This window comes from Phoca vitulina, unplaced genomic scaffold (assembly GCF_004348235.1).
Source record: "Phoca vitulina isolate PV1807 unplaced genomic scaffold, GSC_HSeal_1.0 scaffold21, whole genome shotgun sequence".
Taxonomy (NCBI): Eukaryota; Metazoa; Chordata; class Mammalia; order Carnivora; family Phocidae; genus Phoca; species Phoca vitulina.
This window is the reverse complement of record NW_022589724.1, coordinates 7,436,253-7,580,431: the sequence shown is the minus strand read 5'-3', so window position 1 is coordinate 7,580,431 and position 144,179 is coordinate 7,436,253. Positions and strand designations below refer to the sequence as shown.

Sequence of the window (144,179 nt, the reverse complement as noted above, 5' to 3'; positions counted from 1 at the left end):
GGTAGTCTGCACCCTACAATCATAGAGTGGTTTATTTCCTCTAATCTTCTCTTATTTTTATGTGTAATTAAGCTCAACTCTCATTTTTAAAGCAACAAGGCATTATAACAGACTGATTTGTTCCCATAAGCTTAACATTTTACTACTATGTGAATTTGAAATCTGAGTAATGTTGTAGTCATTAATGAAAATGCCAAGAACCTGCAACTGATTCACTTACATCCAGGGAAGTGTGTTCCTATGTAGTTTTCTCTCCATAAATACACACTCTTCCCACAATTCTTTAACAATCCAGGAGCTTTGGTTTGGTTTATTTTCTAAGGGGAGGAACCCACAGAGAAAAGAATCATATATTAAAAACTACATTTGAGAGAACAGACTTTTTGAAAGAGTAACTCTCCTGATTCTCCTCCCATTATCATGACTATTTTTTCAGCTCCTTTGCATCCATATTTAGAAATCTGGTAAGATCTAAGAATAAAAAGCTGGTCTCAGTATAGTTTACACCAACTCACTAGGACATCTTCAGCCATTCATCAGCTTCTGGTTTCCAACCTCCTTTTACCAACTGCTCAAAATTCGTGATAACAGTACCACCTGCACCTAAAAATAAAATGAAACAAGAATATTTAGCCAAATTTTATGGAGAAAATATTTGAAACAACCCAAGAAGATCCCCAAAATATAACTTTGAGGAGGAAGAAAAAAAGTTTTCTTGTACATTTATGGTACTGAGACAATTGTAATTCCTCCCTTTCATCAGTGTTGCCAACTGTCTATGGTACCATAATTAAGGTTAAGGAGCCTCAAGCACAGAGATGTTCCTAAAGGCTTATTTCAGGCCTGAAAAATAAAAATTTCTGTTTTATCATTTCATTCCCTGATACTAGTTTTAGGTGCAGTACAATACAACAAGAGATTAGAGAAATTTGCTCAATTTCTACATACAAAAGAACTCAACAATAAAGGTAAGTGATATAGAGTAAAGATGAATCCATAATCAATCATATTTACTACTTCTAGTTATCTAGGGTGAAAAAAACACAAAAAAGCAATTTTTAATATAATCTTTTTACATAATTTCTTAAGTTAACTTGTTTTATTTATGGTGGCACTATACCTTAATTAACCATGAATCCCTCCGGTTCTGAGCTACTAATCAAATCAATCAGAAGAATTTTATACTCTAAGGTAGTCAGGCTCAAGATAATGGCTGATGACGAGTACTAGTGAAAGTGCTAGTTATGAATTAACTTTACTAGCCAAGAGAAAACTTCCTTCTTCCAAAAATACTGTTACCGAAGTATGCGATCCTCATTAATGTAACTAGACAATCATTCAGTAGCAGTTGTACATCAATAACAGAATATTTACAAACACATGTTAATATTACCTCGAGCCCATCCAATAGCTATCATGACTATCCAGCCATTTTTGTAATAGCTATTAGCATGTGTGACTCCACCTACTATTTTCCAAGTTCTGGTCACTTCTTTCATTCCCGCAGCCAAGAGTTGAACAGGTAGGAAAGAATAGCCCTGGGAAACTAGGTCACATGGGCAAAAAAATATAATATACCTGAAATTAAAATTTAAATATTTTAACATATAAAGTATATTTATAATAAAAATATCTTAATATTTTATAAAATGTTAAATATATTAAGTATAATGTGTTAATATAATTATAAATTATTTAATGAATATTTAATATACACTCAATTTAGTTGAGTTAGCTTAGATTTTTAAACAATTAAATCACAAGAACAGCAATAAAAAGAAATAAAAACCCAGCATACTGGCAAAAACAATCTGGCAAAGCACAACTGAATTATCCATATAAACCAAGAATCTGACTTCAAGAAGACCAGAGATTGGGTAGTCAATTTTTCTAAATCACAGGAGGCATATATAATAACCTGCCCAAAAGACATGATCAAAGGGGAATTTCATCTTGTTTGGACTTCGGAATACTCTATATATGAGGAAAGTGTTTACGAGTTCCTAATTTGTGCCTATACTCTTCTAGAAGGTAAGTGCTGAATCCACTAACTAAATAAGGCAAATGTATAATCACTTCTAGGATAGGGACTTCTCTAACTGGAGTGTGTTTGTCCTCTGGGAAAAGGAATTAGAGAAGAGTCCTCAGTAGCTGAGAAGGGCTTCAACCCTATTAACATCTTTACCTGTGCCCTTTTGTGCAGCACAGAAACTAGGACCGATACAAAAAAAGATCATAACTCTCAAGGAGACAGATTTGTGTTGAGGAAAAATATTTTTACATACAGGTAAAAGAATACGAAAATTGTTCTCTAATTAAATTGTGATACTAGTTTAAGAATAACTCACTCCTCCTCGGGTAAATTATTTTTTGAAGCTTAATTTTTTCTAAGCACCTGTTCAAACAGTTTACCAATAGCATTAACTGGAAAACACACTAGTTTTTTTTTCCTCCCATTTCTAAAATACTCTGGCAGACAATTTCATGCTTAAACAGAACATAATCTTCTTTCTAAGGTAGTGATATAGAATACACCACATGAAAGAAGTATTATATGGTCTTCCAAAAGAACTGCAATTCATGATTCATAAAGTCAGAATTCCCAAAAGTATTCATGCAATATGAAATTTATTTGTTAAAATACTACTTCAGAGGTCCAATGCAAGATGCAATGGTTTGTTCAGGCTGAAGCACCCTTTCTTCATCTCCACTCACCAATTCCTTCTTATTCTTCAAGGTCCCACTCAAATACTACCAGGTACATCTCACTTTGGGAGTTTCATTTTAATATTCTCAGTTCAGACTAAATTTTGATGGCTCTGTACAACTAAAACAATCAATTCTTATGCCTCAACAGATCTCTTTACATATTTTTCTCTGTAACATATAAAGAGTGTAAAGCTCATAATAAATTATAATAGTCCTTAGATGGCAGTAATCATTCATTTTGTTATCCCCTCACCTAAAACTCAGCATGATGAAAAGTAGCTCTGAATTAAATAATTATTAGCAGCTAATGAAGAGACAAATATATCAAATCAAAGAATCAGTTGATAAAGAGTTTGAGAGAAAGGAATAAATTATCTGAGAGTAATAAAAAGCATTTTGAAAACAACTCATATCATTTAAAAATATTACATGTTCATATATTTTGAGAGCCTCTATACATCTCTCTCTTTAAATATAGAATAAGGAAGTCGATTAAGGATTGGGGGGAAAAGTTACACTTAAAATAAGCAATTTTTAAAAATATTTTTAAATATAATAAAAATACTTCAGTATCCACCACAGATCAGATTAAGAAAGGGGCATTAGGTTTCCCTTTAGCAGTAATAAGTGCTCAAAAGTAAAATACTCGGGGCGCCTGGGTGGCTCAGTCATTAAGTGTCTGCCTTCAGCTCGAGTCATGATCCCAGGGTCCTGGGTTCGAGCCCTGAATCGGGCTCCCTGCTCAGCAGGAAGCCTGCTTCTCCCTCTCCCACTTCCCCTGCTTGTGTTCCCTCTCTCGCTGTGTCTCTCTCTGTCAAATAAATAAAATCTTAAAAAAGTAAAATACTCAAAGAAACAACAAAAACTAAAAGAATACAGTATTATGACCCCATTTTCATTCTCTACGCCAAGACTATCTTTAACATTAGTTAAAAACCTAAACTATTAGCAACTCGGGACTTTTTATTTTTTAAGATATTTATGTATTTGACAGAGAGAGACACAGCGAGAGAGGGAACACAAGCAGGGGGAGTGGGAGAGGAAGAAGCAGGCTTCCCGCTGAGCAGGGAGCCCGATGTGGGGCTCGATCCCAGGACCCTGGGATCATGACCTGAGCCGAAGACAGATGCTTAAACGACTGAGCCACCCAGGCGCCCCAGCAACTTGGACTTTCTAAATTCAACTATGTGACATTATGGCATATGGTCTAAAATCTGTTTATTGCTATTTTTAAATAAACAAGTCTTTATTTTATTTAATCAGATATTGCTAAAGTATACCTACAATAAGCTAACATTTTAATAATTTATTTTTATTTATTTATTTATTTGACAGAGAGATAGCACAAGTAGGTAGAGAGGAAGGCAGAGAAAGAGAGGGAGAAGCAGGCTCTCTGCTGAGCAGGGAGCCTGATGCGGGACTCCATCCCAGGACCCTGGGATCATGACCTGAGCCGAAGGCAGCCGCTTAACCAACTGAGCCACCCAGGTGCCCCTAAGCTAACATTTTAAACAGAAAGCAGCTCTCATTTCAAGTGTTAAATAGCCACAGGGCAAAAAAAACAATTGTTTATTGTTCTCAGTAGATTCACAAGTAAACATATCAGACCAATGGTTCCCTAAACAGCCATTCTTGCTCTATAATGTAAGCTAGCTTTTTAAAATTCCCTTAATGAATCACTCAACCAACACTCATTAAGCAATCACCATGTCCCTCCTTTTATAAAGATTATATTTCACCTCTTACTAACGTCACATCTAGGGCAACTTTAACTTGTAAAGTGTCTTTAAGAAAACATATTGGGGGGCGGCTGGGTGGCTCAGTTGTTAAGCGTCTGCCTTCGGCTCGGGTCATGATCCTGGGGTCCTGGGATGGATCCCCGCGTCGGGCTCCCTGCTTGGCGGGAGGCCTGCTTCTCCCTCTCCCACTCCCCCTGCTTGTGTTCCCTCTCTTGCTGTGTCTCTCTCTGTCAAATAAATAAATAAAATCTTTAAAAAAAAAAAAAGAAAACATATTGGAAAAGAAGAAATGGAATATATCAGCCAAGAAATTGAATGAGAAGGCAAATGATTTCTCATACATTTTTAAGTCACATAAGTTAAAAGAGAGAAAAAAATAGCAAAGAATAGTTCAAAATAATAGAAGTTAGTCTAAAATAGTATACAAACAAGATACCAGGCCACTGACAAATGAAAGCAGTTTAAGTAGGAAAGATGAAAGTAGAATTTAGGTTAATTTAGGTTAATACCAAGAGCTGAGCAGAGAGAAGCTTCCCACGGTTAGTCAGAGAACCCTTGTTTTCACTCTATTATTAATTCTACTCCTCTGACTACAAAAGACAGTATTACTTAACTAAGCCAAAACAGAATGACAAATTAAATACAGTTCATATTGGTCCAATATGACAGCTTTGCTCTTATTACTCTAACAAATTAATAAGTTTATGTATTTTATGTATGCTTTGCAAAAGACTGCTGGAGGATGACAGACCTGTAAAACTATACCCTTTCTGGTATTTTTCCTCAAAGCAATAGTCTCGATTATGCAAATGTGCAATATTTAATAGTCGATACTTGGAAGTTTAAAGAAACTAAACTGGGGCACAAAACCCACTACATAGAAAAATTACAAAATATTAATTTCCCCAGGAACAGTTTTCAAAAAGAAAAAAACTATGAAGGTATATACACTGTCCTCCAAACAATACTATATACACACCAAGCTATTGTTTCCCGTTGCCAGTAGATGGTGCTAATATCCACATGTGAGCACTATGAGCTAGTGTACTAAATAAAAATGGCCTTTCCAGTAAGTGCATTCACAGAATCCCATAGTTTAGCTTGCTAGAGTTTGAAGTACATTCCAAACATAATTTTATCTCTCAAATTAAAATCAAATAAAGCAAAGATTACAAATTTTTTCTCAACATTAAAACCTTAAAAATAAAACAGTAAAATATACTGGGTCTTTAAACAAGTTATCATTTTTTGTATTTAAGGGTCTGAGAGGACAGAAATATTGTCTATATTTCCAGAATCCAAAACAACACAGTGCATAAGAGCCGACTAAAGACAGTCTAGATTTGAATCCTGGCCCCAACTACTAGATATCTGCTACCTTGGGCAAGTTACTTAACCCATCTTGCTCAGTTACATCATCTGCTAAATGAGAATAAAACAGTACCTACCTCACACAGTTCTTGTAAGGTTTAAGGGAGATAATATATATAAAACACAAAAAAATGTCTAGGACATAGTGAATACTCTACCAGTGGTTGCTATTATTATTGTTTTGTAACCAATAATGATCAGCACAATAAATAAAATATAGATATTAATAAATTATAGAGCATCAGAAGGAATGTACTACAACCATATGCAAAGACACAGGTAACTCTTACTAATATAATGTTGAGTGAAAAAAACAAGTCCCAGGGGTGCCTGGGTAGCTCAGCAGGCTAAGTGCCTTTGGCTCAGATCATGATCCCAGGGTACTGGGATCAAGCCCCGCATCGGACTCCCTGCTCAGCGGGGAGGCTGCTTCTCCCTCTAACTCTGCCCCTGCACCCCCCATCCTGCTCATTCTCTCTCTCAAATAAATAAAATTAAAAAAAAACACATCCCAGAGAACTATATACAGTGTAATACTCCATTTTAAAATAGGGCCCAAAACAAGTAAAACTAAAAACTTACTGTGTAGATATTCATATATATTATTATGCCTTCTTTTTTTCGAAAGGTAAGATAAACACAAACAGTAAAGAAGTTATCTGTAGGAAAAGTGCAGAGAAATGGGGCAGGGGAAAAGAAATATAGGTAAGTTATTGGTAAAGTCCAGTTTTTAGTTTGGGTGTAATACAATGGAAATGGAAATTAGTTAACCACTTTGAGAAATGATTTGGCCACTATGTAGTACAGTTTAAAAATCACTTTCTCTGTAACTCAATAAATCTACTCTTAACCAAATACCAAGAGAAAATCTTGCTCGTGTACACCAGTTTAAGTATATACAAGAATGTTCTTAGCAACACTGTTTGTAACAGAAAAAAACTAGAAACAACTCTGTCAACAGAAGAATGGATGAATAAACTATGACAATTAATTCTAGTATGCTGTAAGGGAAAATTAATAAATTACAACCATACACAATAAGACTGAATCTCAAGAACACAGACTGGCCAAAAACAGCAAGTCACAGAAAAATACATACACATGATGCCATATATAATACTTCAAAAACTATATTGTTTAGGGATATAAACATATGCTAAAACTACACAGAAAAGTAAAGGAGTGGGTAAGCACAAAATTAAGAATAATGGTTACCCCTGAGAAAGGAAGAAAGGAGATCAGATCAAGCAGGCAGCGGAGTGGTAGCTTACAAGGGACATCGAAACTAAAGGCAAGGGTTTAGGGAAGATGGTGGCAGCACTGGCCGCACAGACTTTGATCTCTTCAAATCCCATCATAAAAACAGGGCAACTAGAAAGCAAAACCAAAATCCATCCACAACACACTTAAAATAAAATTATGTGACAAGGTATCCCTTCAAACCCCAAAAGGCAAATGGGCAGAGACAATTCACCAATACCCACAAGACCTATACTTTTTGGAAGGAAGAAGAAGGCAACAAGGTGGCAACTAATGGACCTAAAAACAAAACAACTCCAAAATAGCAAATGGCTAATCACTAGAAAGCACAACAGGCCAATTTGGAAACAATAACAACAGCTGAAACTGGGAGAAACTCTGACATTCTCCAATACCAGGTGAGACAAAGGGTCCATAGTAAAAAGCTCCTAAGGGGTTGAAGCAATTTAGTCCCCATGAACTTTCAAAACAGATCCACCCAAGCTGTCTCCCAGAACAAGCCCCATGTGAAGAAAACACTGGTATAGAATCAAAACTGAGCAGTACAGAGGGTTCAGACCAAACTGGGTTAAGGGGAAAGAGACACAGAAAATCCGAGAACAGTATGGTCCTCATCTTTTGAACACTATAAAAACAACAGAAGCAGGAGCTCTATGAAGTCAGAACATCTCTCCTGAATTACCCTAAAAGTTCAAGAAACCTAATTCAACATAAAAATGACCAACAGAAAAGTATCAAGGTCAAATCCCACACAAATTTATTATAAGAAAAAAAAGCAGAATAAATCCCTACAGACAATGAAAGCACTCAGGAAAATGTGTCCACCAAACAGATCAAAACTTCGACCTACTATTTCAAAATAAGCTAAAGACATTAAGAAAAGTGATATAACACATAAAAGAACAACAGACATCAGAATTAAAAAAACTGAGAACTGAAGATACAATTCTCAGGAAAAAAGAAAATTAAAGGAAAAGAAATCACTTCAGTAATGAAAACCAAACTAGAATGAAAACAAAGAGAAATAAATATAACAATACCTTGGAAGAAATAGAAGGGGAAAGGGGAAAATATTTTAAATTTAAAAAAAGAGATTTAAAAAGTCCACTGAAGAAAGACAAAGAGCCATATACCAACCAAACAAGTTCCTGAAGAATACAAATACTAAAATGATTTGGTCTCAATTAAAAAAAAAAAAAAAAAAAGTACCTGCTAAAAAGAACATACCACCTACCTAAAAATACCCAGAAGGACCAACACCAAGACTTATTTTATTTAAATTATTAGGCTTTAACAGGAAAAAAAAAAATATTTGGGGCATCTAGAAGAATGTGAAAATTAAATGATCATCAGACTTTTTCACAGCAATGCTTTATGACATAAGAAATGGAGTAACATTTTAAAATCCTCAAAGATACAGTATAATCCAATTATTTTATACCCAGTAAAACTGACTTTAAAGTACAAAAGACACAGACAAACATCAACATATGGGAATTCAGTGATGAATCTCCTAGAGCATAAGCTTCAAACAAACAAAATTACTAAAGAGACACAGACATAAGGACTGGTGATAAGCATTAAACATATTATTAGCTGTAAAACTAAGACTGAGGATTAGGAAAGGAAAAGTAATCAAATGTAATAGTTGTAATTATGACAATGTAGAATAGTACATCTATTTTAAAAATGGGAAGAGAACAAGAAGTATATATGCAAAAAAATTAATGTTCTCAGTAATCACATCAGTGGTAGTATTAGTACTGTTACTCCAAAGCTATTGTGTATTGTGTGTATAACAAAGAATAAAAGAAATGAATAATGTTGGAATATTCTAATTCTATTATGTCTTGTGCTCTCAAGAAAGAAAATTCTTAGTGTGGAAGAAAGGAGATATATATATATAATATATGTCACAGAAAAGTTTAATGAAGGCTCTGTGGTCGTGAATTTGAATTAGAAATATCAATATGAACTCATGAGTAATTTTCATCCTTATTTTTCCTAGCTCTGTCCACTGAAAAGGCTTAGAAACAGTATCAAACCAGTAATAATGAACATCTCTAGTGCTCAAATTTTGGTCTTGAAATGCCATTTCTGACTAAGAGAAACCAGAGCTTCTTACAGAAATGAGTGATTCCAGAGGAAAAGTACAAGATGAATCTTATATTAAGTAGCAAGGAGCTAATCAGTCTGAAGAACCAATCTGAAGAAGCTCCCACCAAAGATAAAACAATTTGAGCTTCAATAATGACAACTGCAATACATTGAAACCTATAGAATATGCTTAAATCTGTAAGTTCATTATTACTCAAAAATAAAAAAAAATTGGTCACCTTTGGATGATGACAGAGGACCAATTAACTATCATGAAAACTGGTACATAAAGATAAAGAATCAAGGATTTATCCTGCTGTTCCTATATGTTCCTACAACTGGGTCACCAAATAATAGATGACTAGGGGGAAGTATTTATTTATACTATTCCATCTAATACATAAGAAAAGATAGAATTAGACTATTACCATTTTGCAATTCCTAGTTAATTAATTCAGTCACTAAGTGTAAGAGTGCTAATGTCAATTAATTCAGTCATTAAGTGTAAGAGTGCTAATGTCAACAAAAAAGAAAGCAAATCAGATATTTGGGGCCTCTTATGGTCTTGCCAAAGGGATCTAACCTGAATCTGATTTGTATTCTGAAACAAACTACCAATTTTCAGGAAACTCAGAGAATACAGAAATATAATGATCTGCACGATGAGTATGCAATCAGCACATTCCAGACTATGAGAAACTCTACATGTCAAATGGCTCTGGTTCTTCAAGAGATAGGACCACAGGGAAAAGATGGCAGAGGAGTAGGGGACCCTATTCCAACCGGTCCCTGGAATTCAGAATTCAGACCATTCTGAACACCCACAAAATCAGCCTGAGATGTAAGAAGATAGATCTGGATCTCCACAAACAGAATATCGCAGGTGGTTGGTTTCAAAGTACGAAGCGGGGAGCTGGGATTCCGCAGGCAGATATCAAAGGATAAATGGCAGGGGGAGGGAGCCCGGCGGTAGGGATCCTACACCGCCGGTGAGCAACAGCCTCCCGCACTGGGGAGGGGGCACAGATTCGCAGACCGGTACCGAGGGGAAAAGGACTTTAAGGCAGCCCCTGTAGGGGAAACCCAGAGCGCTGGGCAGCGCATGCGAACTGGGGGTGGCTGGCGGTTTTAGAAGCACAAAGGGCAAGATGTGCCCCGACCTGGAGGTGAGGACTGGGAGTGCTGTGGAGGGGCACACAACCCAGGACTGCAGTTTATAGCAGCAGAGACAGAAATGGAGATAGTGTGGCCTGGAGAGCTCACTGAAGAACAGACTGCGATCTCTCTGCTCTGAGGCAGAGGGTGGGAAACAGTCTCTTCTGCGCTGACTCTCTAAGAGACGCGGAAAGCTGCCAAGGAAAGCCGCCAGAGAACAAAAGCCCCCCCAAACCGGTTTTCACTGAGCCCATTCCCCACCACAGGGGGCAGGGCAACTCTGCCCAAACAGGATTTCCTGAGTAACAGCGCGGCAGGTCCCTCCCCCAGAAGACAGACTGGGAAAACAAGAGGCCAGCAACCCTAAGGTCCCTGGAAAACAGGTGCATCTTGCTTGGGTTGTGGTCAATAATTTGGACTCTATACATTCCCTCAACCATCCCTCAACAGAATGACTACTAGGAGGAGGAACTTAAAAATGCTATCAATGAGATCCAGTCTAATCTAGATAATCTAAAGCTTGGGTGAGCGAGGCAGAAGAACGAATTAGTGACCTAGAAGACCAAATAATAGAGAAAAAGGGAAAAGAGGAGGCCAGGGAAAAACAACTCAGAATACATGAAAAGAGAATCAGAGAAATAAGTGACACCATGAAATGTTCCAATTTCAGGATTATTGGAATCCCTAAGTGGGTGGAGAGAGAGAGAAAGAGAGGACTAGAAGATATATTTGAGCAAATCGTAGCTGAGAACTTCCCTAATCTGTGGAATGAAACAAACATTTGTGTCCTAGAGGCAGAGAGGACCCCTCCCAAGATCAAGGAAAACAGGCCAACACCCCGGCATGTAACAGTAAAATTCTCAAGTCTTAGAACCAAGGAAGCCATCCTAAGGGCAGTTAGGGGGAAGAGATTCCTTACGTACAGAGGGAGGAACATCAGAATAACGTCAGACCTATCCAGAAAGACCTGGCAAGCCAGAAAGGGCTGGCAAGACATATTCAGGGTACTAAACGAGAAGAACATGCAGCCAAGAATACTTTATCTGGCAAGGCTGTCATTTAGAATGGATGGAGAGATGCAGAGCTTCTCAAGACCGGCAGAAACTGAAAGAATATGTGACCACTAAGCCGGCCCTGCAAGAAATATTAAGGGGGGGTCCTATAAATAGAGAAAGACCCCAAGAGTGATACAGAAAAGAAATTTACAGGGACAATCTATAAAAACAAGGTCTTCACAGGCAACATGATGACAATTAAGTCATATCTTTCAATAATCACTCTCAACGTCAATGGCCTAAATGCTCCCATAAAACGGCACAGGGCTGCAGAGTGGATAAAAAGACAGGACCCAACTATATGCTGTCTACAAGAGACTCATTTTGAACCTAAAGATACATCCAGACTGAAAGTGAAGGGATGGAGATCCATCTTCCATGCCAACGGACCTCAAAAGAAAGCTGGGGTAGCAATTCTTACATCAGACAAATTAGATTTTAAACTAAAGACTGTAGTTAGAGACACAGAAGGACACTGTATCATTCTTAGAGGGTCTATCCAACAAGAAGATCTAACAATTGTAAATATCTATGCCCCCAACATGGGAGCAGCCATCTATATAAGCCAACTGTTAACCAAAATAAAGGGTCATATTGATAATAATGTTAATTGTAGGAGACCTCAATACTCCACTCTCAGCAATAGACAGATCATCTAAGGAGAAAATCAACAAAGAAACAAGAGCTTTGAATGACACACTGGACCAGATGGACCTCATAGATATATACAGAACATTCCACCCTAGAATAACAGAATACTCATTCTTCTTGAGCGCACATGGAACCTTCTCCAGAAAAGACCACGTACTGGGTCATAAATCAGGCCTCAACCGATACCAGAAGACTGAGATTATTCCCTGCATATTCTCAGACCATAATGCTTTAAAACTGGAACTCAATCACAAGAAAAAATTTGGAAGAAATTCAAACACTTGGAAGCTAAAGACCACTCTGCTCAAGAACGTTTGGGTCAACCAGGAAATCAAAGAAGAACTTAAACAATTCATGGAAATCAATGAGAATGAAAACACATCGGTCCAAAACCTATGGGATACTGCAAAGGCGGTCCTAAGGGGGAAATACATAGCCATCCAAGCCTCACTCAAAAAAATAGAAAAATCCTGAATTCACCATCTAACTCTACACCTTAAAGAACTAGAGAAAAAGCAACAAACGATGCCTAAGCCACGCATTAGAAGAGAAATAATTAAGATTAGAGCAGAGATTAATGAATTAGAAACCAGAAACACAGTAGATCAGATCAACAAAACTAGAAGCTGATTCTTTGAAAGAATTAATAAGATTGATAAGCCACTGGCCAGACTTATCCAAAAGAAAAGAGAAAGGACCCAAATTAATAAAATTATGAATGAAAGGGGAGAGATCACAACTAACACCAAGGAAATAGAAACAATTATTAGAAATTATTATCAACTATATGCCAATATGCTGACCAACCTGGATGAAATGGATGCCTTCCTGGAAACCTATAAACTCCCAAGACTGAAACAGGAAGAAACTGACAACTTGAATAGGCCAATAACCAGGAACGAGATTGAAGCAGTGATTAAAAGCCACCCAAAAAACAAGAGTCCAGGGTCTGGTGGATTCCCTGGGGAATTCTACCAAACATTCAAAGGAGAAATAATACCTATTCTACTGAAGCTGTTTCAAAAAACTGGAACAGAAGGAAAGCTTCCAAACTCATTCTATGAGGCCAGCATTACCTTGATCCCCAAACCAGGCAAAGACCCCATCAAAAAGGACAATTTCAGGGGCACCTGGGTGGCTCAGTCATTAAGCGTCTGCCTTCGGCTCAGTTCATGATCCCAGGGTCCTGGGATCGAGCCCCACATTGGGCTCTCTGCTCAGTGGGAAGCCTGCTTCTCCCTCCCCCACTTCCCCTGTTTGTGTTCCCTTTCTCGCTGTGTCTCTCTCTGTCAAATAAATAAATAAAATCTTTAAAAAAAAAAAAATAAGGAGAATTTCCGACTGATATCCCTGATGAATATGGATTCCAAAATCCTCAACAAAATCCTAGCTGATAGGATCCAACAATACATTAAAAGGATCATCCACCACGACCAAGTGGGATTTATCCCTGGGATGCAAGGGTGGTTCAACATTCGCAAATCAATCAATGTGATAGAACACATTAATAAGAGGAGAGAGGAGAACCATATGGTCCTCTCAATTGATGCAGAAAAAGCATTTGACAAAATACAGCATCCTTTCCTGATTAAAACTCTTCAGAGTATAGGGATAGAAGGAACATTCCTCAAGTTCATAAAATCCATCTATGAAAAACCCACAGCAAATATCATCTTCAATGGGGAAAAGATGAGAGCCTTTCCCTTAAGATCAGGAACACGTCAAGGATGCCCACTCTCGCCACTATTGTTCAACATAATACTAGAAGTCCCAGCAACAGCAATCAGACAACAAAAAGAAATAAAAGCTATTCAAATTGGCAAAGAAGAAGTCAAACTCTCTCTTTTCGCAGATGACATGATACTTTATGTGGAAAACCCAAAAGACTCCACCCCCAAATTACTAGAACTCATACAGCAATTCAGTAATGTGACAGGATACAAAATCAATGCACAGAAATCAGTTGCTTTCTTATACACTAACAATGCATCTACAGAAAGAGAAATTAGAGAATCGATTCCATTTACAATAGCACGAAAAACCATAAGATACCTCGGAATAAACCTAACCAAAGAGGTAAAGGATCTATACTCTAGGAACTACAGAACACTCATGAAAGAAATTGAAGAAGACACAAAAAGATGGAAAAACCTTCCATGCTCATGGATCGGAATAAACATTGTTAAAATGTCTATGCTACCCAGAGCAATCTATACCTTCAATGCCATCCCGATCAAAATTCCAATGGCATTTTTCAAAGTGCTGGAACAAAGAATCCTAAAATTTGTATGGAATCAGAAAAGACCCCGAATCGCCAAGGAAAGGTTGAAAAAGAAAAACAAAGCTGGGGGCATCACGTTGCCCAATTTCAAGCCATATTACAAAGCTGTGATCACCAAGACAGCATGGTACTGGCACAAAAACAGACATATAGACCAATGAAACAGAACACAGAGCCCAGATATGGACCCTGAACTCTATGGTCAAATAACCTTCGACAAAGCAGGAAGAATACGCAATGGAAAAAAGACAGTCTCTTCAATAAATGGTGCTGGGAAAATTGGACAGCTATAGACGGAAGAATGAAACTCGACGATTCTCTAACACCATACACAAAGATAAACTCAAAATGGATGAAAGACCTCAATGTGAGACAGGAATCCATCAAAATCCTAGAGAAGAACATAGGCAGTAACCTCTTCGACATCGGCCACAGCAACTTCTTTCAAGATACATCTCCAAAGGCTAGTGAAACAGAAGCAAAAATGACCTTTTGGGACTTCATCAAGATAAAAAGCTTCTGCACAGCAAAGAAAACAGTCAATAAAACAAAGTGGCAAACCACAGAACGGGAGAAGATATTTGCAAATGACACTATAGACAAAGTGCTGATTTCCAAGATCTATAAAGAACTTCTCAAACTCAACACCCAAAAAACAAATAATCAAGTCAAAAAATGGGCAGAAGACATGAACAGACACTTCTCCAAAGAAGACTTACAAATGGCTAACAGACACATGAAAAAATGTTCATCATCATTAGCCATCAGGGAAATTCAAATCAAACCACACTGAGATACCACCTTACACCAGTTAGAAGGCCAAAACTGACAAGGCAAGAAACAACAAATGTTGGAGAGGTTGTGGAGAAAGGGGAACCCTCTTACACTGTTGGTGGGAATGCAAGTTGGTACAGCCACTTTGGAAGACAGTGTGGAGGTGCCTCAGAAAATTAAAAATAGAGCTACCCTATGACCCAGCAATTGTACTGCTGGGTATATGCCCCAAAGACACAGATGTAGTGAAAAGAAGGGCCATATGCACCCCAATGTTCATAGCAGCAATGTCCTCAATAGCCAAACTGTGGAAAGAGCCGAGATGCCCTTCAACAGGTGAATGGATAAAGAAAATGTGGTCCATACATACAATGGAATATTACTCAACCATCAGAAAGGATGAATACCCAACTTTTACACCAACATGGATGGGACTGGAGGAGATTATGCTAAGTGAAATAAGTCAAGCAGAGAAAGTCAATTATCATATGGTTTCACTTATTTGTGGAACATAAGGAATAGCATGGAGGACATTAGGAGAAGGAAGGGAAAAATGAAGGGGGGGGAATCGGAGGGAGAGATGAACGAGAGACTATGGACTCTGAGAAACAAACTAAGGATTTTAGAGGGGAGGGAGGTGGGGGGATGGGTTAGCCCAGTGATGGGTATTAAGGAGGGCACGCACTGCATGGAGCACTGGGTGTTATACGAAAACAATGAATCGTGGATCACTACATCAAAAACTAATGATGTACTGTATGGTGACTAACATAACATTAAAAAAAAAAGATAAATTATGAGGGAAAAAAGGAATGGAGGGGGAACCTATAAAAAAACTTAAGAGACATTAATTTTTTTAATAGGCATGACTAAATTATAGTGTCTAGGGATGAACATTTGGAAGATAAAATTATAAAAATATACAAACAATTACCATAAAAGTCAAGATAATGGTGTGCTACTGTAATGGTTATTTAAGGTGGGAAAAGCATTGTGATTGGAATGGGACACACAGAAGGGGCTTCTAGGATGAACTGGCAAAGCCTTATCTCCTGACGTGGAGAGTGGTTTCAAGGTTATACTTTATAATAATTCATTAGGCAAAATATTTGTTTTTTGTGGTTTTCTGAATTTTCACTTTATAATAAAAAGATTCTTATTCTAAATGATGGAAATGCAGTTTTCATTATATCACAGTTCTTTATACTTTGCATATATTTTATAAATATTCTTTTGTACCTATTCAATATTAATTGAAAGGTTTTATTTTTTTTATTTTTTTTTAAAGATTTTATTTATTTATTTGACAGACAGAGAGCACAAGCAGGGAGAGTGGCAGGCAGTGGGAGAGGGAGAAGCAGGCTCCCCAGAGAGCAAGCGAAGCCCGATATGGGACTCGACCCCAGGACCCCGGGATCATGACCCACGCCAAAGGCAGTCGCTTAACCAACTGAGCCACCCAGGTGCCCGGAAAATTTTTAAAGAAAAAAACATACTGTAATAATAAATAAAGACAAAAAGATTTAGTCCTAAAAAAAGAAAACTGTTCAAAACGAAAACTCATCTAGGGATGCCTGGGTGGCTCAGTGGGTTAAGCGCGTCTGCCTTCGTCTCAGGTCGAGCCCCACATCAGACCCCCTGCTCAGAGGGGAGTCTGTTTCTCCCCCTTCCTCTGACCCTCTGGGCTGCTTGTGTGTGCTCGCTCTCTCTCTCTCTCTCTCCAAATAAATAAATATATAAATAAATCTTTAAAAAAAAAAAGAAAACTCATCTTGGTTAAGATCATAGTCCAAATGCTAAGTTGAATTCAGACCCTGCCATTCACCAATTCCCTAAGCCTCAATTTCCTCCTATGTAAAACTGGGATAATAAAAGATCTGAGGTTAACAAATAATTAAACACTATACTATTAATTCACCATATAAAAATGCATTTATTTTCCATTTCTAACATACCTTTTAATTTAAGCCAAGAAAGTATCCATTTATAGACAAGCAATTTTTTTTTCATTTAAGGGATCAAATAATCAAGAGCTATAATTCCTTACTACTCAATTACAGAAATCCCTTATAACAATACATAGCAGTTCATTTCTTTAGCAATGTATTTACTGAACCTAGAAAAGTACTTATCACACAGTTCACAAAACAAAGTCCCTGTTCTGATAAGCTATTATTCTAGTAGAATGAGACAGACCAACATAAAAAGAAATAGATAATACGTGAGACAGTAATAAGCCTAAGAAGAAAAATAAAGAAGGATTATGTGATACTCATGGGGGAGGAGGTGCTATTTCAGTCAGGGAGACCTCTCTGAAAAAAAAAACGAGCTTTCTGGGGAAATAGTATTACAGAGAGAAGACTGCAAGCACAAAAGTACTGAGGTAGAAAAGCACCTTATGTATTCAAGAAATGGTAAAACCAATGGTGGCTAAAACAATGAACAGGAGTACAGTGGAAAGACTACATCAGAAAGAGTGAAAGGGAAGATATCGTAAGGTTTTATAGGCCATGGTAAGAGTTTTAGATCTTGTTCCTAATCAGATAAGAAACTACTGAGCATAGGAGTAATATATTCTAATTTATTTTTATTTTTATATTTTTTAAGCAGGCTCGACACCCAGCGTGCCAGCGTGGAGCCCGACACAGGGCTTGAACTCATGACCCTGAGATCAAGACCTGAGATCAAGAGTTGGACACTTAACCTACTGCGCCACCCAGGCACCCCTCTAACTTATTTTTAAATAATCACTTTGTCCATGCAAGAAAGAGTGGTGGTTAGTATACAGGAGCAGAAGTAAAAGTGACAGTAAGTGTCAGACTCTGGATATCCTACTTTTTATATAGTTTCAGCATTATAAATTTATTTATAATATATAATTATAAAATTATAATAAATTAAATTATAAAAATTATAATAATTACAATAAATGCTAAGCTAGTATCTTTTTAAAATATTGTTATAGAAATAAAAGTGCTTGAGTAAGCCTTTTAAAACACAGCATTATACCCTCTAGGTCCATCCATGTTGTTGTAAATGGCAAGATCTCATTCTTTTTTATGGCTGAATAATATTGCACCATATATATGTGTGTATATATGTGTGTGTGTATATATATATACACACACCATATTTTTTTATACATTCATCTATGGATGGACACTTGGGTTGCTTCCATATCTTGACTATTGTAAATGACGCTGCAATAAACACAGAGGTGCATGTATATTTTCAAATTAGAATTTTCATTTTCATTTTACCCAGTAGTGGAATTACTAGATCATATAGTAATTCTATTTTTAATTTTTAAGGAGCCCTCATTCTGTTTGCCACAGTGGCTGCACCAACTTGCATTCCTACCAACAGTGAAAGAGGGTTCCTCTTTCTCCACATCCAGGCCAACACTTGTTTCTTGTGTTTTTCATTTTAGACATTCTGACAGGGTGTGAGGTGATATTTCATTGTACTTTTGATTTGCATTTTCCTGATAATTAGTGATGTTAAACATGGACCTAGATGGTATAATGCTATATAAAATAAGTCAGTCAGAGAAAGACAAATACATTATGATTTCACTTATATGTGGAATTTAAGAACCAAAACAAACGAACAAAGAAAAAAAGAGACCAAAACACTCTTAAATACAGAGAACAAACTGCTGGTTGCCAGAGGGCAGCTGGGTAGGGAGATGGCTGAAATAGATAAAGGGGTTTAAGAGTACACTTATCATTATGAGCACTGAGTAATGAATGTATAGAATTCTTGAAACATTTTACTGTACACCAAAACTAATAAAACACTATATGTTAATTGTACTTACTGAAAGAAAGAAAGAAAGAAAGAAAAAGAAAGAAAGAAAGAAAGAGAAAGAAAACAAACACATAGCAAGACTATACTTTAAGAGATGGTTAAACAAGTCTATGAGAGATAGGGGCACCTGGCTGGCTCAGCTGGTAAAGCATGCACTCTTGACGTCAGGGTCATGAGTTTGAATCCCATACTGGGAGTAGAGTTTACTTAAAAAACAAACAAACAAACAGGGACGCCTGGGTGGCTCAGTCGTTAAGTGTCTGCCTTCAGCTCGAGTCATGATCCCAGCGTCCTGGGATTGAGCCCCACATCAGGCTCCCTGCTCCACGGGAAGCCCTCTCCCACTCCCCGTGCTTGTGTTCCCTCTCTTGCTGTGTCTCTGTGTCAAATAAATAAAACCTTTAAAAAACAAAACTAATTTATGAGAGATAGTGGCTGTTAAATGTCAAGGCTCTAAAGTCAAATTTCCTTGTTTTGATCCTAGTTCAATCACTTACTAAACATGTAAATTTTAGCAAAGTTTCTCGATACCTCGGTTTTCTCATTTGTCAAATGCAAAAAACGGTTACCTTATATGACTCTTATGATTAAATATGAATATAAAGAATTTAGCTGATATACAGTTAACAACTCAGTAAATATTAGCTATCAAATTTATTATTCTACTTCCACTTGTTTCCACTGCCACAGGTTTCCACTATTAACTTTTTCCCATTGCCACTACTATTTATAATATTCCCTTTTAAGACTGGTTACATATTCATTTAAAAAATTATCACAATAAAAATGAACTTTAAGTGCTCCTAACATTATATATTTGATTTTTTTTTAAAAGATTTTATTTATTTGACAGAGAGAGAGGGAACACAAGCAGGGGGAGTGGGAGAGGGAGAAGCAGGCTTCCCGCTGAGCAGGGAGCCAGATGTGGGGCTTGATCCCAGGATCCTGGGATCATGACCTGAGCCGAAGGCAGATGCTTAATGACTGAGCCACCCAGGCACCCCGATATTGTTTTTAATCAAAAGTATAGTTTCTGCTTCAGAGGTAGCAAAGCACTGATTGTATTATAGTTTTTTTTTTCCCAGCTTGATGGATCAATCTTAAGGATAACTAAATATTTTAATTTGTAAGAATCCAAAGCAATTCCTGCTAACATTTTTTCTTCACTTCAAAACTAAACTAAAAACAAAATTAATGTTAAATCCCATAAGGCTCTGAAAAATCCAACATGGACTATGACAAGAACGATTATTACATATGAATCATAATCACTTGGATTTTTGTGTAGTTGGTCACATTCTTGATTTTATCCTGTTGTATATCTGTGTGTATGAGTTAGATAAACTGTTTGGGGCCAAATATTTGGTGCCCTGTATCACATTTGACAAGCTTCCAACTAAAGATACATACGATGGTAACAATACTTGCCTCTGGGACAGGATAAAAGCCAAGGGTGAGAAAGAGACAAACTTTGCACTTAAAAACATTGGCTTTATCTAGGTTCCTTCCTTTGCACATGCATTCACTTTTCAAGAACATAAAATAGGTTTTAAAGAAAAAAATTCATTTACTAATAATTTACAAAACAATTTTTAAAATGTCTCACAGTTCATCATAATGGCAGCTTACCAGATTGAAGATGCCAGTAATATATTAGTGGTGTTTGCAAGAAACCTCAACGGAGGCTCTGCAAGCAATACACAGGATAAAATTCCTCCACCAAAGCAATGGAGCATAGCAGTAAACCAGCTTGAAAGAGGATTCTTCCGTGCCACTGCTGCGGCTCCTGAAATGGTAAAGTAAAAATGTGGTCTGAGATAATTGTATACTAAACAAATCCTAAAGTCCCAGTGGCACTAAAGAAATAAACTTAATTTCTTAACTTTCAAAAGCTTACTATTACTCATAGGTGTGACAATCACAATCATCATAAACTCTATCTTTTGTTCTTTAAAGCAAGACTGGAAACATTTTAAGACATGTGATTTGGGGCACCTTTAAAATACTCTGTTCAGGCTCTTACTGCCAGTTTCCTAGTAGCACATTATTATAAACAATCTCCCTACTTACTCTCTCCTTTTATTCCCAGCCTTATTTAAGTACTTCCAGTTGATATGTCACAGCAAATTTTAAGAAAAATTTATTATCTTAAGTACTTTAGAAAATAAAAGCTGAAATAAACAAACTAAGCTTTTAACATGACAGGCTAGAAACAGAGTAACAAAATAAACCCAGAGGTGAAAGGTTGATGAGGAACAGATATATACATAATCTTAAAATGCCTCCTAACAATTTATTAATTACAGAGGGAAATAATAATTTTAGAGTGGAGAAACCTTGCAGACATCACTGTAAACAAACATCAGATGACTTCTGTTATGATTCACTAAGAACACATCTTTATTTCTATAGTATTGCTACCAAAAACATACAACCTGAACTAATCTAATCAGATACACCCAAACTGAGGGCACTTCTGGAAAAAAAACATGGCCTAAACTTTAGCAATGTCAAAGTCAAGAAATTAAAAAAAAAAAAAAAATGCTCCAGATTAAATAACATTAAAGAGACAACTACATGCAACGTATATTCTAGATCATATCCTGGAGTCGGAAAGAATATTTATAAATGACCTTTTTGGATGACTGATGAAATCTAAATATGGACCCTGGCTTAATAATGGTGTTGTATCACTGTTAAACTTTCTGATTTTAGTAACAGTTCTGTGGTTCTTAAATATTAACACACTTAAGTAATTTGAAGTAACTGGGCAAATGCTTCCAATTTACATTCAAGTAGTTCTGAAAAAATAATATGCATAAATAAAAACGTTCAAAGAGATGTTAAATTACAAACTTCTAGTTATAAAATGAGTAAGTTCTGGGGATCTAATGTACAGCATAGTGACTACAGTTATTAATACTGTATTGTACACTTGAAATTTGCTAAGACAGTCAATCATAAGTCACCACCACCAATTTAAAAAAAGGTAACTATGTGAGATGATGGATGTGCTAATTAACTTGACTGTTTAATCATTTAGCAATTCATATGCATATCAAACCATCAAATTGTTCATTTTAAATATATATATAATTTTGTTAATTATACCTCAATAAAGCTGGAAAAAAAATAAATGGGGCAAAATGTAAATGGTTGGTGAATCTACGTATACAAGAATTCCTTGACCTATTCTGGTAACTTTTCTGTAAGTATGAAATATCAAAGGGAAAGTACAAAAAAAAATAAACTCAGCCAGAGAAATAGAAATAATTTATAAAAATAAAAGTAGAAACCCCCTAAAGAGAAACTAGAATAGGGAGATGGGCAATCAATAAAGCCAACCCAAAGGTGTTCTTGAAAAGACCAATAAAACCAACCATTGTTCAACAAGTCTGAGAAAGGGTAGGAACAAAAATAATGCAAAACATTAGAAGGAAAATTAAGGAAATAGTTTTATAGAGTTTTTTTAATTATAGGAAAACAACATGCATTTAATCTAATAAATGTGAAGATGTAGTTGAAATGGACAGTTAGCAAAATTCCCTTAGAATAGATAGAAACTTGTACATATAACTATGGAAAAAAAACTACAGGGCAAAGATCTATCTTAAGAAAGGTGTTAACCGGGGCGCCTGGGTGGCTCAGTCGTTAAGCATCTGCCTTCGGCTCAGGTCATGATCCCAGGGTCCTGGGATCGAGCCCCGCATTGGGCTCCCTGATCAGCGGGGAGCCTGCTTCTCCCTCTGCAGCTCCCCCCGTTTGTGTTCCCTCTCTTGCTGTGTCTCTCTCTGTCAAATAAATAAATAAAATCTTTAAAAAAAAAAAAAAAAAAAAGAAAGGTGTTAACCCCAATAAATTAATGGAAAACACTCACCAAATATTTTTGGATTACTCATTTTTATGCTATATAACCATTATGGAATATAGCAAAGGAGAAAAACTTAAATCATTCTATGAAACAACATAATCCTAACATCAAAAATTATAAATAAAGAAAAAAGAGAGTGAGAGAGGAAGGAGGAAAGGAAAGAGATAGGAAGGGAGGGAGGAAGGAAAGGAAAAAGATACACTATAATTCTAACTTATGAGTATAATGCACAAATATATTAATAACAAATTGAAATCAGTAGTTCTTTGAAAAGATAATAAATCATGACCAAGTAGATTTTATCCAAAGAATTAAAAAAGGATTCAATATTTAAAAATTCATTTAAATCACTCACTATGCTAACAAATTATCATCTCCCCTTTAGACAGCTAAAGACTTAAAAATTCAATATTCCTGATTTTTTAAAAAATCTAGCAATCTAAGAACAGAAAGAAAAGTACTTAACCTGAATAAAGCTATAAAGGAAAAGACTTTTTTGACCTCACCAAAATTTTTTTAAATTTTATTTTATTATGTTATGTTAATCACCATACATTACATCATTAGTTTTTGATGTAGTGTTCCATGATTCATTGTTTGCATATAACACCCAGTGCTCCATTCAATACGTGCCCTCTTTAATACCCATCACCAGGCTAACCCATCCCCCCACCCTCCTCCCCTCTAGAACCCTCAGTTTGTTTCTCAGAATCCATAGTCTCTCATGGTTCATCTCCCCTCACTAAAATTTAAAACTTCTATATGACAAAAGTCTGGCATAGTGTTTTTCAACTTACATAAGGCAAATTCCAATAAATCAACAGAAAAAGACAACAAACACAAGAGAAAAATGAGCAAGTCACAAAGTGGGAAATATAAATGACTAATAAACATACCAAAAAAAGAAAGTCCTCCCTCAAGTCATCAGTAAGCAAGGAAAAACAAAATTTAAAAAGATGTTATATTTCTCACACATCCAACTGGCAAAAAAAATTTACAGCTTAATATTTATTAATATTAACTTATTAGCTGGAAAAGGTGTGAAGAAATCCATATACTCCTGTAACAGTATTAAAAAGTCATTTTAAGGAATAATTTGGGAGTATAAATTAAAATTTTTAATTTAAAACTGACTCAAGTGCCCAAGAAATTTCATACAAGAGTATTAAAGCAGTGTTGTTTATAATGCTGTGAAAAAAATGAAAAAAATCTAAACAACCATCATCAGAGAACAGTTAAACCATAATCATTTGTTCTATGGAATACTATACAGGAGCAATCAAGAGTGTGATAAAGCAACATCAACATGAGAAGATCCCTAAGACATCCTATTGAGTAAAAACAAAGAACAAATACAATGATGTTGAACACGAATATTACAGCATGGAGTCATTTATTTTTTTTATTTTTTGGAATCATTTATGAGCAAAAATGCAAACACTATACATTTCTATAGGTACATGCATCTACATGAAATGCACAGAAAAGGGTCTGCAATACACCAAAATGTTAACTGTTATTATCTCTTGAGAAAGCCTAGGATATGGGAGGATGGTCAAAGGAGATTTAAATTTATTTAATTATACTGATTATATTGTTTAATCATATTTGAACTCTTTTTAAATAAAATGTTCATTTACTAATTGTATAATTAAACAAAATTTTAACAAATTATGTCACTCCCAATCTGTGGAATACAATGCATCTATTTAAAAGAATGTAGCAGCTTTACATGCACTAATATGACAAAAAATTCATATGTATATAAATAATATGTACAGTAAGAAATCATTTACAGGAGGAAAACAGAAAACCATGTATTTCTATCAGTACATATATAAGTAATACATAAAATAAGGTCTGCAAGAATATATAACCAAACTATTAACTGTTGTTATCTCTTAGGAAAAGGCACATTTATGCAAAAACAAAACAAACTACATAAATGTATGTGTGAGTTCAGTAGAGTAACATCATCATACTTGGAAATTCATCTGTAGGTGCTCAGGAAAAAAAAAGGAGATAAAAGTCAAATAGTACAACCCACCATTCCACACAACAAAACGTGCCCAGGAGTGAACATGAGTTGGCAGATGTACATTTTCTGTGGTGTACACATCCTGTCAAATGAAGTGATGCCAAGGTTTAATGATATGCATCTGGTGATAACTCAAGAAATGGTGACCTGTTCCAATCTGGAAGAAAAATCAGTTATGAGAAATGTACTAAAAGGCAGGACATCAATCTTCAGTGTAGCAATTTCCCCTAAACCTAAGAATTTTCAAGAATTATTTTGATAATACATGATCATGCTCTCTTTAAAGCCAAACGCCCACATAAAATGTGATACCACTATGTCTCTACCTAAATATTATGATCTACCTAAATATGTGTATGGGCAATAGAGCACCATGCAGTGGTGACTAATTATAACATTGGTCAGTCAGCCTAATAAATGAGTATAATCTTTTCTTTAGGTAATGGTCACTAACTCCCATACTACACCATATTCATGTTGAAAAGCAATACAGAGGGGCACCTGGGTGGCTCAGTCAGTTAAGCATCTGTCAACCTTCAGCTCAGGTCATGTTCCCAGAGTCCTGGGATAGAGCCCCAGGCCTGGCTCCCTGCTCAGTGGGGAGTCCACTTCTCTCTCTCCCTCTGCCCCTCCCCCCATTTGCCTGCACCTGTCTCTCTCTCTCTCAAATAAATAAAATCTTAAAAGAAAAAAAAAAAGCAATATAGAGTGCTTAAGGGTATAAATCCTGGCACCAGCCTGTACTCTATGTGAACTCAACAAGCTAATTGTTAGCTTTCCCACAACTTAAAAAAAAAAAATAAATAATACACATACACACAGAAGAGGTAAAGAAAAAAGTAACCTACATCACAGGGTTGTTATAAGGATCAACTAAGGATCAATTACAAGTGAGTACTTTGAAATCATTTAGAATGGGGGCCTAGCACATAGTAAGCAACTGAGTATTAGCTTATCACTATTATTACGTAAGTAAATAAAAATAAAAAGCAAAATTACCCTCTCCTATTTCTGCCATTCTATCACACTCCTATTCTGAGTTGTCTGAGACAACTTTCAGACTTCCCTATGCTTATTTACACACACTTTTTCCCCCTTACTCTTAACTCTCTCCCAACCCTACCGTGTGTGTATGTGTGTGTGTGTGTGTGTGTGTGTGTGTGTGTGTGTCTCTCTCTCTCTCTCTCTCTCTCTCTCTCTCTCTGTCTCAGGCATACCCTGGTTAGCTCTGGGAATGCATTCTGAAAATGGAAGTTCTAACTGCATGAGAGCCATAATGGGCCTATCATAGCACAGTCACTATGAAGAACACATTTGAAGGTAACTGATTACTTTGAATAAACATACAATTAGGAATACTCACTGGTGTCCGTCCTCTGTGTTCCTTGGTATTACTCTAATGGAGATTTAGCATTACCTTCATCCATCTGATACTCACCACTCACTGACTCAGCCAAATTCAAATGTACCCAGGTTTTCCTTTGACCATTAAAACAACCTGAATCAAATTTACTAAATGATTTCATACAAATGATTTGCTCATGTAATATTCATTTCTGATTAAGTCTGTCAAAATAGCTCTTTTTCCTCAACTTGCACATTTTATTCTTTCCTCTTAAGACATATCACATTCTAGATTTTGTTTTTAAGTGTTAGCTCCATTATAAAGTTCTTACCTATTAAAATTCTAAGAGACTTTAGTACAGAGTAGGTGCTCTATAAATGTACTGAATGACAGAAAAATATATGGAAGTATTTCAAGAGCTCAAATATTATGATTTTACTACCATGAATTTCCCTTTGTATTGTCACAAATCAAAGAGGCATCTGTAATTACATACCAGTTTTGTGACGTCTTTGTAGGACCACTAAACCCTCTTGGCTTAAGTTTCAACTTTCATAAAATAAGGATTAAAATAAGGAAATACACATAAAAACATACTTATTACCTAGTACATGGGAGACACTTTGTTGATTTATTTACTGATCACAACCTGCAGAAAAAGTAGGCAAAACGCAACCCTTGGATGCTTTTATTCTGAGCCCAAGATCTAATTCTTTTGAGTTCTTATTGCAAGGATGGGATGAAAACAACACACCACAGCTCTAAAAAAGTACTCATAGCCCTAAGAGACTTAATCAGTGATACTAAGATTTTATTAGAGAAAAAAAGAAAGGAAAAGAACAGAATTGAAGGGTCCCCCTCACATGAATCTTTTTTGCCTAATTTTCAAAATTATGTCAGCTAGAAAAATTTCCCTAACTCAAATTGGCCTTTCTATAAAGTTCTCTTCAGTACACACACTGTGGTAACACATTTTACAGTATGAGGCAATCTTATGACAAATTTCTTTAGGTGTTATGTTCCTTTGTATATATCATACCAGTACCAGAATTAGTTTATCGTGAAGTTAAACTGTGAAAATACAGATAGTTAACCAGAAACAGCTTGTATATCTTTCCAGCATATAAATAATTTTCAGTAGGAAAAAATAGTTAATATGATAGCTTTAATTTTTTTCTCAGTTTTAAAACAAAGATGTATTCCTTTAGCTAAGGAACAAGCTGTGTTAAGATATGTTATTTTATTTTTAACATGCTGATATTTAGAAGACAAAAAATTCTCTGTCCTACCTTGAGTTAACATATTTGTGATATGCTAGCAATAGAATTATTTTCCCCAAAACTCTAAGCAAAATTTGTCACATTGAGGCCTTACTCTAATGCAAAGTATATGAGTTTTGAAGCACTCATAAGCACCTATGGACTTTAACATCAAAATATTTTCATTATGAAATGAAAGCTAGAAAACAAAGTCATATTCTACTTCCAGTTTTGGATCAAGTCTGAATCATAGTGGGCCAAGTAAATCCACAGACCCACCTTGTGGTTATTTCCCCAGTTCCTTAATGTATAACTAGAACAGACATAGTTGGCAACTGACACAAAGCCCATACTGATCCTCTGATCTATGGAGTAAGGATCAGTATGGTAGAAACATTCAAGTAGAAGCTCCTAGAGTTTCTTCTCCTCCTCAAGGTATTTTTATTTTATTTTATTTTATTTTATTTTTTAAAGATTTTATTTATTTATTTGACAGAGAGAGACACAGCGAGAGAGGGAACCCAAGCAGGGGGAGTGAGAGAGGGAGAAGCGGGCCTCCCGCCGAGCAGGGAGCCCAATGCGGGGCTCGATCCCGGGACTCCGGGATCATGACCTGAGCTGAAGGCAGACGCTTAACGACTGAGCCACCCAGGCGCCCCCTCCTCAAGGTATTTTTAAAAAGCAATACCACAGAGATGGGTGCCATAACCAAAAATATCAAAGATGAAAAGGTGGTGATAACTATCACATCCCATTTAACTTGCTTATTTGGTCTATACGTAAAGCAGATGGATCTTGGAAAATGTGGATTATCATAAATGTAGACAGGTAGTGACTCTGATTGCAGCTGGTATTCAAGATGCAGTATTTTTACTGGAACAAAGGAACATAACCCCTATAACCTGAGAGGCAAATCCTTTTTCTCCATATTAATTTGCAAGGAACCCAGAAACACTTTACTTTTACCTGGCTAGGTGAACAGTACACTATTGCAGTCCTGCCTTAGGTCTATGTCAACTCTCCTGCTCTCCAACAAAGTCCACAGAGATTTTGATCATATTGGGAATCCATACATCACACTGGTCCACTACACTGATGACATTGTACTTACTGGATCTACAGGCAGGAAGTAGCCAGTACTTTAGATATCCTAACATGACATACGCAAACCAGAAAGTAGGAAATTAAACTTCACTGCCAGGATTATGTACCAGTCAGAGTCCAGTTAGGAAAGAGAAAATACATGGTTATTTTAACAGAGAGAATTTACTATAAAGACGTTAAGTATAAAATTGTTAACTATATTGTTGAAAAGGTAAAAAGTCAATACTATGGTATCACAGCAGTTATCAACTACAGACAGGAGTTTACCACCGCTGGGGAAACAAAGGATGGGTTGAAATTATTTAAACTTAGAAACTTGTGAACAAACATCTCTTTAGAACCAAAACTGAGACTCCTAAGGAGGGAACACTGCTCATCTGTTGTTCTAGTCCAGCCCACTCACTCTACAAATAAAATATTGAGTTTTAAGTTCTTATCCCAAACTACCCAGTTAGTGATAGAGTCTTAACAGTGGTCTCCTGATTTTATGAGCTCTTTCTACCACACCACACTCCCTGACCAATATTTTATGTCATGTCAATCAAATATTCTTTCACTTAAAAGTTAATGATATTCAAGTAAGATTCTCTAAATTAACAGAAGTATTGTGAGCTGTCATTTCTGAGACATCCTTTTCCACCCTACAGTGGGCGGGAAAAACTGTCACTTTTTAACATATCACATAACATAAGGGGCTTTTAGGGTTTCATGAATGTTCTATTTTTATCCGGATGTTGATTAAATAGATGTGCTCGTTTTTAAAATTCACTGATCTATACATTTACAATTTTTGTACTTTTCTGTATGCTTTTATGTGTGGATTCATAAAGACAGCAAAACTATGCTGCCACCTTTACAGAATCATCAGAAATGACAAATTCTTGACATATTAATCCTTTCATTTCCCACAAATTAGAAGGGGGAAAAATAATAAGCTTTATTCCTGGATTTGATTCCTAAAAGCAAAGGAAAAACTCACTGGTGATAAAGAAATGACAGAAATCATGGGAGAAAATAACCATGTCAAATGAAAGCTTATTGAGATATTGCTAAATATTGAGAAACCAGAAACATTAAATGGACCTGCAAAAAGAGAGCACAGAATATTTGAGAACTTTGGAATTAGCCGAAGACCAAGCTCCATAATTTATTAACGGATGTGACTTAAATACAGTTATTTTATTCCTGTAAGGCTATTCCTCATCTGTAAAATGAGTTCAATGATACCTACCTTAAAGAGATGTGAATTAAGGGGCGCCTGGGTGGCTCAGTTGGTTAAGCGACTGCCTTCGGCTCAGGTCATGATCCTGGAGTCCCAGGATCGAGTCCCGCATCGGGCTCCCTGCTCAGCGGGGAGTCTGCTTCTCCCTCTGACCCTCCCCCCTCTCATGTGCTCTCTCTCTCAAATAAATAAATAAAATCTTTAAAAAAAAAAAAAAAAAAAGAGATGTGAATTAAGATACTACAATGTTTCTGCATGTATCTGAAATGAATACTATTATTGTATAGGAAAGGTAGCAAAACCTTATGTGATACTATCAAAAAAAGAAGAGGACAAAAGCACAGCTGAGTTCCTTCAGGGCTACAACAGCATCTTTCATCTTGGTATCCTCAGTATCTAATATAGTGCCTGATATGCAGTGGAGTTTCAATAAATATTTGCTTAACTGAACTCCCTGCGATTCGAGAAAGGTTAGCAAAATAGTGATGGGAGAATTAAGGAGAAAAATAGATTTTGTGTATAAAAATCAAGTAGAAATAACTGTAGATTAAATTTTCAGGAAGTCTTACAGAAAATAGCAACTGGATTATGAATGTATGACTGAAGAAATGTGTTTATTTTAATGAAGATTTAAATAAGAAAAGAGAGAAGGCAGATTAAAAATGTAAGATAAGAGAGATTAAAGTTGATGATATAAACTTTCTGTTAAATGGTTTCTGACTAACAGCCCTCAAGGCAGCATTTTCCAACCTCCTAATAAAATACCCAGGAAAATGGAAAACAAACAAGCAAAACCTATCCTACTAACTAAAACTACAAACTATAGATAATCAGATGCCAAGGTTTAGGAGGAACTAAAGTTAATTATTTACAAATGGAGGTAAATTAAGAAATAAAAAACAGGGGCACCTGGGTGGCTCAGTCAGTTAAGCATCTGCCTTCAGCTCAGGTCAGGATACCAGGGTCCTGGGAGGAGCCCGACATCCGGCTCCCCGCTCAGCTGGGAGCCTGCTTCTCCCTCTCCCTCTGCCTGCCACTCTGCCTACTTCTGCTCTCTCTCTTTGTCAAATAAATAAACAAAACCTTAAAATAAATAAATAAATAAATAACAACCCAGTTTATTAAGTATCCTGATGTCTTTGCTTGAAGCACAAGTCATATGGAAAAGGAGGGGAAAACCATAATCTTTATATGGATTTGAAGGCCTACAGCCTGAACCAAACAAAAAAGGGATGCTGTCCTTATCCACACCACAGAAAGAAAGAGTTAATCCCCTTTACCCTCTTGTTTCCACTAGCATTTTTTAAGATCTACGTAGAGACATATAAGATGTAAATAGTAGGAAAGTGAGGAATGAGGTATTGGCAGTGGTAGAGCACATTCCAAAAGTCAAGAGACTCAAGGAATAACATGCTTGAGAGGATAAAAAGAAGAATCCTGGTACTACATGGATGAATTGTAGCTTTATTGTACTATTGGTCTAAGTTCTACAGAATCAGTCAACGGGGGTTAAGGAAAAGTTGCCAATTAAGTAAAAATTTATATAAAGTATTGGCAAATCAAAATCCCTATGCTTAAAATAATACTGCAAACAAAAATAATACCTCAAACAAACAGAGTTTATCCCAAGAATGTAAAGATGATTCATCATTTTTTTTAAGTTTTAATTTTTATTTATTTTTTTAGTAATCTCTACACCCAACACGGGGCTTGAATTCACAACCATGAGATCAAGAGTCGCATGCTCTTCTGACTGAGCCAGCCAAGCACCCCGATTTATCATCTTAAAAAATGTACTACATTACAATTTAAATAGGAAAAACAATATGATCAACTCAGTAAGAAGTGGAAATACAAATTGCCAATAAACTTAAGCAGCACACATTCAGTAACCATGACAGATGGAAATGAAAACTATTTTTCTTATCATCAGAATAACAAGATATTTACGAACGGTAACAAAGGGGGTAAAAACAAATACTGTGGAAGAAAAAGGCAGTCTAAGACATTCCTGGCAAAAGCTTAAAAAGGTACACACTCTTTTGTATGAATTCTATCATTTTTACCTGTTTACAAGCACTGCTACTGGAATGTAAAATATTTTTCACACCATGTGTAATTATGTTTTAGCATTCAATTAGTCCAGTGCTTCTCAAATTTTTTGGTCTCAGGACTCCTTGCGCCCCTAAAAATTAGTGAGCAGATGAGTGGTTGCGGGGACGGGGGGAGGGCTGACTACAAAGGGGCAGGAAGGAATCTGGAGTGAGTGATGAAACTATTGTATATCTTGATAGTGGTGGTAATCACATGTCTGTATGTGTTTTCCAAAATCATAAACTTTATTATTAAAAAGGGTGAATATAATATATGTAAATTAAACCGTTAAAAAGTCAGACCTGAAAAAAATTCTTGAAGACCCCAAAGAGCTTTTATTTGAGTTATAGGCAGCAATATTTAGCATATTAGAAATTGTCAACTGAGAAAATTTTATAGTACTTAATGTTTTCATTTTAAAAATAGTAACTGTACTAAATGTTAACATAAATTATGTATTCTTTATGAAAAATAACTTTTCCAAAGCAAAAAACATTTAGTGAGAAAGTCCCACTGTTTTATATGTTAGCAAATCCTTTTAATGTCTGGCTTCAAAGAGAAAACAGCTGGACTCTCATATCTGTTTCTGTATTCAGTCTGTTACAGTGTCACAGGTCATGTAGCCTCTGGAAAACTCCACTGTACACTTGTGAGAAAATCAGTGTAAAAAAGACAAATAACATCGGCATATTATTATGAAAATAACTTTGACCTGGAACTGTCAGGAACCCCAAGGGTTCCTGGACCACACTTTGAGAACCTGATGTAGCCTATACAAGAAAATTTCAAATATTGAATACGGCATGATGACGTACTTCTTTTCAAATCAGGGAAACACTTTCTTACGCAGATTATCTGTCCTGATTTAATACAATAGTCACCTTTTCCAGGTCAAAACTTTTACCAAACAATGCTTTAGACTGGGCTACAAACATCAACGTAAATGAAAAATATTTCCGAGACCAAACAGTTTAAAAACAAAACAAAACAAACAACAGTCCATAAGAGGTACAGCACCTCCTCAAGCCCTCACTCCTTACTCTCTCTATAGCACCAGGCAGCATGAACAGGGAGAAAGTAGAAAAAGAAAATAAATGACTCAAAGAAAGAAGAGATCCATAAAACCAAAAGGCAAACAGAGTAACCGCAAAAATAAAGCAGTACAGGAGCAAACATACCCTGAATGTAAAATACAAGAAAATACAAATATTGCTCCCTGGCCCTATACTAAAAAAAACAAACAAACTCAAAATGCTGTATTCAGACTCTACCCCCAGGCTACAGACAGGGACTCTTGGACGGTGTCACTCATAAGACGGAAAATGGGGATCCACTCTCTTCCAACAATCACTTTATCCAGCATGCTAAGCAAGATGACAGAGCGCTGCATTAAGGGGAATCTGGTGTGCCTGCTTGAGGCTTTTTAACTATTGATACAACTTTCAGAACTACTCATTCCAAGCGACCAAGTCCCACTTGCTGTCCCCGGGAGCTCTGTCCCACGGTGACTTTTAAATACTGTACTTTCCAAGGAAGTGGTGGCACCACCGGGAGACGGCGCACATCCTGGGCGGGCGCAGGCAGGACCCGGGCTCCCAAATACCGCGGCGGCTTCCCTGTCACCTGTCCCTGACCCGGCGTCGCGGACCCAAGGTCGCGCCTCCTTTGACGAATACCGGGGCCACCGCGCTTCCCTGCCTCAGTTTCCCCACCTGCGCTTGAGGGGTCGGAAGGGTCGGCTCGCGGCGCCCCTCCAGCTCGACTACAGGACTCTGGGACACTGGCAGCTTGGCCGTTCAGGCGGCTCAGGCTGCCCTCTCGGTGAGGGGGCCGGTCTGCGGCTCCCGGCACTCACCTGGCTGACGCTTCAGCGCCATCACGGACACCAGGTAGTGGGCGATGTCAAAAAAGGGGAACATAGATGTGCGAGAAAAGGCAAGGGTCAGATCATCCCACGGAGAATCCATGACGACGACCGACCACAGCAGGCGAAGCAGCCCGGGCGACGGGTTCCTGCCGTGCGCAGCGAAAAGTGGGGGAGGGGGCCTCCGCGGCCGCGCGCCCGGCCGCGCGCCCTTCCGCGCGGCCTGGAGGAGCCCTGCGCGTGCGCCCTGCGACCGGCGCCGGAGCGCTTTGGGGCGGGGCCGTGTGTCCCGGGAGTGGGCGGAGCGAGCGGCTTCCCTGCTGTTCCGGCGGGGCTGGGCCTGGTTCTACAAGTAAGGGTCTGGCATCTTCGTGCCGGAAGCTGTGCCAGATCCAGGAGAACGGGCAGATGAACGTAACATACATAATGATTTTAAAAATACATTACTTATGTTAAATTTAGTACATTTATTATTTTAAAGCGAATACGTAAAGAACTATTTTAAGTTTTTCTGTTATAACTTCCAATATGCTAAGTATTGATCATGTAACCCATGTAAAATCTTGAGGACTCTTTTGGGTCCTCAAGAAATTTTTTTTAAGTCAGCTTTAAGGGTTTAATTTACATACATCTTATTCATCCTTTTTAATATAAAGTTCTATGATTTTGGATAAACCTATGCAGTCCAGAAGGGTAGAGGTTCAGAGTGGGATTAATTTCTTTAAACTGATTCACCTAACATTTCTCAAGCAACCATAATGTGCAAGTCACACCGTGATTTAGTGGAGATATAAAAAAGAATACAATCATATCCTGCCCTCAATAAGCTTGTGTTTTCCCAAGAGGTTGAAAAAATTTTTGAGGACACACGTAATTTGTACAAAGCTGGTAGTGAGAAGGGTAGGTGCCATGCTAGGGCAGTTCCGGAGAAGAGGGAAAACTATTTCAGGGAAGTGTAAGGTGAACTGGCCTTTAAAGGCTAGATGAGAGATAAACGCAGGTATTTTGGCTAGACTACAAAGTGAGAAATGAGGTTGGAAAAAAAAATCCTTGAATGGCACACCATAAACTATGTTGTTTGGCTTCATCTAAGCTCTTGATCACTACATTATGCTCAGAAAAATCAGAGCCAGAATCCATTCTCTTAGCCGTTATACTAAACGGGGTTTTTCCCTTTTCGTTGGAGGTGGGGGGTAATGTACCATCAACCAGTAAGTTTAAGAATAAATTGGTGAGAAGAGACTAGAGACAAGGAAAACCAAAGGGTATTCACTGATCCAACCAAAAAGTAGTAGAGGCTGAGGACAACAGGAGCAGGGACTGAGATGGGGAAACATACAGTAGAAGCAGAATAAGCTGGATATGGGGAGTAGGTGAGTAGGAGGATTATAGTTACATTCAAAGAAACAGGAAACAAGGAGGAGCAGATTTGGGTAAGAAAAGCACAAGTCTAGTGTGGCACATTTTTTTATTTGATGTGTCAACAGGTCATGCTGGTACCAGGAAATTGGACATACATAATGAGCTGCTAGATAGGTTAGAGCCTCGTGGAGTGTGCACTGCCAAGGGAGACTTAAATCGATTTTTTAAAAATCTGAATATTTGTCTGTTTGTTTAATTCATTTAACAAATGTTTTTGGGGTGTCTGCTATGGACCAGGCATTTTGCTGGATGCTAGAGGCCCCTTCCTAAACACTAAGTGTTCAAAAGGTGGGAAAATTGTAGTAAATCTCTACATTTTATTACTTATCAAAAAAGAACATGGGGCACCTGGGTGGCTCAGTTGGTTAAGTGTCTGCCTTCGGCTCAGGTCATGATTCTGGGGTCCTGGGATCGAGTCCCGCATCGGGCTCCTTGCTCAGCAGGGAGCCTACTTCTCCCTCTCCCTCTGACCCTCCCCCCTGCTGGTGCTGTCTCTCTCCCTCTCTCTCTCTCTCAAATGAATAAATGAAAGATCTTTTAAAAAGAAAAAAAGAACAGACTTGCTAAAAAACTTTTCATATGTGGTTTTCTAAGCAAGTACTTTCCATAGAGAAAGGTCTTTAGATCTCTAGCAAAACTAAAGAAAAAAAGCAATACCTGTGATTATTTATACTTCCATGTTTCAGTTGATTCTTTCCATACTTTTTATACATTCCTTTATCTTTGGAATTGTAGTGTTATGAATTTAGGGGCAGAACTTGGATATTATTTCCCAAAAGGTTTTACATTTGACAGTCTTAAATTTCACAAAATACGTGTTTTGTCATTGGACTTAAAAAAATAGTATATATGAAGAAATCTTTACAACATCTCCAATGACAGCCTATGCCACTATCATTCTGATATATAATTAAATCAATTTTTAATACCAATAGGACAACATAAAAAGCATCAGAGATTTTTTTTAAAAGCAGATAACTCAAACATTTTACTTACCCTAAGCAGACTAATTCCAACAGAAAGAAATGAATCACTTCAGGCTCTCCTAATAATCTGAAAATTGTTTCATTTCAAAAACTGAGAATAAGCTGGGTCTCCATCTGCCTAGAGTCTAAAGAAAAAAAATTGTTTAACCTAAGGGAAATGAAAGTATAATCCTACAAAAAGATAAGTTCTATCCAAATTTTAAATATGCTCACTATATTTGCTTCTGGTCAGTACTTCAGTTATTTAGTCTAATAAAATAATCCAGAATAGAAGGAAATGAGCAATGAAAGGAAGAAAGGCTTTGAATTGGTAACAGAGAAAGGCAAGATTGGGGGAAATTACGTGTGAAAATTCAAACTTTTCCTGACTTTTGGAAGCAGTTTACAAAGTTAATCATTGCAGATAAAAATGAATCTGTATTATAAAGTATTGCTTATCTATTAGAAAGTAAAGCTGGCCTCATTGTATGAACATCTAGAAGAGTTTTGACTAAAAAGCAAGCATTTGAGTTAAAAAACATGTGAAACCAATTTTTATAAACCAGCTATTTCAACAACAATCCTATTGACAGTTCTTTCTCATGGGGAATGTCTTATGCATTATAGGATGTTTAACAGCATTCCTAACCTCTACCCAATAGATGCCAGTAACACACGCATGCCAAAAATGTCTCCAGATATTGCCAAATGTCCCAGTGGAAGGTTGGGGTGAAAATGTCCCTCCTTCAGAACTACCATTATAAATAAATAAATAATTTTTTTGTTACTTTTTTAAAAGCAGATAACTCAAACATTTTACTTACCCTAAGCAGACTAATTCCAACAGAAAGAAATGAATCACTTCAGGCTCTCCGAGCTAAATTTGCCTCTGTACAAACATTACAGTTATGGCACTAACATTCATCATCAAGTTAATTCTAAAAAAAAAAAAAAAGTTAATTCTAGAACAACTCACATAGTCCTTCTTAGTCTCAGCTTGCTCACCCAACCCATCAAGTTGGCAAAATCCCAAAAACTAGTATTTCGAAATGTAATCATAGCTATTTCTTCTCTGCAATACTGCTTTCTATCCACTGAGTGGCATGCCTCTCACTTTGGGAAATCAATAACAGTAAATTTTTTTTCAAGATTGTATTTATTTATTTGACAGAGAGAAAGAGCACAAGCAGGGGCATAGGGAGAGGGAGGGCAGGCTTCCTGTTGAGCAAGGACCCTGATATTGGACTCGATCCCAGGACCCTGGGATCATGACCTGAGCTGAAGGCAGATGCTTAACTGACTGAGCCACCCAGGTGCCCCAATAACAGTAACTTTTTAAAGAACCATAAAGAGTCCATAGTTAGGAGGATTCATATTAAAGGGGCTAATTATGCTTCTAAACCCTTGGTACTCCAGTTAAACATTTTCATTCTAAAGTTCTTTTGATAAGTATTTGATAACTATGCCATATCAAATTATAGTGTAATATTATATGACATTTACAACAAAATATATTTAATTTGAATTCAACTTTTTTATTATCCAGCATTATCTGGGAGAATTAACTAAAGAACATCAATTGCCCTCAAAATACCCACTGCATTCAATCAGTTCAGTGAGATGCTGGTGCATGATATTTAAGTGATAAACCAATCTGAGTATACACTTAACTTTTTAGACTCAGTGTGTATCTAATAATAGTGCCTTTTGATATGGTGACTTGTAAAATATGACTTGGCTCACCTATTTCTTGCCCTGGAAGCTAATTCTTTTCTATAAACATCACATATACCTCTAATATAAACTATCAAACGAAAAATGTTCTCCCTGTGTAACAAATGCAAATATACCTAATTAAAAATCTGACGTTATTAAAAAGAATTATCTCTAGTATTCATGAGTGTAAGGACTACCAAAATGGCAGTCACCCACCAGTGCATAGCTGCTAGGTGTCTGTGGTTACCAACACCCAAGGTTACAACTCACCTCTGTTCAAGATTAACAGGTACCATTACATCAAAGAATAATAACATTGTAGAAGTTGAATGGACCCTTTAAAAAAATTACCTTGGATTGCAAGTCATAGAGAACAGTTTGGGGCAGCTTAAACAAAGTGAGGGATTTACTGAAAAACTACCAGGAATCTGATGAAAGCCAAGGAAGAGTGAAGCCATTAAGCCCCAAGAAGAGCAAGAAGCTGGGCATTTCTGAGGCCAGCAGCAGTAGGTGGGGGTGGGTTGCTCTCAGTTACTAATGATAGTCAATGTCAACATTGTCCCATCTCTGTGTCCCCCTATTCAATACTGCAGGAAAGAGAGCCTGCTGGCCTGATACAGATGTCCTCTCCTGCTTAATCAGCTCTGAAGGGAGGCTGGGTCACATGGACCCAGAGTATTGCTAGGTATCAGAGGCAATGTCCTGAAAACAAAGTGAGGTAGGCAACCATCACAAGAAGTATCTATTACAATCATTTTCTTTAGTCCACTTACTTCAGAGTAGGAAACCCAGGGCTACAGAGAGATCGCAAATGCAGTCAGTGGCAAACCAGGATTTGTTATTATCCTGTTTCAGTCTCTCCTAAGTACTCCTCCTGGGCTTTCTCCTGTCCTGCAGACACCAAATATTCCTCCTAAATTTGCCTTTTAATAACAGATTCATCACCCCTACAGCAATGAAAAGGCTACCAGGTAAGAGCCAGGAAGACTTATTAGGAGTCAGGGCAGTGGGTCAATGGTCAGGATTAAAGGAGTTTGTAGTTTCTAGCATAACCAGTTTGTTGAAGGGGCTGAATTTAGTGGAACACAATCAGGAAGTGAATTTATCTTCCTTCAGACAAAACCCCCAACTATCATCCTATGTCAATCTCCCCTTCCCATCCTTTAACATTATCTCAGCAGATCCCATTGCTTCTTGTCATTAAAGATACGAAAAAATAAAATTAAACAAAAATGTTAAAGTCTACTACTGTTAAATTGTCAGTCTTGCATCTAATTCAGAGCTTCTTATAATTCCATTAGCTTGGTCTGCCTAGCCCAGAAACTTGCTATGGAAGAAAGGGGCATGTGGTCTTTTACCTTTCCTCATCTTCTGCCCCTTCCATCTTCTGTGCCCTCCAAAGTCCAGGTAGAAGGTAGGGAAATTATAGAAAAAGAACAAAGGCCTTCTAGTTAACAAGTGTTGGTTATAGTTTTTGGTTTTGTTTTGGCTATTGATATTTCTTTATGGCAGGCTCCCAGTGCTGACTTATTCATGGGGTGCATTTGTGGGTTCCACAATGATGCCACAGACCTCAACATAGCGAGGTTTCCCAACATCTACAGTTATGGCAGACATCATCAGATGGCTAACACAACAAGTGTATCCAACATTGCACATTGAATTAAAACGTTAAATATGGCTTTTACAGCCTCTCAGCAAGGGGTATTAGAATATCAGCAAATGAAAATGAAGAGGGAGTCTGTTGGAGTGGTTCTAAAAACAAAGTGAAGAAGAACATAGTTGGTGGACTGACACTGCTTGCTCGACCTTAAGACTTACTATACAACTATAGTAATCAAGACAGTGTGATATTGATAAAAGAAGAGACAAACAGATCAGTGAAAACAATGTGACTTCTCTTACAAAGGTAACCTGTGCCCTTGAGATGGGTCTTCCTTTCTTTCTGCCTAGAGCTGTAGCAGCCCTTTTGTGACCATGGGAGAAGGTCAAGAAAAAGCAGATAACTGAAGATATCAGCTATCTCTCTCAGGCTTACTGTTTCATGAGAAAAAGTTACCCTTTATCTGTTTAAATAGAGTCTGACTTGGCTTGGGGGAGAGCTGTGTACCTCCTTCCTCACAAAGAGAGGAGTAGAAAAGCAAACACTCCAAACCTTTGAATTCCCTTCTATGAATTTCCTTTCAAATTGTTGACGTCTTGGGGTATTGGGAGTAAAGGTTTCTGGACCAGTTGTTATCTTTAATTAAGTCCCAGTTAGATGGTCTACCTCCTCTCTTCAGAATATGAAGGTAACATCTTTTGTCTTAGGGGCGCTAGCTGGAGTTCCAAGATAATAAGTCCCAATTAACATCTTGGTACACCAGAAAATAGGCAAAAGGGAGAGATTAGAAAATGAGGTCGATGAGGAAGGCTTGAAAGAAAATGCATGTAGCTAAAGCTAAGAACTCACAAAATGTAAGTGATCTGTGTAGATGGGTTGATTAAACCAAAACATTAGGAATGAGAACATAATATGCACCTGACATTTGGGCAAACCAAAGGAAGCCTACCTAGAGATGCAGAAGTGTGTCCAAATAACAGGGAATGAATGGTGAGGAGGGTCCGTAAGTACAAATAGAGACGGTTAATGCAGTTGCAGGTGGTCTCTGTCCACTAACAATCACTGAGGCAAATTAATCCAATGTAAAGCTGCCCTTATAGGACAGTTGACAATAAATACGTATTTCATTGCTTGAGCCCAAAGCTATCTAGCTTTCATTCAGAATGTATCTACATTACATATCTCCCAGGTCTATTTCTAAAGTCCCTGTCAATTAGTGGAATTGTATATGTTTCTGTGGACAGAATGTATATTCCAGGGACTGCTTCAATCACTGAATGTTCTTTGAATATTTGTAAATCTGTGTAAATCATGTTAGATGTAAAATCTGTAAAATGTAAAGACCTATTAGTATTTATTATCCACATTCTTATGTTTTTGCATAGAAAAATTAGTAACAAGTTTCCTTAGTCTGAAAAAAAGAAAAGCTGAAGAGAATATTTAAGATTGATTTATTTATTTTAGAGAGAGCGAGCGCGCGCACACATGCAAGCAGGGGGAGAGGCAAAGGGAGAGGGAGAGAGAGAAAGAGAGAGAGAATCTCAGGCAGACTCCCCTCTGAGTGTAGCACTGACCAGGGGCTCAATCTCACAACCTGAGCCAAAATCAAGAGTCCAACACTTAACCGACTGAACCACCCAGGTGCCCCAAGAGAATATTTTTAGTAACAGCACAACTTCTTATAGGCATTATGATTATCTAAGCAGGGAATAATTCCCCAAAGTGTTTTAAACATGGAAATCTATTTTTTTTCTCCCCTTCAAGCAGTTCATGAAACTGGAAATCCAGCATGGAGAACTCATGGTATAGGAAGATAAATCTTTTCCTATCTCCACTACAGTCAGCTGGACTATCAGATTATTTATAATGTTCATTCACTCAGTAAATATGTATCTCATCTTTCAAATGGAGCCCATCAAATCATAACAGGAAAGTCTTTCCCTCCATCTCTTTAGCTACCTCTCTGTTAAGCTTAGCCAGCTAGTAGCAGCATATCAAATTGCATTCTCCATTTTATACCAAGGAGTTAACTTGGGAAACTCTCATCTTGGGAGACAGTGTAGCATACCTGCTTGATAAATCTTAGCTATTAGTCTTCTCCTATGATATTCAGATCTCTTGGAAGGACCGTGGACATTCTTTCCTACTGCTTTCTTAACTACTGAAGTATAACTTCTAATAACTACTAATTTTAGAGGCGTAGTGGTTAAGATTGCAGGTGCTGAAGCCAGAGATCCTGAGTCAAATCCTGGCTCTGCCCCTTGCTAGCTGAACTACCTTGGGAAAGTTTCTCTGTGCCTCAGTTTTCTCATTTCTAAAATGGTGAACATAATACTCTGGACCTCATGGGGTTTTGTGAGGATTAAATATATTAATGTTTGTAAAGAGCAGTGCCTAGCACATAGAAAGCCCTCAATAAAATGTCAGTTATTATTCAGAATTTACTTAACCAGCATTATAAGGACTTCAATAATTTTCTCTTATCATGAATATAATTCAATTGGGACCTAATTTCATTAAAAAAGTACCTACCACATAAAAGCACTCTCAAATTGGTGATCTAGTATATTAACCTAAATAATGAATGAAATCATCTGTGTGCAATAGAAAAGGATGCTGAGGTGACAGACTTTAGTAAGTTCAGTGAAATTGTCTTTAGCATTCCAAGAAAAAATATAGGCATTTCTCCTTTATTTGCTTCCTTTTGGTTTGTGTTTTGTTTTTTATTTTTATTTCCTTCTCTTTAGCATTGTACATTGTAATAGTAATGTGTGCCCAAATAGAAACAACAACGCTTCCCTTAATACATGAAGACAATGCTATTGCTTTGACAAAAGTCACATTCTTGAGCTTTCCTTGAATTCTCTTATCACATCTTCTCAGGAGAAGCCATCTACATTGAAGTCTACCAGTTCAATTCAGAGAAGTCTTTGACAGGGCCTCCAATCCTGTAAATTCACCTAACTTTGAGGTGCCAAAGTAAAAAAAAAAAAAAAAAAAAAAAGTTAGCCAGAGCATACTCTAAAGAAGGGCTGAGAACATTCCCTACCAGACAGAGGTTAGGACAACTGAGCCAACAGTTGTTGCACATTCATAACTAGGAGAGAGACTGGGGATAAAATTAGATATAGAGACATTGAGACTACCTAAATAGAAGTGGGTAATTGGCAAGTCTGGTCAGTCAAATCATAGCTGACACTAAGAAATCTAACCTGAGGACCAGATGAGGTTTAGTCATCTGGCATTAGCAGGAAATAGCCAAACATATTACCAGAACAAAAATGTCAGGTGAAAAAAAAGTCAAGCCAATGAAGAAAGAAACACTTCAGTGACAAGGTATGGATGACTCGCCGTTGTAAAATCACTGAGGCTCACTGGGCAGGAGCCACACAAGGATTTCTCCCAGGTGGGTGAAGAGTTGCATCAAAAAGGATTTGCTATCCTAAAGTTACCTCCTCAAAAAAAGCTCAAACCATGAAAGAAAAAATTGATGAATAGGATTACATTAAAATTAAGAACTTCCAATTATCAAAAGACACTATTAAGAGAACAAAAAGGCTAACATGAAGTGGAAGAAGATACTTGCTATGTGTATTTATCTCCAACAGAAAAATCTGACCCCAAAAATATAAAGAATTCATATAAATTAATAAGTAAAAGTCAATTAGCTTTTTCAATACAAAACCGAGCAAAAACTCAAATAGCTAATTCACAGAAGAGGATAACCAAATAACTAATAAATATGTGAAGAGGTGCTCAACTTCAATAGTCATCATGGAAATGCAAATTAAAACTGCTTATTAAAATTCTTTAAATTAAAAAAAAGAGACAATACCAAGTGCAAATATACAATACCAGGTGAGAATATAAAGCCACTTGAACTCTCATACACTGCTGGTGAGAGTCTAACATGATACAGCCACTTTGGAAAACTGGTAGTATCTGCTAATGGTGAACATAGATACCCTCAGAACTACAAATTCCATTCACAAATATACATAGCACCATTATTTATATATATAATTGCTATATATGTATGTATATATACACACACACGTATATATACATGCACACACAATATTCTGTACAGCAATGAAAATGAATGAAATACTGCTACTTGCAACAACATCAGTGAATCATGAATCTCAAACACTATGTTGAGAGAAAGAAGCCAGGGATTAAAAAATATATATATTCTGCATGATTCCGTTAAAATGGAGTTCAAAAACAGACAAAACTACTCTGTGGAGTTAAAAGTCAGGATGAGTGGTTGTTCTTGGAGGCAGGAGAAGGGAGCTTCTGGAATTTTGGTTCTTTATTATGATGTTACTGTGTTCACTTTATTGAAAATACTTACACTTCTAAGATTTGTGCACTTTTGATGTGTATTTTATACTTCAAAAAATTTTTTTCAAGCAAAGTGGAGGAATGGCATTTTCTAACAAACTTACTAGGAAGCTTGGGGCTTGGCACGCAGTCTGGCCCTGACTGGGTTCTCTGTCTCTCCAGGAAGAACCCAGGCTCTGTGAGAGTAGCATGATAAGCCAAGGCATAAAAGCCTATCTTAATTCAATCAAAGGCACTGTTATGTTATCAGCTCAGTCAAGAGGTTTCTTCTGGAACTTTGAGAAAAAATAGCTAAGCTGCATGCAATTTTCTTAGTTCATACTCTCCTGAAATCTGTTTCCTAAAGAATTCCCTCCAGAGGAGATGAAGCTAATAATCATCCTGGAGTTAATCTTCAGGTGCCAATAATCTTGGGCCTTAAGAATGGTTAGTTCTTTATATCATTTACCTTTTAAATATATATTCAGAGGCAGAGATGCTTTAAAAGTAGGGGAAGGGGATCAGATGCCAAGTCCACTGTGGGGCCCTTCAATTATATCCTTCTAGATGCTACAAGAGCTCTCTTCTCCTTCCTGAAAGGGAAGTAATTTCCCCTAAGTAGGGGTAAGATTCTTGTGTCATTGCTTGAACAAAAGTATACTATGGGCTCCAGGCATACAAATTTTAGTGGGCACTTTGAACTCAGAGCTGGGTGACAGGGAGACCCGAAGTCAGGCTCAAATTTCATTAAGCATCTATTTTCCACCAGGCTGCTAGATCATGAGAGCCAGCGAGGGTAGGGATCAGAATACATCAACTCCCCTAAAGACTGCCATTCAGAAGAAGAATGGTGAATGGTTCAATAGTTATATGAAAAATGACCACCAGCATCTCTGCCTACATTGGGTTCTTGTGAGATATTTGTGAGAAATTCCAATAGGCTGGTTCATGCATCTAATCAACTTTATGGGTAGATGAAGAACACTTCCAGGCTCTTGGGAGCTTTGCTCTACGTGGCACACAGATAAATGAACAAAGATTGTATAGCATAATGAGTACTGTAACAGCAGGAAGCACAACGTACTATGAGAGCCCTTGGAAGATGAACTCCTAACCCAAACTCGAGAGGTTAAGAAAGTCTGGGAAATAGCCATTTAGTAAATGCACTCAAGTCATAACCCCATCTTGTACACCACAGTGTTTGCCTGCCATTTCTGGCTATGAAGCAGGGGATTTCCTTCAGGGGGCTCTTAACCAATCTCATGGCAGCAAATTAGGCCACTGAATAGCAGATATTCTCCCAGATCTTAATTCACAGTGTGTCCTGCTTCCGACTAAAAGAAGAGACTTGGAACTTGACCAGGATTCTGGTCTCCAAGTCTAGAATTTGTAACAGCTGTCTCATAGAAGCCCAAGTACAAGTCCATGAACTGATGTCACAATTTGTTTAAAGTAGAAAGATAGTTGTCCTGGAGGCAAATCAGCCATTATTCGATGGACTATTTTACAGAGCAATCGATTTCTCTTACTCCTGTTTATATATCCACCCATGGAAGCATAGGCCAAGCACTCCATGCACACACACACACACACACACGCACATATGCACACACACACCCCAGCATCATATTCTCTAAGGCCCACTGCTATGTCTATTGGTACCTCTTGTGGCCCTTGTTCCATGACCTATTCATCTACCAAAAACTAAGCTCAGAAAGCAGATAATCTTTTGTATCTTTCAGAAGGATTTCCACTACTCTCAGGGCAATTGCAGCATTTACTGGATGGGGACTGGAAATTGGGAAAATAGCCAGAGTGAAACTGAAAACTTGCTGCCAACTTCTGCAATACCTAAAACATATGACATCCTCCCACTACCTTCCCACAAAGTCCAAAGACTAGCCACTACTTGGATGAGAGAACTGGCACAGAGTGGCAGGAAAGAACAATGGGGGGAAAACCAGTGTCACATACCAGTCCAGAGAACTGGGTCTTTATGAATAATGAAAGAGTCACGTGGATGGTTCTCTGTATCTTTATAAGAAGCCCCAATACACCAAATCACTAGATCTAATAACCATTTGTCTTTCCTATTTAAAAAAAGAAAACAACACTTTACTGAGGTATGATTGACATACAAAAAGTTACACATATTTAACATACACAACTTGATGAGTTTGGAGATAAGTATACTTCCACGAAATGATCACTATGAGCTATGCTATTGGCATAGCCATCACCTCCAAAAGTTTCCTCCCATCCTCTTTATTTATTATTACTTTGTGTTTTTGTGTTTTTGTGTAATAAGATCTACGCTCTTAGCAAAATTTTAAGTATATAATACAATATTGTTAACTATAGGTTCTAAACTTCAGTAGGTCTCTAGGACTTATTCATCTTGTATAAGTGAAACTTTGTCCTCTTTGACTTAACACCTTCCTATTTCCCCCTCCCTCCAGCCCCTGGCAACCACCATTCTACTCTCCGCTTCTATCTAACTATTTTAGATTGCTTATGTAAGCAATGTCATGTGGTATCTGTCTTCTGTACCTGGTTTGTTTCAATTAGCATAATGTCTTCAAGGTTCATCCATGTTGTTGCAAATGGCAGGATTTTTTCTTTTTTAAGGCTGAATAATATTCCATTGTACATACATACCACATTTTCTTTACCCATTCATCCATTGATGAATGGGAAGTTTTTAGCCATATTTCTTTAAATAATCTTTCTGCCCCTTTCCCTTTCTTTTCCTTCTGAGATTTCCACAATGCATATATTCATTTTCTTAAAGATATGCCATAAGTCCCATAGGCTTTCTTCAGTCTTTTCTATTCTTTTTTTCTTTTTGTTCCTCCAACTGGATAATTTCAAATGACATGTCCTTGAGTGTGCTGATTCTTTCTTCTGCTTGATTGAGTCTGCTGTCGAAGCTCTCTATTGAAATTTTCAGTTCAGTCTTTATATTCTTCTTCAGGTCTAGAATTTCTGTTTGGTTCTTTTTAATGTTTTCTATCTCTTTGTTGAACTTCTCATTTTGTTCATGTATTGTTTTCCAGACTTTATTTATTGTTTATCTGTGTTCTCTTGTGCTCACTGGGATTCTTTAAGATGATTATTTTGAATCCTTTGTCAAGCAATTCATAGATCTCCATTTCTTTGAAGTCAGTTACTGAAGCTTTATTTTGTTCCTTTGGTGGTATTTATTTTCCTATCTTCATGATCCTTGTACCTTGTATTGGTGTTTGCACATTTGAAAAAGTAGTCACCTTTTCCAATCTTTACAGAATGGATTTGTTAAGGAAAGCCTTCCACCAGTCAATCCGGCCAGAGATTCTGTGTGAGCTCGCTGCTGGGGTCCACAGGTGGGCCTGGTCCCAGGGGGTCAAGGGCAGGCTGCTACTGGGGTTTGCAGGCCAGCTGTTGAGAAATGTACATTGTTGGTGAAATCCCCTACCTCTTTTCTTTGTTCTTAACTGATCCCCAGTGATCTAGTCTTGCTGATTCTCTCAATGTTCTGAGTGAAGCATTACAGAAGGGGGGTTCACAAGTAACACCCTGAAAGGCAGGGGAAGTTGAATGCTCACTTTGCTCTCTCTTTCCCTCGTAGAAGACTCACAAGCCAAGGGGATCCCTTTCAGCATTGCACTGTGCTGGCTTGAGGGAGTGGTGACATATATAAAGTGAAACTGTTCTTCTTACCCTTTCATTGCATCTTTTCTCATTTCTGTGCTCCACTGGGGTGCTATAACCTCTCACCTGGATTCTAGAGCTCTAGTGATAATATTCTATTCCAGGGATGGTTGTTAAATCAGTGTTTCTGTGCAAGGGATGATGGCTGGAACTTGTTATTCTGCTATCTTGCTGATGCTATTCCTCTGATCTTTTCTATTTGTTAGCTTTCTCTGACTCTAATCCCAGATGTAACAGTGGGTTTTGATTCTTATGTTGCATGTGCATTTGCCAATTTCCATTATGGTACCGTAAAAATTGATCCGAGGCAAAACACCCAAAGGTGTTTGGACTTTGTTTTGGATCCTGTCTATTCTAACCTGATATATATAACTCCTTTCCCATTCTTAGTTTTGTCTTTAGTATGCTTGCCTCAATAGTAGCATCCCTTAGAGACTGCACTCTACTGTATAACTGGGGTGGAAAGATCATTCACATGGTATTCTATGTTCAAAGATTTGCTGGGTTCTGGCTTTGGAAAATTCTGGGGTCTACACAACACATGGGGAAAAAAACTGCCAGAATGAATTCAATCACATATTTTCTAGCATAACAATAATGTATATTAGTATATTCCATGAAATATCTAACTTTATACAATACAAGCATTTCTTACTCATCAGGTTTTTCTAATGTTAGCCATTTTTTTTTTAACTTTCTAGGCTTAAAGAAAATCTACATCACTACAGTTTTCTTAAAGAAGACATCTTTTTCACAGAGCTATGTCCATGATACTTGATTTGAGTGAAGTCAGGGCAGTTAGTTTGGGAAAGTCCCAAGACTTCAGCCCACATCCATCCTAACCCCCAGCCCTTAGTTCATTATAAGAATTTGACATGAGAGTGTGCACTAAATGAGCACAAAAATCCAGGAGGGCAACATTGTAGTGGCAAAAGAAGGCCATTTGCAGCAAAATTATACAAAGATGAAGATGTTTAAATATTCATCCTTGTTTAGATCGCTGAATATTAAACTCAAGCAAAAGTCTGAGATTGGCTTATAATATTCAACCATACAAGGAAATTAAAACTACTGGTGGAAACTCTTCAGACAAAAAACTATCTTAAACCAACTATAAGTTGAGTAAGAAAAACATTTTTGTGCTGAGAAATGGTTTATTTAAGCACATCTGAAATCTGCCACGTCTAACCCTCAGCCTTGCCACTCTCCACTCTAACCAGGGTCTGAAGCTATGAGATGATAAGAATAATTTTTTTTAGTTTTTAAACAAAGATGGGGAGGGACAGACAGCAGAAATGAAATATGCCTTTCTGTTCTTCTGATGGAATCTGATTATTGTTGCATTCTTAGGCTATTTTAGAGGTGATGGAGAGGGAGAAGTGGTGAAGTGAGCACGTGAACTGAGAAGGCCTGAATCATTCATTAATTTTAGGATAGTCAATCTTGTCAGCTCTGTAAGTGAACTGGGAATTACGAGTCTCTCAGATCAGATACAGGAATCAGTGTCAGATCCCAGAGGGAATGAAGACTCTTGAATAAGAGGAACTTACTCCTCTGCGAGCTGTGACAGAGAAAGGTATGTGGCAATCTCCAGGGAGGATACCTGCAACGGCTGGGGCTTCATAACCCAAGGGTACACTCAGCTTAGAAACTACTTAGCAAAAGTGCTGAGTGCTAACCACCTGGGGCAGCAAGAACCTGAAGTGTGAAAGGGTCTGGCTTCAAAACGTGTGTGAGCGACCAATTCAGGGAGCATTTGATGTCTAGACCAAGAGAGGAAGAAACTGAATGGTATAATTACACAAGAACAGTGATAGGAGAGGTAAGGGCTAAAAATGAGCTGAAATTTATCAAAAATGCTTGTTTAGATTATTCCAGCTGAACAATTTCATTTACCCATTTGAAAATTCAAATTGGTTTTGCTAATTGCCCAAAGCATGATTTTTTTTTTTTTTTAAGCTGTTGGTGTAACATGTTAACATTTTTGTGCAGTCCTACTCATCCTACACAATAGAATGGAGTACTTGGTCTCTAAGGTCCCCTCTAGCCTTATGTGAGGCAGCATGCTGGGGGTGGGGGCAGGAAGCACTCGACTGGGAACCAGAAGCCCAATTATTAACCAGAGGGTTCATCTTACATGAGCCATTTAATGTCTCCAATTCTCAGTTTCAACACTTGAAAATGGAATTAGAAATATCAGTTTTACTTGTCTCACAGTCTGTTATGAAGATCAAGTTATATACTTAGGTATTTTGAATAAACACAAAGCTTTATATGAACATAAGTGATTTTTAAAATAATCTGTGGAAGATTGTGGAAGATGACTAGCAGGGTCATCAAGCATGAGGCAGAGAAAACAAATGGAAGAATTGCAATCCCCACACTAGGTGTTTCCTACTTTCTGTACCCAAATATCTTTCCCTACCAGAGTGTAAATTCTGAAAAGCAAGTACTAAGTCTTAGACACTTTTGTGCAGACCATAGCACAAAGCATCATCCTTAATGAGTAGTAGGATCCAATAAATGTTTGTTGAACTATACCACCCAGCTTTGGCTTCTGAATTTATATATTGATTAGCCAAGACAGTAAATGCGAGTAAATTGGGTGAAAGAAAGAAGAGGAACCTTACTTTATAAGAGGGAAAAACAGCCTTGTCACTGTGGTCCTTATTGTTGCCTTCACTGTGCTCACTGCCTTTTCTATTCTGAACACAGACTTCTGAGCACTCTAAGTTGTCAAGAGCTCTGTGGGCTTTCCAGAGTAGCAGCTTTGTGTGGCTAAACACAGGACGCGCTTTCTTTTTGCATTTTTTGGGGGGTAGGTTTACCAACAAAGTCCTTGTCCCTCTCTTCCTGGCCTTAGCCCTCTGCAGATCTAGTTATGCCATTTAGGTTCATGAAGTACAAATTAGCATAATCCGATTAGATTAGCTGCTGAGGGACGTCTTTGGTGTGAAAAGCAGAGAAAAACAAAAGTCTCTCACAAAGAGGGGAGCCTGGAGCTTGCAAGGGGAGGGGCGACAATTGGTCCTGGGCTCCTGGCCTGAAAGCTTGCACCTGCACAAGCCCTCTTGTAAATAAGGACTCTTAGATAGTATTAAACAGGGCACTGAGGAGTCCGGGGGAGTTTGGGGAGGTAAGCATCGGGAAGAGAAAGGCAAGACAGCAGCTCTGCATCCCATTAATTGATTTATCTGGATTGGCAAAGCGGGAGCTGCTGACAGAAGAGAATGCCCATTTGATTCCTACTCAGCATTGAGAGTGGGTCAGCCCCATAATCTGGTCTATCGAGATAAGCGTTTTAGAATCTCTGCAAGAGACTGATAAGGGGTTTACTTGTAGGGAACAAAGTTCATTGGATGTTTGTACTTTCTGAATTGGACTCCTGTATGTTTCCTTTATTTCTGGAAAAGAAGGGGGAAAGTGAGGTGGTGGTACCTGTTTTAGGCCTTTGGGTAATGTGTGCTTAGAAGCCACAGAAGAAAAACTCAACAGTCAACTTGTTATAACAAGTGAAGCAAGAAAACTTTTTGACCAAGTGCACCTTTCTCTGCTCTAGGCCGTTTCTGGGTAGAGACGCAATTTTCATCATTTGGAAAACTAAGAAAGGGACTCTACGTGTGCAGTAAATCCCTGTGTGATCTCAGGTTTGTCTCTTAGACTCTTTTAAGCCACAATTCCTCCAGCTGTAAATTGGAACCAGTACTGCCATTAAATGGTTATTAGTATCAAAGATGGCATTTATAAAATGCCTGGCGTGTAATAGACTCTTAATGGATATTAATGACCTTTCCTTAAGGTGTTTAAACATCCCTTCCCCATCCCCACCTTGCCATACTCACGTCTGTTTATGTTGTATGTCGACGTAGGGGTATCATGATCTTCAAACACAGAGCAGAGAGTTTACTAATCCCAAGAGCTGACTTTTCTCTGCTTTGTCTCCCCCAACTTTTGGCCAGTATATCTTTCCTTCTCAATTTCTGTGATGGAACATCTTTCCTCTGGGAGCCTAGAGTCATTCTGTCTCTCAGAGAGGACCCAGGAGACCCTGCAAGGTTGTTTACAGAAGCTCTGGAACCGAGGGAAAAAATTTAGTCTGAGGAGGCAGGTAGGAAAATAATTTCTATGTGCTAGAAGCCAAAGTGAGCATGCAGAACACCCTGAGTGTGAGATGGCGGTCTGGAGGCCTGATACCTAGAGGAAAGGGTAAGTAGGTGATCAGGGGAAGTCCTGAGAAGCTCATTAACCCTGACAGCCCATATCTCCCTCGGGCTGTGGGTTGAAACAATTGTACTTCATACATCTCTTACGTAGAGTGGTCAGATGGCATAAAAGGAAGTGGTGCAGGGTGTCCTTAGTCAGACAAGATGCTCTGCCTTCCCGTGCAGACTTTAGTAAAGGTCGCTTTTGCAAGTCTGACTTTTTCAGGGATATTTTACATCATGGTCAAGATAGAGATTGGGAACATAATTTGACAATATATGAAATTATATACAATTATATATCATGATATTTAGATCATGACCAAGTTAAAGACTTATCCAAACAATGCAAAGAAATATATTAATATTACATATCCCATACCAATTTCAGTGGATACCAAAAACCTTTCATTAAAATGTATTACCTGGCCCTTATTTGGTGGGGGGGGGGAGTGAAAACTGCCTTCCTCTATGCCTCAGGAGGTAGATCTATACAAACCTCAGCCTCCCTACTCTTGGACTTCTGGTTGGCTTCACAAATGGAAAGCAGTAGCAGAGCAGAGGGTAGCAGGAGAAAAAAAGGTCAAGGTATTTATCCGTCCCCCTCCCCACCCCTTCATCTGCAACCACAGCTCCTATCAGACGGCCCTTCATCCTGAACATGGCTTTGCAGGAGGCCAGTCACACAGCGGGTACCAGGCAGTAGCAGACTTTACCTTTACCCAGCTCTCCCTTTCTGGAGACCCAATTTTTGAGAAAATTGTTCTTCTGAACTTTTATTTCTTTTTTTGTTTTTTTCCTTCCTTTTCTTTTTGTTTTGCCTCTTGGATGTTTCTTTTTCTTCCTGCCCAAGAGTGTGTGTCCTCTGAGCTCTGCCAGGTTAGAATAGAGAGGGCCGATCTATCTCAGACCTGGTGGGCCCTGTGTCAGAGTTCCAGGAAGAAGTTTTTGAAACTTCTCTTTATTAGAGCCGAATTTAGAATTTGGTGAGGGAACGATTTTATCTATTTGAATTTATTTGAAATATGTAATTTTCAATGTCTTAATAAGTCCTTCATATTAAAGGGGAGGAAATACTCAGCATCCCACCACCACCACCATTTCTTGCCTCAGAAACCTCAAAAATGGGACCTCACAGCAAGATTTTAAAGGGGGTTCAAAAAAACAAAAACCTCAGAATGAAGGAAGTCTTTCTAACCATGACTAGAAATTCAGAACCATAAAACTGATAAATTGTATAACATAAAAATCAAATTCTTATACATGGCAAATGAACACCATAAACAAAGTCATAAGACAAATAAAATATTGGAGGGGGGATATTTGTTATTCAGGAATATGGTTGATCTCCTTCATATATAAAGAGCTTTTAGAAACTGGAAATAAAAAGCCCAACAACCCAACAGGAAAAAAAGCTAAAAATATCTATAGACAGTCCACAAAAACACAAATGATTCATAAGCATATGATGTCAGCCTCACTCATAAAAAGAAAAATGCAAATTAAAACTGCATTGAGATAACATTTTCACCTATCAGACTGGCAAGTATCCCAGCAATGATCAATATGCTCTATGGTCGACTGTGGAAACAAGAATTCCCACACATTGCTGCTAACAGTGCACTTACCCCACAGATATCTACAAACGGGAAATCTTGTGTGTTGAAGGCTATTCATTGCTATTCATTGCAGCATTGTTAGTATCAGCAAAAGGCTGGAAAAAGACCCAGTGTCCCTCAGTAACTAAGGTACATCCATATGATATAATACATGCGGAGGTTAACAAGAGTGAGAAAGTTCTCTATGGTATTGGAAGATCTCCAGGATATAGTGTTAAGAGAGAAAGCAAGGCGGTATAAGAAAGAAGGAAATGAGAATATATAGTTTTGTTTGCACAAAGATACAGGTACATTAGTTAAAAGATAATGGTTCACTCCTCGTGTTGTACACTCTAAGGGTTTTGATAAATGTGTAATGACATATGGAAGATGGCGGAATAGGAGGATCCTAAACTCAGGTTTAGGGGATTAACCGTACACTTATGATGAACACTGAGTAATGTACAGAATTGTTGAATCACTGTATTGTACACCTGAAACTAGTATAATACCGTATGTTAACTATATTGGAATTTTAAAAAATTCTAGTTTTGTATTCACTAGAAGGACTAATTTTGTATTCACTGAAAGGACTTCTTTGTTATCATTGATTAATTTTATAACTAGATATTACATAAACTCATACAAATAAATGTTATTGATTTAAAAAATCTAGTTTTTGTTGATGTTACGTGTTGGCATCCTGAATAAAATTTCGACTGGGAGGGGCACCTAGGTGGCTCAGTCCATTAAGCATTCGACTCTCGGTTTTGGCTCCGGTCATGATCTCAGGGTTGTAAGATTGAGGCCCCCCCCACAACCCCTTGGGCTCCACACTCAGCATGGAGTCTGCTGGGGATTCTCTCTCCCTCTCCCTGTGCCCCTCCCCCCACTCACACTCTAAACACATACATACATACAATCTTAAAAAAAATTTCTACTGGAGGGAAAAATGTATAATAACATGTATGCATCATTATAATATCATACAGAATGATTTCACTGCCCTAAAAATCCTTTGAGCTCTCCCTATTCATCCTACCCCCGCCCACTTCTGGCAACCACCAATGTTTTACTGTCTTCACAGTTTTGCCTTTTCCAGAATGTCATGTAGTTGGAATCAGACAATATCTAGTTTTTGCAGATTGGCTTATTTCACTTGGTGATATGCATTTAAGTTTCCTCTTTGTCTTTTCCTGGCTTGAAAGCTCATCTCCTTTTAGTGAATAATATTACTTTGTCTAGATGTACCACAGTTTATTTTTCTATTCATCTACTAAAGGATATCTTTGTTGCTTCCAAGTTTGGGCAATTATGAATAAAGCTGCTATACATCTGGGTGAAGGTATTTGTGTGGACATAAGTTTTCAACTCCTTTGGGTAAAAACTGAGGAGTGCAATTGCTGGAGTGTATGGAAGGATATGTTTCGTTGTCTAAGAAACTGCCGAACTGCCATCCAAAGCGGCTGTGCTGCTTGGCATTTTTACCAGCAATGTCTAAGAGTTCCTGCTGCTCCCTATGCTTTCCAACATTTGGTGTTGTCAGTGATCGTTTCAGCTGTTCTAATAGGTGTGTAACGGTATCTCATTGTTTTAATTCACCTTTCCCTGATGACATATGATGTGGAGCATATTTCCATATGCTTATTTGACCTCTGTATATCTTCTTTGGTGAGGTGTCTATTAAGGTCTTTGGCCCATTTTTTAATTGGGTTTTTTGTTTTCTTCCTGTTGAGTTCTTTGTATATTTTGGATAACAGTCCTTTATCAGATGCGTCTTTTGAAAATATTTTTTTCTCCAATTTGTGACTTGTCTTCTCATTCTCTTCACATCGTCTTTCACAGAGCTTAATAATCTTTTTAAAAGAAAAAATAATGCTGTTACTAACCCCACTCCCACTCTCTTTTTTCTTTCTTTTCTTTAAAAAAATAGCCTTTGAGAGGTGACTGGCTTGCTAGTTGGTAGAGGATGCAACTCTTAATCTCAGGGTGGTGAGTTCAAGCCCCACGTTGGGCATGGAGCCTATTTAATTAAAAAAATAGCTTTGGAAAGTGACTTTTTGATAACCATTTCCTGGGCATATTACTATATCCTCCCTATTATCTCAATCCTATCTTTAAAAACATTACTTCTAAAATACAAAAACTATAGATTTTAAAACACTTCAACAATTTATAAAAATATGGCAGTTGTATTGAGACCATTTTATTTTAGTATACTCATAGCCACAAATGATAAAATGTATAGCTTTTTAACTTTTTATACATTTAGCCTATCCACTTAAACATTTTATCTCACTGGGTAACACTTACACATTTATTCTTTAAACAGAAGTACTGGGGGAAAAAGATGTTTATGGCTTGGAAATTTTGTATTTTTAAACTTTTGCTTAGAAAGTTCTCTTTTCATCTATGCGTGTGACTATCTGCTGAAAACTAATTTTTACTCCAAAATATTTTTCAATATGTTTGCCCAAATTAGGGCTCCAAGGCAAAAGCTTTTTAGAAGATTCAGATCTTAATATGGCAAACACTATATTATCTTGTTTGTTTATTTGATTGTTTTGTCCTCAGCAGCCCTCTCCTCTCCTTTTTAAATCTACTCACGCCCACATGCCGGGAGAGTAAACTCAGAGAACATTTGGGGCTCTCCTCTCACATACTGTTTAAAAGCTAAACATGTATCTGGTTTTTGCCCAGGAAGTGCCTGATGCTCAGTCTGGCAGGCACAGTAATATTCTGTCCCATCCTGAGTATTACCGTACCATGTGATAAGACTGGGGACATCCCAGGACCCTTGGTGGCAGTTCCTCCCCCTGGCTCCTCCCTATGGGATCTGGCTCATTTTGTGATCTCTGTGACAACCTCTACCTCCTTGGGTAGAGTGTTAAAGAGCCACCAAGAAACTGGATCTTGGGCCAACAGATCCTCAGCTATAACCTTGTCTAGTTACTCATTGGTCCAAACTGAAAGGGACTGAAGGGCAGGCCAAAAGATGTTACTGATATGACAACCTCTCCCTCCGAACTTCTCTTAGAGACCCAAGAGTCTCATGTAACTGATTAGCCCAACCCCTTCCACATATTTTCTGGGCACCATTGTCTCATTTTTTAAATCCTTCAAAATCCATTCTTTGTGCAATGCCTGTATGAGGTGCAACGGGGTTGGTGCTTCCCAATTGCTGACACAATTGTACACTCTTGGGTGTATTACTGGTTGGTGGAAAGAGAACATGTGCACACATACACACATCGTCAAGTTTGTTGGTTTATTTAGGGAAAGATCCAAAAAAATACCCTGAAGTTATCTGACTACTGAGCAGATGCTAAATATTCACCACAGCACTCCACTTCTTCCAAACTGGGGAGAGGGTCACAGTGGCCATAAGACTATGTGCAAGGCAGAGTCTTGTTGAATCCAAGAGATTTAATTCTCTGCTCTTCCACAGTGTTTCTAAACCTGGGACTTGTATCACTAGTTAAAAAGAATTGATACAGCTAAACTGAATATAGGAAGAGAATACGATCCCATACCCAGTGAAGAAAAACACTATCCATTTCCTTAGATCCTCCTTCCTCCTCAACTCCAGAGGAGCTAAAACCAGAAGAAGGACAGGTAGGAGATATGGAGGAGTAGATTTCCCACCTTGTGCATGCTTGTGCACGCACACACACACACACACACACACAGTCATTCACAAGTACCAATGCCCTGAGCCATAGTTCATGCTCAAGCCAAGGGGGAAGGGGGAAGCCAAGTCCAAACAGAGGAACAAACAGCTTCTCCTGCAGGCTCCTCCTTTCAAGCCTGCCTCTGCAGGACAGTATCCTCACGGTGTCTTACCGTGGTATCACCCCCAGCTTGGTGCTTCTAAACAAGAGGCTTTGTTTTTCAGGGTTGTGTTTGGTTACCCAATAGTGTTATTGGGTAATATGCCTGCTCCATAATGTTCCATGAAAGTGGTCAGGATTTAAAAGATTAAGAATTCCCACACCTGATATTTATCCAAAGGATACAAAAATAGTGATTTGAAAGGGTCCATGTTTATAGCAGCAATGTCCAGAATAGTCATTCTGGAAAAACAGTATGGAGGTTCCCCAAAAAGTTAAAAATAGAGCTACCTGATGACCCAGCAATTGCACTACTAGTTATTTACCCAAAGGATACAAAAATAGTGATTCGAAGGGGCACATGCATCCCAATGTTTATAGCAGCTATGTCCACAATAGCCAAACTATGGAAAGAGCCCAGATGTCCACTGACATATGAATGGGTAAAGAAGAGGTGGTGTATACATATACAATGGAATATTACTCAGCCATCAAAAAGAATGAAATCATGCCATTTGCAATGACGTGGATGGAACTAGAGTGTATTATGCTAGTGAAATAAGTCAGTCAGAGAAAGACAAATACCATATGGTTTCATTCATATGTGGAACTTAAGAAACAAAACAGATGAACATAGGGGAAGGGAAGGAAAAAATAAAATAAGACAAGAACAGAGAGGGAGGCAAACCATAAGAGACTCTTAATTATAGGAAACAAACTGAGGGTTGCTGGAGGGGAGGTGAGTGGGGGGTGGGGTAACTGGGTGATGGGCATTAAGGAAGGTACTTGATGTAATGAACGCTGGGTGTTATATGCAACTAATGAATCACTAAATTCTATCCCTGAAACAAATAATATAGTATGTATTAACTAAATTAAATTTTAATTTTAAAAATAAATAAAATATAAACATAAATAAAAAGAATTCCCACACCTGAAACTAATGCAACATTGTATGTCAAATATACTTCAATTAAAAAAAGACAGTAACTTTTTAAAATTTAAAAATAAAAAAGAATTAAGAATTTTGATGCAAAAAAAATCTGTGAAAAGCAGTAATTTTGAGTAAAAATGACTGAGAGTCAAATTCTGACTCTGCAGTGGAAACTTGAGCAAGATAAATAAACTCCTAAACTTCAGTTTCCTCATCTGTGAAGTGAGAACAACACACATAATTAACATAATGTTAACGATACAACATTGTTATGAAGATTAGGTGAGCTGATACATTGGAAGCTCTTGGCTCAGTTTCTGGCATTTGGGAGGAACCCCAAGAGTCTGAGCTCTTATTCTTATTATTATACTTTTATGTACATTGTAAAATTCTGAAACAGAGATCCATGTACATACATCTCTGACCATAATTCCGATTAATTCTTTATGATAGGTTCCTAGAAGGATAATTACTTAGGTCCAAGCGTCTGAACATATTGGATGATAATCCTGTTTTATCAGAGTTATCCAGAAAAGGCAATTCAACAGTTTGCTTCACTTGACTACCAGAAAATCCTCGAGCTCTGGAAGTTAAATTCTTAAATTTATTTGGCAGATGACAAACCTAACTAAATTTATGTATATTTATGTTAAAATCTAGTGCTCTTTAAGATCTCTTTGTGATAGGTCATTAGCAAGAAAGAGAAAATAAGAGGGAAAGTTTCCCTATTTCTGATAAACCCAACAGTCCCAGAGGCGAAAGTGGTTTAGGAGACTGCGCCCCTGGCTTCCAGCAATCCTTTGAGTGCATTCATTCCTTGGCGTTCCTTTCTAACACCTGCCAGTTTAAATCCCTCACTTTGCATTGCCATTGGACTTTCAGATTCCCTCCTTATCTTTGACCTTCTTATTTAAGGATGTGACTTTTAACTAACCTTTGGCCTGTGGGTCAGCAGTTAAGCTGTCCATTCTCCCAGACTTCTTTCATCTTTTGCCTTTTTAAGGACAAAGCCAGTTGTGCATAACTTACACATATTTTGGCCATCTCAAGCCATTCTTAGGTGGTGAAACCTCCTAAGACAGGTGCTGCCAGGGGCACACTGAATAGAAACGAGAAACAAACTGTTAAGAAGAGCAATAGACTTTGGGTTTCTCAGGAAAACTCAGCCTGTTCCAGTTTCATTTCAATGTCCTCTTTTAGGGGAGGCTAGAGGATTATTCTTAACAGAGGCAGTCTTGATACAGTTTTCTCATTTTGAAAGTGAGGTCTCTTGCTTGTGAGGAGTAAATGTTAAAAACCATCCCTCTCCTCAAGGAGATCTTAGCTTACTGGAGAAGGGGGACAGAATATACACACATGTCTGCAACCTAGAGTAGAGGAAGTAAGGGTCACGAAGCACAAAAGGGAATTCTAAGAAAGGAGAGTTTCAATTGAATGGTGGAAATCTAGGAGGACTTCATGTAAGAGATGGTGTTTAAACGAGGAGTCAAGCTTTGTGAAGGAGTGGTGTTTAAGATCAGTCATGAAGGATGTTAGTGAGTGGAATTTGGTGCAGGTGGAGGGGTGAGTAGAACGAGAATGGGAACATTCATGCATGCAAGTGGAATCACAAGAGAAAAGTCAGAGCTACTAAGAATTAGAACATGTCTGGGGACTATCAAGGGAGGTAGTTTCATTAGCATGTACAATATATTTAGGGGATTGTGGAAGGTACAAGGAAGGACCAGGCTGCAGAGTGCCTGGAGTAAGGCATTTGTCTCAGTCTGGTGGACAAGATGCTGAAGGTTTGATAGCTAGGGAGTGATCTGACCCCAGCTGTGGTTTGAGAAGGACAGTGAGGGAGCTGTGTGTAAGGTGAAATGAAGAGAGAGCCAGAGGTAGAGAGAGAGAGAAATAGAGAGGAGAGAAAGACTAACCAGGGCATGTTAGATTTTTTCTAGACTAAAGACAATAGTGGCAGAGGGGGTCAAAGCCAGAACAGTGGCTGTGAGGATGGAGAGAACAGGAGGAAAAGCTTAGTAAATTTATGAAATTCTTTTTTTTAAGAATAATTTCTTTTCTTAAATAATTTATTTGCAATAAATTAATAGTTAAATAGCAAATTCAGTGGTTAAAAACTCACAAAACACATCAACAAAAAAATCTTTGGTTAATACATCTAATCACATTCTATAAAGCACAATAAATCAATTTCAATAAAAAGGCATATGAAGACTACTGTATGCTGTTGAAAAGAGATGAGCATAACAATAAGGTGCTTATCTGTTTTCAATCTTAAAAAACTTAGAGGCTGAACAGGGCTGTAGAAAGGTTGGACACAGGGTCAGGAAATCAGGCGCCGTGTCCTGGGTTTCCATTAATTGTCCATGGGACCTCTGGAAAGTCACTTCATAACACTGTGGACCTATTTTCTCCTCTGTAAAACAAGGAGTAAAACTAGCCAATCTCATGATCTATATAAATCAGTGGCCCTGTTTATACCTGGTTTCCAGAAATTTCTAGTGGTGTCCAGAGCAGACCAAACATTTTTTTCAAGTAACAGAGTAGTGTAGATATAATCCATCTAAACTTTTCTGTTGGGTTCAAATAATCCATAAAGAGATGTACCACCAGTGAACTATAATGTGTTTTAATGGAAAATTCTTACTACTGCAATCACCAAGCCTTGAGTATAAGACACCATGAAAGACCACAGAGTAATTTTTGAATTAGCTTCCAGTCCCATGGATACCTTGCCAAAGGTTTTGATCCATGTGTACCTACAATTCCTTTTGACAGTCACTTTAACCCCACACAATTTGATATACCAAAATCTAAGCTTGTAAAATAATTTAAGAGGTAAATTACATCAAGTAATATTTTAAGTGTTTATTCATTTATCAATGGAATTTCCTGCAGGGTTTCTTTAAATCATTATCCCCCTCAATCTCCTCACGACTTTTCAGGAGCACTCTCTTACACTTTAGTGGAAAGGCCCTCTGTACTCACAGACATGGCCCCAACAGCAGAAAAGGGCACTCATTCTGAGAAGAGCAGTAAAATCCTGCATTCAGGCAAAGAGGTCCTCTGTGCCCTCGTCAGCAACATGTTAATAGGAAGCTAACATAAAAACGCTGTCAAAAGTGTTATTTTGATTTAATGCTAGATGAAGAGAGTAAGTAATGTTGTTCAACTGACAACTGTCATCAAAGCTTTGAGATATACTATCAGTTGGTAGTTTGGGGACAAATTTAAGTCCACATAACCTCATGAGCAAGAAATGCACATTTGGAGGAAGTCCCTTAGTCTCTGTGCACATGTGTTTCCCTGGACTATTCTGGGTCCATAGGGAAGTGTATAGAATGCAGTTTAAAGGAAGACCTAGAAGGAAAACATAGTGCTTCGGATAAATGCACTGGGCTATGAGTGCGAATGCTGTGTAAATGTTAATGACATTATGACCTTGTTATTTGGGGGGAAGGAGATTTTGGGGGAGCCTTATCCAGCTTTTTTTCTGATCACCAAACCAAAGAGGCTCAGTTCAACCTTCCATAAATCAATATCTTCTTTCTAGAGTAGCAGGAAATTTAAATTCTTCTATTGTGTATACACTGGAAACCCATAATTGCAAATCCATCAATTTCATACCTGTGGTTCAGAAGGTTTTAAAACCAATGTACTGTCAAGAACTTTAGGGAAATAAAATGTCCCAGAGACAATCAACTGACATTATTTGTATTCTGGGCTCAGCTATGGGATTCATCCTTGAATCCATCTTTGAATCCAATCATCGGGGGGGGGGGGGGGCACGTGGTTGTGAGTAGTTCTGCCAGATCTGCACTGTTTCATTGACTAGTGGGTACCACTCCTACCAGCATAAGATTGAACTAATGCTCCATAGCTAGGAAGACAAATTACAAATTCATTAATTCATTAAAGTCTGTTATTACATTCCTATTGTCTACTAGATCTTTTGTTTAAACTAAGCTCTCTGTTAAATGAGTTGTTAAATGGTAATGTTTGGATTTTCATAATTATATTTGAAGTTTACAGGTCTTAAACCAGGAGGAACTCAGGCTGAATTAAACGTTTTAATGCCTGACATGCGCAACTAAGGGGTTAGATAACCTATTTTAGCTATTTAGAAAACTATGAACTCTAATTCATAAATTATCAAGTCCTTTCCTCTCACAGAAATAATCCACCATTTGGCTTTAGAGATAACATAGATATAAATGGCTCAAGGCAGGTAACACTTCATATTTCCACAGGGATAAAGGATGCAGAGCTCTTCCACATATTATCTGCTGTGTTTCTGTAATCCTCACGTGTCAGGAGGGTCTTTTCCCTCAAGTTTTCACAAGTCTCCAGGTTGGTTTCCGTGAGGGCTCTCTTCACATTTATCAACGTCATTTTGTTCACCCTCGATCACATATACCTCATTCTTCAAAACAATCTGTAAAATATGTTCTGAGGCAAGTATTTTCTACTCATCTGTCTGAGATCAGTCATGGGGAAATTCATTCCTTGTAACTGAAAACATACTGAGTAAAACAGCGATTTCCAAACCTGTTTTTAACCTATGCATCCCCCCCCCCCCCAACAACATCTTATGCAGATCCTGGATCCGTAAAATAGAGGCAGACTGCTCTGCCTGGAGCTCCGCGGGTGGCAGACTCCAAAGCCATCTTCCTCATGGCCTCTGTCTGGCTCCCTGCAGCTGTCCCTGAGCCACCTCCTGTGAAGCTTAAATGCATGCCTCACAAATTATTCATCAAGTTGACACTGGAACATGCAAAAGGCTGTCGACAGCTAGTGGCTTCCGAGCAACTGCTGCCCTGGGTGAGGACCGCCAGAGCCCCGCTACGCAATGCTGTGGCTTGGCTCAAGTGAAGGAACCTGGTAGTCACCGAGTAGAGTCCTGTCCGGCAGGTGGGATCCTTGGGGGAAGAGTCCCAGAATGTTTCCCTGAGCAGCCACTCCAGTTTGCTGCAGGGTTTGCTCCCCCAAGACCTTGACCAAGAAGTTGATGTACCTCATTGCCAGGCGAAGCGTCTCATTTTTGCTCAGCTTTTTGTCTGGAGGGTGTGTGGGGATGAGCTTCCTCAGCTTGGCAAAGGCGCTGTTGACGTTCTGCTGCCTCCACCGCTCCCTGGTATTTGTGAAGATCTTCCTGGTCATGTTTGAGTTCCTGAGACAGGAAAGAGAAAGGGCCCTAAGGGCCAATACCTTGTAAGCGATGGTGGGTATCGCATGCCCTGCCAAGAATTTGAGATGTTAGATCTTTTTGACCCAGGTTTTAGGAAATTCCACTTCCTTATTTTTAGTTTTGGGGTTTGTTTGTTTGTTTGTTTTTTCTCTTTTCTTTCTTTTTTTTTTTCTTTTTGAGTCTTCCTTTTGATAAAAGAAGAAAATGTGGTAGAAGAAAGGACAGTGTAAGAACAGTACCCTTCAGCCTTTTTCTCCCTAGATGTTTCGAAGCCTCCTGTCGCAAGGTTGTTTTATCCCAGTATCCCCACTATTTCTTTTATCACCAAATCCTCCAAATTGTTCAGAATCAGGCACAGTATAGGATTTAGTACTTGCGCAGATAAAATATATATTTAACCAGTAGGGATTTAAATATGGATTCTCAAAAAAATAAAAGCTGTACTCCTAGCTTTCACTAATAAGATAATTTGGGGAATGAAGATGATAGCGTGAAGACCTCACCTGCAGGGTTGGGCCTCACTGTGCAAGACCTAAAATATCCAGCCTGGACCACATTTAGAGGAGGAGGAACAGAGTGATGAAGAGTCTTGAAACCCTGTTGTATGAACAACAGAAGTGGCGATATTTGGTGTGACAAGAAGAAAAGACAAGGGGCAGGTGGGAGTGGCGATTTGCCGTGGATGCTACAGAAGATATTCAGGCCTCCACAAGCCTGCACTTCGGTGACCTTTCCAACCCCGGGAGAGCTGACTATCACCATCTACTGCCAAATCTTCCTTTGCCATTTTTAACTCTTAGAGGCATGGGTCCCTTTTGCCAGGCAGCTTGCATTAACATGCGTTAGTGGGAATGCAGAAGATGCATCAGCAAACAAACCCCTCTGTGTTCTCAGCGTCTGGTGGATATTGAGCACCAGAGCTCTACTGTGGAAATAGGAACCCCTCATCCCTCTCAAAACTCTGTGTCATAAAGAAGCAGTACACTCACCAGATCCCTGCAGTTCTGGAGGCAGGTGCAGCAGGAGCTCAGCATAGGGGAAAAACCACCTTCTCCCTCAGAGGGTGTGTGTTCTGGTCACAGCACCAAACACCAACCAGCTGTGAGGCGCTGCCTAAGCCACTTCACCAACCTGAGCCTCTCCTCAGCTATACCATGGGCGTAATTATACCGTCCTTTCCTCAGAGTTTGTTGTACGGATTTAATGGAATACTGCATGTGAAAGCATTCTGTGAACTATAAACTAAGGAATGTAAGCGCAACCAGCGCCTTTGCTTTGTGCCAGGTATTGTTTCTCATGCATTAACTCATGCTAAATACATATGCAAGCAGTGCTGGTTCTCTGACGGCATTGTAGACACTGCTGGGATTGGCCGAGGGCCGCTGACATATTCCAGAAGTTATTTCTCTACACTGTGTGCTGGGATCTCTGCCCTTAGGTAGGAACCAAATGATGATCTCAGTTAATTAGAACAAGCCACTCTGTTACCCTCAAGCCCTGACTCTAGAGGGATCAGTCGCCAGTGGAAGCATCTGCATGGTGGGTAAGGACACGGGCTTCGGAGCCAGAACCCTGGTTTGGCTTTTGGTTCTGTTCCTTAGCTGTGTGACCCTGAGCAATCTACTTAAACTCTCTGTGTATCAAATGCCTCATAAGTAAAGGGGGACTCAGGGTACTACCTGTAAGGACACATAAAATGATCCACATAAAACACTTCAGCGAAGTGTTTGGCACACAGTAAGTGGTCAATAAATACTAAATAATTACAATTATTATCTCTACAAATAGAACAGGGAAAAGTAAAAGTTCGTTGCAACTTAGCATTTTTTTTTTTTTTCCTAATGAAGAAGCTACAGTGTAGTAGAAAAGGTCTGAGCTTGATTTATGTATTTGTTTGTTCTGCTCTATATGTCTACAGACATATGTGTGGATGCAGAGCAAAATACCTGGAAGGATTCAGTCCAAAGTGTTGACAGTGGGTCCTTGGGGGAGGACAGTGGGTTGGGGGAAGACAGAAAAAGGAGATGGGTGTGTTTTATTTGATATAGGTGGGTAATATTTTACATTTTTATAACTAGAAAGGATTCATATATTATTTGCTTCATAATAGACAAAAACTAAGAAAGTTTATGGGCTTTAATGTAGAAAGACCTGGCTGTGAATCTCAGCTCCCAATTTCTTAGTTATATGATTCTGAGAAAATCAGTTAACTTCTTTAAGCCTCGATTTATTCTCTGGAAAATGGAAATAAAGCCATCACCAGGGTTCTTGTGAGGATTAAATAATACATTCTGTAAAGTATATAAATACATAAATGTGCCTGCTACATAGGTGCTTAATAAATACAAGGATTCTCTTCCCTATACAGATGGGAAGGGTCATTACTCCAAAGAACAGCATTTTTCAATCAACTCTATGGCCCCAGGACATTTCCCCAACCCCGTTCTTGTTGCCTTTCCTGCTTCTGTCTGGGTTGAAGACAGGCGGCTGTGCTGAGAACCCAGTGGTAAGGGGAAGCCGTGGCCGCCCAAGCTCACTGGCTGGCTTCAGGCTCCCTCCACCAGCCACTTGGGTCTCTGTGGAGACACTCTTGGTAGGACCCATGATCCAATTACAATCATACGCACTCCGAGCTTACGTAACAACACTTACTGACCCTATGTGCCGGACACCGTGCTGCTGCTGGATCCTGAAGAAACCAGTGCCTTGTGAATGGAAAGAGAAGCCCAGGGCTGGTAGGAGCAGAGAAGCAGCACCTACCTCAGGCATTCTGGGGGCCTTCCGGGCTTACCATGAATCCTTCCAAACTGAAGGGGGTGGACTAGGTGATCCCGAGGGCCCATTTCTGCTCTAAAACGCCACAGTGCCCTGCCTATTGCCTTTTTTTTTTTTTAAGATTTTATTTATTTATTTGACAGAGAGAGAGACACACACACACAGCGAGAGAGGGAACGCAAGCAGGGGGAGCGGGAGAGAGAGAAACAGGCTTCCCGCCTAGCAGGGAGCCAGATGCGGGGCTCGATCCCAGCACCCTGGGATCACCTGAGCCAAAGGCAGACGCTTAACAACTGAGCCACCCAGTGCCCCTGCCTATTGCCTTTGATCTCACTTAACTCATTTCTAAATAGCCTACTCTTTCATCTACAGTGAAAAATATGGGTGTCGTCAGAACTGTAACCAAGTAAAACTAACGTATGACAGTTTGTACCTAAATCAAGGGATTTTGGGGCGCCTGTGTGGCTCAGTCGGTTAAGCGACTGCCTTCGGCTCAGGTCATGATCTCGGGGTCCTGGGATCGAGCCCCGCATCGGGCTCTCTGCTCGGCGGGAAGCCTGCTTCTCCCTCTCCCACTCCCCCTGCTTGTGTTCCCTCTCTCGCTTTCTCTCTCTCTGTCAAATAAATAAATAAAATCCTTTAAAAAAAATAAAAAATAAAAAATAAATCAAGGGATTTTAAGATAGAAAGAAAACTATCCAGTTTTGCTTACACCGAGGCTGGCTGCTTTGCAGCCTGGACTGTGGGAGCAAAGTTACTTTCAAGCTTCTCTTGCCAAAAGAGGGTTTAGCTCACTCACTAAGTCAACTCTAGTCCCTTGTGGTGGTGGGGGCAGGGGGCGTCTTTTTCAAGCTGGAAGAAAAAGATTAAGCAGGATAAACTAACTGGTGTTCTCTTCTAAGAGGGCTCAATCCTATTGTGCTAGAAGCAGACAGAGGAAATAAGGAGAGGAAAAGATAGGCTTCAGAAATATAGCCTGCCATCCTAGAAGGAGATTAATAATGCCTTGTTGATTTATCCTCAAGGGTGTTACTCTCCTCCACAGGGGGAAATAGAAATCAGTTCTTTAACAAGCTGGGAAAATTCAAAGTAGTGGTCACTGGGAAATGACTAACGTACTCATTAAATCAAAGGAAAATTGCACTTAGTGCTTTTCCAGTTGTAAGGACTGATTACTGCTAAGCTTGATTTCAGAATAATTTAAGACCTTAAAAAATACACCAGATGCCACAGAATCAGAAAACGTCTGAGAGATGTCAAAACAGAGGTAAAACATGTTGTCCCAGGTCACATGGGGAGTTAGTGGCACAGCCTCTGTCCCACGCCTCTGTACTGATGCATCTTTGTCACCACCGACTCCTGCTGGGTCAGGGTACATAACATTTTTGCGGCATGGATTCTTTTGGCAGTCTGGGGAAGCCTAGGGGAGGACTCTATCCCAGAACAATGATTTGAAATACATAAAGTAAAAAGCCTTTGGTTCCCTTCTCAAAACAATTATTTTAAATGCATGAACTGAAATAGACACATAAAAATCACCAATTATAATTAGTAATTATTAAAATAATTTTAAAATGCAATACAGTAATAATATACTTTGTTTTTAACATATTAAATTATTTATTACCATACTTTCTACACAGTGATATGTAATCAAAAGATATACATCTGTAAGATGAAAGTATTTATGATTTTTGTTGATGACATCGTCACCCGTACTATTTTTTATTACCTACATTCATAAATAAAGGAAATGCTAAATTTAGATCAAAGGTTACTGGAAATAAAGATGTAATTTTTTCCCCATCCAAATGTATAGAACCCCTGATTTCTAATTACATGCCTCTGGTTGGGTGGGTGTCACGGACATGGGGTTAGGGATGCCTGGGCAGGAGGAACGCAATGGTAAATATAATAGGAATATAGGTGTGCACAAACTTCTCTCTATTATATTGTCACCACTGAAGGTAACAAGTTACCAGAGAGAAGAATGACAACTATGCCCCTGCAGAAATGGATGCCCCCAGTAGGGATTGCTTGCTTTTTTATGACCGTGGTTTCTGGACACAGAGCCTGCGGCAACAAGAAAGGGAGCGCACGGGCTCACTGCTAACATTCCTGCGGTGGCCTGTCCCAGGCATTCAGACTCATATGGCTCTTTGTACATAAGACTTTAAATTTCTCCTGTCCTTTGGTCATGTGTATTTGTCTCTTCTTTCATCTTTTTCTCGAAAATAAGTGAAAACAGACTCCGGAAAGAGAGAGATGAAAGGTGGCTTATAAAGTTGGGTTAGGGGAAGGCGCCTAACCTCCAGCACTGGGCATAGCTTTGCCTTTTGAAATCATTATAGAAGTAACACGTGCTCATCCAAGAAACAAACAAACAAACAAAGAAGCACTACACAAGTGCATAAAGTAAAAAAATATAAAGGCTCTCTACCTATTCAATCTTACTCTCCAGAGGCAGCCAGCTTGGTGTGTATAAATATAATACAGATCCTTTAGAGAGAATACATATGTCCTTTAAAAATCAAAACACATACTATTATGCAAATTACTTTTCTCATTAGACAACTCTGCACGTTGATGTTCTAAATAAATACACTTACCATGAGTCACAGTCTTTGGGTGGGCACCCCGCGCTCTGGGAGAGCTGCCTGTTCCACCCGCGCCTCACCTCCTGATGCACCTGAACACTCCGCCCACCCCGCCCAACCTGAAGCCCCGGCACACTTCACTTCCCATCTTTTCCCTTTTTAATTTTATAACCTTCGCTCCCGCTAGCCTGAATGCGGCGGCCAGGAAAGCATCTCGCGCTCAAGTTTCGCACCTGCCAGGTGCGGGGGAGTAGCTCACCCGGACGCAGAAGCTACCCAAACGGCCCTCCGAGGTGCTGCGGGGTGTCTCCAGCATCGCGTATCAAGGTGAAGCGGCCAGGCCAACACGCACAAGGGCATCGCTTTGCTCCCCCCGGAGTCCTGCCACCACCCGCCCCCACCCCCCACCCCTCGGAAAAACCCCAGGTCTTCTCACTGAGTCAACTTGGTAGCTGCTACCAAGTCGCCTCCACACCTCTGTCCTCCCGGGCGAGTGCGGCTCGGACTCCAGGGCTGCGCGGGAGACCGGCTGGCCTATGAGCCCGGCCCCGGCGGCACCCACGTCCCTCCAGGGTCGACGCACCTCCTCGCCAAGAGCCGGGAGACCGCGCCGTCGTTGTCGCCGTCGCTGGCCGTGTGCGCCCTCGCCTGGACGCCGCGCCTCCGCGGCTGCCTTTATAGGACACGGCCCTTTGTCTCCGCGACCCACGGGGCCCCTTCCCGCCCGTCCCTCCCCACTGCCTGCGGCCCCGCTTCCCAGGCCCACGACCCTGACCGACTAGATCAGGTTTTCTGGGGGTGGGATCCGAAATCTGCGTTTTTACTAAGCATTCCAGGAGATGAAGATGCCCAGCGAAGTATAACAGTCACTGCACTGGGCGGACACCCGGATTTATGCATCTCGGGGTCCACAGTGCCCAGCACACAGCTTGGTTATTTCAGTGGCCTTCTACTTGGTCTTTTTGCTTCTATGCTTGCTCTGTCTGTCTGCTATCCAGCATCACTCAGAAGGATCCTATGAAAATCCAGTTTGGATCCCTGTCACTTCTGGTTCAAAACCCTTAGGCGGCTCTCCATTTCACTCAGAGTTAACTTAAGTCTTCACAATGGCCCCTAAGATATACCCTTTACTGACCTGTCTGTTCCTTCTCTCCCTGTGGTTTAGTCAAATGTAGCCACTCTGACCGTTATTTCAGGAACACACCAAACACCCTCCTGCCTCAGGGCCTTTGCACTCTTGTCTCTGCCTGAAACACTCTGCCTCCAAGTTATCCACATAGTTTCCCACCCCCCTCCCCACCTCCTTTCATTCATTCCACCCTTATTACTGAGCACCTACTATGGCCCACCCTGTTCAGGTGTAGGGAGACAACTTCAAACAAAACAGACACAAATCCCTGCACTCAAGGAGCTGACATTCTTCAGGTCTTTGGTCAAATGTCACCTTCTCATGAAGATTCTGAGAACCACATCTAACATTGCACTTCACACACATAGGGACTCTTCATCCTCCTTCCCTGCTTTATTCTCTTTAGTGCTCATCCCCATTTAGTAATATTTTACTTATTTATTCTGCCTGTCTCCTCCCAACCCCAGTGAATAGGAATTCATCAACATTGGTTAATTAATGAATGGATAAGTAATGAATTTCTAGACATCACATTCTCTGAAGGACCCAGCAAAGGATTTGGTACGATGAACTCACAATGCATTACAGCTCAGCAGTTAAGAGTAAAGGACTCTGGAACTGCATTACCCAAGTTGAACTCTCTGGTCTACCCCATTTATGTGACCCTAGGCAAATTATGTAACTTCTCCCTGCCTCAGTCTCCTCATCTGGAAAATAGGGACAATGACAGGATTGTAAAGACAACTACCAGCTCCCTTCCCTGGGAGAGGATTATATAGCCTCACCCACTGCCATGGGAGGGACAGTGCCTCCCTATAGGTGGGGGGAGAGGACTTCCCCACCCAGGGCCAGGCTTGCCCATGTGACTTGCATCAGCCAATGGAATGTGAGCAGACCTGCCATCTGTGGTGATGGAGTGGGAGCTTTAAGAGTCATTCCTAGGGACGCCTGGGTAGCTCAGTCATTAAGCGTCTGCCTTCAGCTCAGGTCATGATCCCAGGGTCCTGGGATCGAACCCCACATTGGGCTCTCTGCTCGGCGGGAGGCCTGCTTCTCCCTCCCCCACTCCCCCTTCTTGTGTTCCCTCTCTTGCTGTGTCTCTGTCAAATAAATAAATAAAATCTTTAAAAAAAAAAAAAAAAGAGTGATTCCTAGTTGGGTAATCATGAGAAAGTTATGTTTGGGGTTGCTCTTTCAGGCTGAAAGCCACAGAGCAAACCTAAAACCAACCACAGCCCTCATGTAACATGAGTGAGGGGTAAATTTTTGCTGTTGTAAGCCACTGAGACTTTGGGGTTCTTTGTCCCCCTCCATAAAAAAAAAAAAATTCAGTTCTTATTATAAATAAAAAAAGCTGTTGCATGCATTGCTAGAGTTTCAGGAGGCAAGAAGGTGAAGAAAACGTTCCATCTGCCTTCAAGGAGTTCACAGCCTTTGGGAGGGAAAGGCATGACAAAAATGACTAAATACAAAAGAAAGTCCTGAGTGCCAGAGAGTGTGATCTTGGAACTGGGGAGGCACAAGATTCTAGCTGGAGGATCAGAGATGGCTTGTGGGAGGGATGGCATTTAAACCAGGCCCTGAGGCAGGGCTAGCCCCTGACATTTGTGGGATCCAGGACAAAGGTACAATTGGAGACTCCTGACCCATCCCCATTCTTTTCCCACTGCCCAGCTCTGTTCTGCTCTGTGAAGGGCCTTGAGTGAATGATGTGGACTCCCAGCCCACATGGACCTAAGGAAGAGCTCTGTGCAGGCTCTGAAAATGGGCTCAGGGCCACTGGAGCAGAAATTCAGGGGTCCTGGATACCCAGAGTGGGGTCTAAATCCAGGGGTCCTGAATACCAAGAATGTGATCTAGAATGTGGAAAATGGGCCCCAGATGGGTACGGGAGGAGGGCTAGTACAGGGCCATCTAAAGCACATCTGAAAAGGCAGGGGTCCCAGTTGCCTGGGTACCTGGGTGGAAGGGTGGGAAAGACTGCCGGAATCACCTGGGGAAGAGTGGAGGAGAAGATAGTCCATGTGAAGCCAACTGTGTGGATTGAAGATGGGAATGATATGTTTAGATTTACAGGTTACAAGGCTCATTCTGGTGGCAATGCAAAGGATGGATTGGAGGGTGAGTTGGAGAAAATTAATTGGTCAACTTTTGCACAAAGGGGGCCTTTAGAAACACAACTTGATATTTCCAGCAAACATCCCTGATTTGTCCTCTTTCTGCCCTTCTGTCTTCTCTGTGTGCTGTGGAAGGGGCACTGTGTCCTCCCAGTACCCAGGCTTTTCTACCAGGCCCTGTTATATCACAATTCTGATAGAGCGCAGGTTATATTTTAAACCAAGGACCTATACTACCCTTCATCTTAGCCAAAAACCTGTGAGAGAATATATGTGCTTAATAGCATATTCTGTGAGTGTAAAAAAGAATTGTGGCAACTGGACCACAAGATCAGAAATGTGTGATGCAAGATGAAACAAGAAGCTGTAAGGGGGATCTGTGCACAGCTGGACATGAGCTGCAGAGAAAGGGGGACCCCTGTGCTGGCACACGGGGACCAAGGTCGACATCTGTTTTCTTCTCAAAACTGTTTTACACGTTATTGTTGCCTTTATCATTTTTAAAATGGGAAAACATTTTGGGGCCCCATACCACTAGCAGTGATTCTTCAGATGATGGGCCCTCTCCCATCCTGGTCTCCCAGTGCCAGGAGTTAGGGGCTAGGTCCGGGTCCCCTAGGGGAAAGGGGTTGAAGGAGGAATTTACATAATCCGATTATTGGGGGATTAAGTTTGGGCAGCTAAACGCCTCTGTGTGCTCGAGCTAAAACCCTTACTATTCATGGCTCTCACTGCCCCCTGGAGAGACTGCACCTGCGGACTCCTGGCCAGGGAAGGGCAGGTCGCTAGGAGAGCCTGGTTTTACTGGCTTAATTGATCTGTCTGGATTAGCCGGTGAATACTGGACCTCTAGTCCTATGTGCAGGGGTTGTCAGCTTCAGGAGAGACCAAACCTGAGGTTTTCAGAAGGGAATTCTCTCAGTCCAGGTGGTTGTGGGCCAAGGTCATTTTGGCTGGAGGTCAAGCATCAGCCTTATTTACCCAATCTTAAAAACTCCTTCCTCCCCTCTCATTCTTAACTCCTTTCTCAATCCCCAATTCTGCATTTCCAGGCCCCAATCCATCCATCCATCTCTCCATTCGTCCATCCATCTGTCCATCCATCCAACTGTCCATCCATCCCTTCTTCCATCCACCTATTGTGTATGCAGCCATCAATTTATTCGTCACATGAGTTAGCTAGTTCTTGATAGTTAATAGAATTCACTAGTAAATCCTTTTAGGTAGGTTTTGTTCCTTCAAGTGTTCTATCTCTTAAGTTAATTTTGGTACTTTGACATATAAACTTTGACATTTTCAGAATCATTAATAAAGTGTTTTATACAGCTATTTGATGATTTTTTAAAAAAATATATCTGGGGGCACCTCGGTGGCTCAGTTGGTTAAGCGTCTGCCTTTGGCTTAGGTCATGGTGCCAGGCTCCTAGGATCGAGTCCCGCATCGGGCTCCCTGCTCAGTGGGGAGCCTGCTTCTCCCTCTGCCTCTACCCCACCCTCCCGCTCATGCTCTCCCTCTCAAATAAATAAAATCTTTAAAAAAAAAAAATGAAGGCTGGGCGCCTGGGTGGCTCAGTTGGTTAAGCGACTGCCTTCGGCTCAGGTCATGATCCTGGAGTCCCTGGATCGAGTCCCGCATCGGGCTCCCTGCTCGGCGGGGAGTCTGCTTCTCCCTCTGACCCTCCCCCCTCTCATGTGCTCTCTCTGTCTCATTCTCTCTCTCTCAAATAAATAAATAAAATCTTTAAAATATAACCAAAAAAAAAAAAAAAAAAATGAAGGGACACCTGCGTGGCTCAGATGATTAAGCGTCTGCCTTCGGCTCAGGTCATGATCTCAGGGTCCTGGGATCGAGTCCCGCATCGGGCTCCCTGCTCCTTGGGAGCCTGCTTCTCCCTCTGCCTCTCTCTCTCTCTCTGTCTCTCATGAATAAATAAATAAAATCTTAGAAAAAAAATGAAAATAAAAAAATGTATCTGTATTTGTGTTGCCTTTCACAGTCCTCACGTTATGTATTCTCTCCTTGATTAGCTTTGCAGAAGTTTATACATTTTATTGTTCTTTTTGAAAACTACCTCTGTGTTCCAACATTTTTATGATTTTCTAATGTATTAATGTCTATGCTATCTTTATTAAATCTGCTCTTTGTCATTTGCTTATGTTTATTTTATTCTCTCTCCACCTCCCACTCTTAGATTGAATGTTTATTTTATTAATTTTCAGGCTATGAACTTTTTCCTGATATACCTTCGGTGTCATTCTGTGTTTCCATTTATACTACCGTTGTCATTAGTTTCTAACATCTGTTGTTTATTTTAATTTTTCTTTTTGAAAGTATTTTTAAATTTTCTTTTTTTTTTTTTTTTTAAGATTTTTTTATTTTTTTTTCAGAGAGAGAGAGAGAGCAAGACAGGGAACACAAGCAGGGGGAGCGGGAGAGGGAGAAGCAGGCTCCCCGCAGAGCGGGGAGCCCGATGCGGGGCTCGATCCCAGGACCCTGGGATCATGACCTGAGCCAAAGGCAGATGCTTAACGACGGAGCCACCCAGACGCCCCTAAAATTTCTTTATTGTATTTTTTTGGTAACAATTTGCCATTAATTTCCAATTTCATTGTGGTATAGTCAAAGATATGCTCTGTATATTTTTTGCTCTGGGATATTTATTGAGAGCTTCTCTTTGGTAAAACATACAATTAACTGTTATAAATGATCCATAAGCAATAGAGAAGGAGGTAAATATCCTGTCTGAAAAATAAAATGTTTTTATATACATCCATTAAATTGATCCTTCACATCCTTTTTGGGAGTTTTGGTCTGTTTTAATCCCTTTGACAGAGTTGTATGAAAATTTCCCTCTATTGCGCCATGTCTGTTCCTTCCTTTCAGTTTTTCCAGGACTGCTTGCTTTAGATCTTTATATTTTAGGATACAATGCGTTTGACACATGAAGACTCAGGAAGTTTTATTGATTTAGGGAATAAACCCCATATCAATATAAAAATGGCCCACTTTGCCTTGCTTCTTATCATGAATTTTATATTATGACAACCTACTCTGCATTTTCCAAATAAAACCATGCTCGTTCTTTTACAGTTAATTTGTAGGTGTGTGGGTGTGACTCTTGGTCCTAGGTTTTATCTTTCTGTGAAACTTTATTTGGTAAACTAAAATTCCTTTGACTCTGGTGTTTTAAAGGAGCCCCATCACCATGATGATGGTGAATTCTTCAAAGCAAATCTCTTTGTGGTTTACTTGCTCATTGGCTTGCCCACTATACACTGTAAATGTCAAGAGGGCAAGGACTTAGCTTCGTTAATCACTAAACCCCACGAACTGTGTTCACTGCACATAAAAGCTGCTTGATAAGACATTTGTTGAATGAATGCAAGACGGCGCTGACTCATTTCTCCAAACAGCTGCCCCCAGCCTGCCCCGCTTTCTGTCCCAAGACACATAACTTGTTTCTATGAAACGAATGCTTCCAAGGCCATGGGAGGGGTTTGGATGATTGTTTGTTTGTTTTAAGGAGAAGAGAGGAGCATTCTGGCTGCTGGACACAGGGGGTTGAGAAAAGATGTGAGGAGACTAGCTAGCAGGCCGTGACAGGAGAGCAGGAGAGCGGATGCTGCTTGACCTAGGGGGTGATATCAAGCACCAACTGGGGGCCAGGTGCCAAATTCTCTATCCCATTATTTTGCACTGGGTACTGGGTGTCATGCAAGGTATTACATCCAATTTTTCCATTTAATATGAGAAATTATATATTTTGATTAAAAGTGACATAACCAGTTATCATCCTTGACAAAACAAAACATGGCGCCCAAGCAAGTGAAATACTAAAAAGTAAGCCCAAAGAAGCAAGACTTCACACGCAGCTGACTCTGTTTTACCAGTGGTCCTTATACAAACATCTTTCCAGAGCCAGCAGAGGCTGTAAATTCTCATGGACATTAATGTCATTCCATTCATAGGACCCACAGAGCCACTTAGTGATTAGCTCACCTCCTCCAAAGCTCTTCCTGCCTCCCCTTCTCTAACCTCTTGCAAATAAAAAAGTAATAAAGCAAGCAGCTGCAGAGGAGAGCAGGTGATGTAGGAAACCAGGGCATCTGGAAGGAGAAGTAAGCTGACATGGTCCACATCTCTATGGGAGCGCTGGGAAGGGTGCTTGGATGAGTGAGAGCTTTGGTCTTCTCTCATAAGGAAAGAGAGATTTGGCTGCTTTATCATCATTTTTGGACTTTCCTGAGGTCATTCCCTAGTCATGACAGAAAAGGAGGGATGCTAGAATCTGCAGGCCAGAGTCTCTGATGTACACTGGTCTTGTGGCCCTGGACATACTCACAGATAGGAACAATCAAGGAAAAAGTGGTGTTGATTTAGAAGGAAACAAACCTGCTGTCCATTGGGTTTTCCCCTACAGCATACAGTGACTTTAGTTGACAAAGGAAGAGAAACGATATCACTCTGTAAACAAAGTTATCCTTACTTGGAAGATTGCCATAGCCTGCCATCAGACATCCTGCATTTCAGAAGCAGCCAACATTGAATCTCAGGGATGATCCTCCACTGGATCCAAATGTAAGGCCCTGTTTGAATGAAGAAGAGGGGAAGGGTGAGTGATCCATCTACAATCAGATTTCAAAGATTTGCAAAGACTTCCTGCACTGTTGTAACACTGTCTTCTTGATGCCTTTTCTTGTTTCCTCTGTTTTCTCTGTGTGCTGTCTAATCCTGCGCCTTGTCTGGGATAAGTACAGTGATAAGGTTACCGGTTCTGATGGCAAGTAGAGGAATTTATTAATTGCTTTACAGGCCCATGCTGCTTTGTTGCCTTCCCACTTAAACTGGCTACTTATTTAAGAAACAAAAAGCTGGTAGAATTGCCAAACAAACAAACAAACATATTTTACCCTTCTGAGGCTGTTTTCTATAACATGGGAATAACAAATACTCATTGATGTGCTATGAATTAAGTGGGATAAAGTACTAAGCAATACCAAGTGAGTAACAGCTAAGAGGCCTTTTCTGTGGCTGCAGAGGCAGACTGATTGGTGTCTGAATCCTTGCTCCCACACTAGTCTCCCAGTTTCAATTTTCTCAGCTGTGAATTGGAAACCTCGGCTTCATGGCTTACTGTGAAGATTCACTGAACGATTTGGAGTAAATGCTTAAAAACGGTGAGAACAGGCATCTAATAAAAGTCATAGTTGCTCAATAAACAATTGTGTTTTCATTTTTATTGCCAGAAAAAACTCTATCCAAAAACTAAATGGAGAGTCTGAACACATGCCTCTAATATCCTCCAGAGGGCACTTTCATTTTTTTTCTTTCATTTGCCCAACCCAGCCATCCCGGCTCCCACTTATTTATTTCCTTCTAGTATTTGAAGCAAACAGAGCCCAGAGCTGGATGAGGGAGATAACAAAGAGGGGAAAGAAAAGCTTCTCTTGAGCATCAGGTTCTCTCTTACAGTTAATTGCCACTCTCCAGCTCCCCAGACCCAGGACCCCTTGGTAACACCCAGACACACACATGCACACAAATATCTCCCTCAGGACACCTGGTGTTGAGGCCTGTCCAGAGCAAATGTTGACCATTGCAACAGAAAGCGGGGCACATAACTGCCTCAAATGAGTGGGCTTTTCTTCCCATAGTTACAACTAGAGAGATGCACAGCCCTGGGTGTGCCCAGCTGCTGACTCTCTCAAGACCAGGCTGGGTTGCCCTTCACTCCAAAGGCCTGGAGCGGAAAGTGCTACTTCTGGCCAATAACCCCAAGGGCAGTGGGAAAGCAAGGAGGTTGGGGGTGAGCAGAACCAGGTACTGGAGAAAAGAAAGAGGTGGGGTGTGACTCCCCTTCTCCTCTTTATATTCTTTGGTCTTTGTCTACGAGACATGACTCATCAAATGGGTCCCCTAGATGGGGATTTGGATGCTCTGTGGGCAACAGATAAGAGTGCAGCCTTCTTACGGAAAGTAAATTCATTGAATACTCTCCATAAAGTCAATAATGTCAGGCTTATCAGCTGTGCTCACTCCCCACTCAGCCCCCTGGGGACCAGGGGCTGTAGAGTGGAGGCACAGGATGAGGCTGGGAAGGGGCCTCTGCCCCCCTGGGCTATATTTTTGGCAGGTGGGGGAAATCTGCCAGGCCTGAGCTTCCCAGAGCCCTCAGCTCTCCAGACTGACAAATTCCAAACCAAACAACACATCCGCTGAGGGGATGAGGCAGGCACCCCCTTAGTCCTCAAATTGAGCAGATGTTTTCAGGATGCTCCACTGGGGGCTTCTTAGGACAATTAGACGATGTTATTTTTTTTTAATTTTATTTTATTATGTTATGTTAATCACCACACGTCATTAGTTTTTGATGTAGTGTTCCTTGATTCATTGTTTGCATATAACACCCAGTGCTCCATTCAGTAGGTGCCCTCCTTACCAGGCTAACCCATTCCCCCACCCCCCTCCCCTCTAGAACCCTGTTTGTTTCTCAGAGTCCATCGTCTCTCATGGTTCTTCTCCCCCTGCGATTTCCCCCCAGGATGTTATTTTAAATGTAACCAATAAAAAACCTACAGAGGAAACCTTGATTTCTTGCCACAGTTCTCATGTTTGCTTTTCATAATACAGATACTTTTGCGCTACCCAAGAACACATCCATCTTTTCTAGCTGGTGGAGATCTGGTTTCTTTGCAAGTTGCCTGAAATAAGTCAATTACCAGCTCGAGTTTCAGACTATTCTGAACGCACATTGTAGCTGAATTAGACTGTTTTTTTAACAGAATACAACTGTGCTTGGCTCCTCTCCTCCTACACTCGACACCCTAGGATCCAAGCAGGCAGTGAGGCTGGCCCAGACCTCATTAGTGAGTAGTCCCGGCTTCAGCTCTCTGACCTAGGCAGCAGAATCTGGCTGGGTGGAAATGGAGAAGAGGGAAAACAAAATGGACTTGGCCTGGCCTGGTTTTGAAGCCTAGAATGCCCCAGAAAGCCAATGGGGACCCAAGCTGTCCTGTGGGGATAGGAGGTAGGGTGGGGAGAGTAAAGTCAGTTGTTAGCATCAGCTGCCCTCCTCATACAACTAGAATAGCTCCTCTTTCTACTTTGGAGACCAGAGTCTCCAGAGGTAAACAGACAATAGGGAAATGAGGACCAAGTTAAGACCTGGAATTTAACATCTCTACTGGGCCCATCTCCTTTCCTGACTTCTGCTTTCCCCAGTTCCCATAGCTAAGCCTTGTCCCCACATGGAGAGTATGTCCTGTCCTGGTTTCCAGCTGCAACAGGTATAGAAACGGCTCCAGCCTCTTCCCCACATCTCTCACATTGCCTGCATTGTTCTGTCCCAGGTCTAACACTGACCACTGTGTCCTTACTCCTCCATCCCTTTCTAGAAATTGCTTTTATCTTCTCCAGAACCCGGACCTCATTACCAACTGTCCTGCCCCAATTTATCTGACTAAACTTTTGCCTTGGCTCTCTAATCCCGTGAGCTCTCTGGATCACACCGTACCTCAGTCCCATCATACTTCTTCTCTGTGGCCTGTAGCACTGCTCTTGAGCCCCACTTCCCAGAACAGTACCAAGTGCCCCTGAGCCTTTCGCTCTTCCTATTCTTGGATGCCCTGTGTCAGTGTCTGGCACTAGCTGGGAATTCCTAGGAGTGACCTTACCTGAGCCACTTGGCATCTTATGCCCACCTGGGTAAGCCTCTGTCCTCTGTCCCTGCACTGTAGGGATCCCAGGGTTCTGGGATCAGTCTCAGTAAACCTAAATTCTCCCAAATCCCCACTCTGGCCTTGGGGGTGCTTCATGAATATTTGCTGAGTCAACAAATGAACCTCAGCTCTCAACACAGTATCTGTGAGTAGTACTCTAGCCAGGAGTGTTCATTAAAGACATCATGTTCTTATTCAAATAACCTTTCTACACTTTTCTCTTACCCAACCTTCACAGCAGAATATTCAGTCCCCCGCCCCCAATGCTCCTTGCCCACTTTTCTAGTTGTGCGTGTGTGTATTTTTTTTTTTTTTACTGTTTATCCATATATAGCCAGGTGGTCTTATGTACGGTCCTATAAAGGCCACTCCATGATTTCACTGGCTTCTTTTCTTCAGAAATGCTTTCTTCCCTTTCTTCACTCATATTTACTGTTCATTAATAATGTCTTAAGATCCAGTTGCACCTCACTGTCCCTCCCATGCTCTCCTTCCTGGAGTTTTTTGTAGCCTTGGGTGCTCAGGCTGCCCTCTACAAAGTCTGGGACTTTTGGTCTCCTTTTCTAAGCTTGGTCTGTCAAGTGTTGTTTTAATCCCATGTCCCGTCTCCCCAAAAGACAGATGCACCTGTGCACTTGACGCCAGGGTCATTTCTTATCACCAGACCTCAGGACAGGGCCCTATACCCAGGAGAACTCAAATATCTAATCTTACAGAAAAATTATTACTTGGGTTTATCAGGAAAATTTAAGTTCATAGAATTTATTCCAAAAGCAGAAATAAAAGCAAGTAAATATTGACAATAGCTATCATTTATTAAACATCTACTATGTACTAAACAGTGTCCCAGATGCTGTAGATTTCCTGTATTTCTTATAATAACCCTCATAGGTAGAAATTAATTTTAGCCCCATTAGATGAAAAAAATTGGAACTCAGAACTTAAATAACTAGCCCAAGATCACAAAACTAGGAAGTGTCACCCCTGGAGCTGAGTCCAAATTTGTACAACTCCAAAGCCCTTGCTGGTCCCATCAAACTCTCTAGATGTACATTATCCAATATGCTAGCTACTAGCTACATGATGCTATTTAATTAATTAAAATTAAACATTCAGTTCCTTGGTTACATTTGCCACATTTCAAGTGCTCAATAGTCACATGTGGCTAGTGGCTACTGTATTGGATTGTGCAGACAGAGATCAATTCCAGCATCATAGGATGGATGCTCTAGTGGGCAGCACTGCTATAGATAGTCTCTGGTCTTCCACTAGAATATGGGGAAAAGATGGCTCCTAGTAAATTGTAACAGGCATGATATGAGGAGAGGACAGCTTCCTAAAAGCAAAGGCTTTTCCTTTGTCTGTAAAGTCAGACAAATGGAATCTGGTCGGATTAGAGGGTTGCACAGTTTAGGTTCCAAAACAAACTCTTACACACTGCAACTATCATTCTTCTAAGTGACCTGAAAGACATTTGGTGGTGATAAACATTCAGAAAATTAGTCATCCAACTACCCTTCCTGCCATATTCACTAGAAAATATTCTCCAAATTACTGAAACTAGAGAAAAAGATGGAATTTAAAAGTTTTAGGTGAGAAAAAAAACTGGTGATAAATATGAAATTAATTAAACTTACAAAAACCTAAGGATAATGACACCAGCTGCTAAAGGGCTTTTGCTGGTAAATTAAATTGGGGGAAAAGTTAACTAAAAAGGACACAAAAGAATAAGAAAATAAATGTTAAAGAGGATTATTAAATTTACAGAGCAAATCAATGAAGAATTGGAGGAAAGAAAGGAGAAAAAACAAAAACCTAAAAATCTGTCTTCTAAAAATGGTGGCAAGATCATTCCTTTAAATTTTTTATAAAGAGTGTTACATGAATTTTTGTAAAATGTTGAAGGGCACTCTCTAATAAAATCATAGTACAAACCATGGTGCACAGTACACATGCAAAAAGAAAGCCATAAAAGAGACAACTACAGTATTTGATGTTATCATTATTTAAAATTTTAGCCATTCTAATAGGTGTGCAGTAATATCTCGTGGTTGTAATTTGCATTTCTCCGATGATTAATGATGTTGAACATCTTTTTTAAAAAGTTGTATTAATAATCAATATTATAGATCTCTCCCTTTACTTCGCTATTATCAATGATAACTTTTACTCCCTCCAGAAAATGCTGTTACATTTAGCACCTTTGCTCAGCAGTTTATAGGTAGCTTTGCAGGGGGAGAAGAGTCCTAGGGAAACATTCTTTATGGGAAGAACAGTAAAGGTAAAAAGGTTAGAAATAAAAGTAGTAGTGACTTTTAGTAAAGATGGACGTTTTCACATTTTCTGGAAAATGATACATTTTGGAAGAGGAATATGCTGAAATTTAGCAGATTTTGTATGTTTGCATCCAAAGGAAAGAATAAGAGCTCCAAACACAAAGTGTGATGAAGTGGAGCTGAGGGAGAGGATGAACTACCTGGAAGCTCTTTGACCACAGTCACTTCTCGTACCAGCGACAACACAGAAAATGCTTTCTAATTATCAGCTGAGCAAGGACTGATTTATTAGTATTTGCTTCAGTAAAACTTCAGGAGGTGTTCATGGAAGAAATTATGACAAGGAAAAATGGCAACATTTCCCCTAGTTTTATAGAGATATAATTGACCTACAACATTGTACAAGTTTAAAGTGTACAACATAATTATTTGATGTACGTATGTATTGTGAAATGATCACTACAAGTTTAGTTAACATCCATCACCTCACATAGCTAAAAATTTTTGTTTTCTTGTGATGAAACGGTCTTAGCAACTTTCAAATATACAATAGAGTACTGTCAACTATACTCATCATGCTGTACATTATATCCCCAAAATTTGTCTCATAACCAGAAGTTTATACCTTTTGACCACCCTCACCCAATTCCCCCAGTCCCTACCCCCTCCTCTGGCAACCACCAATCTGTTCTGAGTTTGGTTTTTCTAGATTCCACACATAAAATGAGATCATAGTTATTTATCTTTCTCTAATATTTCCCTTAATATAATGCCTTCAAGGTCTAACTTACATTGCCCCAAGTGGCAGAATTTCCCTCTTTTTTTGTGGCTAAGTAATATTCAATTCTCTGTGTATACCACATCTTCTTATCCATTCATACGTTGATGGACACTTAGGTTGTTTCCATATCTTGGCTATTGTAAATAAACCTGCAATGTACAGGGAGTACTGAAATCTCTTTGGGATAATGATTTCATTTCCTTCAGATAAATATCCAGAACTGGAATTGCTGGATCATATGGTAGCTCTATTTTTAATATTTTGAGGAACATTCACACTGTTTTCCTAGTGGCTGCACCAATTTACATTCACATCGGCAGTGAATAAGATTTCCCTTTTCTGCTCATTCTCATCAACACTTTTTAGCTCGTCTTTTTAATAACAGCCATTTTAACAGGTGTGAGGTTTCGATTTGCATTTCCCTGATGATTAGTGATGTTGAGCACCTTTTCATGTACCTGTTGGCCACATGAATTATCTCCTTTGGAAAAATGTCTATTCAGTTCCTTTGCCCACTTTTAATTGGATTATGTTTTTTTGCTATTGAGTTGTAGGAGTTCCTTATATATTTTGGATATTAACCCCTTTTCAGATATATTGTTTGCAAATATTTATTCCCAATCTATAGGTTGCCTTTCATTTTGTTGTTTCCCTTGTTGTGCAGAAGCTTTTTAGTTTGATGTAGTCCCACTTGTTTACGTTCACTTTTGTTGCCTTTGGTACTTCTGGTGTCATATCCAAAAAATCACTGATACGAGCAATATCAAGGAGCTTTTTCCCCATTTTCTTCTAGGAGTTTTATGGCTTCAAGTCTCACATTTATGTTTTAAAATCCATTTTGAGTTAATTTTGTGAGTGGTGGAAGACAGAAGTCTAGTTTTACTCTTTTCCATATGAATATCCAAATTTTTCCCAGCCCCATTTATTAGAGACTGTATTTCCTGTTGAGTATTCTTGGCTCCCTCATCAAATATTAGTTGACTGGATATGCATGGGTTTATTTTCCAGGCTCTCAACTCGGTTCCATTGGTCTCTGTTTTAATTAGTATAGCACTAGAATATGGTTTGACATCAGCAAATGTGATGCCTCCAGCTTTGTTCTTTTTTCTCAGGATTGCTTTGGCTATTTGGTTAACAGTCCTGAATGCTTTTTAGCATGCTTATCACCTGCGGATCTTTTCCAGTGAAATGTCTGTTTATGTCTTTTGCCTATTTTCTAATGGATTTTTCTAAGCTGTTGAGGGTCAAGTTCTTTATATATTCTAGATGCTACTCTTTTGTCAGCCATGTAGTTTACAAATGTTTCCTCCTAGTCTGTGGCTTGACTTTCCATCCTCTTCTTGTAGGCTTTTGCCGTTTTTAATTTTGGTGAAGTCCAGCTTATCAATCTTCCCTTTTTCGGATCGTACTTTTGGTTGGTATCAAGTCTTAAGAAAGAACTCTTTGCCGAGCTCTAGATCATGAAGATTTTCTATTTTTTTCCCCTAAATTTTCATAGTCTTACACTGAAGTACAGGATACTTTTGGGTTCATTTTTATATAAAGTATGAGGTGCAAGTTGAGGTTATTTTTGTTGTTGAAAAGGCTATCCTAGCCTCTACTGAATTGCTTTTGCTCTTTGATCAAAAATCCATTGAGCATATTTGTGTGTCAATTTCTGGGTTCTTTATTCTGCTCTAGTGATCTATGTGTCTATTTCTTTACCAATACCACACTGTCTTGATTACTGCATTAATCAAGGGCTGCCTAATAAAGTATCACAGATGGGGCACCTGGGTGGCTCAGTTAGTTAAGTGTCTGACTCTTGGCTTTGGCTCAGGTCATGATCTTAGGGTCATGAGATGGAGATCTGTGTCAGGCTCTGAGCTCAGCAGGGGTCTGCTTGAGATCCTCTTCCTCTCCCTCTGCCCCTCCCCTGCTTGCATGCGAGTGTACTCTCTCTCTCTCAAATAAATAAATCTTAAAAAAAAATAAAGTATCACAGACTGGGTGGCTTAAAACACATTTATTTTCTCACAGTTCTGTAGCCTAGAAGTCCAAGATCAAGGTGGTGGTACGGCTGGTTTCTTCTGAGGGCCTTTTTCCTTGACTTGTAGATGGCTACCTTCCTTTTCCCTAATCAGTCTTCCCTCTGTGCCTGTCTGTATTCTTAAATCTCTTCTTATAAGGACCCAGTCATATCTGATTAGGGCCCACTCATATGATTTCATTTTACCTTAATTTTAGAAATACTGTACTGGTGGCAAGATTTATTATTTTACCAGATTGCTTATGAACATTAGTGGCTGTAATATGTAGTACTGTAAACTTCAAGAATAAACTCAAAACATCTCAAGTGATTAAAAAAATTTTATTTGTCATCCCAAACTGATCATATATTACAAATTCTGATCAAAATAATAATATTAAAGGTATTTTCAGTAGTACCACAAACTACCTGTACCTGAAGATAAAACCAAATAGTCAACTGGTAAGCATACGCTGAAATTTACCCATGTTTAAAATATCATTTTGTTTAAAAAATTCACATACATGTTTTTCTGGTTATGAAGTAGAAGGGGCACACAAATAGCTATATATGATTTTCATTTAACAAACCCATGCTCTGAATGAGTCATCAAAAGACTATAAAATCTTGTAATTTTTTTTAATGGTGCATGAGACAGTACATTGTTTTATAAAACAAAATACAGTACTTCTAATTCTCCTCATAATCCTTTTCAACTCCACTGTGAGAGCTGCTCTGAAGTGTCTAGCAGCTTGGCTGGCTAACGGGTTCCTACATCATCTGTACATTGGGTTGGGTTGTGGGGGATGGCAAAAGGGGCATTCTAATCTACAAGTTCTGAGAATACAGAAGTACAGATTCCTCATTAGAAAAATGTAGACTTGCCTACTGGTCCTGTGAAAAGGTATCACTATTGAATTAGTCTGTTTGACTTATAAACTATAATTAGATTTTAGTTTGTGCAGAGAAGCTTAAAACAGCTTAAAACATACCCTGTAGATTCTTGCCTAAGTGAGACAGAAACACAAATTTGATGGAAGAAGGTGGAAATGAGTATTTTCAATTCTCCTTTACTAAAACACAGATATAAACATTCATCAGCACAGACAGTTACATGAAACTAAGTATTCCAAGTTCTTTCCCTCTGCAAATCATGACTTATATCTGATTTTGCTGGGTAGAGATTTACTAACAAGGAGATGAGGGTTTACCTCTAGAAAAAGCTAGAATATTGAAGAAGTCCAAGGCAGAACAAGTACCAAATCTAGGGAGGTAGAGAGAGTGAATTGCTTGGGACCAAGGAACTATGTAACATAAGGGATCATATAAGGAGAGCTTAGGAGACAATAGCTTGACCAATAAAATGAAAATACTAGTTCTATTTAGAGAAGGAGGCAACTCGGTAATGTCTCAGAATTCATGAACCATACAATTTGTCCTTTAATGCCTTGATACAATGAAACAATTTTTTTCACTAAGCAAATTCAGTCATCCAGCCTCCTGAGTAAGGCTTATGTACTGAACCATAGTTTTTTTAATCGCATTTGAAGAATAATTAGAATAGGGACTTGGAAGTAAGAAATGGAACATTTCTTGAGTATTTACTTAATCCTAGGCCTGATGCTAAGCACTTTACGTTCCATTTTATCCTAACTAAAAACCCTGAGAAGTACACATTTCCCCAATTCACTCATGTGGAAGTTGAGGCTGAGAGGTCCTCTACCACAAACCCCATGTGATGAACCTGGGATGCAAACTCGGGCCTAATTCAGAAGTTTGTGATCTTTTTATACCAACATGTTGATTCCCCTAAGTGAAATGTCAGAGGTGACCTAGCCCAGGTCTTAATGAGAGAAGAAGAGGAGGAGGAAAGAGAAATTGCTGCTGGGACATTTCTTCAAAGATATCCTTTTGTCTGATCAGGAACTGGAGTTTTTCCATGATAATTATATATTAGAAGTTGGGAATGTGGCACTTTCTCTGACTAGTCTTTGAGGGAAATTTTCCCATGGGGATTTATAATATTAAGGATGAAAGAATTGTTCATTTTCCAGAAGTTGAAACTTGGGGGAGACTTAGAAACATTTGCAGCCTTAGGCTTATGATACTGGGTGAGGTGTTAGGCTAGAGTGTGGGAATTCATTCCAAGTGTGTTTCCCAAATGCAGCTCTGGTCCCCAGTCTACAAACTGCTGCTCTTCTATGTAACACCTTGTTGCCCTATGTGCCATCTGAAGTTTGGAGCCATGTTAAGACTAGATATAGTGGTTTGGGGGTCACAAAGAAGAAAAGGAATGAGTACAACTTATTCTCAACTGCTTGTATCCATCAGAGAGTATTAATAAGGGAAGGAGGAAGGATTCTTCGGAAATGAGTGCTTAGCTAATGGTTTCCTGGGGAAGTGGAAGGGGTGAAGTAGCAATGGGACACATCTTGAGCTTACGAGAATCAGGTACTCCTGGATGTTAAGAGTATCATGATCAAAGGCTGATGTCTCCAAACATGAACTATTTCACCTTTTGGAGATATGGCATTTTGCAGATAAAGGTATGAAGATAGCCTAAGTATTCTGGACAAGGAAGAAATACTCCTTCTTGATCTCTTTTTCACCTCAGGCTCTCAATCTTAGCAGAAAGATATGAAGTGGGGAATGGCAGAAACACCCTGAAACTGACTCCTGAGGCACGGGGTGACTTCTCTGTCAAGCATCTCAAGCAGAGTTAAAGATGCTGTGCTGTGATGCAATGACACAGGAACTGGGCCAAAAGTCATGGCACTCTTGAGTTTTAGCTTCAGGGGGTTCTCAAATCACTGCTCTCTCTTATTGATTTAGCTATAAAATAAGAGGGATAGGATGAATGTGACCGCTATAGCTTTTAAGACTCAAGAGCAAGATGATTTTCACTTGAGATGAACTTGTTCTGGGAGGATGGTGGTAGACATTCTGCCATCTAGTGGTCATACTTCAGGGTTTGTAACTAGGGAATCAAACTGGCTATCCCACTGCCCAGCTTCTTAGGGATGCCTGATTTTAGGAACTGCAGTTGTACTGCAGTTTTATTCCAGGGGCCAGATGTCAGTAGCTGCAGCGGAGGGGAGAAGGCCAAGTGATCCCTGCTTAGAGAAGAACCAAGTGGCCACCTGGTTGTCAAGTGAGAGGTTATCAATCTTGCCTCTCAGGATCTGTCTGGACATATCCATGGGTGCCTAACTTCCAAGTTAATATAAGAGGTTTTCTCCTGTAAACCAAAGTGGACCTGAATGTGGCCATAAGAGGAGAACTGTTGTTGGAATACTCAGGTGAAGAAAGAAAAGTGGTCTGATGAGGTTTGATGATAGATCCACTGGACACTGAGCACAGTTAAGAACTGTCAAGAAGCACAGAATGAAGTATGGCTGAATCTGTATCAGAAGCAAGCCCGGCCTTCAGAGTCTGGGGAAAAGCTTTCATTCCCTCAAGTTAGGGTAGGAACCAAGCAAGAGCAGAAGCCTGTGAAACCAGAAGGTAGTCAAGAAAGGTATTTCAGCTGCCAGTGGGCTGCGGAGGGAAGGATACAGAATCTCTGTCAATGGGGCCAAGACATCTTAGATTTTGGATTCTTCAAGACCTTGGACTCCAGGGATAGATAAAAGAAAAATAACTTAAGTAAGGGTGGGTAGAGGGGCGCCTGGGTGGCTCAGTCGTTAAGCGTCTGCCTTCGGCTCAGGTCATGATCCCAGGGTCCTGGGATCGAGCCCTGCATCGGGCTCCCTGCTCAGCAGGAAGCCTGCTTCTCCCTCTCCCACTCCTCCTGCTTGTGTTCCTGCTCTCGCTGTTTCTCTCTCTGTCAAATAAATAAAAATCTTTAAAATATATATATATATATAAAAAAAAAGGGTGGGTAGGACCCCCTGGCAAACAGTGGAAGCCCCAACTTGAAATGGGCAGAAATATGTATGTACTTTTACATACACTTCTGGATGCTGAGCACAAGCAAATGGTCCTCACTAAGCAGGGTAGATTTTGCCGAGGAACACTATTATTATCCTGATATTTTTTCAACCATGAAAAATGAAATTAGGTTCAGCTATTTAGAATTCGGGTATAATTTCTATGGGCTGATTTTCCAGCAAAGAGAATCTGATTACAGTGGCCGGTCATTTGGGGACAAGTGTACTGGTAATCTGTAAGAGTCCCTGAAAAGATCCAATGAGTACACATTGAAAGCTCATCCTAAGAGAGGAAGGTCAGTGGTTATCATTTATCAAAAAAAAGTTTTTGGTGTTTTGAAAATATAGAGTTCGGTGGCTGCAGGTCACTTTTCCCAACTTTGTTTTAGGAAAATTCAGTCAGCCTATTCCCTCAGACCCTCTGGTTTCCATTCTAACATTGCTATTATTCTCTGGTTTTAGAGGAAAGTCTGGGATTTTGTTGAGAAAGTAGTCCTAAGCAGCCTGGATGAAATGTAAGACTTGGCTTCCTTACCTGGACAAAGAAGAAGATAGCAGTGTTTACTGTGCCTACATATACCTTTACTTCTCACTTGGAATATACCGTTAAATGACTCATGAAGAGATGGGGGAGACAGGGCCATCCCAGCCCACTCAGAAACACATCTTGAGGCGGGGAGAGGAAACTGAAGGGTTTTAAAATTGGTGGTACTTGATAAAGCAGGGAAGTCTGAGTTCTCGTCCCATCAATATGCAACAGATAGAACATCTAGACAGAACAATGAGAATGGACACAAATTTTACGAACACCATGATCTGGGGGTAGGAGGACGGAGAAAGCATTTGTCAGATTTGCCATTTATCTTCATTTTGGACATGTGATATAGTATAGAGGAGAGGGGACAGGTAGGCTTATATACCATTTAAATTGGTTTATAGGCCATAAATAAAGATATGGAGCTGTAATTGATGAATGAATACACAGAAGAGTACACTTAGAAAAATTAGAGGTATTTCTATTAATATTTTAGTGTTAACATTAAAATTGGAAGTACAATGATTAAAAATTCAGAAAATATTAAAGTCCATGAATAGCTCGTATTTTTACCTAACAGATGGTTGGTAATGAAACAAGGAAAGTAAGTTTTGTGAAATCATAACCCTTTCAAAATCACGTCTGGTAGCATGATCTCGCTTGAATGATTTGTTAACAAGCGCTACAGAGGTCAGTGAAAATATTCTCACAATAGCTGGAAATTAAAGCATCACACAAGCACAAGCTTCCTTTTCACTTTGAATATAAAAATAGAAAATGTACGGAAATCTTTGACAAAGCTAGAAAGAAGCTCTCATTCTGTTGCTTGTAAAATGAATCTGGCATCTTTTCTTGATGCCACCTAAAGTCTGATCACTTAAATATTAACTCCAACTCTACAACCTTAAAAGCAGCACTAACATACAAGCTTAACTTCTGATTACAGGAGCGGGCTATTCTTTTTTACTGGTATATCCCTCCTTAGCTTTGCCCGATAAACCCATCATCCAGTCCAACCATTATCTAACCTTCTGAAAGAACATCATATTTTATAGGAGCTTCAAAGGTAAGGGTGTTTCCCTCAAAGGAAAACTGAGGTGCTTACCAAAGGGAAGGAGAAGAGACAGGCATGTGTGTCACTCATCTCCGCTTCTCCACTCTAACCTAGCACTGTACCTGGCACACGGGGACTCCTTAATAAAAGTAAAATGAGAGAATTAAATCAGATGGCTCAGAGGTTAGGACTCTTTCTGCATCTTCACACTTGACATATCTTTGGCCCCTACTTACATTTGACAAATAGAGATTTATCTTCTTAAACAGTTATCCACCTTTGTTTCAGAAGGGGGATTCTACCATTTCAACCTACTGTCTCAGTATAACTGGATAACCTCATCCCACTCAGAAATAGGCCAGATTCCATTGGGCCGCACATTGGGGGGAGAGCGCTTCCAGTCCCATGTCTTCACAGGAATCTTCCAGCTCTTACCATAGTTGGCTTCAATGTACTCAATAGTTTCACAGGGCACATGAATCTTCATGTCTACAAACTCGGTCCAGCACAGTGTAAACTTGGGAAACAGGTATCTGTGGCAAAACAGAGGCAATGGGGAGAGGGGTTAGGCTCAACAGTACAAGTTAGATCTAAAGAACCCAGCTGTTAGTGAGCTCTGGGCTGAAGGAAAATCCTCTCCCATTAAATAGCTTTGGGGATGGGGCACCTGGGTGGCTCAGTCGGTTAAGCGTCTGCCTTCAGCTCAGGTCATGATCCCAGGGTCCTGGGACGGAGCCCTGCATCCGGCCCCCTGCTCAGCGGAGAGCCTGCTTCTTCCTCTGCCCCTCCCCCTGCTCATGCTCTTTCTCCCTCTTTCTCTCTCTTTCTCAAATAAATAAATAAAATCTTTTTAAAAAATAAATAAATAGCTTTGGGGACAGATATAGTGGACATTTTGTTGTTTCTGACTGTCCAGCATCCCCTTCCTCTTCTACTGTTGACAGCATCCTCATTTCCCTCCCCTATGGTTCAGGAGGGGCTGACCTACCCTCAGTCCCCAGAGATGGGCAAAAAAGACCCAGGCCTAACCGGTACATAATAGTGATTGGATCAGGGATAAGAATATACACAAATTAGGCAAATAAAAGTCAGCCTTGGGATTTTCGTTGGAACTACTGGAAGAAAGAGGCATTCTTTTTGCTGAGGTTTCTAAGCTGGTGGGATGGAAGCTGAGCATCTTTGTTATCTATTAGCAAGGAGAGCCTGTCTGAGAATGAAGTCAAAGCAAAAAGCACCCAAAAGGTGGAGGAAAATGACAGCGCTCATAAAACCCTAGGGAAGGACTTGGATTTGGCTGTGGCCATTTCTTAAACATCTCAGGCAAACCAATGAATATACATATATTCATATATTCATCAAGAATATATATATATTCTTTTTTTATTACATTTCTAATACTTGCAATTCTTCCTACACAGAGGGAGGCACATGTAGCAGTGAGAAAGGAAACAAAACTCTTCCAGCCAGCCAGAGAACCTGAATCAGCTCTGGCAATACAGGACATTCTCCAACTACAGCATCACCCATGCTTGTGCCTTTTGGGCAGGTCTTATTAACTCCCGTGTCCTGGGGTTCACTGTGCTCCTAGATGGCTTCCGATGACCTACTTAGTTGAGATAGTTAAAGAAGAAACTCCCAGAGTCAGCCAGGGTATTTTTCAAACTCCTTTCCTAACTCATACTGTAGTGAAAATTCCACATGATACGTGAGCATGGTAGGATGCACTAAGATGGCTTTTTGAGGAAAGCTTCACACCCCCACCCGCTCCTCAAATGCAGGAATAGAGAGGTCTAATGCCTGGATGTCCGTATGTCAACAAGATGTCCCTTAAAGACAGCCATACAGACCACATTTTTCCTGCTCTGCCTTTTATTTTACTACCTGCCCTTTTTAAATCTCTGTTCTCGGCCACAAACTTACTTTCTTATTTTTAACAGTTCACACATCATTAAATCCCCATCAAATTCAAACTGCTACTGAAAGACTCTAACTACAGAACACTAAAATAAGCAGCATATGTGTCAGGTGAATCTTCTTTTCTTTCATAACCTGGACTTCCCAGGGATAGATAGCAAGCATGACTCCAAGATGCACTCCCAGGCTTCTGTCCCTCACATGAACCTATCTGTAGTTTCTGCCTTTCTTTCATCTCAAATACTAAAGAATCTCTACACCAGTTCAGGCAACGTTAGTTATAATGAATTCTACTCTATCTCTAGCGGAACTATTTTAACTAGCGGGTAAGTTTAAGAAATTAAACCAAAACATGTTTCTTAAAGGTACTCCAGATCAGTAAATTTAACATATTACAAAGGAAAGCTAAAACGAGCAGTTCGTTAGATTTAAGTTTATATTATAGCCCGATATTCTGTGTTGGTGTTTTCTGAGAAATGTTTCTTCTCTTCACAAAATGAAAAGAACTTTCAGTAATGAGATTTGAAGTGACAACAGCAGAGATCACAGAAATTTAAAATATCAGAGGATTAAAGAAAAAAGAAACAGGAAAGAGCCAGATGTCAAAGCATAATCATATTGTGGAAATGGGATCTAGCTGGGATGTTCTCCAAGGAAAGGTCAGTTCTCATATATTCTGCTTTTAAATATCATGTTTTACCACCAGATGAACATAAAGCCATACATGAAAATGAGAGGCTGAACAAATTCTAAAGAAAGCAACAAGTCCCTTCTACCCAAACCAATGGGTGCTGGCAGTTAATAGACAACCCCAGCTGGCTTCTGTGAAAAGGCGGCCACAGCAAATCTCATAGCTGAGGAAGAAATACGATACAGCATAGCTCCACCATCTGCTGGTCCCAATTTTATTCTGCACACTCATTTTCATGGAATTGCTTATTTTGTCATCAGACACAGCCATCCATCATGGGCCTCCACCTTCCCCTATCAGAGGCTGGTCAGCAGAATGTCCACCTGTCGCATCCTATCAAGTTGACACACTCTAGCTGAAATGAGGCAGAAATTATGGCCCATCTCATAACATAGCCAGGAAACTCCTCTCTTAAATATTAGCCTCTCCAGTCTATCAAAGATCATAGGTCCAGGATAGACAGGGTGGATGAGAGTACTACAAATTCTACAAAAGCAATATTTTAAACAATGAAATGTTCAAATGAACCAAACCAAAACATTAAAAATACATAAACAATGTGAAAAATAACTCAAAGACAATTTAACTCAAATGTTCATTTTTGTTCCTAAATGGAAACATCCCTGAATCGTTGCGGTTTTCTTTTCACTGAATAATTTTCAATTCAGTCAGCAAAAAAGAATATTCCAGCTTCCTTGGAGGAGAAGAAGAAAGATAAACAAACCATAAAATGTGAAAAGCGGAGTGTAAAATAGGATGGAGGAGAGGCAGACGGGGGCGGGTGACACACCACCACATGCCATGTACTCTGTCCAGGTTACCAGTGAACAATGACTAAGACTAGAACACACCATGGGTCTGCGACATTACCTTAGCTTTCAGAGCTAAGGTTAAGTTTGGCTAAGCAATGTGTACTTTAGAGTTCTGGGACAGGATCCAAAATGTGAACAGATTTAAATTCAGACTAAGGCAACCCTTGTAAGCTCAACGAATCTTCTCACACACACAAAAATCCTTCCATTCATATTTTCTATTTCATAGCACGTTTACTTCATTTCATCTCTGCACGAAAGAATAATTAGAATTAAGAGTTAGCTGGAGTTAAAAAAAAAAGAGTTGGAGTAAACTATTTCATTTTTTTCCTCACAAACCTCCTTATAATCTGTAAAACTACTTACTGGTGGTTGGATAAAGTAATCTCATCAGTTTAATTGTACAACCTATAAACATAATTGCTAAATGGAAAACACTGTTTTTATTATTACTAGTTAGCTAGGCTAAGAGAGAGACACCATCATTTACAACTGAATTTGGCCTTTTTAAAACGTAAGTTGCGTTAAACTCTGGAGTTGGAATAGCAGAGCCATTTTTTTAAACAAGAATTTCCTGCAAAACAACACAAATGCTTTATTCTCATTACCAATTTTGTCTCTGCTTTTAATTCTTAATTTCTTTTTCTTGTGTTACTCCAGTGCCTAAGCCCTCTAGCATTCTGCTTAATAGAAGCAGGGGGAAGCACACTTTTTTTTTTTTTTCTGATTTTGATAGAAAGTCTTCTAAAGTTGATCATGAAATATGATTGCTCACTCTAGGTTTTGAGAATATTCCCTTCATCCAGTTAAAGAAATTCCAGATCCATTTTATTCCAAGCTTGCCAGAAGGCCTTTCCCCCACTTTTGGTTGATTATGAAATTATCAAAAGTTTTTAATGTCATCTATTGAAATAATAATGGAGGGTTTTTTTCCTTTAATCTTTTAATCCTTTAATGTTGAAAATTACACTAATACACAAGTACTACAAAATTTGATTCATTGTGTTTAAGATAGTCTCATCCGTGTTTAACAAGTGTATTTTCCCTTTAAAAATTTTTTGGCATTGTCCTAATCCAGTTTTGCTATCAGTTTCATATAATGAGTTGCTTAAAGCATTTTTTTTCTTTTTAAATTTTCTGACATAGGAGATATAACATAGGGAATAATCTATTCCTGTGAAGGCATGGTAAAACTTTCCTGTAAACTTTCTTTTGGTAGGGAAAAGAAAGGGAAAGGAGAATTTCTGATTATTCAATTTCTTTCATGATAATGGGTTATCTAGATCTTCTTGAATTGATTTTGACATTTATTTCTTCCCAGAAAACTTTTATCATTTTCACACTATACCTAATTATCAAATTTAATGATTTAAAGTTGTCCCTAGCATTTTCTTTTGAAAGTCAGTGTAACTTAGTTCAGAGCATAAATTCTAAAGCTCTTGGGCTTCAGTAGTGAATACTGTCTTTTAATTTTACTTTTTTTTTTTTCTTGATCAATCTTGCTAGATGTCTGTTTACTAGTTTTTAATTTATTTTTTTAAGAACCAGCATTTGGATTTGTTGATCTTTGATACTGTTTTTTATTTCATTAATTTTTTTTTCTTTTGACTTTCTTTGCTTTGCTTAGGCTACCTGTATTATTCTTTTACTTTCTTCAATTAAATGCTTAATTTTTTTAATCTGTTTTTTCATACTTGTGTTTTTAAGGCTGCAAGTTTACCTCTCTCCTTTTAACTGCATCCTACAAGTTTTGATATGTAGTACATTATCTTTGAGCCCCCCAAATTTTATAATTCCCATTATTTCCTTTTTAAGTCATTAGTTATTAAGGAGGGCATTTTAAAGTTTCCATACATTTTATTTTATTTTTAAGATTTTATTTATTTATTTGAGAGAGAGAGGGGGAGAGGGAGAAGCAGACTCCCCGCTAAGCAGAGATGGAGGACTCGATCCCAGGACCCTGGGATCATGACCTGAGCCAAAGGCAGACACTTAACTGACAGAGCCACCCAGGCACCCATGTTTCCATACATTTTATTTTATTTTATTTATTTATTTATTTATTTTAAGATTTTATTTATTTATTTGACAGAGAGATAGAGAGAGAGAACAAGTAAGCAGAGAGGCAGGCAGAGGGAGAGGGAGAAGCAGGCTCCCCACCGAGCAGGGAGCCTGATGCGGGGCTCGATCCCAGGATCCTGGGATCATGACCTGAGCTGAAGGCAGCCGCTTAACCAACTGAGCCACCCAGGTGCCCCTTTCCATACATTAAAAGATGTCTTTAATTGTTTATAATTTGATTCCATTGTGGTCATACAACGCCATCTATTGAAATAATCATGTAGGTTTTCTCGCTTTAATGTTAATGTAGAGAATCTGCCTCCCTCCCCCCTCCTCTCTTTCATACACACATACACACACAGGAAGATTTTTATTAATGCTTTGAAATTTATTAAGATTGCCTTTATGATATAATACATGATCAACTTTTGTAAATGTTCTATTTATAGCAGATAAGAAAGTCTATTCAGCATTTGTTGGGTATATATTTTATATATATCCAATAAATCAAGCTTGTTGATTTTGTTCATATTTTCAGTAGTTTTACTAATATCTTCTTTGCCTGAATCAGCAGTTTTTTAAATAAAAGTATTTCAGAATCTCCCATCATAATTGTGGACATGTTAAATATTCATTAGAATTTCATCAGCTTCTGATTTACACACTTAAAGTCATATATTTTTAAAAGATTTTATTTATTTGGGCACCTGGGTAGCTCAGTTGGTTAAGCGACTGCCTTCGGCTCAGGTCATGATCCTGGAGTCCCTGGATCGAGTCCCGCATCGGGCTCCCTGCTCGGCGAGGAGCCTGCTTCTCCCTCTAACCCTATCCCCTCTCGTGTACTCTCTCGCTCTCTCAAATAAATAAATAAATCTTTAAAAAATAAAAATAAAATAAATAAATAAAAGATTTTATTTATTTATTTTGAGAGAAAGAACTAGCAAGCAGAGAGGCAGAGGGAGAGAGAGAATCTCAAGGAGACTCCACGCTGAGCACAGAGCCCCACGTGAGGCTCAATGTCACGACCCTGAGATCATGACCTGAGCTGAAATCAGGAGTCAGACACTTCGGGTGCCTGGGTGGCTCAGACTGTTAAGTGTCTGCCTTCGGCTCAGGTCATGATCCTGGGGTCCTAGGATCGAGCCCCGCATCGGGCTCCCTGCTCAGCGGGGAGCCTGCTTCTCCTTCTCCCTCTGCTGCTCCCCCTGCTTGTACTCTCTCTCTAATAAAAAAATTTTTTAAATCTTTAAAAAAAAAAAAAAGAGTCAGACACTTAACCAACTGAGCCACACAGATGCTCCTAAAGACCATGTTATTAAAATCATACAATATTTCTGGGTGGACTATTTCTTTCTAAAATTATGTAATGGGTCTTTCAATCCTTTAATATTTTCCCCCTAAAATTCTATTTTGCCTGATACTAATATTATAGCAGCAGTTTTTTTTAGTTAATAATGTTGGGGCATATCTTTTTCCGTCCCTATAATTTTCAACCTTTCTGTGTGATTGCTTTAGGTGTGCCTCTTGCCAAGCATTATACAGCTATGTTTTGTTTTTCTATCCCATTTTAATCTTCATCTTTATATGGGTTAGCTTAATCTGATAATATTTCCTGTAATTAATTTTATATTTAGACATATTTTGAATTCTAGAGCCAGACTGCCTGGGCTCAAATCCTGGCTCCACTTCTTACCATTACAATACACCGGTCAATCTCTTTGTGCCTTAACTTCCTCATTTCATTTACAAAATGAAGGTACTAACAGTATCTTAGAGAGATGTTAGCCAAAATAAATAAAGTACTGAGAATAGTGTCTAGCACATACACAGTAAGTGGTATTACAATGCTGACTGTTACAATTACCTTTACATGTTTTCAGTTTGCCATACCTTTTCTTTGTCCCACTTTCCTAATTTCATTTAATTAATAAAGGTTTATAAATTCTCCTTTGTTCTGCTTAATTAGAAGTGATTTTTTTTAACGATTTTATTTTTTTTTAAATAAAATAATTTCTACACCCAACATGGGGCTTGAACTTACAACCCTGAGATCAAGAGTCGCATGCTCTACCAAATGAGCCAGCCAGGCACCCATATTTGGAAGTTTTAAATAATATTTCTATCTAGTAGTAGTTACCGTTTGTAATAGCTACTGTCTATTTTTTAACCTATACACTTCAATCTAAGAGTTTCTAATAAAAACTGAATGTATGCAGAATCTCGACCCTCTTCCTACTACACAGAACTTAAATATACTTCACTCCTTCAACACTGACAAATCACCTCCTCCTCAACTTATCATCAAGAATTTTCCTTTTTTGACTTTTCTCTTTTTAACACATTGTCATTTTATTTTTTTACAGACAATGGCTCACAAATTTACTGACATAGTTTACCCATTTTTTTGTTCACCATTATTTCATATATCCTTCTGCATCCTTTAATAGCTCTTTAAGCGTGGATCTCTGAGACGTGAACTTTCTTAGTCTTTTTATACATGTAAATGTCTTTATCTTGACCTCCCTCTTGAATGTTAGTTCTAACTGCACATAACTTAGTTATTTCTCTTCAGCTTTTGAAAGATGCTATAACTTCCATTATCTCCTGGCCTCTATTGTTAAAGAGGTATATTTGCTGCTCCTTTGTGAACAATCTATTTTGTCTGGTAGCCTGAAAAAAAATTTTTTTTTAAAGATTGTATTTATTTATTTGAGAGAGACCGAGATAGCAACGGAGATAGTGAGAGAGAGGGAGAGCACAAGCAGATAGTGAGAGAAAGCACAAGTGGAGGAGATGGAGAAGCAGGCTCCCCGCTGAGCAGGGAGCCCGATGTGGGGCTCAATCCCAGGACCCTGGGATCATGACCTGAGCCGAAGGCAGACACTTAACCTACTGAGCCACCCAGGCGCCCCAAATTTTTTGTTTTTGACATTACAGTTTCCTTAAGAAGTATCTAGATGTAGATTTATTATTTATCCTGCTCATCTGTCTTTAATTTGGGAATTCTGTTTAAATATTGCTTTTTCATCATTCACTCCATTTTCTTTTAGCTCAGCTATATCTTTTTGTATTTTATTTGCTTTTATATCTATTTTTTATATTTATTTGAGTATAGGTGACATACAATGTTACATAAGTTTCAGGTGTACAACACAGTGATTAGACAAGTTTATACATTATGCTATGTTCATCACAAGTGTAGCTGCCATCTGTCCCAATACACTGGTATTACAATATTATTGACTATATTCCTTATGCTGTGCCTTTTATTCCCATGACTTATTCATTACATAACTGGAAGCCTATATGTCCTACTCCCCTTCACCCATTTTGCCCAACTCCCTATTCCCCTCTTCTCTGGCAACCATCAGTTTGTTCTCTGTATTTATAGGTCTAATTCTGCTTTCTGCTTGTTCATTCATTTAGTTTAGTTTGTTTTAGATTTCACTTATGCATGAAATCATATGGTATTTGTCCTTCTCAGTCTGACTTATTTCACTTATTATAATACTCTCTAGGTCCATTCATGTTTTCTCAAATGGCAAGAACTCATCCATTTTCATGGCCATGTAATATTCTCCCGTGTGTGTGTGTGTGTGTGTGTGTGTGTCTCTGTGTGTGTGTACACTTTACATCTTCCTTAGACATTTGTCTACTGATGGACACTTAGTTTGCTTCCATATCTTGGCTATCGTAAATAATGCTGAAATAAACAGGGGTGCATATATCTTTTCAAACTAGTGTTTTTGTTTTCTTTGGGTAAGTACTCAATAGTGGAATTAATGGATATGATATTTCTATTTTTAATTTTTTGAGGAAGCTCCATACTGTTTTCCACAGTGGCTAAACCAATTTAAATTCCCACCAACAGTGTATGAGGGTTCCTTTTTCTCCTTGAAAATACTTGTTATTTCTTATGTTTTTGAATTCTGACAGGCCTAAGGTGAGATCCCGTTGTGGTTTTGATTTGCATTTCCCTGATAATTAGTGATGTTGATCAGCTATGTCTTTTAGACATTCATCAGTGATTTGTGTTGAACCAAAGGGAATGTGGCAAAGTGAGGAATTACTGTGCACGTTAAGTCATTAAGTCCTCACCATCAATTTTGCCCAATTTTCTAAGAATTGCAATCTATTCTTGAGAACCAAGGTTACAGCATGCTGACTAGCATTTTTTAAAGTATCTCTTCCACTAAGCCCCTCACAATTCTACCACAGATAACACAGAAGCAAAAAGGGTAATAGTGGAATGGCTAATATACTTTTCAGAGCCTAAACTAGAATATAATCTCTGAGATCTTTATTGATCCCATACTCCACTCCCATCCCAAACTTCTAACATATAAGCAATATACACAGCACATACATGTTTTATAAAATAAAATTCTACCCACTGAACTCATTTTCCCACTGACTTCCAGTGTAAATTGAGTGATTCCATCTATCCTACCGACTTTTAAACTATGCTATGCAATCTCCATAGGACAGAACTACTGATTATCTGTACCACAGGAGGAACAAGAACAAATTTATATTATCAATGAGTAGACAAATTAAAGCTTGTATAGGTGGTTGTTATCATGTAACACCCGAATGCACCTGCATAATGACTGTATTAAAAACTACCCATTAAAGCATGCACATAACTCTTCTTTAATGCCAGAAACAAAGCCCCAGGACATTTTTATTTCTACTGCATAACTTCCAAAAATTAGATCTATAGTTCATCAACAACCAATTAGACTCAGCTGTGCTTGCTTTCTCTCAGACAATTTTAATAGTATTTCTCTTTGGATATAATAGATAATTTTAAAAAGAGATTAAATTATGATTTCAAATGTTATACTAAATAGAAAAAGCTTGTTTTATTTTGAACTCAGATTACCTAATTTGTACAATCAGATGCAAAAGGCTCAAAGCTTATCATTGCAATTAAGCCTGCCTTGATCAAATTCATCACTCTGGTCCCAGTTATCCCTCTATTTCAGTATGTAATCTTGGGCTCTTTTCTCTTCACATCAGTTTTCTAAGTCATAATTTTTTTAAAGATTTTATTTATTTATTTTAGAGAGAGAGTGCACACAAATGGGGGAGGGAGCAGGAAAAGAGACAAGCAGAATCCATGCTGAGTGCAGAGCCTAATGTGGGGCTCAATCCCATGATCCTGAGGATCATGACCTGAGATGAAATCAAGAGTCGATGCTTAACTGACTGAGGCACCCAGGCGCCCCCATAATTTTTTTAAACTTGTAAATAAACTTGTTTTCTAAATACACTTTTTTGAGAAGTAATTTACATATAACAAAGTACACCCATTTTAAGTTTTGACAAACACATATACCTGTGTAACCACCACAACAATTAAACACAGACTACTTCTACCACCCTGCTTCCCAAAGGTCCCTGTGCTCTTTGGCAAGTCATGCAGTAGATCCACCCTGGCCCCTAGCAATCACTGATCTTACTACATCCTTCATTGGTTTTGCCTGCTCTACAATTTCAAATACATGCAGTTATATAGTATGTACTCTTCCTATCTGACTTCCTCCACTGAGCATAATATTTTGGAGATTCATCTATGTTATTGCATGTATCAGTAGTTCATTTCAGTTGGGCTGTTTCCATTGTTACCATGAATAAGAATGCTATGAACATTCATGTCAACTCTTTTAGCAAAAATATGTTTTTATTTCTCTTAGACTACTACCTTATAAAATACTTTATAGAATTACATTCAAACAACAAGACGTACGGCAGTCTTAAAAAACATAATTTACTTCACATAAATGAAAGGTCTGCCATTTATTCATTCTCAGGTAATTTTTTTAAAGATTTTTTTATTTTATTTTAAGTAATATCTACACCCAATGTGGGGCTCAAAATTACAACCCCAAGATCAAGAGTCGCATCCTCTACTGACTTTGGCAGCCAGGTACCCCTTGAGGTAATTGTTAAAAAAACAAATAAGCAAAGCTAACTATATAAATAACTCCCACTTCTGTACATTGTATACAATTATCATACAAAATGCATACAAAATGCATTCAAAGTTCTTCCCTCATTGATATAATGTGTACCTGCTACTCACTAGAGGTCTGGAGATACAATTAAGGAAACCTAAGACAATATATCTGTGGTAAGATATGAAGGCACAAACAGAGTAGGAAATGTGAGATTATTTTCAGAAAAGCCAATGTTTTAAATATACTAATTTAAAGAAATAATCCAAATTTGCCTTTTTAGCTTCACAGCTATAAGTACTAAAAAGGCAAGTGTATTTTTGAGAGCTAAAACCACGGTAGCCTGCTATCAATCTATGAAGCTGAGAGAACCTATGAGTGGGGATTCAACAATGAACTCTCATCTTTAGCTTCTGGTAAAGCAGAATGACTGAAAAACTGGGTGGCTTCACCTTATGGTTTTGATTCTCCAAAGCTGGTAGGTTGGATCAAGACATCAATCTGGCATCACCCTATCATCTTAACAAAACAAATACACTTAAGAGCTGATTTTGGTTCCATGTAGGGCTCAGGTCTCACTCAGTCCCAACAGATTTGCCAGGCCTGATTCTATCTATAACTCAGAAACAACAGACAAATCAGCAGAAGTCCCCAAATAAGGCATGAGAAAAAAACCTATGGAAATTCAGAGGAAGGGGAGATTATTTCCAGTTAGAGGTACTGAGGAGCAACATCAAAAAAAGACAACTCAATGCCCTTGAATGGGCAGAACTGGGACATGTGATGATGTATAACTTGGTACTACTTAGTGATTAAAATCTTGGTCTCAAATGAAGTTGCAAAAGACTGGGTATCTAAATGCAATGTGGTATCTTGGGTTAGACCCTAAAACAGAAAAAAGAATTGAGGAAGCCCATGTAACTTTAAAGAGTCCTAAGGAGTCAAAGGAAAAAGTAGAGACTGAGGAATAAAATCTTGAACTTTACTGGTATTAGAACATTGCCCACTTACCCTTTCTACTTCTTAAACAGCACAAACAATAATAATTCCATTTCTGGGAATCTAGTCAAGGAAACTCCCTAATAAGCCTTTTACTTTATGTAAAAAAGACGCTCACAGAATTTTTAATAAGAAAAAAATCAGGAACAGTCTAAAGAGAAAAATAGTTAAGCAAAACTATTATCAGGCCTTTCTCCATATTCCTACCAAGTCTACCTAACAGACTTCTCTATTTTTAAGCCACACTTCCTTGCTGTTGCTTCTAGACAGACTTTGATTTGGTAGCTCAATTATATACAACACATACTTCAATTACTATACTACTGATAAAGTACTTCAATAATTTGTTTCATGGTCCTCATTATGAGAACTTTGAGAGCAGAACCTAAGTATGTTCACGTGAGAATCCTTAGCACACAGGGTTAGTAAATAGGCTCTGCAGGAATGAAACGTTACATTATATAGGAGGCACACCTGGACAGGAGTCCCACAGAGAACAAATCCAAATTTTCTGAAGATCTGTACAATAAGCAGAAACTACAAATATCAGAAGATATAAGGAACCACTAGTAGCCCAGAGGGTAGCATATTTCCTATTAGAGGTTAGAGAGGTAGCTGTATTACCCTGATAATATCACTGAGTAGAAGGGCTATTTTCATAGAAGGAATATTAACAATATGATAGATCATGGTGACACTAACATTGTGTTTTATCTAAGAATCCAGGCTCTAAAGGGATATGGCCCCACGTCTGAATCTTAGCTCTGCCTTAATTTCCACATCTACAGAATGAAGGTGACAAAATTAAGATCTCTCTCATAAGCTTGTGAAGATTAACTGAGATGATGCATACAAAAGCTTGGCATAGTGCCTGGCACATAGCAAATATTCAAAGTTAATTTTTATTATTGCCTCTCAAACTTCTGGCCTCTACTTACATCAGCTGATTCAGATGGGAAGGAAAGAAATAATCCCAAGAAACCTGGGCAGCATCTGTAGGAACTGTGACGTGATGGAATAAAACATCACATCCTGGTGGCACAGTTCACTTTTTATTGCTAGTGACTGGGACTCTGGAGAAGAAAAATAAGTATAAAAAATTCAGAGCCCACTGGAGTAACTAATCCAAGTTACCACTGTGTTGAAGGCACCATGCTTTGTGTCAGAGAACACAGTAGCAGTAACAGTAGTAATAATACTGTCATGATAGTAGCAGCAGTAGTTAACGTTCACAGAGCACTTCCTATGTGCCAGCTACTGTTTTAAATGCATTTCATGTATTAACTCATTCAACCTATTAAGTCTTAGAAATAAGCACTTAGGCTGACGAGTCCAACAGCTCTGGAGTTAAATCGTGGTCCTGCCATTAATGAGCAAGTTACCTCACTTCTCTGAGCATTAGTTTTCTCCTAACTGGGAGTGAGAACACCTAACCCACAGGCATAATGTGAGGACTGTCTGAGATAACAAACGTAAAGTACCTATCATGTGCCAGATAACCAGCTGATACCCTCGTAGCTGTGTCTTTATTATTGCCGCTAATATTATTATTACATCTGAGGACCAAAAACATCATTCTGCAGGCATGCAGAGTAAAGTTTCAAAAGGGGGAACTTTTTTCTTCCTTCCTGAGTTCCTCTTAGCCTTTTTCTTTCCCCAAATGGTAAGCATCTATATTATTAAGCTTTTCTCAGAATAAACTATACATGAATACAAAGTAAAATATTATACAGATAAAAAGACCTTTAGAGTAGCTTTAAAAGGTTTCTTTTCCCCCCTCTAGGAACAGTAGTGGTGAAAATACTGTATTTCCTTCAAGTAAATAGTGCTGAAAAGAATGAAAATGGCATATGGCTGGGGGAATCTTCCAAAGAAACTACTCTACACAGCCATCCCCTGTTCTTTTCTCTGCCTTTTAAGGTCACAGTAACAGGATAGAAAATCTGGGACTCACACCATCTGTCCAGACAGTTTCATCACTGCTCATTTCTCTTGTTAAATAATTAGAACACTTCACACTTCCCAAACACTGCTACCATAAAGAGCAGTTAAAGCAGAATGAAAGAAGCTCTTTCTATGCAGAAATGTAGTGGTTAGAAATGAACCATTCTTTTGAAGTTTGTGGGTTTCAGATCATGTCAGTGAGAAGAAAGAAATTCAAGTCTTAGAAGGAAATTTAAGAATAAAAGAATTATAATACTGGCTCTAGAAAGTATCTTTCTTAGAAAAAAGGTGACATCCTCATATGACTTCTCTAAGAATAGATTTGGCAGTTTAATACTGAGTTAATTATATATGTATCTAATCTGTAATTTTCTCATAAGACTATGAAGAGAGATCGTTTTCTTTACCCCTGTCCTACTAGTATAGTAATAGTAATAGCAGCTAATAATTACTTGGCACTCAGGACTTCTTTAATTCTCTTCAAAACCCTTTTTTGTATTAACTCACTTAATCCTTAAAGCCATTCTATGTAGCAATTTCTATTATTATTCCCATTTTACACTTGAGGAAACTTAGGCGGAGAGGTTAAATAACTTGCCCAAGGTAAAATAGCTGGTAAAGTATAAAGCTGGGGTTCAAAAGCAAGTAGACTGGCTCCATCCCTTTAATTTCTGTGCTATACTATCTTACAGTTTTTAAAGAAGCCTCTAAATTATACATTAAATTCAGCTTTTTTTGTGGGGTTTTTTTAAAGGTTTATTTATTTATTTTAGAGAGAGAGCGAGAGAGAGCGAGCACAAGAGGGAGGGGAAGAGGGAGTAGGACAGAGAATCCCAAGCAGACTCCATGCCAAGTACGGAGCCTGACACAGGACTCTATCTCATGACCTGAGCTGAAACCAAGAGTTGGATACTCAACCAACTGAGCCACCCAGGCACCACCAAATTCAGTTTCTTTATTATATCTGAATAAACAAATTATAGCTGAATGTCATAAACACTTACCCCCATTCACCTAGTCACAGGGAGAATGTCAATTATATATTCATAAACTTAATTTCGGTCTTATATTCAGAGCTTACCCAGCATGAATGTGTTGTTGTCATAAAGCAAAATAATTTTTCATATTAAATAAAAGTTTCAAGAATATCCTCTGGGGTCAATGTCAGTTTGGGGATACTTTATAACTAGAAAAAGGTTTGGATTACTCTCAAACCTCCAGAATTTACCTTACATGAAGACTCCTTACCTTCAAATAAAGATTCAGCAATACCAAGAGGGTGTGTCAATGTACCCAGGAGAAACCAGTCTGAATATGGCATTTCTCTTCTGTGTCACAGAATTCTCCCCACTCTGCCCAATGACCCAAATTTATGATAGAAGCTCCAATCTCAGCTAGTTAGTGAGTCAAATTTAAGCTTCTGGTCACATAACTACCATAATAATGACAGTAATGATAATAATCACTTTAGTAATCATAATAATAACAATGATAACCATCATTTACTGATAATGAATGCTAAGCATTATGTCAGGTGCCTCATATCGTCAGGTGTATCAGGGAGACAGTGGGGAGTAGTGGTTAAGGGACAGGCTGCTGTCTGAGTCCTTTCATTACTTGCTGTGTGGTCTTGAACAAACTACTTACATTCTCAGCACCTCACAGAATACCTGTCTCCTAAGATTGTTTTGACGATTAGATGTGTTAACACATGCAAAATGTTCATAACAGTCAAACGCATAGTAGTGCTACCCAAACTTAATAGACTAGGAGATTAATGTTCAGAGAAAAGCTAAAGGCCACAAATAGGTTAGGGTGCAGCCAAGGTCCCCCAGGTCTGCCTTGACTCCAAAGCCCATGCTCTTTGGGTTCTCATTCCCATTCCTTTGCCTCTCCTTCTCTTTCTCTCTCAGAATTGAGAATAGGTCAACTGCTTCATAAAGGAGAGCATTGTTACTCTAATGTCATTTTTGTCTTTTCTCATCAGAGAGTTTTACTGTAGCAGCATTAAAAAAAATGTTAAAAATGTCAATCTAACATACTGCACTCCATCAATTCCGAGACATTTCCCCCAACCCAAATTTTTCCATCTGTGAATCATGTGTCTTAGAATTATAATTGACAGTATTTTTCCTTTCTGAGTAGCACATAAAATAATGGTGCATCTTACAATCCATATCATCTTACATTTGACAAAATATGGTAGCTGTTAAGCTCAATGAGTATGCTTTAAGGATCAGCCCTCAGTCATTGTTGAAGGCTCATTCCTGAGCTTGCCGAGCATTTGTGGCCTCAGACCAGTTCAGTTCCAGTGTCCTCACTTCATCTTCACTTCACCCTATCTCCTTCTTACTGACCCTTATCCATTTCCATCAAATTAACAAGCTCCTGTAACTCTAACAGCCAATCAGTATTTTGGCTAAGGCTCTGGGCTTGGTTTTTGTGTTCCTTGTTTTGGTTTTCCCTTTCTGATGACTCAAGGGCTTCTAATCATAATGACTCTTTGGACTGAAGTCCCAGGGGCACTTCCTCCTCTTACACTGTCCTTATAAGTAGTCCATACTTTCCAAACACAATTGGGCTTTATGGGTAAACTGAGGAAGTTAGCTAAGAGTGAAGCTGTGACAGTCTTTCGTTTGTTTTTCATTTTCAGTTACTTCCTATTTCTACCTTCTGAAATTATTTCTCTAGCCCCTTTTATAAGTACTTATCTGATTCATACTTAAATTTTTTTCCCGTTTTGGCCTGAGTGCCTCCATTCCACATATGGTCAGTCTCTTCATAGAAGAAAAAAATGTCGAGTTTTATATCATCTTTTCCTTGGAAAGATAGTTCCAAGCTGTCCTCTACCTAGGAGGAAGACAAAAACCATCACAGACTGAAACGAAGGAAATATATTTTCTTAAAAAAAAAAAAAAAAGATTTTGTTTTATAGAGAAAGAATACTGATTCTAAGATAATATATTTTTTCAAACTGGAACATCTCTTAAATTGGGATTTATCAATAGTGTGCCAAGATTTGATTTCTTTTTTAAATGCATATAAAATAATGTTGCTTCTGATAATTAATGAAAACTCAAAGTAAATGATTTACAGTAGCTCAATTACCACTCTGCAGAACATTCTGTTCCTGAGCCCCTTTCTGACTAAAGAAGGAAAGGAACCAAAGAAAAATGATTCCCTTTAATAATCAAGAAAAACTATTAGGAAATAAGTCTCTCATCTCAATCAATAATAAGTACTTAAATAAATGTGGCATCATAGAAACCCATCTATGTAGCATAAATTATATTATGTATATGAAAAAAGAAAAAATAAAAGTTAGAGATACAAAGAATTCTGAGAGCATTTCCCTAAAGAAACTTAACCTACAAATAATTATATTCCCATTAGACTTGGTGCCTCTGTCTTGTTATAGCACTAATCACATAATTACTATGTTTTTTTTTTTTCCCCAATTAGACAGTGAACTCCTCAAAGAAAAGTACTGTAACTTATTCATCTTTGTGTCCCAGGTGCAGAGTGCAGTGCCAGGCAGAAAGTGAGTGTAGAGTAAACATTTGTTGCATGCCTAGAGTTCTACTGCTTTGACTCTGACCTCTGGAAAATATTTTATTAAATATTTTTTATAAACTGGAATAATTAGGATAAAGAAATTTTTCAGTGACTAAACATACTTCTACTCACTTTCCAGGACAACACCTCACTGGGAACAGTCAAATTAAGAGTAAGATGTTGTTTGGGGGAAAAAAAAAAGAGTAAGATATTTGCAAGGAATCATGGGCTTAGGGCATAGAAATCAAATTGTCTAAAAGGAGATTTCATTTAAGTCATGATGACCTATTCCTAGTTGAACTCAGAAAACTGCTATGACCCAGAACATGTGAAATAAATAAGAAATTCAAGTACTATCTGAAATGATTCTATATTTCTAACCCTTAGCCACCAAAGGACCGTTTCATGTTGATAATGACAGGATGCCTAAGTGAATATGAAATTAAGTGACTTATGAGAAACAATATAATTTCAGGTAGGGTAGGTGAGATTCTTAATAATTGTATTAATTTTACATTACATGGTATACTAATTACATTATATTGTTATCTAACATAATGGCAATAAATTCACCTGTAAGAGTTCAAGATCCTTTTCTCCTTCTCATTGTCAAAAGAAAGCCAGATTTTCTAGTTTCCTTAAATAGTGCAAAAGTCACATAACAAGCTTCTGCTAAGCTCAGCCTGGCCAATACTGATACACATGTAACATTCTTAACCATCTCTGAGTTGTTTAATATAAACTTTACTTTTGAGACATGGTACTTATGAAGTAAAGCAGATTTTTACTACTGACCTTCCCAAATTTGTGTTTGAGTGGAAGTCCTACATCCTGAAATGCTGAAATAATACCAGATTTATAATCTCGTATAAAAATTCCTAGGTCAACATCTTTACTATAAGGAATAATGTTGCATTGCCGATACCACCCTAAAAATAAAAAAGAAAAGAAACAAGAAAACTTTTTAAAAACTTAAGTTTGGAAAAAATTAGTCACTATTGTATGATCTTTGTAAGAGTGGATTTTATTTCTTAAGATTAGACTTACAGTGCTTTACCAAAAATATTTTTAAAAAATTAAATCCCAAACTAAAATCTGTGGTTATAAGAAGCCATCTGTTGAAGAACCTTTCTTTCCTTTTTTTTCTTTCCTTCATTTTTACTGCTCTGAGCACTCAGCATCCTCAAAAACTTTCATGATGTATTTTAATTTCTAAATAAGCTATTAGCTTTAATAATGTTAACTGGGCCAGGCCGCCGGGGTGGCCCAGTCGGTTGGGTATTTCAGCTCACGATATGATCTCAGGGCTGTGGTACTGAGCCCTGCATCAGGCTCCGCGCTCCATGCAGAGTCTGCTTGTTCCTCTCCCTCTGCTCCTCCCTTGCGTTCTCTCTCTCCTCTCTCAAATAAATAAATAAATAAATAAATAAAATCTTTAAAAAAATAATGTTAACTGGGCCATCCATTTAAAAAAATTAAGTTACTTTTGAGAATGTTTGATCAGAAACCTCTAATGATGAAGGCTGCCTTTAAGGTATGCTAAAAAATATAATTTAATTCCTTTGCTTAACCAATATCCCTTTCCTGAGAAATAATTTATAGAACTTAACAGCTCTGAACAGCTTGTGTCTGATGGCTCATATATTTATTTATTTTAGAGAAAGAGAGCGTGAAAGTGTGGGGGGAGGAGGGGAGAAGGGAGGGGGAGAGAGAAACTCAAGTAGACTCCCCATGGAGCATGGAGCCCAACGAAAGGCTCGATCTCAGGATCCTGAGATCACGACGTGAGCTGAAACCAAGAGTCGGTCGCTTAACCGACTGCACCACAAGGTGCCCCTGATGGGTCATATAAAAAAGAGAAGTATCATCCTCAATTTTCAGCACATTGTCAATATCAAAAGATATTTCTAGGTATATTTACTATGTACCTACTTCTCAATTAGGTGCTATACTACTGTTCTAAAAAACCAAAATCTATACCATAATACTACTAAGGGCTCTTGGGTCTCCCCTGTATCCTTCTAATTCTTTCATCCAAATTATTCAGAAAGTATATAAATGTCTATGATTGTCTTTATAGGCATTGCTATTGGGCAACACTGTTTGGCATTCTAAACTTTAATTTCATTGTAACACAGATGTTTAGAAGTCCAGGATGGCATCTCATCTCTAGCTTGAGAAAATTCCACACTCCACATCTATCAGAGAGTCATAAACTATTAAAAATGGAAGGGTCCTTGGGGCACCTGGGTGGCTCAGTTGGTTAAGCATCTGACTCTTGATATCAGCTTAAGTCTTGATCTCAGGGTTGTGAGTTCAAGCCCTGCATTGGACTCCACGCTGGGTATGGAGCCTACTTAAAAAAAAATGGAAGGCTCCTGAAATAACATCTAATTCAACTCCTTCATTTTGCTCTTAAACGAAGAAAACCATGGGGCTAAAAATGCATAATAAAACATGACAAGTAATTAAGAAGTATTTCTGATGACATAGTTTTATAACACAATCTTACTTCAAAAAGTTAAACCTTAAAGCATATATCATATACATGTGTGAGATGTGTTCTTTTTTTCTTGGCTTACTCTACCTAAAAGCTCTGTGACAATAAGAACCACATGAATTTCCACAAAGCCTAATAAATAGGATAACCATATATCCCAGTTTACATCTGTCATATCAACATAATTACTAATGGTACTCCTTTTCACTCTTAAAAGTCTCTTGAATTGGACAACAAATTATATTGCAACACTATAAAAACAGAAGCAGAATTAATTTTTGTACAAATAAAGTTATAATCAAGAAAGAATACAGTTATGACCAACTATAGTTATTAACAAGAGGGAATAAAAACAACAGAATTTAGATTCTTAATAATTCTAAATTCCAAGAAGTTTGATCTAATGTATAGTGGAAGGAGATCCAAAAATCTTTCTCTGATGCTAATAACAACTTGCATAAGGACTCTAGAAAAGTGTACATTTCCCCACCTCAGGATGAATGGAATGTGGTAAGGCAGTGATGTCCAAACAGTGAGAGTATCAGTGACCTGGAAAAGACTTGTGGAAAGACCTTATGGAACTCCCTTCAGTCTTTCTCTTGTTTACGTAAGTAAATGTGTAAGTAAGTAAAGAAATAGAATAGAGGTTTTTTTGGGTTTTATTTTTTTTTTTAAAGGCAGAACAATCTTTGGGACAGAAATAATAAAATGCTAATCCAAGGATTGCCTGAAGATCAAATATAGTCTACATGTTCTGATATAAATTTTATACATGACTTACAGTTTTTGGTAAACACAACATGGCCTTCCTAACTCTCTTGTATGTTTCTGAAATTAATTTCTTTAAAGAAATCAATAAATTCCTGCTCCGTGCACTACATTTATTCTGTCTATAAATATGACACTTCAAATATCACTGATGTTTTGTCATCTCAAGCAGTCATCCCTAAAGCCAAAGAGGATGAAATGACAAAAAGACAAATGAAAAGCAATAAGAATTTTACCTAGACAAGTTCCACTGCTCAGCCAGAACCGTACTCCCAATTTCTTTAATGTTTTGGCTGCCAGTTGCAATAATTCCTTTGCATTCTTCCGAAAGGCCATAGCTTCCACAGTGTTATCATCAAGGTACTGCTACAGATACGACAAATACTCAGCTATTACAGCCATTTCTAAATTGCTAGAAATATTTCTGTGACATCTAAATTAAATCTGAAAATTAACCCCATATTATACATTTTTCTATTATAAAAAAATCAAGTTTCAGAGTTCCTTGTTAGTTGCACATTTATAAGACTACAGGAACAGATTCTAGAAAAAGACAAGTTAAAGGGGAAGGAGTATAACCAGGATTCCCAAAGGATGAGACTTCCACTTTTATCAACTCCCTTCACATCACAATTGAGCAGATTGGGCAGTTAGGAGAAAAGAAGACTAATTCTGAGAGCTATAAGCATATCTGAACCAAAAGCACTTAGTGACATTTTCATGATGCACTGATTCAGTTGGTCTTTAGAGACTACAGGGCATAATGAAAAGAGCCTGGGATTTTGGTTCAGATTATCTGTGTTCAAGTCCAGCCCCACTTCTTCTTAGCTGTGGTGCTGGGCGTATCACCTCAGGAGAGCACAAGCTCCATGAGGAAAGTGACTTCATTTTATCACTTTCTCTCTAGAGCCCAGCACAGCACCTGAACATCTGCGGAATGAGTGAGAGAGTGAAAGAACAAAGCTCTCTTAGATATGGTTTCCTCATCAGGCACTAAAGGATACTAATTACACTTTGTAGGACCGCTGTGAAGACTTAATGACACAATGGATTACAGAAAAATGCCTCATAAATATGAAGTTCTAGACAAATATTATCATTATCATTTACCTAGTCAGGCTTTTCTAATTTTCTCCATTTTTAGGGTGTTCTAGACTGAGGAAAACACTATAAATTCTTCAGTGATGCTTCGTTACCTATGGGTCAAAATCTAAACTTCTTCGCATAGCAGACAAGGACATTTGTGTTGGGGTCCCTGACTACTGGTCCAGCCTCACCGCCCCCCTCCTCACACTTCATAATACAGCAATAACCTCTAACTCCCCAAATACACCGTGACTTTTCAAGCCTCTGTGCCTTTATACATGTTTCCTTTCTCGGAAATGCTCCTGACTAAAAAAATCTTTCAGGTCTCAGTTCTACCTTTTGAAAAACATTCCTTAATTTTTCTAGGAAGATGTATTTATTCTCCCAGTGCTACCCTTTTGTTCAACATTTAGGGAGCAAAGAATAATATTTGTCCTAGATATAGACAAAGACAAATGAAAGAATCTGTCCAATGAGTTTATAATAGTTACCATGTGTATATACTTTCACTATAATTATTACCATTTTTAATTCACATTATTGGTTTTACTTATGTTTCCTCCACTAGGCTGTAAAGACAGTTCCTTGAGGGCATGTACTAAGCCTCTGTATCACTGTATGTAACAATTTAGAATGGTGCCTGACACATAATATGTGAGAATCACATATAGTGGTGAATGGGTAAATGAATAAATGACTAAGCCCCTCCTGTGCTAGGCCCTGCCTATAATATCCAAAATATCCTGTCACTCTTTTACAATATAGCAGGAGAAAATATAGCTGCTGGAGGGACTCTAAGGATCGTAAGAAAAAAGTATCCCTAGGAAGAAAGTGGGATCCCAGAAGATAAGTTGCCTTCTCTACACATACAAATTATACAGGATCCCTTCAAGATGAAAACATTCTCAGAGCTACAGCTTCTCTGAGGACACATGATTGGAATGGGAGGCACATGTTCTTATCCTTGGTGTGATGGAAAATGCTCAGTCTATGCTCAGCCAATATGCAGCACACTGAAACCTCAATTTTTTTCTTTGTTAAAAGCAAATACTTGCCTAATTTCAAAAAGTGACTGAAAGGGTCAAATTAAGTAACAGACATGAAAACTCTGTGCTTGATAAAGACATTACTCTGATAGTTATGTCCTACTGAGGCTGCCCCTGCATGGACATACTCTCACCTCTGACATACCTTTCCTAGCACGACACTCCCAGAAATTCCATTTCTTAGAATTGATCCTGTATGTATTAAAGTATATACACCTATAAACCTTTTGCATCTGTTAGGGATTTTTAAAATTATAGTATGCATGTTTTTTTCTACTTAAAGATGTCTTATATCAATCTTGGGCTTATCACGCCTCTAGAAAAAGACAAAATCCTAATTTAAACATCATGTCCATTTGATCTTTGTTATTCAGGTAACCTTTCCCCAGGCTTCCCCCAAAATACGGATGGAAAATAACGTGACATTTATTTTATAGATGAGGAAATTAAGACTTAGAAATTTGTCCAAAGTCTCAGAAAAAAATTAGTAAAAGAAGGAGGATAATATAGCTTTGTAGATATCCCTAGGCCAGGTGTCCAGATAGTTCCATATTTCCCTCTGGTTTTTCACTGGAATTCAACAGACTGGACTGAAAGTCATTAATTATTTTTTGATGGTTACTGCTGAAACAAAATCAAGTTCAGGAAAATGTATATTATCCTACTTCTAAACTTCTTGATAGATTGAGAAAATAGAAGTAAATAAAGTAAGTCAAGAGAGCATTTCCTCTTCTCCTCCTCCCTTCCTGAACTATTCAATACTAGAACTATTAGGTAAGGCAGAGCAAGAAAAGGCACATGGGTGGCCTGGTATGGGTATCAGAGCCTGAGGAAGTGATGAGGGAATCCACATGGAGGGGACACCCCCTCCATGTCCAGTGTGGGGAGTCAGAGCCCGAGCAGTCTGAGAAGTGTGTCCATAGATGGGGGCAGCACAGGGGGAGATTAGCAACATTCAAGCAGGGTGAGGACAGCAACCATGTGGGAGAGGGGACAGAAGCAACGACAGGAGATTGAACAAATAAGCAAATGTATTAAGAATAATAGGAGTCAAGTTTCTCACTGTTTGAAAAGGGAGTCACAAATAAGGAAATAAACCCTATGCTGTTTAACTGAAACATAAATTAGTTGGACTGGCAATATCTATGTAAATTCATGGATCTTGATAGATAGACGGATACAGAAATAAACACACACACACAGTCACTGAGAGGGCCTGTGTGCAACAAAACCCAAGTAGCAAAGAGCACACCTGGCATCCAAACCTTGGCTTCTAAAAGGAACCAGGACTTAGAGAAATGGCTGATTCCAGTGTTGTCGCAGGGAAATTACAAGATGAACCTAGAGCATCTTGTTCCAAAAAGCAAAAAAGTACTCAAAAAATGATGAAGACATGTCAAAAAGACATGGAAGCCATCATGAAGAGGTTCCCACTGGCCAAATAGAGAATAATTTGAGGATCAAAGTAAATAATGAAAATAAAGGGGGCTCCTGGCTGGCTCAGTCAGAAGGGCATGCGACTCTTGATCTCCGGGTTATGAGTTCAAGCCCCACATTGGGTGTAGAGATTACTAAAAAAAATATGAATTAATTTTTAAAAAAGAAAATAATGGACTATAACTTATTGAATAAAATAGGAAATCATGAGTTCATACTGATGTAAACAAATAAATTGAAAGATTGATAAGGATGTTGACAATTATTTTTTAAGAGAGAGAGAGTGCAGAAGTAGTGGAGGGGCAGAGAAGGGGTAGAGGGAGAGAGAAAATCTTAAGCAGGCTCCATGCCCACTGCAGAGCCTGATGTGGGGCCCAATCTCAGGACCCTGAAATCATGACCTGAGCTGAAATCAAGAGTCTGACTCTTCACCAACTAGGCTACCCAGGAGCCTCAGGATATTGACAATATTTACCTGGTGTTAAGGTACCTTCGGGGCACCTGGGTGGCTCAGTCAGTTGAGCTTCTGACTGATTTCGGCTCAGGTCATTATCTCATGGCTCATGAGATCAAGCCCCACAACGGGCTCTGTACTCAGCAGGGAGTCTGCATGGGATTCTCTCTCTTCCTCTGCCCCTCCCCCACACCTCATGCACGCTCTCTCTCTCAAATAAATAAGTAAATAAACCTTTAAAAAAAGATTCATACCAAATTTCTATTAGTTACAAAGGAAAAAACAGAAACTTTAGAGGGGTGAAGCTAGGATACCACTTTAATCAAGTGATCAATGTGAATATCAGCGGTAATGGGACAAATCACAACCATGCAGCACCTGATAGGATGTAATGAGAAAAACATAGAATCACTTCTGTATTATTCCTACTACAGGTGTATTACCTGAATCTAACATTAGGAAAAACCAGACAAACCTCAAATAGGGACAATTTACAAAATATCTGGCCTGTAATCTTCAAAAGCATCAAAGTCATAAAAGTTAAAAAAAAGACTATGAAATCATTCCAGACTGGAGGAAACTAAAGAGAGAAAAATTAAATACAGGAGTGCCTGGGTGGCTCAGTCAGTTAAGCGACTGACTTGATTTAGGCTCAGGTCATGATCTCAGGGTCGTTAGATCAAGTGCTGGGCTGGGCTCCACGCTCAGTGCAGTGTCTGCTTGGGATTCTCTTTCTCCCTGTCCCTTTACCCCTCCCCCCACTCACATTCTCTCTCTCTCTCCCTAAAATAAAAAAAATCTTTAAAAAAATAGAGGGAAAAAGAAATATTAAATACAACATGTGATTCTAAATCCTTTTATCATATTTTACTCTGAACTGGATCCTTTTATTATAAAGGCCATTACTGAGACAATTAGCAAAACTTGAATGGGGTTAAATAGTGATACTCTATGTGTTAACTTCCTGATTTTTTTATTAAGACAATGTAGACAATATCCTTGTTTTGGGAAAATACTAAATTATTTGAGGTTGTGGGATACACAGTCAACAACTTACTCCCAAATGGTTTAGGAAAAAATTACTTGTATTTCATTTATAACTTTCCTGAAAGTTCGAGAATGTTTCCAAAAAAATATTAGAAACAGAAAGTTAGAAGGTTGTCTTATGAGCTCTATTAGATTAGTTCATTGCTTGTTTTACGCCGGGCATTGTATTTCACACTGTTTGGCGCCATCAAGCGTTCAAAGTGATGTATGCTCACTTCAATTTGAAAACTGAAACTCCTGGTACTTTTAAATGATGAAGAATGAAACATTTAAGAGAATAAGAAAAAAGAGTTATCAACCTAATTAGGCACCCCACATCAGTAATATCAATACAACAGCAAAAGAGAAAAGCAAATTAGAAATCACAAGTGTACCCTGCTTCAAGTGAAGGACACACATGATCCTACTATAAATATAAACCTCCAGACAAGATTACAGTCTCCAGTGTGATGGTACTTTAAACACCAAAACTACAAGGCTATATATGATAAGCCCTCTGAGCATCTGTCATTCGCATCCTTTACTCAAATGCTGGTTGAGTGCTTGACTGAAAATTTCAAAAGCAATAACAAAAATACAGAATTAAAAAATTTGATACTATCCTAATGCTGTATCAATATTTTGAAACATTTTATATTTTATACTGCTTTCTCACAAAGATCAACAAAATGAGTCTGGGGAAATGCTTGCTAGGTAATGGAGTAGTCCTAATAAGTATCCTTAAAAAAAATAATTTGATTCAGATGAGCACCTTACTCTCCATACGTTTTTCCATAATTCTAGGATCTTTTCTTTGTGCCAGATGCTGTTCTAGATACTGGGGCTACAGAGGTGAATAAAGTAAGATGCCTGCCATCAATAAGTTCACATCATCTAGTAGGGGGACAAGACCTACATTCACAATTCACTGTGATAAGAGCTCTGACGGAGGCAGCAACCAGAACAAACTCCCTTAAGGCCAGAAGAGTGAGTGGTCAAGTCCAAGCACCAGGCTGCATCGCCTCTGCGTCTTGTTATTACCACGTGATAAATGAAGATCAGCGCTTGCCTATGAGAGTAGGCCCATCCGTAGATGCAGTTTGCCAGCTTTTCATCCATGAGGCTGACTGGGTATGTTTCACAGCTCCACAATTACAGATTTAAGGGGACTGGGCTGGGAAGACCCACCAGGGAGGCTGGCAGGCCTTGGTCCAGGGGAATAACACAGCCTACCAGAAAAACCTTGCATTTGCGGGTGTGGGGCACTTGGCCAGTGATGATACGGCTGGTACTTCATTTCCTCATTCCATTCCTGTCCATGTGTCTACAGTTTTCTTGGAAGGGAATCCCAGATAATAAAGGGCAAGTGGAAGGATTAGGGTACCAAAACCCCACCATAAATCTGTTTTTACTGTATTTCTGTTTCAAGTCATACCTTAGAGCTAAACCTTGATGTCTCTCAAAATCATCTTTACATCCCCAGGGTCAGGAGAGTTCCTGGGAAACAGGCTTTCAATAAATGTTTATTGAATTGAAAGCTACAGCAGCAGAATAAAGTAAAGTTCAAAAAGCACTGGTCTCTGTGTAGCATTTACCTTCAAAAACCTTCATAAACGCAAAAAATTCATATTCATTTCATTCCATGAAATCTTTTCCAAATCTACATGGTCTATCTTCTACAGCGGCTTCATCCTAACTGGGGTGCTTCAAGAACACACCACCTTTGATAAAGCATATGGTGTATCCTAACTGAAAGCAGAGGCCAGTGCTAAACCTACCAAAAGTCTATCCAAATAAAACAATGTCTCCATAAACATCACACCATTCAACTAGGGAAGAAATAGTTTCTTAAGGTTAATGTTTAATCTACTTTAGGGCACCTGAATGGCTCAGTCGGTGAAGCCCCTGCCTTCAGCTCAGGTCATGATCCCGGGATCCTGGGATTGAGTCCCGCATCAGGCTCCCTGCTCAGGAGGGAGTCTGCTTCTCCCTCTGCCCCTCCCCCTGCTCGTGCTCGCGCTCTCTCTCTCAAAAATAAATAAAAAATCTTTAATCTACTTTTAAAAAATTAAAACAATCTAGAAGAAAACAGATGAATCAAAAAAGATGTTTTCTTACCGATTTTCCGTAAGTCCCTACATTTCCTCCCCAGAAATGTTAAAAATAAACACATCTCTTTTTACAAAGTACAACACTTGATTATTTCTGACCTGAAAGAATGCTCGAGCTTCTTTATACCTACACTCAATAAACCTAGAGTGTGGTATTTCTTCTAGAAAGTGCACTGGATCTTTCGGGATGAAAACTTCTAGTCCATCAACAGTAATTTGTTGCAACTCTGGCCTGAAAACAAAAGTTAAGATTTATTACAAGGACTTAACCCAGAAAACTGGCAGCCTCTTCAAAATATACAACATAAGTAAAACAGCTAAATATCAAGCATATTTTCCTCAGTCACCTCTGAGATCACTTTTTAAGATCTACTCTCTCAGCAACTTTCAAATATACAATTCAGCACTGTTAGCTAGTCACCACACTGTACATTATATCCCCAGAACTTATTTGTAACTGGAAGTTTGTACCTTTTGACCATGTTTACTATGTAAGCATATATCCATCAACATACTTTCTCCTGTGCTTGCACTTTTTATAAATATAATCAAGAGCTGTATTATTTTATGTCTTGCTTCTGTCACTCAACATTGTAGGATTCATCTATAGTGTTACACAGAGCACTAATTCATTCACTTCCATGCTCTACAATATTTCATTGTATGAATATACAATGTTTGGCAGCATTGAAAACAATGTTGTTATGAACATTCTTATATATATTTCCTGATGCACATGTCCCTGAACTTCTTCCTGTTGAATATTTACATTTCAAAACTGATTTTTGTGAATTACATATTAGATTTAATTACTAAGTGTAAATAAAGAATAAGAATTCATGACTGGACAATAGAGGTTTCAGAACTCGTCTTTAGATCCTGAATTTACCTGTCAAAAGCTCCAGGATAACGACCAAACTGTAACTTTCGAAAAGGAACAAATTTCCTATCCATGTGTCCTTTGAGTCGTAAATGGCCATGCCAGAGGTAGTTGCCATTCCTCTCATGAAAGACCACCAAGTGGATGGCATGATTGGCCAATCTGCAGACATAGTGCAGGGGAATTTCAGTTCCAGAAAGGGAGTCTATCCCATCTAGCCGGGGATCTTTGCTCTCAATCTTTAGGCATTGAAATCCCATATTTTCAGCTATCCGGAACCAGCCTTCCTAAAACAAAAGAAACATCAAGCTTAAATATTTAAAACCAAATACTGGTAGCAAAACTAAAGTGATTCTTACACTGAATTAAGCCATACATATTTTTGCTAATCTGCTCTTTGCCCAAAGATTTCAAACTAAGGGTGGCAAGGAGGAAGGTGGTGGTGGGAGAATAAAGGAGAATACCAAAAAGGGAAACTACGTAGCTTGGTGGACATGTTCAAAGACTCCCTTTATGCAAATTAATACCAATTTCTTCCTTGAAAAGAGAATGCTCAGGTTAGTGTTCTCTGGTTAGTATCTATACTAATAATAACCATAACAAAAAATAAACACCTAAAATGAATGGATTTAGAAAAATAAAAAGTAGCAGGGAGCAAACAACTAAACAAAAACCAAAAAACATGAAAATCTACAGAGCGAAAAAGACAAAACTGCACCCATGAAACAAGAATCCTATTATAAGAGTACACAAAATTTTTAGAAAAATATAAAATTTTTGAGCAAGAATATGAAGAAAATCAATGACATTGTTAAAGATTTTGCCTAAAAGTAGAACAGTTAGAAAAAAGAGATGAAAAATCATTGAGCAAAGATAAGAAAATGAGAGAATTCTGGAAGTCCAACATCCCAGTAATAAAATGGTCTTTCTTTCAGAAAGAAAAAACACTTTTAATTAATACTATCCTGGGGGGAGGGGAGTCCTACTTAAATCAATAACACAAGAAAAAGAAATAAGGTCTAAGGGTTGGAAAGGAAGAGACTAAAATGTCTTTTTGTGCAGAAAATACAACCATCTACATTCAAAGAAAGAGAAAAAGAAAGAGAGGGGGAATGGGAATGAGGAAAGGAGAATGGGAGGAAGAAACTTTGGAGTTTATCTATACAGTGCAGAGTTCAGAACAGTAGCTGGGAAATAGCATCAATACACAAAAATCAACAGCATTCTCATTACCTATAACAATGAATTGGAGAAGGAAGAGGAAAAATATCCACATTATCCACCGCCCCCACCCCTCACACACAAACATACACACACACCCCACACACAAAACTATAAGGTAGCATGGAATAAATCTTATCAAAAATGTGTAAAATATGGAGCACCTGAGTGGCTCAGCTGGTCAAGTGTCTGCCTCTTGGTTTTGGCTCAGGTTATGATCTTAGGGTTGTGGGATTGAGGCCCACGTTGGGCTCCACACTCAGTGCAGAGTCTCCTTGAGATGCTCTCTTTCCCTCTCCCTCTGCCCCTCCCTCCACTTGTGCGTGCTCTCACGATAAATAAATAAATAAATAAATAAATAAATAAAATCTTTTTTAAAAATGTACAAAATCTGTTAGAAAAATTACAATATTCTGTTAAAGCTCATTAAAGGACACCTGAATGAAAGGAGGTATATTTATGTTCATGGTTAAAAAATCTTAGTATTTTAACAATGTCAAGAAACCTCTCATGTTTTTGCTTTCTCAGACTAGCCTGGATAATGAAAGACACATGGCCCAGGCACCTCCACTGCCCATCTGACAGCCAGCCATCCTGAAGAAGTAGAGCTGCCTAGCTGACTAGAAACTGAGCTTAGCTGAGATCAGAAGAACTGCCCAGCTAAATGCTACCCAAATCATTGTCACAGAATCATGAGCTACACAAATGGTTGTCATTTAAGCCACTACATTTTAGGGTGATTTGTTACACAGTAGAAGCTAACTGCTATATAAGTCAAATTAGAAATCAAATATGCAGGTAAAAAGAAACATTTTCAGATATGCAAGGTTTCAACCTCCCATTCACACTTTCTCTGAAGGGAATTCCTAAAATGTTGTGAAGGGGAGTTACAGAACAGTATCTGCACAGCAGATCAGTCTGTATTAAGGCAAAAAGACCCAGAGTTCTAGGAGGGATGTCTCCAAGGGCAAAAAAGTGGAACTGAGAGATTACCCAGTATGTTAGATCCTATTGGCAGTGTCATGTTTCTGTTACAGAGTTTATATACAGATTATTAATAGATACATAGAAAACTAGTTAACAGAAAAGGAGGAAAAAAGAGCAACTAATGAATTGTTGAACACAACAAAAACTTACGATGTACTATATGTTGGCAAGCTGAACATAATGGAAAATAAAAATAAAAAAAGAGTTGCATGAGAAAAGGAATATAATGAGATTAAATGAGGTAGCATCCAAGTGATTATATGTTCATAAGGTCAACACTACTGGTTTAATACAAAATGTGATATAGTCATTTTAGGATGATGATGGCAGAAGAGATTGTGTGTGTATATAGGAAGACAAAATAGATATGAGCTAAATTCTCATAATTTATAAACTAAATTAGAAATATTAAAATATGAAAATTTTATAATTAAAATATGAAATATTAACATGAAATATTTTATGAAATATCAAATATGGAATATTAAAAATAGAAGCGGAAACATTTCATTTATAAATGAGAAAATAAACAAGGTAGAAAGAGTTGAGAGTGGTTGACTCTAGGAGTAGAAATAAGGGATGAGGAGAGAAGAGCAGATACTGCTCTTTTTCCTTATGAGTTCTGTATTACTATCTGACTTTTAAAACTTAGGACTGGTATTATTTTAATTAAAAATATAAAAATTAAAATACCACATCCTAACTTCTCCACAAGTTTAAATATTTTAAAAATATAAAATTGGGAAGAAAGAAAAAATATGCCAACAAAAATCATGTACTTACATGTACACTTTGTCTGTCTCATCACTTGTATCACTGCCTGGAAAAAACCAACTGTAGGCCAGAAAAAAGTCAAAGCTCAGTCTCTTGGCCCTGTGTAAGAGCCCGGGGCAATCAAGGAAGCGTGCCACTTCTACTGCCTTCCCGTCGCCACCCTGGAGCACAAGCTTACCTACCAGGGGTCAACACACCCAGAACAGGTCCCACTGCACAGCTGGTGCACATCCATCACAGGTGGCTGGCTAACTACTTAAGTTCATTTAATCTAATGCTGATTTTCTCACCCTTATTTGAATAACTCCTCAGAATGAAAAACAGTGAAACTGGGTAGTTAGAGGTATTCCAAAAAAAGAAGTAAGCAAATTTTTGGCATGTTTGGTCGACTCTTGCTTGTAACCATTAAACAGGATGGAAATATAAGTTTGAATTTTTGGATACACTTAAGCAGCCCTCCATTTGAGTACCAAACAAGTACTGCACCCCTACAGAATGGAAAGAGTAGTGCTATAGACTAGTGATATTGCCCTCACATACCTTATGTGGCAGATACTGAATATTCATTACCAGATCCCTTCCTACTTGCCTGCCTACACTGATGGAAATCCTAAATACCTGTCTTTTTAGCTCCCTTTACAACAAGAAGACATATGAGTCTAATTCTGGACAGTGAGTATAAGCAGTTTATCAGAGCTTTTGAGAAAAATTTTTGCTTCAAAGAATGAATAGCGTCACCATCCCTTCCTCTCATATTCCTGCCTTAAACATGGATATGATGCGTGGGAACTATGACAGCTATCTTGTAATGACGAGAAAAATGAAGAAAGAACTTCAGTGATGCCATCCTGACATCAGTGGGCAGCTGAACTAATACCAATGGCACCAATCTTTCAACCGCTTGTTACACAAGAAAAATAAGTCCCCTATTTGCTTAAGCCACTATTAAGTGTCTTCTGTTACTTATTGCTGAAAATATTCCCAATACAATTTATAAAAAGCTTTAAAGATTTTTGAAATGTTTTACTTTTCAAACTGGTTTAACCCCACACTATTTTGCAAAAGACACATTCTGTTATCTGAAAGTGAATCATCTTACCTCATTCTTCCACAGGTGATACCGCAGTGCAAACGCAGTAAAGTCTCTTGGAACACAGAAAAACTTGCATTCTGAAGTGGAGCCATGAGAAGTATTTTTGACTTGTTCAAAGTCTTTATTAATCAATTCCAGAATCAAAGGATCAATAAGGAACACTGGTACATTTTGGCTGGATGTTAGCATAATAAATTTTTTAACTGCACGCTGTTTGAGAGGAAAAGAATCCCCTTAATTCTTCTAAACCAATACAACAATCTACCTTATTAAATTTTTATTCATTAATTTTATAAGAATATATATGTTTCACTCAGTAGATTCATAATATAAGGTAAAATATGCTATAGCAAAAACATATGCAACACACTATAGAGAATAGTAAGCTACTAATTAACTGTACATCCAAAGAATAACAAAATCTTCACAGAGGAAGTCGTATCTGAAATGAAAACTCTGGGCTTACAAATTATTCCCTAGGTATTAACTAAATCTTTTTGAGCCAAAGTGGGAGAGGAAATACCAGATGTCAGTTTTTAAAAACTGGTCATGTCAACCTTTTCAAAATCAAAAATCAATTGTATGGCCACTTTTCTTCGTATTTGTAATACTGCTTAATAATTTTTCTAAGCAAAAGATTCAAACTAAAATATATTGCCTGCTTGAGTATTCCCATATATAGTTTGATTTTCTAGTAATAATGTAATATTTTAAAATACAATTCTTTTGGGCAGTAAGTAGAGTCCCCTACTGAAAATGTAAATTTCAAAATTAGAATAGAAACACAATAATCACACTCAAGAGTAACTAACACCAAAGAGCAGCAAAGATAAATAGAATAACTGGTGTATATCACTGCTTAAAAACATACTTCAATGAAAGTAATAATCATTTCAAAGGGATGTACGCCATCAAAAAGGTGCCTCATAGAATTAAGGGTAAACTCTTATTCACAAAATCTGAAGAAATACGTAAAATATATACAAGATATAAATAGATAGGATATTAAGAATTTTAAGGATAGAAAAAATGACCATAAAAGACCCTCTTTTTTTTTTTTTTTTTTAAAGATTTTATTTACTTGACAGAGAGAGACACAGTGAGAGAGGGAACACAAGCAGGGGGTGTGGGAGAGGGAGAAGTAGGCCTCCCATGGAGCAGGGAGCCCGATGCAGGGCTTGATCCCAGGACCCTGGGACCATGACCTGAGCCAAAGGCAGACGCCCAACGACTGAGCCACCCAGGCACCCCAACTAAATTGAATTTAAATAAAAAATGAGATAAAGCTAGTAGTAAGCCTCTTACCATTTGTTTTTAGTTCTGAGTATGCAAATACCAAGACTACAATAATCTGTGCTCTAGAGGAGTTTATTATCTCTTAGTGGGAGAAACAACTAAGTAAAAAGTTAGAAAAACAACTCATGCTAAAAGATTCAGTAACTTAGATAAAATGGACAAATTTCTTTAAAAACACAATTAACAAATTACCACAAGATGAAATGAAAAATCTGAATTGCCCTATACCTATTACCAAAATTGAATTTATATATATATGTTATATATTCATATGTATTTGTTATACATAGATATATATTTGTTATATATCAAAACAATAGCAACAACAAGAAAAAACTCCAGACTCAATGGTTCACAGGTAAAATCTATCAAATATTTAAGGAATAATACCAATTCTACAAAAACTTTATCAGAAAACTGAGCAGGGAGGAATCCTTCCTAACTCATTGTATGAGGCCAGTATAATCCAAATACCAAAACCTAACAAAAATATTACAAAACAGAAAATTATAAACCACTATAAAGATACTAGAAAATAAATTCCAGTAGTTTAAAAAAAAAGATAAAAAAAAAAAAAAAGTAAATATCCTGACCAAGTAGGGTTTATGGCAGAAATGAAAGGTTAGTTTAGCATTTGAAAATCAATCAATGAAATTCACCATATCAAAAGAATAAAGGGGGGAAATCTTATGATAATTTAAATACAGAAAAAGTATTTGACAAAATTCAATACCTATTCATGATTAAAAACTCTCAGCAAACCAGGAATAGGATACTTTCTCAATCTGAGAAAGAGTATGAACAAAAAATCTGTTTCTGAGTTGTGGGAGTTCTTTATATATTCTTGATACCCTGTCTTTTGTCAGATACGTGTTTTGCAAATATTTCTTCTTCTGTGGCATTTCTTTTCATTTTCTTAATGGTGTCTTTCAAGGAGTAGAAGTTTTAAATTTTGATCTTCTAATTTATCAATTTTTTTTTCTTTTATAGTTGTTGCTTTCTGTGCTTTACACCAGGAGAATAAAAGAAATTATTTTGGAAGAAAGATGATGACGTGACAGACACCTGCGCATATAAGGTGCTTAATAAATGTCTGTTGAGTGAATCTCTTTCAGCTTAGTGTTAAATAGAAACATGATGAACACATTTATGGCTTCATTACAATTATTGATATAAATATAGATTAGGGCAGGGTAGAGGAGAGATTCTCTAACTCACCTTCTAAATATGCCTTCCAGGTTGTTATTAATGCAATCATCAATGCTCCTTGGAAACAGATGTCCAATTGACTCTAAATCCAATTAATTCTAAATAAACATGACTATTATCATCTGACCTTCATTTTGTTTGCAAGAAAGAAAAATGTCTTGTTGAAAACAGGGTATACTGAGACTATAATAGTCTATTCATCTAAAAGGGCTTGGTGGGACTTGTTCTTAGTGAAAGGCTAGCTCCTAATAATCATTCCCTTTCCTAAGTGCTCTCAAGTCATCTGTTTAATAACTCATTCTAGAATTTTTTTCAGGGCTCAGTATCACACTTACTGATCAGATTTCACTTTTCCTTCCTTTTAAAATACTATTACAAAGTATTTTAGTACTTCTCCCCTTCCACATGATTCTGCAATTATAAAGACTAATTCTTAGCACCATGCAATGTAATTAACAAAGAACTCACTGAATGTAGTGAGCTGTTCTTTAATTTTTGCTCATTTATCTTGGAAGTAAACCCTTTAAAAAAAAAAAAGTTATTTTCTCCCACCTCAGGATCCTTCCCTGAATGAAAAAGATGGGGCTTCCTGTTCCCCTCAGACTTCCTTAAGTCCACAGAGCAAACATCTGCTATTTTTAATAAATTAAAAGTTCATCTTGATACTTCATAACTGAGGAGCCTGGTATAGGATATCCCAGACTTTACTTTTTAAATAGTAGTTCAAAACCAATTGGTGCCAGCAAGGACCTAAAATTATTACTACTTCATTGCTGCTTCATGATTTTCAAAACCCACTTCCTATCTTAGAAGCTTCATGTCCTGGTTAAAGAGATGCCAAAGACTGAGGTCATCCACAGAAATAACTAGTCATATCCAAAATATATACAAATAGGATAAATGTAATTTTTTATTAGTAACTAGTAACCTAGCATTGTTTTTCATTCAAAATTTGCTTAGAAAAAAGGTAGGAAAACATTTTTATAAATGTATAGGCTCTGAAATTTATAAATCAAAACAGGGCTATATCATACATACTGCTAGTTTTCCTTATCTTAAAAAGGAAACCAGCTGAATAGATTTTTATTCCTAATCATTATTTTCCCTTATTCATAGTTCAATTCTGATTCATATATTTTTTCATTTGGGGATGCACCATAGTTCAGTGAGTGAGAATTTTGAAGGCAAACACTTAGGAATCTGGACTCAGCCACTTATTAGCCAACTAACCTTAAATCCTTTAAGTGAACTAAGGATAACAATATGTACGGACTTCATAAAGTTTCCATAAGGACTAAATGAGATACTGCATGTAACGCACTTGACACAGGGCCTACCCCTTCCTCTCCACCACCTACTCCCACTGCCCACCAAGACAGCTATTATCATCATCATCATTCAACAAATACTTATTGAGTACATAAACAAATGAACCAAATGAACACTGTAAAGGAGGAATTTCATTCGTGCTTATCATACATACCCACTGTGTGCTATCAAATCCATTTCGGCTTCCTTTAGATTTTGATAAACCAGCTCCATTCTAAGAAGATAACAAAAAAACATTTTAGTAAACTCAAAGCTATCTTTCTCTGACTTATTTTGCTTGGCATACAGAGAACAAACTGGTTGCGGCTAAAGGGGAGGAGGTGGGGGGATGGGCAAAATGAGTGAAGGGGAGTGGGAGATATAGGCTTCTAGTTATGGAATGAATAAGCCACAGGGGTGAAAGGGACATCCTGGAGAATACAGTCAATGGTACTCTAATAGTGTTGCATGACAGATGGTAGCTACACTTGTGGTGAGCATAGCGTAACTGCTGAATCACTGTGTTGTACTAATGTACTAACTAATGTACTAATGTACTAACTGCTGAATCACTGTGTTGAAACTACTGTAACATTGTGTGTCAACTATACTCCACTAAAAATTAAAAAAATATTCAGGTCTATAGAATCAGAAGGAAGAAAGCATTATCAGTTTTCATCTGATAAGCCCCAAAATACTTTTTTTTTTTTTAAAGATTTTATTTATTTATTTGACAGAGAGAGAAACAGCGAGAGAGGGAACACAAGCAGGGGGAGTGGGAGAGGGAGAAGCAGGCTTCCCGCTGAGCAGGGAGCCTGATGCAGGGCTCGATCCCAGGACCCCAGGATCATGACCTGAGCCGAAGGCAGACGCTTAACGACTGAGCCACCCAGGCACCCCAGGCCCAAAATACTTTGAAAGTAACAGGAAAAAGAATGTCTGATGGTCTAGAGACAATAGGAAGAATGTTTTAAGCTCAAAGAAGATCCAGAGAAGTTTCTTATGCCTTGAGTAAGTTCTTTACCTATAAGATATAGCTGGGAGGATGCTGAAGAACAGTAAGAATAGCTTTATCCTAAAAATGAAATATGCCCCAAGTTCCTAAAAAGGAGACTCATCTCCCCACTAAACTACAAATTTAAGGGTAGGGACCAAGTCCACTCCTTCTCTGTATTGACAGTGCCTAGTATAGTGCTTGGTAATGAGTAAATGTTTAATGATGGTTTGTTAAATGCAGGGAAGGAGAGTGGAAAAGAGGAAGAGATATACTGAGTAATTAAGGTAAAGCCAGAACTGGTCTCTCCTCATAAGCTCTGCAACTTAGACAATAACATTTTCATACCAAGGGATATTTGAGATTAACCCACAAAGAGACAGCTTTGTAATCTTCATCCTTTAAAAGAGACAGCAAACTGTAACACAGCCCTTGTTGCTCACCATAGCCCTCCATGAGTAGATGAGAATGAATTTCTGAGCTGTTTGCTTTCTTTGCTGGATCATTCTCATCAATATATAAATGATATTATTTCTCCTATCTTAAAACAAACAAACAAACAACTCCTCTTTTCCCAACTAACAATTTTCTGTCCTCCTTTAAGCAAAACCCTTAATGGGTTGTCTGTTCTCACTGCTTCCGATTCCTCTCTTCCCATGAGCCCACAAGATTAATTTCACTCTTCCAAGTATTCATCAAGATCACCAATGACCTCCACGTTGCTAAATCCAATGATCAGTTATTACTCCTTGTCTTATTTGATCTATCAAGAATTGTTGATCACTTTTGTCTCACTCAAACATTTCACTTGGCTCTCAGAATCCCGACTACTTCTGGTTTTCCTGCTACTTCTCTCTGGCTGCTCCTTCTTGTTCTTATTTGCTAGGTCTTCCACCTCCAATGTATTGGCGGGTCCCAAAACTCAGACCATGAGACTTTTCTCCCTCTTTTTACTCTATGTTCACTTTCTTGGTAACTCATTAACTCTAATGGCTTTAAACACAATCTATACGCTTACAACTCTCAATTTATATTTCCAACCAAACCAGTCCTTTGAATTCCAAACTTATTCAACTATCTATTCACCTTCTTCATCTCGATGTCAAATAAGCATCTCAAACTTAACATGTATGAAAAAAACTCCAGATCTCTAACCATCCCTCAAGCTTGCTTCTCCTAGTTTTCCCGTCTCAGTAAACAGCAACTTCCCTTTTCCAATTATCTAAGCCCCAAATACTAAAGTTATCCCTGACTCCTTTCTGTTTTTTATACCCAACATCTCACCCATCAACAAATTCTGACAGCTCTACTTTCCACTTTTCATGAACTCTGCCATTAGCTCCCTTGTCCAAGCCATCACCGTCTTATGTAAATTACTAGAACTGCCTTCTAAATGATCTGTGTTAGCCCTTGACCCAATAATCTGTTCTCAACAGAGCATCCACTCTACTACTTTTTTTAAGTCAGATCATGTCACATATCAGCTCAAAACTTTCCTATGGTTCCTAATCTCACTTAGAATAAAAGCAAAAATCCTCTATAGCCATATTCATCTCTGCTGTTCTTAAAACTGCCAGGCATGTTCCTGCCTCAGGACTTTTGTGCTTCCTTTGGTCTCTAGGTAATATGCTCCTCTTCTAGATATCCACATAGCTCATCCTTTTCAAATAGGCTATTTCCTCTATTTGCAATGGCCTTCCCATCCTTCTTTACCTGGAGAACTTATACTCATAAAACCAACTCAAAATATTATTTCACCCATTAAATATTCAATCATAACCTCCCTATGTAGGTTATTCAGCTGTTTTTCATTCCTTATAAACTTTGCACTTACCCAAGCTTGAAGGGTCAAGGATAAGGACATAGGAGGATCCAGTTTTATAGGGGCCTGAAAATTATACAATTTTGGTGGTCCTTTTTAAGAAAAAGAATGCAAAAATATCTTCTGCAAACTTTACCAAAATATATAGCCCTGCAGTTTAAATTTCATTTCTCTTAATGGCTAATCTATCTCTGGTGAGGAACAGTTACTGGCACCCAGTGGCTACACTGTAGCTGTTTCGGAGGAATGCAGTCCCTATCAAGCAATGATCCTAGAAATAGAGAACCAAGAGACTAAATAACCTGACCACTCTTTCCTGCTGGTCTCCAACCTCCGGGTGATGTTTCCCATTGCCTGACCTCAACTAGAAAAGGCAAGGGAATTCAGCTAATGCAGTCCATACAGGTCAGCCTCCTGAGGCCCACAGTATGGGGAAGACAGGATCTTGAGAAGCAGAGACTATCTACCATACCATGGTAAAAAATTTGGATCTTATTCCACAGGTATGCTATGCAGAGAATAAGTGGATCAGATCTTAAGAAAAATAACTGTGACAGCTGTACAGAAGAGGATTACAAAAGCTAGAGACTAAAGAACAGAAGAGTTCTTAAACTGTAACTAGTAAAGTAGGCAGAACAGGGTTTATGAAGTGTGCTTTGAAGAAGTAACATATTGTCATTTGTTTGTGTGTCTCTTTATGGGTTTCTCTCCTTTCTTTTCTTTTTTTTTTTAAGATTTATTTTAGAAAGAGCCAGAGAGCAGGGGGAGGGGCAGAGGGAGAGAGAGAATCTCAAGCAGACTCTGCGCTGAGTGCAGAGCTGGACATAGGGCTTGATCCCTGAGGATCATGACATGAGCTGAAATCAAGAGTTAGACACCTAACCGACTGAGCCACCCAGGTGCCCTAGGGTTTCTTAACTCCTCTCCTCTTCAATCCCAAATTTCCCCGATTTGTGACTTCTTAGACAGCAAGGATTACACTTGACTCATCATCTTGGCTCACAGCCTAGTACTGTGTTTGGCACACAGAAAGCACTCAACGAACACTTGAGAGAAGGAAGGGAAAAATGAAGGGGGGCGGAAATCAGAGGGGGAGATGGACCATGAAAAACTATGGACTCCAGGAATCAAACTAAGGGTTTTAGTGGGGCGGGGGGTGGGAGGATGGGTTAGCCTGGTGATGGGTATTAAGGAGGGCACATTCTGCATGGAGCACTGGGTGTTGTATGCAAACAATGAATCATGGAACACTACATCAAAAACTAATGATGTAATGTATGGTGATTAACATAACAATAAAAAATAAATAAAAAATAAAAAGTTGGGAGCTTCAGCATCTATTACTCTAACTACACCTACTATTTTTAAATAAAGAATTTTTTTCCTGTTGGCATAAACTACTTGTATTCCTTACAGATAATATTTTATCTTCATACTAATAACATACAAGAAGCATCTATACTTCCAGTAGCATCCATCCCCAACAAATTATAAATAAATGGAAGAGAGGAACCATTTCTCATTGCTTCTATCACCCTGTCAAAATGCCTGGCAAATGGTGACTTTTAAATAAAGTTTTGAATTAATAAAGTTTAAAGCTCCATTTTATAGAATGCAAAATTACTTGATTAGGGATAGCTTAATGTAATTTCCATATTTTTTAATAAAAGTAACCTTTGGTATTTCAGAACTTAGATGTCATCATTTCTACCTATTTTAATAGTGAACATAAAAAACAAGAACTCTAGTACAAATAATACAAACTTTGCAAATTTAATAGTATACAGGTTTAGTGAACTTTAATTTTATGCCTTATTTTGTTCAATTCTGCTTAATGAATATGGCGCTTATTACTAAGGCAATTTGTATGCCATGGACATGATATAACAAATACTACTTCTGATTATAAAATTGAAGATAATAATAAAAATAATAGCTCATAGGGGTGCTTGGGTAGCTCCAGTTGGGCTTGTCCCAGTCTTAAAGACTAATATGCATTTATTTTCTGTCAGATCTGCAAGTCAGCCAGGCAGCTTTGCTTTGGTCTGCTTCATAAATCCCATCCAGGGCCCAGACTGGAGGGACAGGATCTACCCAGGGCACATTCTTCTCCTGGCAGGTCAGGGATGAACAAAGGGCAAGTCATACCATAACAGCCCCTTTGAAATTTCTGCATATGTCTATAACATTCCACCAGCCAAAGTAAGTCTCATGGTCAAGGTCAACTAGGACAGAGAAGTATCCTCCCCTAGAATGGGAGGGAGAAGTACACTGTACTAAAATAAACTAATTTGCCTAATGATGAGAAAAGAGAAAAAATATTACCTTTGCGGATAAATAGTGCTTGTAGTAGTACAACTGAAACAGTAGAAATGCAGAACTTGTCAAAGTTAAAAGCGCCAAAATCACGTTCTTATTGATTCTACTCATTAGTCTAAGGTGCTCACTTGGTTGTCTTTTGAGAGTAACCGTGTTGGTTTCATCTTTTTTGAATAAGAAGATAATCTTGCTTTCTGTAAACAAAAAAGATATTGTAAACAAAAAAGATATTTCTAAAGAAACAAAACCTACTTTTAATTTTTCCACCTCTAATAACCAGCACTACAACAAAGAAAAAGTTACCTAAAGTTCTACGGAACATTCTTTGATTTACTAATTTCCTCTCCTAAATAATTAGATATGAGACCAAACATGAAAGAACAAAAATATTTATCATGGCATTCTACAAATAACAACTGCAAATAACAAACATAAATGGGATATCTGTAAAACCTGACCAGCAGAGATTTGGGGGCTTTTCCTACAGTTTCTGATTCAGTAGATCTGGCATGGGGCTTCTGAATTTGCATTTCTGACAAGTTGCCAGGCCATGCTGATGCTGTTGACCATATTAAGAACCACTTCCATAGAAGAAATTGAGAAAATTTTTGGTCAAGAAACATCATCTGGGGTGCCTGGGTGGCTCAGTCAGTTAAGCGGCTGCCTTCAGCTCAGGTCATGATCCCAGGGTCCTGGGATCGAGTCCCGCATCAGGCTCCCTGCTCAGCAGAGAGCCTGCTTCTCCCTCTCCCTCTGCTTGCTGTTCCCCGCTTGTGCTCTCTCTCTCTCGCTCTCTGATAAATAAATAAAATCTTTAAAAAAAAAAAAAAAGAAACATCATCTGTATGATAGCTTTTTGTTGTTTTTTTGTGATCTAGGATATGGTCAGTTTTTATAAATATCCCATATATGTTTTCAGTTTTTTTGCAAATGTAAAGTGTAAAGATAAAAATTTTTATTCTTTCATCTTTGGTTGCATCTACTTAAGATAAGAAATTTAATATAGTTCTACTTCTTTGTACCTCCTATGCACTATTTGATTTTGGTTAAACATATTGTATTTAGTTCTTCAAGTGTTCATCTTTATTCCTTTAAATATACTAACACCTCCATTACTTGATGTCTAAACTTTTTGTCCTTTGTTCTCCAGCTGACAAATAAGAGGAAATCAGCAAATTTATACTTACCCTCCTGCTTTTTCTCCTCCTTCAATCTTGACTTTATTAGTTATTTCTACCCTGTAACAGTTCTATTATACTCTGTTACTACAAATCTCACAGTTAATTTGTTCTTGTTCATCCTATCTTCCTGCCAATCCTTTTGCTGAATCATCTCCATTCATCTACTGGATGGCTGATATTCATCTTCTTATACTTTATCAAAAAACTTATAGATACTATTTACCTTGAGTTCTTACATTGTTCAAATACACTTGTCAACTGATAGTTTGGCTGAGACCACACTTTCTTTCCCCTGATGACTTATAGGCTTTGTACCACTGTTCTATAATGCTAAATATCCCCTTGACAATATCTGATCCTTCCCCCAGGACTCCCCTACAGGTAAATTGACCCTTTTAATGGTGTGAACAGAGAATGCACTCTTTACCTCTGAAATCCAATTTTTTAAAAACTAGATTACATATTGATGTTGATGACTGTACAGTTGACTCTTGAACATGGGTCTGAATTACGTGGATCCACTTATACGTGGATTTTTTACAGTACTGTAAATGTATTTTCTCTTCCTTATGATTTTCTTAATAACATTTTCTTTTCTCTAGCTTACTTTATTGTAAATATACGATATATAATACATATACAAAATATGTGTTAATCAACTGTTTATGTTATCAATAAGGCTTCTGGTCAATGGTAGGCTATTAGTAGTTAAAATTTTGGGGAGTCAAAAGTTAACACAGAGATTTTCAACTGCATGGGGGGGGTCGGTGTCCCTAATCCCCACACTGTTCAAGGGTTAATGTATACTAATTTTTATTACATGCCCTTTCGATCTGTAGAACTAAGATTTCTTTAGTGGGAAGTTTCTTAAGTTATATGTTTGAATATTTTTCTGGTCTAATGTTGAATTCTCTATTTCCAGAACACAACTGGCTTTTGTTTCATCTCTTTTCATTCTCATTTCACTTTGTTCAACTTTCTTTTTTTTTTTTTTTTTAAAGATTTTATTTATTTATCTGACAGAGAGAGAGACAGGAGAGAGGGAACACAAGTAAGGGGAGTGGGAGAGGGAGAAGCAGGCTTCCCGCTGAGCAGGGAGCCCGATGCGGGGCTCGATCCCAGGACCTTGGGATCATGACCTGAGCCGAAGGCAGCCACTTAACCGACTGAGCCACCCAGGCGCCCCATCACTTTGTTCAACTTTCAAAAGCCTGCCGTCATGCCCTTTTCTGACTTTTCAACAATGTTAATTCTCCTTTTTGCTTCCAATATGGCCATTTATTTCTGATTTTATTTTTCTCCTTTTCTTTCTTGAGCTCTGCCAGAATATGATTTATCAGATCCTGTTGTCTTACTATTTCTCCCTGGCCAATAAACTTTGTCTATTATTTTCAAGAAGTGATTGTTTCATCAAATTTGTTAGGCCAATACAGTTTTCTCATGGGTTCTTTTTCACTTGTTTTTCCCTGTTTCTTTTTTCCTTTTTTCTTGCAGCATTTTTGTGTAGATACTGTGCTTGTTTCCTTTTTATTATTTACCTGTGAACGATGTGAACTCTACTAGGATCAGTTATTTGCAAGAGGACTGTGGAAGGAAGAAGCAGGCTTGGTTCTAGACCAGAAGATAGTCACTGATGTACAAGAAAGCATTTATGACAGAGTGTTTTGCGCATGTGTGTGTGAATGAGAGAGAGACAAAGAGAATGTGTCTGAGAACAAGACAGAGAAAGCTGTTTAGCCATCACTTCTTGCCTCACCAAGAAAGTGTGTTCTGCAAAGATGGTGTATCTGTGTGTTTTCTCATTTGCTCTTCCTTTCCTGCTAGTTCATGCAGCCAAACAATCCAAGGACGCTCTCACTGCCTTCCTATACATCCTGACCCACTGTAAACAGATGATCTCTCACACGTTGCTCTGCAAGCTTTGAGATCTCTTCCTACTAGCATCCTCTTTGAATCTCTTTCTGCTTACATTTGACTACCATTTCTCAAATATTTTGATTTGGGGTTATAGGATTTCTGGTCTCATCAAAGATGTAATCTCTGTCTCTCATTCTCCTTGTTGTTTCAGGTAATTTCAGATAGAAGAGGGCATAAATGTCTCTACTCTGCCATCTTAAAAAATCAAAAGTCTTGGTTTAGAGTTTTAAAACAATACAAAGGAGCTTCCAGAGCCGAAGCCTACATGAAGTAAACACGATATTATATAAAGTCAACAAACTACTTAAGAGAAATGATACCAACAGTAATATAGAGCAAAAACAACTGAATAAATCACAATCATGTTCTGTTTCCTCAAACTATAAAAACTAGCAACATATATAAAATAACACTGATGATGACATTAGTTTTTGCTGTCAGTTAAAATCTGTTAAAATAAAACAAATACTCTGATAAAAGTAGCTCACAAGATGACAAGGAGAATATCCTTCATTTTCAATATTTCAGCTCAGTTTCTTGTAGTTATATTAAATAGTGCATCAACATATTGTATACTGATTCCTATGTAATTTTCTAAAATGGCATTCAGAGTGTGCCATAACTGAGACTCTTCTATGCCTGAATTAATAAATAGAAAGAAAGCATAAAAGGCCTATATACACTACTATAGAAACATAAGGTCCAAATTATTGTCTTGTTCTCTTTTTTGGACATGTCTCTAATCTATAATTAATTCTTAACATAAAATAAACCTCCAACACATATCATCACTTAACTCTACTATTATTATCAAGATGATATCCAATTAACTTTACTTATTTTCTATAAATGCCAAGGCAATTCAATTGCAAAAGAAGAGTATTCACCTGTCAAAACATTCCTTTTCACTAGCACGATCTCTTTATTAGGAATGTAGTTACCACTTTAAAATGAAAAATGTGATACTTAAAAAAAGAGAGGCCAAGACTTAGTGATTTTTCCTCTAAAATATCTCTGGCATCAATTCCCTCTTCTTTCTTCACTGTCATTCTAATTTAGACTCTAACTGTACCTAATACGCTAATTTTAACTGAAGCCCCAGTCTCCACTTTCTACCTACCCATAACCTCACCTACACAGTGACAAATATACCAAGTTGCTGATAGATGAATTAAGTTATGCCATGATAAATATTTTTCAGTGACTCTCTACCACCTACAAATGAAGTTCCAATTCCATACAAGAGTATTCACAATCCGACTGAACACAGGCACATTCTGTAGGCTTCTCCCACTTCACACACTCTGAAATTTTTGCCCAAGAATTCCTGGAATACATACCACACTTACCTGCCTCTGCTTTTGCTCATCCCTCTTGTGTGAAATGCTCTCATCCATTTCCATAAAACTAGCTCAACACCTCTTTTCATAACTCCTCTTGGGTAACCCTTTTATAAAGTCTTTCATGCTCTTCCGAGTCAAAATTAATCTCTCCTACCTCTAAACTCCTAGTTTTACCTTCCTGCTGGGAACATTTACTGTCTACCTTACAAGCACAGATGCCACAAAAAGCTAAGAGCTGGAGATAAAATGATAAATAAGATACAGTTTCCTATTTTCTAAGAGTTTAGAGATGAGTAGAAGTTTTCAAAAGAAGAACGGTGATGTTGATGGTGATGGAAGGTGTGATGTACCTAAAGAATAGCATGGAAGTTTTTTCCAAAATGCACAAACCCCATTCCTTACCACCCCCACATCTAGTTTGTGATAGACCCTATCAGAGGCAAATATGGGGGCAATGTAAACAGTGTAATTGTTATGAAGGAGTAGGCACAAATTACTACGGGAGCACAAGGAGAGGCTTTTACTACCTTCCATTTTAAATTATACTTATTAGTACCTATGAATCATTCCCCCTACCAGTCTAAAACTGGCTGAATTAATATAAAGAAATAACATGTATGCTAAGTATACTCATATACATTGCACAACGCTCAAGAGTACACAAAATTATTTTTTAAAGTTTCTATTTTAAAAAGTACTCTGTCCTGCAGGAACGTCTATGTTAAAGCAAAATATGAAATATGAAAGAGTGATTTTTTTTTTTTTTAGAATTTAAAGCCCATACTTTGTTCCAACTCCTGAACAAGAAACATTTAAAAATAACATATGGAGAACTATGGCAAAATAGAAGCAAAATAAAAACATTCTTTGTGTATACATTTCTTTTTATATGTTATATTTTACCTATCATAATAAAAGTTCTGGGGAGGATAAGTAATGTATTTTTTTTACTTATACTTAGGGAAAGCTTCTTAAAGAAGACAGTATATCATGTCTAATGAAAAAGAGAAGAACAAGTATTGCAGAGATAATAAATTAAAACGAGGGGAAAATAAAGGGAAAAAAGCAAATGTTTTCAGAAAAATATATAATGCGACACTAAGAGGAGTTAGGAGGTTTAAGTAACTCAAGTATCTTCAAGTTCTAATGCAAATATGAGAAGGTTAATGTAAGTATGGTATATTACAGCACAGAATGTGTCTCAGATGACATGGAAGCCTGCCATCACTAGTGCCATAAACTGAGAATTGGCAATGAAGAAAGGAATGGGTATATCTGCTTCCCAACGAATCTTTAATGGGTTATACGTGTCAGAACTATCAATCCTCTCGTTCTTTGGGCCTGGGGTAGCCAGAGCCCAAAACTGGTCATCTCCAGCCACGAACGAACACGTTCTTATATCCTTTATTATCAATTTCACTATGTGTCAAGACATGAAAAAGTTTGGAAAAAAACTGGTGGTAGATCAAAGCTATACACAAATGTGAAAGGAAATGTACAGGATGCGGAATTCAAGACAAGTTCCCAGGCTCTCTCTACAGCCAAGAGCAGCATTTCATGTTCTTTCGGCTTCCCATTTGCCCGTTTTACATTATTTGTTTTTTTGCAGATAATGGCAATGAAAGACTCTGACACTTGGCTTACCTGACATCCCATGACCACCACCACCACCACACCTTTGAGAATCATCAGTAAGGATCTGTCTGAAAGAATGTCTAACTGCCTGACTTTTTTATTCCACTTTTCCCTACTCCTGCCTTCTGGATCATCTCTCTTGACATTAGAGGCCCTCCGACAAGAAATATCAGCCCTGACACCTAATTTAGGTTCACAGATGATGTGTGCTAGCCTGTTCCCCTCAATGCTGCTAGGTCCCAACTTATTCAGGAACATGAGAGAAAGGAGAGGGAGACATGGGTGGTATGAATCAGACAGAACTGAAATTCAAATATGGCTTGCACTGCAAAATAAAACAGGAGGCTAACCTACAGAGAAGAGGGCAGTGTAATTAGGCAAAGGCACGATTAGAGAGATGAGGCAGCATTTTAGAAAGCACAAAGAGAAAATGCTTCTACAAATGTATTCAAGGTTAAGACATGAAAAAAAATCAACATTTCCAGCTGCTCTAAGCAAAAAAAGGCCGAGTAGCAATAGATGCTACCCATCTTCCCTAAATGCTGCCGGTCTTTCATATTGGTCATTTCCTTTTCTTTCAGGGCTAACTTCTTGAGAGTTATCTGTAGCCTGGGGGTTAAGGTTACACTGCATGGGGTTAAGAATTCTCTTTAACTGCTTAACACTCATTTACTTCTTAATCCTCTGCAATATAACCTCTACCTCAACATGCTGACACCTGGGATTTAAAAAAAAAAAAATTGGTCTATTTATAAATGGGTTTTTTTTTTTTTTAAAGATTTTATTTATTTATTTAACAGAGAGATAGAGAGAGAGAACAAGTAGGCAGAGAGGCAGGCAGAGGGGGAGGGAGAAGTAGGCTCCCCGCCGAGCAGGGAGCCGGATGCGGGGCTCGATCCCAGGACCCTGGGATCATGACCTGAGCCGAAGGCAGCCGCTTAACTGACTGAGCCACCCAGGCGCCCCAAAATTGGTCTATTTAATGCTCCAGAAAAATTACAAATATATAGTGACTCCGTTCTAAATGACTAGGGAATGATAAGGTTCTGCAAAGAGTGTCTGAAATGATAAACCTAGATAAGAAAGTCTAGCTAAGAAAGGAAGTGAAGATAGGAGAGGACTGATATTACAAGGGCAAAGTAAAAAGGTGAAGAAAGCCATGTCGTCTAATATGCCTACGATACTCTCCTGGATATAAAATCCAGAGGGAAGTTCTCTTTACATTCTCCTGTTCTTAATCATTTTATTAGGGATACTTCCCATAATCTACTGGTTAATTACGACTTATAAATATTCCAGCTGACTGCTGGATACGTCTTCTTGAACATTCCACTAACACCCAAAATGAATCACTGTCCGCCTTCACACCAGATTTCTTCCATGACTTGACCATCTATTCCGTTAATAGTATCCCTATATTCTCAATTACTTATGTTCAAAATAGTTTTTGTGGTTCTAACTCTATATCTAATGAGTCAACAAACTGTGTATCCTTCTCAGTGCCTCTAAAAGCTGTCATTTCTTTTCCATTTGCATATAGTTAGCCTCATTTAAAGGCCTTATTACCTCTGTCTAGATAGAAAGCCTCCTACATGAATATCCTACTACCAGGCTTTCCTCAAAACACCCATCTTAGGGATCAAAGTCAAATTATTTCTAACATACCTCTTTGTGTCACTTCCTCTACTTTAAGACCTTCTATGGCTGATTTTGTACTATTCTTTTATATGAATCCACTGATACAGTACCATCTCATCTGGGTGCCTTCGCCTATGCGAACATCAATTGATTTTCAAATATTTAAAAAAAAAAAAGTTTTAAAAAAAGATTTTAAAAGTCTTTCATTCTGAGTCAATTAACAAGTACTCATTTACTATAGCTTACAAGTTATAAGCTTTAATTATGTTAATACCTTCCCATTTTTTGAGTAACAGAATGGTGTTAAACCAAGTTATTTTTAACTGAGTAGAGTCTTCCCCTCAAGAATGCGAGTACTTAATTGCTTGGTTAACGTTTGGGTACTGAGCTTAGTAAAATTATACAGCTAATAGAATCAAACACAGGGCTCAGAATGTATCAAGTACTTAAGACAATATATAAAGTGTGAACATATGCACACATATAAAATCTGGATGGATATTCATCAAAATACCAATAATGTCTAGGTGGGGGAAATGGGTGATTTTTTACATCATTCTTTATGCTTTTCTATACTGTCCCAATATTGTTATAATGATCATACATTATTTTCATAAAGGCAATGAAATTATTAATAAAAACAGATGGTGGGTAGTAGCAGTGGTTTAATAACTGCCACATTTGCCAGACAGGATCTAGATCTTCGCAACTTAAAAGCATGGTCCTCAGACCAGCAACATCAGCATCATGTTGGAGTCTGTCAAAAATACATAGAGACCCTACCACAGACTTACTGATTTAGAATCTACATTTTAACAAGATCCTCAGGTGATTCTTATGTATGCTAAAATTTGAAAAGCACTGACCTAGAAGCTAAGGCCCTTACATGCACAAATAATAGGAACAACATCTGCCTTGTTCATCAGTATATCCTTAGCACCCAGCAGTGCCTGAAACACATAAATATTTGTTGAATAAATAAATATGTAATGATATTACTTCTGAATAGACAATGGAGATTATATTTATTTATTTTCTGCCAGTGTTCCCAGAAATGGGTGCTTAATATTTGCTGCAAATGCTGTTAAATTATTTTAATAACAACGTTGGCCTCAACAACCTACTATGGCTACACGTAATCTTTTTTAAAACGAGTCCTTGCTCATTGCTCTGAGAGCCACGTGTCTCCTTCAGTCATTTTTCTAGCCACCCATAAATGGGCGCATCCTCTAGTTACTCTAGAATCTATCCCTCAAAGCAAATTTATTTCCAGATTTTTAACTACCACCTCTGAGAGAAAACTCACTATTTAAGTTCCAGTCTATGAACTCCATCTGCCTATATTTCCAACTCTACTTCCTACACCTCAAATTCAGTTATGTTCAAAATTAACCATTTCATTCTCCATCAGCCATCTCCCTCCCCCATTTCAGAAGGTTGTTCTCCATTCTTAGACTCAAGTTATACAGGCTTTAGAGGAGAGACCACCTTGTCCAACAATATCATTTTACAGAGAATAGGTTCTAGAAGAATTAAATGATAGCCCAAGAAGCTAATTATTGGCAACCTCCAGAGCTACAACCTGAATCACCTTACTGCCAATACATTATTGCATGCTAGAATTCTGATAAAATGCTTATTTTTGTCAACGGCACTTAAATTCAAAACCCAGGTTCTAAGTATCAATCACCTAGATCCAAGAAATCAAGTCCTATATATTGCTGACATGTCTCTTATTCCTTTTTCTTCCTTTTCAGACATACTGCACTTTCTTTCCACTTGGGGTTCCTTTGATATCCAGTGCCATCCTTCCCAAGTTCTCTATGCCCTTGAAACCTAGCCAGAAACAGACTCTAAAATATGAATGCCTCGGGGCACCTGGGTCTCTCAGTCAGTTAAATGTCCGACTCCTGGTTTGGGCTCAAGTCATGATCTCAGGTCATGAGATCAAGCCCTGAGCCCCTCCACGGGCTCCACCTCAGCGCAGAGTCTGCTTCAGATTCTCTGTTTCCCTCCCCTTCTGACCCTCCCCCACCCTCTAAAATAAGTTAAATAAATAAATAAATAAAATATGAATGCCTCTTCCTTGCCTTTTCTATCTTTACCCAAGGTGCTCAACAGAGATGGTTCCTGATGATTCAAACCTTACCCAACCCCAGAGTATCCCAGTCTTTTCTACTAGGCCTCCCTCGTTTCCCAATCCCTAATGCACTGCTCCATCAATCATTTTGATATCTGTTCATTGGCTGACCTTCATTCTTTGGAAACCTGCCATCTTCAAAAGTAGAAAGAACCTGACATCATGTAGGTCCTCTTTTTACATCTGAGAAAACCAAGGCCCTGAGAGAAGTGACTTGCCTCACGTTACCTGAGAAACTGATGGTGATGAATTCTGAACTCAGTTCTCCTCACTCCTATTCAAAGCCTGTAACAACCACCTCTACACATATCCAGGCTTTCCAGACATCCCCCCAACTGACAGTGCAAACAAAAGGCAGACATCAAAGCCATATGAAACTTTAGCATGGCTAGCAGCGTCCATCCATTATGAAGCACAAAAAGGGGTTCAGTAAATATTCCTCCAAATGAACTAAAAGTTGAACCCCCAGGGAAAGCATCAAAATGAGAGATGGTTAATTAAATTATCCCTCTCTAAGATTATGCTAAGTGAAATAAGTCAAGCAGAGAAAGTCAATTATCATATGGTTTCACTTATTTGTGGAACATAAGGAATAGCATGGAGGACATTAGGAGAAGGAAGGGAAAAATGGGCGGGGGGAATTGGAGGGAGAGATGAACCATGAGAGACTATGGACTCTGAGAAACAAACAGGGTTTTAGAGGGGAGGGGGGAGGGGGGATTGGTTAGCCCGGTGATGGGTATTAAGGAGGGCACGTACTGCATGGAGCACTGGGTGTTATACGAAAACAATGGATCGTGGATCACCACATCAAAAACCAATGATGTATTGTATGGTGACTAACGTAACACAATAAAATTAAAAAAAAAAAAATTATCCCTCTCTATAAAACTGTTGTAGTTCCCCAGTGCCGGTGGAAGAACTCCACACTCATAGAGCATCAAGGTCCTTCCCGGTTGAGACCCAACGTTAGCAGCCGCCACATTCCTAGCGCTCCCTTCTCTGCACCCATTCCTCCAACCATTACCCTAATATGTACGCAGTGCTGCCCAAACCCAGTCGTTCCTTTCATGCTTCTGCACCCTTGCACACATTGGGCCCACAACCTGCAGTGCTCTCCACCCCCCCCACCCCCCAGTGCCTGTCCTCTCGCAAATCCTGAGATGGCTTTCACGGCCCTGCTCAAACGTCAGGCAAAGTCCTACGAGGGTCTGGATCGCTCTCCAAAACTGAGCCTGTCCCAGGATGCGGATTTTACTTGCTGACACGCCCAGGAGCGTGGGAAGGACTGCCCCAGTGGTGAACTGACTCAGAGTGCCCCCGCCCCGCCCGGAGCGCGCTCAGCCTGTGGCCCCCTCGGCCGCTGGGGGGCTGGGGTAGGTGGGTGCCCAGAATGCTGGGGGATGCCCGGTGAGGGCACCAGAGCCACCGACGATACCTGTCTGAAGGCACCCTCCCATCCCCCGCGACCAAGAGGCGTCATCTACACCTTACCTCACCCAACAGCGGCGGCAACTCCGCTTTACGGCATTCACAGCAACTGCTGCAAAAGGTGCCGTCAAGTACAGAGCCGTGGCTATTGCGGTAGCTGTCGGAGACGATCGCATTGAACTGACTCCGACCTCTGCATGTCTAGGGTTCCTGCCACATTTTCACCGTCTAAAGTTTACTGATCCCTGAGGATTTCCTAGCTTTCCAAAGCCCTTTCCATCGCTTGCCTACGTAACAACTGCAGTGAGGCGACATGAGATTTTAGGAAGTGGGGCAAGAATTGGAGAGGCACCAGCTGAGCTGTTTCTTAAAGAGTGAATTTGCCAGATAAAATATAGGATGCCAGTTAAAAATGTGAATTTCAGATAAACAACGAATAGTTTTTTAGTGCGTGTGCTACGCAGATTCAGAATAACTCCCTGAATTCTGTTTAGGGTACCATCAGATGAGATGGGGGTGGGGATGTAGTGCGAAA

General features: G+C 38.5%; 2 protein-coding genes across 12 annotated transcripts in view; both read right to left on the bottom strand.

Annotated features, from left to right (window-relative positions):
• The window catches only part of TMEM38B (transmembrane protein 38B), a 95,694-nt gene extending 61,764 nt beyond the window's left edge, over nucleotides 1-33,930 (bottom strand). For 2 of the 4 annotated variants that reach the window (XM_032418518.1, XM_032418516.1), the window contains exons 1-4: nucleotides 33,691-33,930; nucleotides 20,532-20,688; nucleotides 1,394-1,578; nucleotides 516-603 (exon numbers count right to left, since the gene is read on the bottom strand). In XM_032418518.1, the coding sequence (XP_032274409.1) occupies nucleotides 516-603; nucleotides 1,394-1,578; nucleotides 20,532-20,688; nucleotides 33,691-33,802 (542 nt within the window). In that variant the 5' untranslated portion in view covers nucleotides 33,803-33,930. Of the gene's footprint in view, nucleotides 1-515; nucleotides 604-1,393; nucleotides 1,579-20,531; nucleotides 20,689-23,669; nucleotides 23,689-24,820; nucleotides 24,969-33,690 lie in introns of all 4 variants that reach the window. The other 2 variants (XM_032418517.1, XM_032418519.1) reach the window with 2 other exon arrangements.
• A 28,876-nt stretch (nucleotides 33,931-62,806) lies between these two features.
• FKTN (fukutin) lies at nucleotides 62,807-143,773 on the bottom strand. 8 transcript variants are annotated; one of them, XM_032418367.1, is made up of 12 exons: nucleotides 143,708-143,773; nucleotides 132,366-132,553; nucleotides 127,400-127,459; nucleotides 123,418-123,621; nucleotides 119,346-119,623; nucleotides 118,556-118,688; nucleotides 111,533-111,662; nucleotides 108,824-108,957; nucleotides 107,196-107,323; nucleotides 90,528-90,625; nucleotides 76,278-76,377; nucleotides 62,807-63,179 (listed from the first exon to the last, which is right to left on the bottom strand). In XM_032418367.1, the coding sequence occupies exons 2-12, from the start codon at nucleotides 132,468-132,470 to the stop codon at nucleotides 62,828-62,830; spliced, it is 1,722 nt and encodes a 573-aa protein (XP_032274258.1). In that variant the 5' UTR covers nucleotides 132,471-132,553; nucleotides 143,708-143,773; the 3' UTR covers nucleotides 62,807-62,827. The 8 variants fall into 8 exon arrangements, 7 of the variants coding, with proteins under 7 accessions (XP_032274258.1, XP_032274260.1, XP_032274259.1 ...); XM_032418369.1 differs by having other exon boundaries at nucleotides 111,533-111,659; XM_032418368.1 differs by lacking the exon at nucleotides 143,708-143,773 and adding an exon at nucleotides 136,807-137,544.
• Between the last annotated feature and the right edge of the window lie 406 nt (nucleotides 143,774-144,179).

What these genes read in the sequence shown, in the direction of transcription:
- FKTN (XM_032418367.1), bottom strand. Translation starts at nt 132,470, where the DNA reads ATGAGTAGAATCAATAAGAACGTGATTTTGGCGCTTTTAACTTTGACA. An exon ending in GATTTGATAGCACACAGTGG is followed by an intron (nt 123,622 to 127,399) that starts GTATGTATGATA and finishes CCTCTCAAACAG; the next exon opens with CGTGCAGTTAAAAAATTTAT. An exon ending in TCAAACACAAATTTGGGAAG is followed by an intron (nt 107,324 to 108,823) that starts GTCAGTAGTAAA and finishes TCTTCCTCCTAG; the next exon opens with GTAGAGGACAGCTTGGAACT.